General features: G+C 32.0%; 8 protein-coding genes, 3 long non-coding RNA genes and 1 other non-coding gene across 24 annotated transcripts; 6 read left to right on the plus strand and 6 right to left on the minus strand.

Annotated features, from left to right (window-relative positions):
- Window positions 1–9,133: 9,133 nt before the first annotated feature.
- On the minus strand, window positions 9,134–13,021 carry LOC112287458 (uncharacterized). Of its 3 annotated transcripts, XR_002971285.3 has the most exons (5): window positions 12,895–13,021; window positions 12,183–12,692; window positions 11,769–11,916; window positions 10,833–11,598; window positions 9,134–10,658 (listed from the first exon to the last, which is right to left on the minus strand). It is a non-coding gene; the product is annotated as an uncharacterized LOC112287458 (long non-coding RNA). The 3 variants fall into 3 exon arrangements; XR_002971283.3 differs by lacking the exon at window positions 12,895–13,021 and having other exon boundaries at window positions 9,134–10,692; window positions 12,183–12,577; XR_016505171.1 differs by lacking the exon at window positions 12,895–13,021 and having other exon boundaries at window positions 9,134–10,692; window positions 11,718–11,916; window positions 12,183–12,577.
- Window positions 13,022–13,113: 92 nt separating this feature from the next.
- On the plus strand, window positions 13,114–14,270 carry LOC149988280 (uncharacterized). 2 transcript variants are annotated; one of them, XR_016505168.1, is made up of 2 exons: window positions 13,114–13,408; window positions 13,542–14,270. It is a non-coding gene; the product is annotated as an uncharacterized LOC149988280 (long non-coding RNA). The 2 variants fall into 2 exon arrangements; XR_016505170.1 differs by having other exon boundaries at window positions 13,114–13,403.
- Window positions 14,271–17,066: 2,796 nt separating this feature from the next.
- Window positions 17,067–18,502, minus strand: LOC112287443 (CASP-like protein 1U1). Its single transcript, XM_024530409.2, has 4 exons — window positions 18,360–18,502; window positions 17,919–18,178; window positions 17,670–17,805; window positions 17,067–17,546 (listed from the first exon to the last, which is right to left on the minus strand). The coding sequence occupies exons 2-4, from the start codon at window positions 18,134–18,136 to the stop codon at window positions 17,304–17,306; spliced, it is 597 nt and encodes a 198-aa protein (XP_024386177.1). The 5' UTR covers window positions 18,137–18,178; window positions 18,360–18,502; the 3' UTR covers window positions 17,067–17,303.
- A 5,437-nt stretch (window positions 18,503–23,939) lies between these two features.
- LOC149988281 (uncharacterized) lies at window positions 23,940–25,313 on the minus strand. The gene is made up of 2 exons (XR_016505173.1): window positions 24,903–25,313; window positions 23,940–24,604 (listed from the first exon to the last, which is right to left on the minus strand). It is a non-coding gene; the product is annotated as an uncharacterized LOC149988281 (long non-coding RNA).
- Window positions 24,891–24,993, minus strand: LOC112288107 (U6 spliceosomal RNA). The gene has a single exon (XR_002971473.1). It is a non-coding gene; the product is annotated as a U6 spliceosomal RNA (small nuclear RNA).
- A 5,289-nt stretch (window positions 25,314–30,602) lies between the features above and the next one.
- Window positions 30,603–31,737, plus strand: LOC112287327 (NADH dehydrogenase [ubiquinone] 1 alpha subcomplex subunit 8-A). Its single transcript, XM_024530227.3, has 2 exons — window positions 30,603–30,927; window positions 31,149–31,737. Exons 1-2 carry the CDS (start codon window positions 30,737–30,739, stop codon window positions 31,276–31,278), a joined length of 321 nt encoding a protein of 106 aa, XP_024385995.1. The 5' UTR covers window positions 30,603–30,736; the 3' UTR covers window positions 31,279–31,737.
- A 7,904-nt stretch (window positions 31,738–39,641) lies between these two features.
- LOC112287654 (anthranilate synthase beta subunit 1, chloroplastic) lies at window positions 39,642–42,091 on the plus strand. The gene is made up of 2 exons (XM_024530885.3): window positions 39,642–40,641; window positions 41,306–42,091. Exons 1-2 carry the CDS (start codon window positions 39,986–39,988, stop codon window positions 41,565–41,567), a joined length of 918 nt encoding a protein of 305 aa, XP_024386653.1. The 5' UTR covers window positions 39,642–39,985; the 3' UTR covers window positions 41,568–42,091.
- A 1,106-nt stretch (window positions 42,092–43,197) lies between these two features.
- LOC112287653 (actin) lies at window positions 43,198–45,844 on the plus strand. The gene is made up of 3 exons (XM_024530883.3): window positions 43,198–43,324; window positions 43,997–44,073; window positions 44,286–45,844. Exons 2-3 carry the CDS (start codon window positions 44,011–44,013, stop codon window positions 45,357–45,359), a joined length of 1,137 nt encoding a protein of 378 aa, XP_024386651.1. The 5' UTR covers window positions 43,198–43,324; window positions 43,997–44,010; the 3' UTR covers window positions 45,360–45,844.
- A 4,981-nt stretch (window positions 45,845–50,825) lies between these two features.
- Window positions 50,826–53,658, plus strand: LOC112287693 (actin). 2 transcript variants are annotated; one of them, XM_024530977.3, is made up of 3 exons: window positions 50,826–50,951; window positions 51,903–51,979; window positions 52,277–53,658. In XM_024530977.3, the coding sequence occupies exons 2-3, from the start codon at window positions 51,917–51,919 to the stop codon at window positions 53,348–53,350; spliced, it is 1,137 nt and encodes a 378-aa protein (XP_024386745.1). In that variant the 5' UTR covers window positions 50,826–50,951; window positions 51,903–51,916; the 3' UTR covers window positions 53,351–53,658. The 2 variants fall into 2 exon arrangements, with proteins under 2 accessions (XP_024386745.1, XP_090109885.1); XM_090253759.1 differs by having other exon boundaries at window positions 50,826–50,896.
- Window positions 53,659–55,140: 1,482 nt separating this feature from the next.
- LOC112287624 (inner membrane protein PPF-1, chloroplastic) lies at window positions 55,141–59,508 on the plus strand. The gene is made up of 10 exons (XM_024530806.3): window positions 55,141–55,852; window positions 56,195–56,305; window positions 56,582–56,717; window positions 56,875–56,948; window positions 57,249–57,353; window positions 57,633–57,740; window positions 57,941–58,044; window positions 58,246–58,446; window positions 58,548–58,770; window positions 59,025–59,508. Exons 1-10 carry the CDS (start codon window positions 55,415–55,417, stop codon window positions 59,106–59,108), a joined length of 1,584 nt encoding a protein of 527 aa, XP_024386574.1. The 5' UTR covers window positions 55,141–55,414; the 3' UTR covers window positions 59,109–59,508.
- A 642-nt stretch (window positions 59,509–60,150) lies between these two features.
- Window positions 60,151–62,347, minus strand: LOC112287625 (protein STRICTOSIDINE SYNTHASE-LIKE 3). 3 transcript variants are annotated; one of them, XM_024530808.3, is made up of 3 exons: window positions 62,151–62,347; window positions 61,426–61,790; window positions 60,151–61,282 (listed from the first exon to the last, which is right to left on the minus strand). In XM_024530808.3, the coding sequence occupies exons 1-3, from the start codon at window positions 62,220–62,222 to the stop codon at window positions 60,382–60,384; spliced, it is 1,338 nt and encodes a 445-aa protein (XP_024386576.1). In that variant the 5' UTR covers window positions 62,223–62,347; the 3' UTR covers window positions 60,151–60,381. The 3 variants fall into 3 exon arrangements, with proteins under 3 accessions (XP_024386576.1, XP_024386577.1, XP_024386578.1); XM_024530809.3 differs by having other exon boundaries at window positions 62,028–62,341; XM_024530810.3 differs by having other exon boundaries at window positions 62,067–62,329.
- Window positions 62,348–64,038: 1,691 nt separating this feature from the next.
- Window positions 64,039–71,611, minus strand: LOC112287623 (leucine aminopeptidase 1). 7 transcript variants are annotated; one of them, XR_002971364.3, is made up of 17 exons: window positions 71,470–71,611; window positions 69,217–69,310; window positions 68,812–68,973; window positions 68,584–68,657; window positions 68,332–68,443; window positions 68,028–68,156; window positions 67,767–67,853; window positions 67,174–67,324; window positions 66,753–66,838; window positions 66,438–66,561; window positions 66,206–66,348; window positions 65,949–66,044; window positions 65,747–65,824; window positions 65,366–65,460; window positions 65,085–65,178; window positions 64,841–64,934; window positions 64,039–64,574 (listed from the first exon to the last, which is right to left on the minus strand). XR_002971364.3 is itself a non-coding variant. In XM_024530802.2 (17 exons), exons 2-17 carry the CDS (start codon window positions 69,286–69,288, stop codon window positions 64,425–64,427), a joined length of 1,713 nt encoding a protein of 570 aa, XP_024386570.1. In that variant the 5' UTR covers window positions 69,289–69,310; window positions 71,470–71,611; the 3' UTR covers window positions 64,039–64,424. The 7 variants fall into 7 exon arrangements, 6 of the variants coding, with proteins under 6 accessions (XP_024386570.1, XP_024386571.1, XP_024386573.1 ...); XM_024530802.2 differs by having other exon boundaries at window positions 65,400–65,460; XM_024530803.3 differs by lacking the exon at window positions 71,470–71,611 and adding an exon at window positions 69,524–69,648 and having other exon boundaries at window positions 65,400–65,460.
- Between the last annotated feature and the right edge of the window lie 72,568 nt (window positions 71,612–144,179).

The raw sequence follows: 144,179 nt of genomic DNA on the forward strand, positions 1-144,179 counted from the left end.
TAGTTGCTTTGTTCCCATTTAGATATGCAAAAATTGAGTTTTTCTTTTCTTTTCTTTTTTTCTTTTCTTTATTGGTCTACTTACATCAACTACCTCCAAGAAATATCCTCCAATGATGTAAATATCTTCTTTTATATGATTTATTGAGATGCCAATATTCAGAAATTGTAGTACTCAATTAAAGTTTAGTGAAAATGCTAGATCTTGAAGTTCAATATCTTCTAGTTCATGTTACCAATTTTTATTTGTTTAAAATAAAATAAAAATAAAACCAAACTTTAAAAGTAACAGAAGGAATTTAAGACAACTGTAGAACATATATATATATATATATATATATATATTGATAAACTTATAAGATAAGATAAGGATTGTCTTACTAGACACATCATCTTTAATTTTATTTTAAAATTAGAAAAAATCTTACATGTTATGGATAAAAATAACAGAACGTCATCTTTAAGACCTAGTTCCAATTTTATTTAATTTTATTAAAGTATTTTAATATATCAGTAGAACTTGTCCATTATCAAGACTCTTAGTATTTTTTGTTTTTTTATTTTATTTTTTCTTCTCTTCAGCCATGATACTTTGCTTGACTAGATCTCAAATTCTTGACATTTTTTCATAATTTAATGATTCTTCTGTAGTCTATTTATAATGACTTGAAAAATGTTATAATCAATACAAAAACAAAAAGAATTCTGAATGGATTTTTATCTCTAAAACTGTAATAGTAGTTGCTAAGGAAACCCTTTAGATTATCTTCTTCTATGCTTGTTTTTATTTAGTACTTACCTTTTTGTATTGGTAGATTTCTTTTTTGATGATCGTTTTTTGATTTTTACTTTTTAAGCTTCTTAAAAGTGTAATCGGGAAATCCACGTGTTATTCGATTCTATTGCCATTTATTTATTTTAAGATTACTTTATTTTATTTCAGGGTTTAAAAAGTTCTATACTTAATATTAAAATATAAATCATGATTATTTTTTAAAAAGTCTAAAGAAGAGAATACAAGATGAAAAACAAAATTTTAATTTACAGAATTAATACACACTCATATATATATATATATATATATATATAAGTAGAAAATATTTTGACCAAATCAATAACAATTAAACTTTAAGGAAAAGAAAAAGAAAAACATATAATTCTAGCAGATAAAATCTTGCCAAAAAAAATCTTACAGGTGTAAAAACAACCACCAGACTTAACATTCATTACACCATAAATATTCATTAAAATTATTTAAGAAATCACTAAGAATTGGCTATCACAAAATAATATCCATTAGCCAATTAAATAAATTTAAACAAGAATTCATTGTTGTAATAGGACTTTTAATATTTTATATTGCCACATTGATTGAAAAAGAATCTTATCTATGTTATTATAATATCTAATGTTTTTAGAATAGGAATTAATGTCTTTAAATAATTTAATTGATTAACTAAAGATATTTATAAAATAAAAAATGTATAATAAAAATGGCTTTGAGGCCATAGATAAATTAGAAATAACTAAACTCAATCGTTATCTTGATATGTTTTTGTATTCTTATATTGTGTCTAAATGTTTTTGATCCAACATCCAAAGATCGTCTTAGTAATTACCTCTTATAATAAATCATTATTTTTTTATATTTTTCCATTTGCACATAGATGATACGTATTAATCTTATAGTATTTAGTTGTTGATAGTACCTAGTAGTTATTTGGTTAACTAGTTTATTAAGAAAATAGATACTCCAAACTATAATCAGTTAATAAATCATTATTTTATAAAGAAATGTGGCTACTACAAATGTACTATTAAACTTGGTTGCTATAGTACATTTGTAATATTAAACTTTATACAAATTTTATACAAATTTATACAAATTTTATACAAATTTATACAAATTTTATACAAATTTATACAAATTTTATACAAAGTTTATTGTACAAATTTTATACAAAGTTTATTATACAAATTTTATACAAAGTTTATTATACAAATTTATATACAAATTTATATACAAATTTATATACAAATTTATATACAAATTTATATACAAATTTGTACAAAGTTTATACAAAGTTTATACAAATTTTATACAAATTTTATACAAACTTTATACAAATTTATATAAATTTTAAACAAATTTTATACAAATTTATACAAATTTTATACAAAGTTATATAACTTTATATAAATTTTATACAAAGTTATATAAAATTTGTATAAAGTTTATATAAAGTTATATAAATTTGTATAAAGTTTATACAAATTTTATACAAATTTTATACAAATTTTATACAAATTTTATACAAATTTTATACAAATTTTATACAAAGTTTGGATAAAGTTTATATAAAGTTTATATAAAGTTTTTTGTTTTTTTATTTTATAAAAATTTTATACAAATTTTATACAAAGTTTATACAAAGTTTATACAAATTTTATACAAACTTTATACAAATTTTATAAATAACTAAAACAAATTTTCTTGCCATAATATCCTGAAAGAAATATTTCCCACAAGCATCTATATAATATTCTACCAAAAAAAGTTTGTATCTTTGATTGGAAAATACAATACTTAAAAAATCCATCTATATCTAAAGGGTGCATAGTATCATCTAAAAATGCATAATGTATATATTTTATAACCAATATTGCATTAAGGTATGTTTGTATATTCTTTACTAACAATACCTACTTCAAATAACTTAATATTTGGTAAATTATCCAAAATATAATATTTAAAAAGAATTAATATTAGTATCAATTATAACAAATAATCCACATTATTATAATATTTACATAATCATATCATAATTGTAAGGTCAGGTCTTTTTTGACAATACTATCTATTTGACAAATTCATTGATAAATTTTGTCTTATTATTTAGATATTTAAATATGATCAATTAACATAAAATAATGTACATATATTTATGTTTTTTACTAAAATAGACTATTTTAAGTACTTTCTAAATTTTAGTGGTATAACTATATTTAGTATCAATAATTTGGAAATTATTTGGTCATTTATATAAATTATGTTGTATTAGATAATGTAATAAAAACGTATGGTGAAAGCATATTGATTTTTAAATTTTAATATATCACCAATTGATTGATAATAATACTAAAAACTTTTCTGCCAAGTGGTTGTGCTTTTTGCAATTGTTATATTGTACATTATTTTATCCATTATTTTACACACATATATATATATATATATATATATATATATATATATAAAATATTTTGATTTTTAAAATTGTGATTCTATATTAATATTTTCTGATCACTTTTGATTTCTATTAATTGGTTGGAATATAATTGGATTAAAAGTGTTTGATTGAATTATAGAATAAAAGATTAATGTTTTTAGAATACTACTAAAAATAGTATTTAAGATATTTGAATATCATTAATCGATTCTTATAAGATGTTTCTCAAAATTCTAAAGATGTAAGTTTTTATTATATGATTTTGTATAATTAATTAATTTTTTATTTTATTTTTATAGATTTCTATGTATAAATTATTTAAAATATTGGCTAGAATAGGTGAAAAATCTAACTCCTAAGCAAAAGACCTTTTGTATATCATTTCAGCATTTACTTAATCAATATACTTTGAACTTCATAAATCAGGGATATCCCAAATGAGATGTTCTAAGTGGCCTCAAAAAGCTTAAAATACTTTATAAATTTAAAATATAAAGTATTTAATTTAGAATTATTCTAATCCAATAGAAGAGCTCTAGTAATTATTTACAAATTTTCACATCAACAATATCAAGCCTACTTCAAAAATTCACATCATATTCTTTATAGATCCAAACACAATATTTTCCTATTGCTAGAAGGCCAAATAAAAAAATATTATTTAAAATTTATTGAGCTCATATATTAGAATCACCTCAGTTTGGCAAGAAAGCTCTAGCAGCCATTGATAATCTAAAATCAATAAGACTATTTATTTTTACAAAATCGTATATATTTCAAAATTTAAGTTAGTTAAAGAAACTAAATCTCATAACGAAAAATAAAAGCTATATAAAATTAGAAAGTATTTATTTTTATAAATAGAATTTATAAAAATTGTAAATTTTAAAGACATAATAGCATTGTAAGTAATAGAAATAATAAATTATAAAGAAAATTGTAAGAAAAAGTCATTCTAATTTACAAATATTACAAATGTATAGATATAAAAGTGGTTTATATTCTTACCACCTAACAAATTTTTTAGTTTATTAAATTCTAATTCATAACATATATGTTATATATTTTTATATCAAATACTGATTTGTAATATGTAAATATTTTAGAATTAATTCTACATTATTTTTAAAAAAATGGTTTTTATTTGAACTAATAGTTTTTTTCCCAAATTTAGTTACATATATATATATATATATATATATATATATATATATATATATATATATAATTATCTCCAATCATAATATTTTATTAAAAAAATTTTAATGAATTATAATAAGTGTATAAAAAAATAAAAATATATCTACTTGGTTATGATATCATTAAAACAAATCGAAAGAATTATTCTTTTTAATAAAGATCATTATATATAATATTTTTTAAAAACATATTTAAATACATTCCAAAAAAAGTTAAAAATAGTTATAAATTTAAATTTAAAACTTGGTTAATAGCTAAAAATATAAATTATGTAATTTTAAAAAAATGATAAAAATGCATGTATCAAAAAACAAAATTGACCATTTGAATAAACTTGTTTGGCAAAAAAAACTGATTTAATTTAATTTAGGCAAAAAAAAAAAAATCTATAGAAGGAAATATAATAGAATCAGTTTTTTACTTCAATTTCGACAATGTGTGAGAAATTAACTCTTCATGCATCAATCATATAATTTGATTCAATTACCTTGATTTTGTTAAAACTGTATTTATTATTAGAAATGGATTTTATTATAAATCTTCTAATCTTCAACATCAATTTTGTTATATCTAGATTGATTCACAAAAATCTAATTTCTATGATATAAATACTACTAAATTTAATATAACACCAAATTATATTGTATCAAAAAATATTGTATTATATTGAAACTTATATAAGAATACTTAGAATTTTAGATACAAACATTATTGTTTGTAATATTAATCATTTATAAAATTTTAGTTAAAAAATTTTATAAAAGAATATATTTAAAACTCTAATATAGATGTTAAATTTATTTTTGTATATTAATAAGATATATAATATTAATAAAAATATATTAGAGCTATTGTCCAGCTTGATAATTTGTGCTAAAGAAGATTCCTAAGTTTATTATAAATATCTTTGTAAATCATATTGCCTAAACAAACTCAATAGAGTAATTTTTAAAAAATATCTTCTACTAAGATATACATAATTAGAATTGAAAAGATAGTTATAAGAAGATTACTAAATTTTAAGTGTTTTTACATATCAATGTTTTTTGGACTTACATCTACAAATCTTAAAATGTCACAAATTGAAAGCTTTTTATAGAGTCTCAAAATTCTAAACTTGAATTATTATTGTAGCTACATAACAAAGTGAAATTGCATTTATATCCTTTATCATCATATAAATATTCTCAAAATAATGTACATCTCTTTAGGTATTAAGTATAGTTTTGTAGTGGGAAAATTTTAAGAAGATTATTAAACTTTAATCATGTTATTACAAAATGGTAGTATTTAGTTAAGCACTCAGACATTTGTATTCAAAATATGTTTTAAATCCAAAATTTAGATAAATTTTTTTATTAGAAAAAAATTATAAGTATTAAAGTACTTCAAGTACTCAAGTACTTCTTAATTTCTTTAAAATATTTTAATAATAATTTAAAAAATTCTTGAAATGGTTATTACTTTTTATAACCTTTAAAACCATTAAATGTTTTCCATAATCTTTTATAGTGATCCAAAATCTTAACTAGTTCTTTAGAAGTTTAAAATAATATTTATTTAAAATTTTAAAAATACATAGCTTATAAAAAAATCCTCTTTTAGAAGCTTTCCAAGACGTAATGATGATATTATAAATTTAAAAGTTACAAATAAAATATATTTTAATCTTATCAATAAAAGTTTTAAAAAAATTTAAGTTTTTTTTTGTATTTTTTGTATATATTTTTTTTCTAATAAAGTGTCTTTCTTTTAATCTAAAATATTGTTCTTCTTTTTTTAGTAATTTCTTTACTTTAATTTTTTTAATCTTTTATAGAAATAGTGCTTAAAATCTAAATCTTCATTTGAATCTAGAACTCCATCTAATAATGTAATATTATTTTATTTTTAAAGTTTCTAATCTATAAAATAAAATTAAAATTTTTAACATCAAAGGCTTATACTCAGTGCAATAATAATTTATTTGAGGTCACAAAAATAAATGCATAAATCAAATCGGTACCAAAATCCTTATAAATAATGCATATAAGTGAACAGTGTGATTTTTAAATTTTAATTTCAATCGCAGTAATAAATTCACAATTTAAACACATGTTATTTATCTTGTATCACCTTTGAAATAAATAATAAAAAATATTTTATAATAATTTTAAAATATGATAAATATATTTAAAATTTTAAAAATGTTATCATATAAAAACATATAAACATTATTATTTTCACAATATTAAAAATAAAATATATATTAATTATTCAGTGTACATATTAATTTTAAAAGAATTTACAATTTTTTAATATAATTTTAAGTAAAAAAATATTCATTAGAAAATGGATTTTTTACATTGGATATATCGAAGATGAGTTCAAGATTACACTTTTCAATTTCAAAATTAGAATAAAACAATAATATAATGTTCAATTGGATTTTTTTCTATATCAACAACTGTTTATTGATACCAAATTGTTGTATAGTAATTTGGTAGTATGCAGAAGTTGCCGCTTTTGGTAATTATTCTTTTAAAAGTTACATGAATGTTGTGTCCAATTGTATGTATAAATTTTTATTATTTTATAACTTTATATTCTTGTACCTTATTATTAGACGTTAAATGATACATAGCATGCTTAATGATTTTAATTTTAATTTTATGAAGTTTAAAAATGGCACTACTTCAGCGTGGATTTTATTTATTGGCTTGGATTGCCACCTTGTAATGTACTGTTTCGATTTTTTTTAGTGGTTGCATGTGAAGTAAAAAATCAATTTTAGATGTTTTTTATTAATGATATATTTATTAATGACATACTTTTTATAGAGTTTAGTAAATCTTTGTTTGACTTTGCCAAAAATATTATTTTTGCATAATATATTATTTCTAAGTATATCAGTATTCTGTGGACCATTCAAAAAGTGGCATTGATTAATTTTCACAGTAAATGCTAATTATTTTTGATTTAATAGAAAATTTTCAAAATAGCTCTTTGTAATTCATCTTGAGTATTATTTAAATTAAATGAATAAAAAATAATAATTAAATACTTTAAAATCATTTCAATGGACATAATAAAAGAGGATTAATTTTTATGTATAGGAAGTTTTTAGGTTGCATCTTAACAGGGAAAGAATAATCAAATTATTGTTTTCATTACCTACTACTTACTTATCCTTCTTCTTTTAGTTGAACAATGTGCATGTAATGTCACTAAATAAAATAAATTTTGCACAAGATATATATACCATAATGTTTTGTCTCATTATAAAAAAAAAAATTAAAACAATATTTTATATTTTATATTTTAAAAATTTTATTGTATAATAAAATGTACAAAGTCAATGATTTTATTTTTTATTTTTCTCAAATTTAAAATATTTTCTTGTGATAGTTTGATTTTGATATAATTCATTTGATTGTTATCAAATTGTCTTTAGATTTCTAAAATTTTAAAATAAATTTTATTACTTTTTTATAAATATAAATATAATCGATAAAAGACCTCATTTTTACAACTGTGTACAAATAGAACACATTCCTCAGAGTTGCCCCTGTGCATTTTCGAAAATCCTTATAACAGTTGTTAGCTGGTTAGACACATTTTGTTCTGAAATAGCTGTTTATGCAAAATACTTTTATTTTACTTTGAAAAACCACACATCAGATTTTTTGAAAAGAATAAAAAAACATGCTAATAATGGCTTGATGTTGCATCAACTTGAATTAAAATATAGAAGTAAAATTCTAAATTTTGTTATACATATATGGATTTAATAAAAGAACTCAACATAATCCATCAAATGCACATATTCACCCATATATTTTCGTGATTTTTTCCATTAACATTCTAAAACTGTAAATATAATAAACTACTTAAAGACACACATACACACAAAAATAAATAAAAAAGAAAAAAGAAAAAAGAAAAGAAGTTTTATTTGTTAATTTGAATGTCAAACTTTATAATATGTGTCATCAACATCACCATTATTATAATTTATACACCAAGATTAGTTTGTACATAGAATCCACCACCATAATTACATGTTCTTCAAATCAAGTGCCCATGACAGCAATTCAAGACGTACCAAAAAAATGTTTACATGTACTTGAAAATTAGAATTGCCCTTCCTTTAGATATCCATGTCCTTAACCACTACCATTAACAACAACAACATCAACAACAAGAGCACCTTTTGGCACACACAAGTAGAGGAGCAACAAAAATGAAGTAGAATGGGCGAGTGGGTACCATAGTTGTGGCCATCGCGGTCGTGAGGAAGAAGGACCCACTTTTTTTTTCTTGTTCTATTCGCTCAAGCACGGCTACTTTTCTATTCAAGGCACAACATGATTTGAAAGGGAGATGAAGAGGAGGAAGGGCTTGTGATATAGAAAGGAGTCCTTTGGCCAAATCCCCTAGATTTGATCCCCCCCACCTTGTCCCATATAATAAACCCCATTCTCTCTCATTGTCCCTTAGCCCTCATCTCTTTATTATCACCCCTTATATGAAGTCTTGTTTACTCCCCCAAAGCCCAGTACAAATGCTTGTTGGTATTATTACAATGGTTTGTTCTTATAGGACACAAGAATGTCATATACACTTGTTGGTTATGTCCTTATGGATGGTGGGTAATTTCCATCATCGGAAAGAATTTGAATGTAGTGTAAAAGTTGGTTTAGGTGTGATAAAAAAAAAAGTTAATGAACATGTAACCAAAGATATATTGATAAATGGTGATTTACAATAAACACTCAAAGTTTGAGTTACACATCATGACTCATGTAACTCTTATAACAACACCTCATCAAATGTAGAATGATGTTCATCTGACATATTCATACATATCATTAAAACCTTATGTAGTTTGAAGCTTGAATGGAATCTGTTTTCTATGTGTGTATGTGTATGTATATGAATGAACATTTTTGATTTTCATAAAAATTTCAAACCTAAAACCCAGTTTTGAGAGAAAATAGAAAAAAGAAAACAAAGTAAAATAACATAAAAAGAAGGTATGAATGCAATACTTGTCCTGCATTAAAGCAATTAAGAATTGCAGAGTATGCACCACAAATAATAACATCATCTTTGACCTTTGAAAAGTTCATTAACTAGCGATTGTTTATTAAGAAACAGTCATTTTACAAAATGAAGAAGAAATTAGACATTACAACTCTGAACAAAGAAAAAAGTGTATCATGGCCCAGTATGACACTCCCAAATCATATCCCCTTGTGTGTGTGAGAGAGTGTGCGCGCCTGTGATCCATCCATGATTTTGTTTGTTTGTTTGTTTTTATTGTTGTTTAGTGTGAAGAGGCGAGTACCCTCCTTTTTCTGATCATTACAGCTTTGAACTGCATGTGAGTACCTTAAAAAGTTGTAGCAGCAGTTGTAAACAGAGAGTGAGAGAGAGAGCAACATAGGGTTTCGTAGTTTAGGGTTCCCGTTGCAGGAACTTAACTTCGTAGCAAAGAGAAACGTCAAGAGATAGGGTGTCCTTGTGCGGTTACATCTAAAACGAAGTGAATGTTGTTCTTTGAATAAGCTGGATAATCATATAAGTTGCACAAATTGGCAGACAACCTAGACGAAGCAACAGAAACTTGAGAAACCAGGCTGCGTTTTGTTGAGTTTCAGGATTTGAACCCAGTTTCATTCTCTCATGCCATATAAACTACCTTTTTTTTGAGTTCAAGTGGCGTCGAGGGTCTGAAGAATGATATCCTCACCGGGAGGGGGTTGTGGAAGCGTCTGTCTGGACGGGTGGCTTGTGGGATAGTATGGGCTTGTTTCCCAGCTGTTATTGCCACGTAGTCGCCACATAGTATGTTCTTTGTAATTTTTGATTTTTTGCAGTTTATGTGATGAACTTCGTTGCAGGCATGGTTTGATTTGTGACACAGGGTTTCACTTGTGTGCACGTACAAGTTGTTGCAATTTGTGCTGTCTTTGCTTCTGAAAAGCGTGTGAAGGACTCGTTTTTTGCACCGAACACGCCAAGGGCAAATTACACAGCAATCCCTAGCAGAGAACTAGACACTCCACTATGAATGGGGTCTTTCATAAGCTTAAAGGATGACTTTGGAGACTGTCGGAAGCGTTGCGGTACAAACCCGTGGGCTCGGTCGCTCTCAAGTAAGCAGGATTTCACGTTAAGCCACAAAATCATGACCTGCCGACAGTATACTTTCGTCTGATCGTGGCCTTCAATGCATTAACCTCTCCCTCTGACACCAGAGTATTTCCACAAATTATTGGCTTCTACAATGACAAATTATCATGAAGAAGGATCATTAGGCAGCTGTAGGTTATGTTGACAATCAGCAGTTGAAGGCAGAGAATACCGCGTAATGAGGGCAAATAAAACTCAGATCCGAAAAAAGACAGGTCATGAAGGTTACCTGTGTCCATACGAGAAGTGTTTTAAGCAAACATTGCATGTCGCAGAATACACTAGGGAGGTTCGAATCGAGATTATTTGCCACAACTCTGATCACTGATGTGAAGCAGAAGGACGTTGCTGTTGAAACTCGTGATCTTCTATTCTCAGTAAACACTACAAAAGTGAATACAAGCGGCCGGAGCTCACAAGCGAGCAAGTATTGTACGCATCACATCTGTCATTAATTCGCGTCGAGTTGCCCTAGAAAGTCGTCATGAGCGTCACCAACTGATGACGCGCATACTGCAGCGCATTGGCAAGCGCGTCAACCACATCTCATGCATTGTAAATCTCGGACCATGGTCCTTGAAGTTCGGACGACTGCACTACAATCCTCTGCAGATCAAGCTTCACAGTACTGAATCCTTGAGGGCTATTGAATAGGAATGAAATGTATGGGACAACAGACACCCCGACTGGAAAAGAGAAGGCTTCAGGGCTGTAGAGGGAATTCTGAGAACCTAAGAAGAAGCGCTGTGCAGCTCCACTCACATCAATAATATGCTCGGCAGAAAATTCACGTTAAAGCTGGATGCATGCGTTCCTTTTGTGGGGATGTTGCGAATTCCTAAAATTGATTGCTTCATAAATTGAATCAAGCCTTCGCGATTCAACTGATAACTTGAGTAGGAGTTATGTAGGAGAGCTGGTTTGAGCCAGATAGAACTGAATTGTGATGTCGTCTTGTTCGCGCGCGCAGGTTTTGCAATTTGTAAACCCTTATGCTGGATGTCAATTCACAAAACACACATAATCAAGAAGCTGTTCAGATCAGTGGTCCAATCCTAGGAAGTAGATGTCGATGCAGTACTTGAAAGACCTACACACCTGGGAACTCACTTACCTAAAGTGCGAACTCCTTCGAGAAGTGCATGAGAGAGGTTGTAGGATTTACCACAGCACATTTACAAGTTACTCCTCGAGTACACAGGCTACGGTGGTCAATTTCGGCGTTGTTTGCCAACCCTATTGTTGTCTCACGTAGCAGCTGAGCTCTAACATGCTTTTTAAGAAATAATACCGAACCCACCACGGCACCTTAGCTACAAATCAGTTCAAGAGATGCAAATTAGGGAGCGGTCAAACAAACGCAGACGAAGTGTACGGAAAGTTTCGTCAATTCGGAAAGTGAGCAAGCATTGAATGTCAATCTGTAGCAGTTATTACAATTGAATGGTTTTAAAAACTGAAAACCGATAATAAGAGGCAGATTCAAATGACTGCATCTAAAGGTTTCTACGGACTCCACGAACACAGTGAGCTATTCGGCTTATAAAAATAACGACCACATCGCAATCTGACAACTTACCAACAACTGATTCACAACGAACCTTCCCTGTCCCGCAAAATTCTTTCCTGCTCCAACACCCTTGTCTCGTACAACGGTTGTTAGAAATGCAGGAACTACATGCCCTACTTTATAACTGTTCCAGACCTTTCTCCAGAGCATTCATGAAAATTTCAGCTTCTTCTGCTGACGCGCCCTGACGTGAAATTGAGAAGCATTGTGTGATCGGATGGTGAGACCTGTTGTCCAAGTTAATGTATACATTGGCTGCCTTTCCAGTGCAAGGACTGAGCTCAAGGGAGCTGTAACAGAAGAGATCCACACGGCTCCGCGGTGTTTGTGTGCGTTTAAAGATGTACAACTTTGCAGCATGAAACTGCACCTACAACATCTACCACTAGCGCCTCACCTTGGACACGCCTGAGGCATGTTTGCCAGGAATAGCTGAAGGGTTTTCATCTTTACCTTCAACAGTCGCCAGAATTCTTGAGTTTTGAAGTGCAGCTCCATGTGGAAACTCCCATCAAGCATCTCAAACAAGCGTGTAAACAGTTGCAAACAAGAATCAGACACTCGGACCTCACAAAAATCTGAACTGCACCCACGAATTGAACTTCTGAAACTAGACGCAAATTTTTTTCGGGTTGGTGCAATGGCAGGGTGAAGTTGTCATTCACGCAACGATGACAGAAACGTAGCGTTACCAACTTTCGAGAGCCCATATCTTACTCACCTTCCTGACTGTGTACGATCCCTCCTCCTCACGCAGTACAAAATCCGGTCTCTCCCGACCAGAACAACCGCAGGGTTCCAATCATCTCTAAGTTCCTAACCCCACCTCAGTGCTGCACAACCCATTGATTTGCTAGCACAACACGTGTGAGAGCTCACATCCTGCAAAACCATGGCTACATAGGGGAAGAAGTTGCTGTTGGTCGGACTTCTGGAGGCTATGCTTACAGTGGTGATCACAGACGCTTCCGTGGCTGTCTACAACCCAGCGAAGATGAAGGTGGGCGTCCTCGTCGACGACAAAGACGTCAAAGTCGAAACAGACATAGTGACCGTCGACATTACTCAGGCGGAGGATAAGGTCCAGTTCAAGACTCTGGAGGGACAGACTGTGGACGTTAGTGTGAAGGATGGCGATGTGCTTGTTCTGATTCCCGACCCTTCTGGCAACTTTTCCCAGCTGAAGGTTGAAGTCCTCAGCAAAGTTGCTCCTTTCTTATCTTAAGATCGGTAAGGTAATGACCGTCCTCAATGCCTTCATTTGCTCATATTTCGAATGAATTTGTTTCAGTTCTTAAGGGTCTCCGTAAAGCCTCCCTTAGAGTTCCTCACTTCACCCTCGGCGATGTTTGCCACAACTTTCTGCAGATGAAGTTGGTGAAGTTGCAGGCTCATTCAAATTTGATCACAATTGAGGGCGAGCAGGAAACAATGCGCAAGTTCTGTTTGTGTTTATTCAAGAGCTGTCTAGCACTGTTCTTGTGTGATTGCTTCTGGCAGTGTCTATATACCGAATTCTGCTTTATGTTGTTTATTCCAGTTAGAAAAGGGTTGTGCTACTGTCAACAATATTAACAATAAGAAGTGATACTCATATCCACACTAATGTCTGTCATACATTGTCATCAACTTCGAACAAATCTGGAACAATGTGCAGCCTTTTGTTTCCGTTCTTTCGCAACCTCTGCTGCAACCGTCCTAGGCAATTGGTATTTAGAACTGGAATTGTGAGGTCTTTTCATCGCCATGAATTCCAGATTCAAAGGTGGCACAATTTCTGTTGGAATTGTTATTGCTAACATCTCAATTTAATCAGGACTAGAGAGGGACTTGGAAGTGTCCAACTGTGCAACAGTTTTGGACCTGAGTTGGGAACATATGAACTGCAGACCCACAAATGAACGATTCCATCAAAGATTAACAAGAAACCTAATACACAACATTACGATTGTCATGTGAATTTCATATTCCATTACAGGCAATGTTTAGTATGAACCCAGCTCATAAATTCTGAGTTTGTATATGTTGCTGCAATAGTGAACAAGTAGCAATTTCAGCACCTATAGTTGGTGCCTTGATAGTTGCAATTTCAATCCATGTCGAATCCTACAATGGAAAATCCAAGACATTTGCTTGTCGTGTGCATTAGCATTTATGTAGTTGGGCCCAATACTAAAACCTTAATCACTCGGTGCATGTGTTTTAGTACAAAATGCATCACCTCATGTTTCTATTCCATTGTGTAGTTCACAAATAAATTGGCATCAGATTTTGACACAGGTTTTGAACCCTTTAATCACTCCAACCAGTCATACAAACTCATTTCATTGCAAACTGTTGAGATGTGTAAACCTAGGTTAGAATCTGTTCTTATGGTGTTTGATTATTTATTTTATTGTTTCAGATATGATGTTGGATTTAAGGTAAATTTCATAAATATAAATTTTGATAAGTATTTTATTAAATTGTATCCGTGTTCAAAAACTACTATAGTATCAGAGATGTTGATTTTAAATAATCTGCTCATAATTCATATAATTTTTTTAATTAGAAAAATTTAATTATTTTAGATAGTTTAAAATTTACTAATCATGTAACAGTACAGTGAATTATCAATAAAAGTTGAAATGTTTCAAAAAAATTATACTTGATATTAACAGATTCAACTATCAGTTTCCTAAATTTAAAAACTATCAGGTTGCTAAATTTGTCATACAAAATTTCATGTTTATTGGACTAGGTAGATGAATTTAGTTAATTAATTTCTTTTATGTAACACCTATCAAAATAACCACAAGCCATAGATTGAACCACCCAAAAATAATTTGATGTTATTTCTTACAGCTGTTTCAGTTTTTGAACTGCATCTTCTAATTGGCTTAACTTTGTTTGAAGGAGTATACATAGTTTACTGTTTATTTTAGTTAGAAAATCCAAGCTAGCTGCAACTTAGGAAAATCTGGTTGCATAAACATACATAAAAAATAAGTAAAATTTGCAAGATCTTGCACAAATATATCAAATATTCAAATATCAACTTGAGAGGTGTAATTGAGTGTAGTTGCTATTTTTTCTTGCATATATGTATATATATATCTTTCATATCTAAATATTTCATTATAATATAGCAGTAGCATGAAAAGATCAGATTTTTAAAATGTTTATTTATTTATTTTTAATATCACAGAACTGTTGTATGTATGTATTTAAGTATGTATATATGTAAGTATGTATGTATGTATGTATAGATTTTCTTTTTGTTTTCAATCTTTGCATGTCTTTGTAATTTCTAAAGCTTCTTGGATTTTTTTCATTTATTGTACTTTATAATAAAAAAGCAGATTCTAAATAAATGTGTTCAACCTCCTACTAAATTGCATATAATAAAGATGCAATGACAATTAAACTATCTATAAAGTTCTACAATAATCTTTAGTATTGATGCATTCAAATGAAATAATCACATTTTCAATTCTATTTTACTTGAACTATTTTTATTCCTATCAACTTGAAATATGATTTTACAATATCTACATTATTTTTTATTATAAAAAAACTGAAAGAAAATTTAGAATTAAAAAACATAAAATTTCAAAACCTATTTTGTAGATACTTCTTGAATCTAATTATAAAAAGTGTGTTTTTCTTACCTTTATCTAAAATCCCAAAATATAACTTCCAAGATATTGTGAAAAACCCATACCAAGTATATGATTTGCTTTAGCAAAGTGACATATCGTTGTGTTCAAATAAACCAAACAAATAAATAAATAAGTAAAAAGATAGAAAAAATGCCTACCCACAAAGTTCCTTGAGACTATCTTTTTGAGTCGTAGACTGTTATTTCTGGCATGCCGTCTCATCTGCGACTGGCTAACGCAGACTCATGAGTAAAGCTGTGCATGTCTGTTTGTGGTTGTTATTTCTCGATGGATGCGAAGAAGAATACTTGTTCTATTGTCAGTTACTCGCCAATTAGCGTCATTTGGGCATATTCATTGGGTACGTGGAAGCAGATGCAGTCGTAACAAGAATAGTATCCTGTTGTATGGGAGGGGTGAGGGTTCAAACATATCCTTACGCACAATACTCACCACAATTTAAGTGCCACTGTCACTTCATGTTGTGTAGGGGAGATCCGTGTCCCTACATTAAAATACTACTACTACTAATAATAAAAACAAACAATCTTGAAGCGCATTATTCAGCATCTTCGGATCGTGTGTCAGCTTTTGACGGATTTTTCATCATTGTGTCGCTTCGGAGACACTGGTGAGGAGAGATGATTTGGTAAGACATCTTTTGATTTGTTCTCTTTGCATCTGGCTCAGTGTGACCTGTTTCCCTGAGCCGCAATACTCTTGTCATGAGTGATTAGAACAATACGGTACCTCGATCACCTGTGTCCAGTCCTGAGTCTACGATGCTGCTAATCAGACCTCCAACACTGAGTTACTTGAGAATGAGGATAGGAATCGCATCAAGCGCCACATCTGCCGCTGAACTACATTTACGATGGGTCACCCGGAACATGGTACTTGCAGCAAAGTGGAGAAAATACTCTAACACCTGAACGTAGAGATCGTAAGAATCAGAACACGTTTTCTGTGCTGCAGCATCTACTCAATTTTAGACAATTAGTGCAGCCAATACGAAGTGTCTGCGCTGCTAGGAGACTGTAAAATGGAACAGCATGGTGGTGCCCCAGAATTTTGCATCCACACTCGCACTCTATTCCAGTTATCGACGCGATAATGCGCGTACGTTTGTCAGTCGCTTGTCATGAGGTTGAGGTCTGAAAAGATTCCTCTAAAGCTATTATACATAGTTCGCTCTACTTGAACTGGAGAAAAAAACTCAGCAGAGCTTGGTCGGAATCAAGGAGAGGAAGAATGGAGGAAAACTTAGCCGTCGTCAAGCTTCGACGGCTAATAGTAACCAAACAATTATGAATTCTTCATGAAATTACACGGATGTGGACAGAGGAAGAAGCATGTTCCTTTTGGGAAGTATTCATAATTACAGCTACGCACAGAACTTGATCTAGACATATATTACATAGATACAATCCGCACATATTTTGTCTAGTGTAAATTGGAGAAACACGCCGCTTATTCACAGATATTCACTTCAGTGAAGTCTATGCCACGCCAGATGGTGAAGAGCTGAAGCGGCCAAGAGTGTGGACAGCGCTAGGAGCCCGAAGCCACAGAAGCTAGCGATGATGGCCCCTTGTGCATAGTCGCAGAATCTAGTCACGTAGTTGCAAAATGTGGGCCAGTAATGCTGTCCTTGCAAGTTTTGGCCGTTTCTCGCGATCAAGGCAACAGCCAAAGCTGCTGATGCTGCTGACATCAAAGCACTCGCCGCTACCTGCGAATAAGAACGTCCAAAGGTGAGAATTCTAATTTCCCACATATATTTCAGAATTAATAGCTACCATTACAACTCCATTTGCAGGTTCACGACAGGAGAATATCGAGCAACTTCTCTTACAAAGTCCAAAAGGAATGTTAACCATGCGCTTGGAGAGTAGCTTAGAGGACCCCTCCTGGCAATCAATGCACAGCACGCCACCAAAGTTGCAAGCAAAGCGTACACAAACACCACAGCGTTCGCGATAATGAACCATCTGCACCATCGCCAAAACATCAAACAACAGCTTCTCCCAAACAATTCTGGTAATTTAGTAAGGGGAAATTTAAAATTTCAAGAAATAGGCTACCATCAAACCATCAAGCTTACTTGTAAGCTGGGTAATCCCTCCACCGACCCCTCACTTCGCCATATCTAGTGAACTCGGTCTGCGTGGCCAAGAGCATAACTATCACCGCCGCAGCAGTGGCAAAGGCTTGCAACAACCGAAGGAGAAGGTTGAGGCCACTGTGGTAGGAATGGTGATATCCATGATGACCATCGACGTAACCTTTCCGTGGAATCACAACCACTGGAGTGTCAGACATTGTCGGTACTCCTCACAACCTGTTCCGAATTCGTCGCTGGAGCTTCAAAACACCAGAGCAAACTCAAAACCCACCTAATGCTGAAGTGCGGACAAAAACTCGTGCTGAGAAAGACATCAATCAACTACTCTCCAATACAAGAAACTCAATTCTAAACACCGAACTATTCCTCAAAGGTTTCCTAAGAGAATAGAATGCAAGTCCTTCAAAACCTTTCCCTCACCAGAAGCTGATCGATTGTTGCTGAAACCGCATCATCAAGGAAAGTCCCATGATAATCTACAGTTGACCTGTTGCCGTTGTGGCAGCAGCAGATGCTTTATATATCAGGGCCCACAATAATGTTCCTCTTGATTCGGTACTAGCCTCCAGCTTGAAGAACACCTATGAACTGATTGAGGGAATTGTCAGGAAATCTGTGATTCTGGAGACGCAAAGCTAAACTAGTAGCGAGCGTCTCGCTTGAACTCTCCACCCCTGCATTTTTAATTGCCTTGGATTCGTCATATCGCGTCTCGAGGTAAAGCTGTAAGCAAGTCGGACAATGCAGGGAAGAGACACGTATCCATTTCCAGCTCCACGATATTGGTAAATCTCACGCCGTGGTCTGTCATAAACACCAAAACACAGTCAGTGGCTAAAATATTGGCCGTTCCAGCTCGATCCGTTGACACAGTCCTCAAATCTAGGTCAAGCATCGACCGTCGTTGCATGGGCTTGGTCGTTCTCGATGCAACGTGTTGCCTGACAGGTTGAGGTATGTCAGCTGCGTTCTAATTTCGATGTCAACTCAGGTGTAGGTGACAGATTCATCCGACGACGACGACGAACCTGAAGCAGAGGCTCGTTTTTAAAACCTAAGAGGGCCACTAAAGGTGTTTCTAGAGTACTGGCCTGCAGTGCCGCTGTCCTGCAGGACAGTAGCTCATAAGTTTCCCATGCCTGATCATTCCTGTGATTGAGCTCAGGCTCCTACGATACGGAAGCAATGTTGTAGCATGAATGCATGAATGCCGACCAAACCTGCGAGGTGATTATTTTAACAAGCCCTCAGGCTTTGTTTTTTTTATATGCAGATGTGGTGAACATGGAGGGTTCACGGTGCAACAGTTCCTCCGCTACCCCCAAAAGCGGTGTTGTCATGAAATTTATTTAATTCTTTGTCATCGATGTCGTTCAGAAAATATGCTCCCAATTCCTTTGCATGTAACTATAGGGTGTCCCCGGCTCCACACCGTTGGACTGTGGAATTTCTAAACAGTTGCCACAGCCGTTGATCAGGGGTGTCAGAGGTGGTGTAGAAAGAGTTTGCGAATGAAGCATCGAGGATATAAGGAAGGTGAGCAACCCTGCATATTCTCTGTAGAAAATGCACCAGCGTCAGGCTGTAGCGGAATAGGTACCCAGCTGCTTTTTAGTATTGGATGAACAGAAAATTTAATGAGCCTCATTTATCAGAATATTAAATAACTCGTAAATTTTTAATTTTGTCTAAATGCCAATAAATGGTTTTGTGTATGTTTTTAAAATTTATTAGTTTCATTTTATATCCCTAAATTTTTAACTTTGCACACATCCTTTCAATATTTTAGGGACTCTCAACAAGTGGTTGCCTGCCAATGAGTTGTTCACAAAAATTGAGGCATCTATCCAACATGTGTGTCTGTGGGCACCCATGGATGATGGACTGATGAAATTAAAAAAGGTTAGAGTGCAAGTTGGGTACTAGTTTTGCAAATTTACAAAGTATCAAGGAGTACTAAGATGCAAAAAATAAAACAATTAACGATGTAGGAATTTAATGTAACTAGATATTGAACAATGACTAGTGCTAAACAACCACTAGAATAAGATCAAATAAAGATAAATATTTGAAATCGGATTTAATCCAAATGTTACTTTGGGTAAATTCAAAAGTTTATATCCATATATATAAATATATACATATTTGAACATCAAAGGAGTGAACCCAATGTATTACTAATCATATATTGAAGTCCTTTTAAAATTCTAATATCCACAATGTGTGGATTTGGAAGAAAAATAAAATTACTATCTTCATAATTTATCATAATAACATACTACCTGGTCATTTAAGATTTATTCTATTTTTTGATAAAGATATTCTTACTCAAGATTTATTCTTCATTTCTTTATTTTTTAAAATAATCTTTTTGTAATATATTATTCTTACAGATCATAAAAAGATATATGTCAAAAAGATAAATTTATATTTGCTTCTTTGAAAAACAGGAACAATTTAGTCTTTTAAATCTTAGAATTATTGGATTGGAAAAATAGTTTGTTGATGCCAAAAACAATCTCTTCTATAGTTGTCAAAATCTAAAAATAATAACTATTTTATAAAAAAGTAAATTGGCTAAATTCCATAAAGTCAAAATATTTTAGTGCTTTTAATCTAAAGAAATGTAAGAATAGAAAGATGACTAGATATAAAAGCAAGGAAGAAGAAAAGAACCAAACAAACCTTTATTTACAAAATAAATTTAAAACTCTTCAACCAACTATCAAGTACAAGCTATCAAGTTAAAAGTCAAGAATCAAATTCAAGACACCATACCCTGTATATCCTTTTCTATGATCTTATTTAGACTTTGTTGTATTTAAAACGTATTAATTTTTAAATAAATCAATACAAAATTTCATAATATCACTTACTTGTTGCTCCTAAGCATAAATAAAAAAACGATGAGAGAAAAAAAAAATTAATTGATTTTAAAAAAATTCTTAGGATTGTAATAGTTCTTTGGTTATAGTCTAAAACATAAATTTCTAAATTTTTTCGACACTTAAATTGGTTAAAAATTACATTATTATAATAAAAAAATGTAAAATATTTTATTTTATAACTAAAAATATGTGCATTTTAAAAAAATAAAATAAAATTCTAATAAGAAAGAATAAAAAAAAACTTAATATCACATAAAAAAACTACATCAAAGATATAGAGAAAAAAATGTTTTTTTTAAAAAGAAAAAAAAAATCTAAACCAACTAAAAAGACTTTTAAAAAATATACATAGTAGATTTGGAGGATCTTGTTTCAAATTTATACAAAAACAAATTCCAAGTAAAAAAAATTATATAAAACTAAGATAATAAATTAAATAAATTAATAAAATTATATATAAAAAATCAGCCCTTGTAATAATAGAATAATATATACATATATATATATATATATATATATATATGTATTCATTATAATTATTTAAATTATATTATAAAGTACTTTTAACCAAAAAAATTTGAGGACTAAAGGTACTACATTAATTGATGACATAATTCTATAAAAAAATAAAATTTAACCATATTAATATCCAAGTAACTAGATACTATTAACTTGTTACAAAAAAAAAAGTCTTTTTCTACTTCCTAATTTTGTATCTTATTTTATAATTCTTGTGAACATCAAAACATAATATGAAGACATCTATGCTTTAAATACTTTTAGATATTATAACATTAAAGTTTTTTATTAAACAATATTTTAACAAAAAAATTAAAATTAAAATTAAAAATATATGTACATTTTATAAAAATATATTTTATAGAATAAATAAATGATTTTAAAAATATATATTTTAAATAATATTTTTCACATAAAAAATTGTAAATTCTAGGAGGCATTGGAGTGAATCAAAAAATGAAAAATCTCTTAATGTTATCTAATTTTCTTCAAAATCCTATAAATCTTATTTTTCCATAGTTTGAATTATCTAACGTGGTGATATTATTGGTAATTTCAAAAAATGAAATATAAATATATATATATATATATATATATATAAGAAGTAATAAGTTTCAAAGCCAAAGTATCTTTAAAAAACCTAAAAGAATTACAATACTAGTGGTTTATGAGATGCCATTAAAAACTCTAAATATAAAATGTATCAAAGAATTTTTCGAAAAATGTGATAGCTTTAAGGATGCATTTAAAAAGAAAGAATACAAATGTGTTACCAAAACTTCGATCATATGATCTTGCAATAGAGCTATAAGAAGAAAAAAAAGTCTTCTGGCTAATGTTAATCTTCATTCTTGAAATTAAAGAAAACATTTATATTTACAATAATAGTTTTCAATATTTTAATTGTCTTAGAACTAATATAATATATTGACATTGAAAAATCTTGCTTTTATTTAAAAGTCTGAATGCTTATTTATATATTAAAAATCAACAAAAAAAACTGGCAATAAAGAACCTAAGATAAGTTATAATATTTTTAAAGTATAGAATTTACCTAATAAAAAAGACTAACACTTAGTTGAGCCAATTGATTTTGCATTGGACCATAACCAGTAGGACTGAAGTAAAAAAAATCTAAGATGGGTTAGACATATCCAATCCAATTAAAAACTAGACACTCAAATTACAACAGAATAATTTAGAACATAGAATTAAAAACAAAAACAAAAAACAAAAACTATTTAAGCAAAAAACTAGCTATTATAATCAATTAAAAGTAAAATAAGTATACAGCAAACCAAAGTAGAAGGATCTTTCTTCTCTTCAGTACTTTTGTCAATCTGATAGAAATCTTATGTCTTATCTAAATTGGTTATTTTAAAACCTAATTGAATACTGTTTTTTTCTTTCTCTTATCATCTTTATATTAATCAAAGCATGGTTTTTTTTATTTTAACTTATAATTCTCTCCGTTCAAGATTTTGTTCAATTCACATATTTAGTAAAAGTTAATTGTATTGAGATTTTTAGTTAATGGTTTAGGTTTAAGTTTAACTTCTTTAGAAACTTTGGTAATTATAAAATCTATTTGGTATAAGAGCCTTTGAAGCCATCTAGATTTAATAAGTATTTAAACCAAATCAGACAAACATTCAATTAAAATTTGGAAAAGAAAAGGTTCATTTAAAAGACTTCTATTGAAGAAACCAATAGAAGATATAAGTATTGGTAGTAAAGATGATACAAATTCAATTAGTATTGTTAGTAAAGAAGAAAAAGAAGTTCTTCAATTATAGAAGAATTTACAAAAGTGTTGAATCTAATATATTCAACTACAGAACTAAGAGAATTTTAAATGCAATCTTTTAATTTATCTACACCAATACAAAAAAAAATAACAATCAATATGACATTAACTATTAGAGATACAAAAATTGTATTATCCAAATTCAAGGGCAAAGAGAATTTAGACATTTATATAAATTGTCGAAAATGCAATAATGAAGAGTATTTTCTTTCTAAGTGCTATTTGAAATTTTATACATAGTATAATACATATACAATAATAATGACCTAATAGAGGTTTTTTGTGAAATTCTTTCTATATGATTAGATTGATCAACATAAGTCTTGTAATTTTAGTTCTGAAGGATATTTTGTTGAGGCACATCTGATGAGAGCTAAATATAATGGAGCTGAGATATCTTTATTGATGAATGCAAGGCTATCTGAGGAGAGTGTAGGTCAAAACTTAGGTCCAAAAGGGAATCATATTTCCTTGACCACTTTGGATAATTTTGTCCAAAATGAGAATCTGGTAAGTATAGTGATATCTTTTTTGTTGGAATATCTTTCATATTTAAACTTATATTATTCTATTATTAATAATTATTCATAAAACTATATTAAAAAAATAAAACAAATATTATTTAAAAAAATAAATGAATTAATGTTTTAGGATTTTGAAATGCTTTATAGATTTGTTTAAAATTTGACGTTGCTTGATTCTTTCAATACATCCAAATTATTTGATGCATATTTGTTAAAGACATGAATCTTGAAAAAAGAAAGTCCTGAATATACTCTTGTGTCATTGAAGAGAACTAGAAAGTCACTCAAAAGGTGATGTAATATTAAACTAGAATGGCTACTGCCAAAAACAAGAAGACTAGAAAGTGTTGAAACAAAACTAAGGACAAAAAAAACATTGATAAGAGTCAACAAGGCTTCACTCTTGCCTCCATATATACTCTTAACTAGGAGTTACGTGGTGATGTCCTATAGGACCTCCAAAACGTGTTGACTTTGCTAGCCACATGTCTTAACTTGCAAGGCAAGTTATCTATGTATGAGCCACATAGTTAGCTTGTTCTACAAACTACTATATGGAGTTAACTTATTCCATAAGCTACCAACACGTGGTTAACTTGTTAGCCAAGTTCCTAACCTATAAATACATCTGAAGTCAAAACCGAGTCTATGAAGCTTTAGAGAGCTTTTCTAGAAGATGTTATGAAATTAATCTATACTTATTTACTCCTACATAATCATATAAGTAACTATTGAGATAAATGTATATGTATGTAACAACATATCATTGATTCAAGTGTCATCCATATGATAGTGAATAGCAAAAACATTTGTAGAAGGACCTACAAGAGATCCTATTGCTACACCAAAGCTCCTAGCCATGTCCCATTTTTACAAAGCCCTATCTTCTCCTTCATGACTCATCTCCATCATTTCTTAATCTTGAACCTATGGTTCCACAAAACAATACAAATGGAAATATACACAACAACATGGTTAATAAAATTCCAACATAAAATCTTATAATCTTTTATCAAGATAGACAAATGAGTTTAGTGATTCTTTTTAAATGTAGGATGCACCTACAAGCATCATTTGAAGATGCTTAAAAGAAACATGGAATATGGAAATTCACATGTATGTTAGCCAAAAGCAGCGATGACCAAAAGAAGACGATGACAGGAAGAGTGAGTGAGCGAGCGAGGCAGGAAGACACAAATTAAAAATAAAAATAAAAAATTCAGACCATTTCTCGATTAGTGCGTGTCATCCTTGCGCAGGGGCCATGCTAATCTTCTCTGTATCGTTCCAATTTTATCAGATGTCTCCGAAGAGACGAACTTCCTCGCCGCACCGCCACTGCGTATACCCGCCCCACCATCTCCCTCCATTCCATGTGGGTCTCTCTGCCTCTCTTTGGCTTTCTCTGCCCTTCCTTCTCCCACCCCCTTCTCTTCCCCTTCCGTTCCACACACTCACACTCACAATCACATCGTCCATGCACTAAACCATGCAGCATGCCACCCCACCCTCTCTTCTCTCCTCTTCTCCGCCTCACCGCAGAATCACATCGTCCTCGGCTATGTTGGCCTCCCTCCCTCACACAATACCAGACCACATCCTCACGCACTTGCCTGCCTGCCTGCCTGCATGAAACCAACACCCTTTGCAACCCCCCCCCCCCCCCCCCTCCCACATCACTGCCACTGCACCCTGCTTTCACTTCAACAACGCTCGCACCCACGCACTTCCAGTTTCCTCCCGAGAGTCTCGCAACCGCACAATACATGCATTATGCTTCGGCGACACTGGAGTTGAGTGCTGGGTAGTCTAGTTCCAGCCCTCTCTTGCCTACAAGCAGCAACTGCATTCCGCTCCTCTGTCGATGGCTTCCACCCCTGGGCTTACTGCGCTCCGCGAATAGATTTCCGATAGTGCTTGTGAATCTCGTCGGCTGGAAGATCTAGGGTCACGTTTGTGCATTCATTGCATCACAGGATTTTGGTTCCATCAAGATGTACACCTACTTGTATACATGGTTCACGTAAAGAGCAGGTATAGCAATATTGTTTGGAAATCATTTTGTTCATGTTTGGATCTTAAATGCTTCACATTTAAAGGTATGAGCCGATCTGGCTTGGACTACCAGCATTCACTACATCTCACTTGTGTACATGTGTAGAAGACGAGGCAACAACATGAAATAATTCTTATCTGTAGTCATTCATGTTTTTGATCAGATCTTGAATTGTTTGATTTATTTATAAAAATTAAGGATTTCATCAAGTTTGTAGTCAATTTTGTTGTTAAGTGTAGTTAGAATTTGTTGCAGAGGATTTCTCTAGACTGTACATGATTTAGTATAGGATTTTAATATGTAGCACAAAAAGAAGTAGATAGATTGTTGTAGGGGGTAGAAACTTAATGCTGAAAATAATCTAAATTAATTAGAATTTAATTGTGAATGACTCAAGTTTTAAAAATTCAAATGATTTTTCAATCAATTGTTTTGTATATATTTTTAATGGTATTATGTTTTATTTTTCTTATTAATTGAGAATATTTATAGAAATTGGCATGATATTCATATCAATTCTAAGTATGTAAAACTTAATGACAATAAGTTATTTAATCAAATCATTTGTAATAAGACTTTTTCTATCTTTATTTGAATACTAATAATAAAAATATTACAAAGAATAATTTTAAATTAATAGAATTTTTTATATTTATTAATACATGTTATAATTATGGCTCAAGCTATATTCACATTTCAAATTATTATACACACCTATTATATGTGTAAGTACATGCAAGGCTACTAATTGGCTGCTTTGCTTATCTCCTACAAATGGATTTGGATATGACTTCCTTCCCCTCTTCCTTGTCCCAATGCAAGTCCCAAATATCCTCTCCTTCTTCTCTGTTCATTGCTATTCAAATTAGCAAATCAACCAATTAGAAGTCTTTGTTGTTTTGGGTGTCTAAATAGCAATTTGGGATGTATGTGTAGCAGCTTAGGGTGTGCATGTAGCCCCAAGAAATAATTACTTGTCAATTTTACTAATAACTAAAAAATATATATATTGAAACATATTTTGAATAGTTTATAGTACTATAAGAATAGCAAACAATTTTTTAATTAATATTTATAGTTGAATCATATTTTTGTAGATGATTTTTTTAAAATATGAAATAGCTATAATAATATATTTTAAATTTTCAAAAATATCAATTTTGTAACTATTATAAATTTATAAAGATTTTTTGACAAACAAAATATTTTTTAATATTCTACATGTTTTTTTGTTTAATTTTTAAAATATTATTAAAATTTCATAATCAATTTTCCTTAAGCAAGCTTTCAAAAAATAAAAATAAATTTAAATTTAAAATTACATATTATATTTTTTTCTTAAGTATTAAATAAGACTTATTAAAAACTATTTAGAGTTTCTTTTTAAAAAATTAATTTTTTATGCAACTAAAAAGTTTTTTTTATTTTATTTTATAATCTGTTGTTTTTTTCTTAATTTAAATGTTTTCACTTCTAAATTTTTTTAAGTTCATGTAGTTAAGACATCTTTGTATGAAAGAGAAAAGTTGAGAATCTGCATCTTTCAAATCATTTGATTTGCTAAAATTTAAAAGCCTTTGGATTTTAATTAATCAAAGAATTCAAAAATTATTATGCTTTATCTTTTCTACATACATAGACCTATTTAGTATAAAAAATTACTAAGTGTTGGTCTTTTTTAATAGATAAATTCTATGCTTTAAAAATGTCAATTCTTGCCTTAGATTCTTTATTGCTAGTTTTTTAGTTGATTTTTAAAATAGAATAAATAAAGAATAATTTCAAAATAAAAAATATTTATATTTTTACTATATTATATGAATATCAAGATAAATAAAAATTCAAATATACGAGTATAAAAATGAATATCCTCTTCATTTTGAAAATTAAGATTAACATTAGCCAAAAGATTTTTTTTTATATTTTAAATGTACTAATCTAAATTTCAGTAATTTAGACTTGTCAAAATCCTTTAGAGAGTTTGATCAAGATTGGAAGTCAACTCTAGAAAGTTTCTAAAGAAGTTAAACTTAAACCTAAACCATTAACTAAAAATCTCAATACAATTAACTTTTACTAAATATGTGAATTGAACAAAATCTTGAACGGAGAGAATTATAAGTTAAAATAAAAAAAACCATGCTTTGATTAATATAAAGATGATAAGAGAAAGAAAAAAACAGTATTCAATTAGGTTTTAAAATAACCAATTTAGATAAGACATAAGATTTCTATCAGATTGACAAAAGTACTGAAGAGAAGAAAGATCCTTCTACTTTGGTTTGCTGTATACTTATTTTACTTTTAATTGATTATAATAGCTAGTTTTTTGCTTAAATAGTTTTTGTTTTTTGTTTTTGTTTTTAATTCTATGTTCTAAATTATTCTGTTGTAATTTGAGTGTCTAGTTTTTAATTGGATTGGATATGTCTAACCCATCTTAGATTTTTTTTACTTCAGTCCTACTGGTTATGGTCCAATGCAAAATCAATTGGCTCAACTAAGTGTTAGTCTTTTTTATTAGGTAAATTCTATACTTTAAAAATATTATAACTTATCTTAGGTTCTTTATTGCCAGTTTTTTTTGTTGATTTTTAATATATAAATAAGCATTCAGACTTTTAAATAAAAGCAAGATTTTTCAATGTCAATATATTATATTAGTTCTAAGACAATTAAAATATTGAAAACTATTATTGTAAATATAAATGTTTTCTTTAATTTCAAGAATGAAGATTAACATTAGCCAGAAGACTTTTTTTTCTTCTTATAGCTCTATTGCAAGATCATATGATCGAAGTTTTGGTAACACATTTGTATTCTTTCTTTTTAAATGCATCCTTAAAGCTATCACATTTTTCGAAAAATTCTTTGATACATTTTATATTTAGAGTTTTTAATGGCATCTCATAAACCACTAGTATTGTAATTCTTTTAGGTTTTTTAAAGATACTTTGGCTTTGAAACTTATTACTTCTTATATATATATATATATATATATATATATTTCATTTTTTGAAATTACCAATAATATCACCACGTTAGATAATTCAAACTATGGAAAAATAAGATTTATAGGATTTTGAAGAAAATTAGATAACATTAAGAGATTTTTCATTTTTTGATTCACTCCAATGCCTCCTAGAATTTACAATTTTTTATGTGAAAAATATTATTTAAAATATATATTTTTAAAATCATTTATTTATTCTATAAAATATATTTTTATAAAATGTACATATATTTTTAATTTTAATTTTAATTTTTTTGTTAAAATATTGTTTAATAAAAAACTTTAATGTTATAATATCTAAAAGTATTTAAAGCATAGATGTCTTCATATTATGTTTTGATGTTCACAAGAATTATAAAATAAGATACAAAATTAGGAAGTAGAAAAAGACTTTTTTTTTTGTAACAAGTTAATAGTATCTAGTTACTTGGATATTAATATGGTTAAATTTTATTTTTTTATAGAATTATGTCATCAATTAATGTAGTACCTTTAGTCCTCAAATTTTTTTGGTTAAAAGTACTTTATAATATAATTTAAATAATTATAATGAATATATATATATATATATATATATATATGTATATATTATTCTATTATTACAAGGGCTGATTTTTTATATATAATTTTATTAATCTATAATGTTAGAATATCTTAAAATGTTAACTCAAGATTTTTCAACTTTCTCAAGGAAATTCTTTTTTAGAAAAAAATTTATTTTAGATGGGAAAGTAAATTTTTAATGTGTTCTAGAAGAAAAAAATTGAATGGCTATAGAAATTTAGTTGATGAATAATTTCAAAGTAGTTTTTGTATTTTATCTCTCAATTAAGTTGTAGACTTAAGCAAAATCATATACTTCCATCACATTGAATCACACCCTTCATTCTTATAAAGTTTGCTAATTATTGGTGGATTCGGAATGTATTTGAAATCTTTCTGTAAGATAAATGGGCGATTTTAGATTTATGCAAGGACAATTTAAATAAAGTAATGAATGGATTCAAGAGCATGACACAATTTAAGGTATTTCAACATTAGTGCATTGGCAGATGGCAGCAGTATATTGTGAAGCTAGAGACAAAGGCAAGCATATGTAGTGCCCAACCAACTAAGCTTGTAAATTACAGGTGCAAGATTCTCGGAAGAAAACTAAAAGTGTGTGGGAATATGTGTTGTTGAAGTGAAAGCAAGGTGCAGTGGCAATGATGTGGTGAAGTTGTGAGAGGGAGTTGGTTGGTGGAGGGGGGGAGGGGGGGGGGGGTGTGAGGGAGAGGGGAGAGTTCTAGATATGTAAGAAGGCAAGTATAGAAGGATATGGTTTGGTATTGTACGAGGGAGAGAAGGAGACTGGCACAGACAAGGAGGAGAAAGTGATTTTCCAGTGATATAGAAAAGAAAAGAGAAGAAGGGATGGAGTGGCATGTTTCATGGTTTAGTACATGGATGATGTGATTGTGAAAGTGTAGAAGGTAAGAGAATGGAAAGAAAGGAGGTAGAAGAAAGAAGGGCAAAGAGAGAGAAAGAGACATAGATCCACATGGAATGGAAAGAGATGGTAGAGTGGGAATATGGAGTGGAGGTGTGGCAAGGAAGTTTTATAACATACAAAAGAGTCCCATCTCTTTAATTTGCTGAAGAGGAAAACCATGGCAATTATCTGTGGGTTACCTCACCCCCCTCGTCTTCTGGGCACAGAACTGAGGTGTACTCCTCCTATTGATACCTTTATTATATCAATAGGAGGGTGGCCGGGTACACAGGAGTAGTATCAGGCGGGTACTCTATTGTTGTTGGTCGTCGTCGTCGTCGTCTTCGAGTCCGTTCTGCTGTGGACGAGGGACGCTTTGATCTTCAGAACATCTAGAGCGGCATTAGTCATCGCCGCTGGCACAGTCATTCACGTGAGCTTTGTGGGTTTGGATTTTACGCAGCGGCGTGGGAAGGAGCACAGAGCAACTTAGGGTGAGTCGATAGAAGGGAAGGAACGATGGCTTCCGCTGCCGGATCAGCGGAAGGGGCGCCGATCACCACTTCCGCGGTGTTGATGTCCGCGTCTAAACATATCGCATCTAGGTGCTCCGTGGAAAACAGAGCGTTTCTGGATTGCAAGAAGAACGATCCCAATCCCGAGAAGTGTTTGCAACAGGGCCAGAACGTTACTCGGTGTGTCATCTCTCTGTAAGTGCAATGTCTCTTAAACCCTAATGTTTTGCTCTTAACGAGCGCGTATATTGTTATGCATTAGTCAATGTTGGCGAATCAGTATCAATAGCCAGTGCGCTCGGTAGGGAGTTTGTACTGTAGATATAAATTTCAGTTCCAGTCTGATAGAATTTAAAATTGGCATTTTACATTGTCATTAGAGGGCAATTGTTCTTAGTTTCACATGCGTACTACAGGTTGGTGGAACTTAATAGCAAGTGCCCAAAGGCTATGGAGTCGTACACGAAGTGCATGGACTACTACAGCAATGAGTTTGAGCTTTGCCGGAAGGAGCAGCGGGAATTTGAAGCAAGCTGCCCTCTGTAGGCCATCTGGTGCATTCGTAGGTGTCGTCGGATCTTTCTCTTCGACTGACTCCTTCGGGGATATCATTTATATTGATTCAAAAAACTGGGAGTACTAGGAATCAATCTTGCTTTTCAAACTAAGATGCAGGTGGCCCTTAGTGTTTGGACATTCGTCCTTATCAAATTTGGAAGGTTTATCTCTGCTTCCACCATAGGTGACATCCAATCATTTTATTGGTGGTCATTAGTTTCAATAAGAGTGGACTATTCGTAAGTGCATAATAATGCTGGAATATTGTTACCTGAACAAACATTCTTTGGATTATGCTAGCAATCCTCTCTGCTCCTACTTTCTGTTGCTTTTAGATGTTTGTGCAATTCGCGTATGCAGATGGACAAAGAAAATTTGTTCGCGTAGATCTACAATAGGACAATATCAACAAAGCTCTTTTTCGATTTCATCTTGCAAACTTTAAAATCTCGCTTCATGGAAAATTGTCTTGCTAGACCTCTCCTTTATCTATTTAAGTTTTTCGCTTAAGTGATGTAGAATGAGCTAGTTCTTTTTCCGCAAACTTGCTGGGTTCTCAACTGACCTTTCTGTTTTTCCAAAATTAGATTCGTAGAGCTGATGAACTTGATTACGTCTCCTTCAATCTCTTGATTCCGATTGTACAGCTCTTCGCTCCTCGACTCGGCTCAAAACTCATCTTTTTGCTATTTCTTTGTTATCCCTTAGAGTGCTTGACATCATTGTTTCTGAAAGGAGATCAGGTTTTTGGAGGATATCTAGTGGTGTCTTGCTTCATTCTTTTAGATTCTTTGTGGAGCTATTGAGAGAAATCTTTCGAAGGATGCAATGCATGAGTGTATCAACCTAACTGAAGAATACTGCCTCGCCAAGAGTGAAGTACAGTTCAGCATTTCAAGCTTAAGTACTACGATTTGTAAGCGTGTTCTGAAGTCTTCCCTGAAGCCTACACATTCTTTTCACCTTCCAGCTCCAATTACATCACTCCCTTTTCCTAACTTATGCAGGAATCCAGCATGCTTGTAGTTCACATTAAATTTGGGGTGGGTATAGAATCGTGGAGGCTAATTATATATTTGGAATAGTAGTGAAACATGGAGCATGTTGCAAGGAGTTGCTGGGTGATTTTCTTAGGTCCCAAGTGCCAGATGATTTCGAAGGAGCTGTTGGAGTAGGCTGGAGTGAATCCAGTTCCAGTAGGATTACCAGTTCGTATTACTGGTTAGTACTACTGGCTGAACTGCCAAAGTTGTTTAGCATCATAATGAAATTACTAGTTTATTTGGCAGGTCATCAATAGAATCTAGAAGTCTTGGATCCTGCCATTCATTGGCAATCACAAAAAACTATATCTGTTTCTGATTGCTGAATATGGAATCAATTAATGTATTTTGGAATTAAATTTTTTGTTAAGGGTTTCAAGATTTGAAACATGTATATTACTGAAAGGTATCATAAGGAACATTTTCATTCTAAGTTAACATATATTCATCTATTAAATTCAATTTGGAAAACATGTCTAATTTGGAGGCGTTTTTAGTTTTATTTTATATAAACCAATGTATTGGTTCAAAATAATGTTATTGTTATAAATGTAAATATCATGCATAGTCAAATTAATAATACATTCAAAAGTTTAGATATCATATTTGATTGAATGCTAAAAATAAAAATTATAAGATTTTTTTATTAAGTTTGTATATTATTTTATATATAATTTTTAATATTTTTTTTTGTAAGTTTTATTATTTGTACATAAATTATTTTATTATTTTTATATGGGACACATTTTAAATGTTCTAATGAAATAATGAAAAGAGAAATAATACACATACAAATAATCACTAAGAAATATATTATCAAGGATATGAAATTCAAATAAAGAAAATCTCAATACACTCTTATGTCTCTCAAAAAGACTAAAAAAGTCACTCAAAGATGATAATATATTGAATTAGAATGGCTATTGCTAAAGACAAAAAAACTAAAAAAAATTGAAACAAAACTAAGGACTAAAATGGTATTGACAAGAATAGTGGAGGCTTCAATTTTGCCTCTATATATACTATCTAACTAGGAGCAACATAGTGACATCCTATAGGAGTTGTAATAAGTGTTTAATTTGCAAAACACATCTTTTAACTTGTAAGACAAGTTTCTTATATGTGTGCCATATCATTAACTTGTAATACAAGTTATCCACAAGTGCTATACATAGCTAACTTGTTGGCTAAATTTTTGACCTATCAATCAACTATAAACATGTATATAGTCAAATACATGTTTATACAGCTTCTAAAAAGCTTTATCACAAGATAATATCAAATCTACATATATTTACTTTCTATTTAGCACTTCTTATCTAAGTAAATTTATATGTTTGTGACATTATTTATCTTCCTACCTCCCGGCCCTCTTCTCTTCTTCTTTCTTTCCTTCTTTTCTACAAATAAGTTCCACAATGAGCGGTCATCATATATCGGGGAAGTCCAAAATGTGACAAATTGTGTTTGCCACATATTCTAATCTTTGTTCCGTTTGAAGGTGGTTGATAGGTCTTTTTAGCCATTAATAGTATCTCATATCAAGGCAAAAAGACCACCCTATTATTTCATCATTGTTGAGACCTTTGTATCTCCCCTCAAATAAAATATTTAAAACATTGGCAAGAGTTGTTCATACTTTTAATAAAATCACCAAACATCAAAAGTCTCTTCTAAGGTCATGATGCCAAATGCATTATATCTTTCCATCTATTCAAAGAAGAACATGCTATTCTTGAAGATCTTCATCTCTATTATGTCATCTTAAAAGTTATAACAATCACAATGTTTTGTCCAATAACTAAGCAAACGATAGTTCTTAAGTTGAATCTGCTACTTATTGATTATTCATCTCTTTAGCATTATAAATACATTACAAATAAGAATAAAAAAATAAAATATAATATTTTCTAGATTTTATTTCTTTTATAATAAATTTTTTCTATTTTTCATCATGATTTTAATTGATGTCATCAATGAAAAGCATCAATTTTTTTTGCTATATTTACAAGTTTCTTAGCTAACTATCATGTGTCTAGACTAATATCATATTTGTGCTAATAAATAAGATATTTTAACTTATTTTGGTACCACTTTAAATCTAAAAGTCCTTCCACTTTGAACTCTTGATTATTATCTACTTATATAGGAAGAAGTGGCATTTTTCTTCTTCTTGAAATATTTATTGTCTTATATGGCTCAAAAAGACACATATACAATATAAGATGAATCTTCATAGACTCCAATACATGTAATCTATAAGCAAATGGATTGATTTATTTATAAACAAGAAATGGTCTAAGCTTATAGTAATTCAACTTTTTATAAGGGTAGTTAGTCTTAATATTATAACAAAATAATCATACTTTATTGCCAATGTGGGATTGAGATTGTTCCTTAAGATTGACATCCACAGTGGTCTTTTGTCATTTTTAATTTTTTTTAATTGTGCCTTCATTATTCTATGTAACTCAAATAAACAATTTGCCAAATCTTTTGCCATAGGATTATCAACTTTTCAAAAATTAAAAGTATCAAATTATAGAAGATAACCATAATTAGTAAAAAAAGATATTTTTATATAGAAGATTGTATTATAATATTATATATAAATTTTATCAATAGTAAAAAAGTTGTCCAATCTTCTTATTGATAGTTGATAGTATATCTCAAATATTACTCCAAAACTTGATTTATGCACTTTGTATGTCCATCAAGTTGAGGTTGAAAAGCAAAAAATAGTTTTGTATCCACCTTTAAAATCTTGAAAAAGATTTTTCAAAAACTTTATATAAATTGAGTCTCTTTATCCAATATAATATTCTTAAATAATCTATAATAGCAATAGATGTTTTCAAAAAAAAACCTTAGTTATTTCTTTACTAATGATAGATTTTGTATATGATACAAAATGTGCTATTTTCACAAAATGATCTATTATTACAAATATAAAATCACAAAAATATGAGACTAAAAGATATATGATAAAATCCATAGAAATAAAAGACCATGGTTCTTCAAAAATGTGTAATAGCTAAAAATATCCATAAGATTGATGATGAGGAGTTTTTGATCTTAAACAACTGTTACATGATCATACAAAGTCTTTAACTACCTACGATATTTGAAGCTACTAAAAATATCTTAATATTAGCTTCAAAGTCTTGTTATATTTAAAATATCTAATTATTAAAAATTTATGATGACCTTAAAAAATACATAATCATGCTTTGTTTTCCAAAATATATAATCATTTCTCAAAATAAAATAGATTATTCTTGAATTTGAACCTAAAAATTTCATGAGACTTAAAAGAATTATTTTTAATATCATGAACAAGAAGATCACATGACATATTAGATTGACCTAGCTTGAGAAAGGTTGAATCAAAAATTAATGTTGATTTTATTGCTCAAAGATAAAAATGTTGTGGTTTTAAGAGAATTGTTCTTTATTGATAAAAAATTTCATCTCCTTTCTTTGGATATAAGATAAAAACATCTAGAAATGATGTCTAACAAACCTTGTTATTTTTTGGATCAATAAGTCATCTAAAAATCAAATCTTGATAAAGACATGTTCTAATAGACTTGGCAATGATTCAAAACATATATTGATATAAAATACTTAAGGTTCTTCTGATCGATAAAATAGGGTTTGGATTAGAAGCATCTTTTAAATAATGATACTATTCTTGAAATGAATCTACAATTATAAAAAGCTCTTTGTTTTGAATCTTGTAGTTAATCCTAGGTATTAAAATTTTTTAGAATAGAAAGCTATTGGATGGAGCTTATTATCTACTTCCATTTGTGATAATATCACACCTATAACAAAGTCTGATATATCTATTTCTATAAAGAATACCTTAAAAAAGTCAATATGATACAAGATTGGTATAAAAATAAATAATATCTTTAAGGCTTTAAAAGATGGTTTAGCTTCTTTTTTCTATTCAAATTTTTCTTTATATATCAAATGTATAAGAAGAGCCATAACTTAACAAAAGTTCTTAATGAAAATCTAGTAGTATTTATAAATCAAAATATATATATATATATATATATATATATATATTATACATTTTTAATTATTTTAAAATCTTCTAATCTATGATAGTTTAGACCTTCTTAAGATCTATTATAAGGCCATCTTATAAAATGATGTATTCTAAAAAGTCAACTTGAATTATGTCAAATATAAACTTTTTTATCTTAGCATATAATCCTACATCTCTAAGTTTTTATAACATACAATGAACATAAAGTTCATATTTATCTATATTCATAGAATAGATTAAAATATTATTTAGATAATAGATAATAAAATCAATAAGAAACTCATGAAAGAAATCATTCATTAGATGTTGAAATATAATTAGTGCATTTATGAATCCAAAAGGCATTACATTACATTTGAAATGCCTATATCTAATTCAAAGACAATCTTTCATTTATTTTTTAAATACATATTGGATTGTATGTTCCTTGTAGATATATTTTTATATAAATTTTTATTTGATTTAATAGATAAAAAAATCTTAAAATCAAAGATAAAAGATACTTATTCTTAATAGTCATCTTATTGAGTCCTCAAATGTCTATATATATTCACAAAGATTTATTTTTTTTCTTCATAAATAAGATAGGAGCTCATATTAGAGATTTAAAATAGTATATGAAGTTTTTAGCCAAATTTTCATCAATATATTTCTTGAGTGCAACTATTTCATTTTGTAACAAATTATAACATTGTTTGAACTTTATCTTAAAGATTTATGGAACATTTATAGAAATAATACTCTAGAAAAATATCTACATATTTTTTTTCTTTCAAAAATATATTGTTAATACTAGTATTGGCATAGAATGCTACTTGAAGTCTTTTTTCTACCAAAAATAAGTACAGCATATACTACAAAAATTTATCCTTCTTTGGCTACATGCATGAAAGTTCTTAAATTTACCAACAAGGATTTTATTATATTAGACTTATGGATTTCTACTCAACTAGTAGGATCCTAGACTAAAATATGGAAAAAACAAGGTTACAAGAAGTACAATTTATTTAAAAGTTATACATCTCTGGCCATATTTATCCTAAAATTGTATCAATCTATATAAGTTTTGATCTTGATAAATAAGCTTTTATAAACTTAGAGGCTATTGCCATGGCTTGATTTGTACCTCTTCTACCAAATCTTTGTTTTTGGCACCTTTCAAAGATTTGATTGTCATATACAATGGCTTGAACAACAAATTGATTTAATAAGCTTACTTTTGGCATTGTCAATAATAAATCTTTGATGTTATCTTTTAATCCATATCAAAATTGATTAATAAAGACTTTGTCATTTCAATCTACATTTTAAGTGAGATTTTAGAATTCTATAGTATATATGATAGCTGAATATGATCTTTATTGTAAAAACACAAGTTTGGTCTCTTCTATCTTTTTTTAATCACTTTCTCTAAAAGTAGCAATAAATACTTCTAAGAATAAATTTAGATCATAGAGAAGATATCAATATTTTTTCATCAAAAGTACAAACCAAGAAAGAAAATTCTCTCAAAGAAGTGTATCTATAAATCCAACTTGAGTAAATCTATCAAAATATTGAGAAAGATGCAATTTTAGATAAAGCTTGATTCATTGTAGAAATCCTTGAAATTTTGATCTTATTCCATTGAGCTTCTCAAGCATATTTATCCTTGCCTCTCTCATACTTGGAATAATAAGACTTTTTGGATTTAGTTGTGAGCTTGATTTACTTATTTTTCTCAATTGCACAACTTTTTGGCATAGACTTTAAACTTTATTATTAATTTCTTCTATAAGCATAAAAATACTACCTTCATGGTTGATGTTAGAAATTCATGAGATTTTTATTCTAAGAATGTTGACAAACTTGTAAAGATCTTCAATAGTTACAAATCTATTGTTTTTTCTCCCAAGAATAGCATCTATAATTTTTTCGTTCATAGAAAATTCAAAAAAATCTAAAAGTCCAATTAAAAGAGGGTAATCTGCAACCTCTAATATCAAATGAAAGTTTTCACTAAGAAAAATAGTCTACTCTTTTTTTAAAAAAACAATGAATGTTTAAAATTTTTAAGTGAAATTAAAGGTAGGTATTCCACAACCTTCAAAATACAACAATAGGAGTGGCATAATCCACTTACTTCTAATACAAAACAAGGACAATAAGTTACCATTCTTGTCAAATTATTAAGAACATAAATTTCAAAAATTTAAAATTTCAATATATTCTTATATCACTCAAAAAGATTAAAAAATCACTTAAAGATGGTAATATATATTGAACTAGAATGGCTTTTGCCAAAGACAAGAAGACTACAAAGTCTTGAAACAAAACTAAGGACTAAAAATGCATTGACAAGAGTGAAAAAAGCTTCATTCTTACATCCATATATACTATCCAATTAGGAGCAACGTGGTAATATTCTATAGGACCTCTAACAAATGTCCAATTTGCAAGACATATATCTTAACTTACAAGACAAGTTTCTTATATATGTACATTATTGTTAACTTATACTACAAATCATCCACACATGCTGCACATGGCTAATTTGTTGGCAAAGTTTTTAACCTATCAATCAACTATAAACATGCATATAAAGTCAAATATATGTCTATAGAACTTTTAAGAAGCTTTGCTACAAGATAATATCAAATCTACCTATATTTACCTTCTATCTAACACTTCTTATTTAGATAAATATATATGTCCATTATACATATTATGTTAATTTTCTATAGAAGAAATTATAAATACTATTAACTCATTAAAGATTATTTGAACAAACACATCAATATGATAATTAAGTAAATTTTTATTAATATAAAATTTGGATGTATGTATATAAATTTAAAAAATTATACAAATAATTGGTATATTTTAATAATAGCTAATATTTATGTTAATTAAATATATTTAATGTAATATAAAATTCCATTTAATGTAAGATTCTTTTTAACATATATGAAAATTTTATTAAATATAAAAATATTCTAAAAATAAGTATCCATATTCAAACAATGCATGAATTTACATAATGTCAAAGAATTTGTGTTGTGGTAGTTGTCTCTTTTATAATGCAAATTAAATATTTCTGGTTGTTTTTTTAATTATTAATAAATACTCGATTTTATATCAATAAACAAACTTTCAAAACAAATTGTAGGGATAAATCTTATTAATATATTTTGACAACTTTAAAAAATCATAGAACTTTCTATTGTTAGTCATTCCAGCAGTCAAAATAGTAAATTTACATAACCTAAAATAAAAAATTCATTTATTGATTTTTATCTAAACTCCTATGATTCAAAGTTTAAAAAACCACGTGACAATCAAACTACTGTGAAATTTCCATGTTCCCATGCACCCTGAGAATTTCATCACCCGTCAAATTTCATTCATAACCCTCAAAGTCATCCTGATAACGAATGAAAACCGTTTACAGCGGCGGGTTCGAGAAAACTGCAATGGCAATTGCGAAGGGAAAAGGAAAAACCGCGCGGCGACGGCGACATCGTTTTGGGTTTGCTTTGCTCGTGTCGCTGCGAGCTGCTAATCTGCAGCCAGTTTCGCATGGTCGTGTCGTCGCTGCGTTTCTGAGATTGTAATGACTAGCGTTCACCTCGCAAGTAGCCTAGTCGCCGGGAAGGTGTCGAGAATTGGGAGCCATGGCGTGGAGGAGGGTCGGAATGTGTCGCACGAAGGGCCGCGGTGCGCGTCGATTGCACCTACAGGCATTGCAAGAGCTCCTGATTTATCTTCTTTTCGAGGGCTGGGGTTGCGTCAATGTGGGTTAATGACGAGGAGGAGTCACGGGCAGTTTGCATTGCGCGTTCAGGCGGCGGTTGGTGTGAAAGAGCGGGTATTGGAAAGGAATGATAAGGAGAAGGGGAGCGTTGTTGTGATTGATAACTATGATAGCTTTACGTACAATCTGTGTCAGTACTTGGGAGACTTGGGATGCAAAATCGAGGTTTACAGGAATGACGAAATTACTGTCGAGGAGATAAGAAAGAAGAAGCCGCGTGGGATTCTGATTTCCCCGGGGCCTGGGACGCCGCAGGACTCAGGAATTTCTCTGGAGATAGTTCGGAAGCTGGGTCCTACTATTCCTTTGTTTGGTGTTTGTATGGGACTTCAATGTATGGGGGAGGCGTTTGGGGGGAAGATCGTTCGTGCACCAAATGGAGTGATGCATGGCAAAACGTCCCCTGTTTTCTATGACGAGGGAGGCGAGCCTGGTGTGCTCGATGGTCTTCCCAGGTGCCTCCTCTTACTCTGCGTGTTGTTTTATGCTTCACTGTCTTTAAAAGGATTCACGTTCTGCGAGAGAATCAGAGATCATGCACCTCCCTTTTACCTTCGAGGTTCGGTTTAATTATCACTGGTTTTTATGTTTCATTTGAGTCAAAGCTATGCTCCTGCTCATATATCCTCGAATCATGTCAAATATTAATGTATTCTCTGTTTCTTCCTTGCTTTCCCTCTTATTCAACAAGAACAATGACACCCACAACTTGCACACACTAAAGACATAAATTTGTAGGGTTTAGACACGGTTCGTATTTTAATTATCTGTTATCGAAACATGCTATAGAATGAGCTATCTTCTGATCTTTACTTAGATGGATGGATGGATTGATGGACAATGTTTAGTGACTATTTCTCATTGGTCGTGCGTTTTTACGGCGTGGCTGTGCTCGGAATTTGAACGTCTTCATAGATTTTCGCATATTATTCCGACACATGTCTCGTGGTTCTGACGGGGACTCTTCTTTCACCTGTCAGTCTAGTAACTATGTTTCTAGTAAGCAACGTAGGCCCTTGCCTCTTGCCCTACGTATGCCGTGTACTTCTTCTAAGAGTTGCCGATTTGGGTGTGTTTATTCAAATAGCCTGTTCATTGTCATTTTCTCGTTTCTCGCAGTCCTTTCACTGCGTGCCGCTATCACAGCCTAGTCATAGAGGAAGCGACGTTTCCAGCAGACCAACTTCAGGCTACAGCATGGACTGAGGACGGGCTTGTGATGGCTGTCCGTCACCGTGTATACAAGCACATTCAAGGAGTACAATTTCATCCTGAGAGCATCCGTACGCAAAATGGAATGCAGATTGTGAGCAATTTTCTGAAGATTCTGGATTGGAAAGAAGCACTAGAGGCAGAAGCAAAAGTTTTGGAGACTGATTGAGTAGGGAGCATCACTGTAATTGTTTTTGTAATGGAAGATTGCCAGGGACAGTAAGGTTTCCTTCTTTAGATTCTTCGGTGTACAATGTATTTCTTTCTGAGTATACACTCAGCCAGGCCTAGAGGTAGCGGCCATGTACTTCTTGGAAAGGCAATGTAGGTGATGAAGGGAATGTGCTTCCAGATGGACCTGCCACTGCAAATGGCTGTTCCAAACTTATCTTAGATGCTGGTGGGTTCAGGTAATCGCCTCAAAAGTATATAGAAGAGTAGGAGGACACTCAGTGATTTTGTTCAAAGTGATCAACCCAAGTGCTACCCAAAGGGTGCAACGCAAAGGTTGTTGTATTGTGTAATTGGTCTTTATTAGAGGAGTTCCAAAAACAATGGCTACGTATTACGGGTAATTTGGCAGAGAAACTTCTTAGGAAAGGTGTACCATTACATTATTGTAGTAGCTAATGATGACAATATTCTTTTCTATTTCTTCCTTCAAACTAAGAATCTGTTGTTCTCCTCTCTGTATACTTCTACCGACAGAGATGTCGTCGTCCTTTTCTGTATATTGTACCTGGTGTAAGACATTTGAAATACTCCCTGTACAATTAAGACGTTTCAAGTTCCTTACGTGTATGGTCAATTGTGAATTTAACACTGTCCTGCTAATCTGACAACCCGTTTAGGTCTTTTAGTCTTCATTTTCCATTTTTTGAAATCAGCATAGGAAATTTTCTGCTCTTTTCTCATAGGTGCTTCTAAAAAGGATACCTTCTCTACTTCGTAGGCAGAAATGTCGGGTCCTACATTCTTGTGAACCACATGCGTGACTTGGTGGAGCTGCGAGGAGCCTTCTGAGCTAAGACCTCTAAAATCGGGCCTATTTGTTACTCTTGGGTTCAACGCAACGCAAAATGAGAGAACTAACGCTGTGCAGGACCAAACGCTAATCACGGTGGGTTTCAAGACTTCGATACCCACGAGACGTCACGCCTCTGTCAGGTCCTCGTTATTTTTAAGCATGTGCACGCATGTGGGGTGTAATGACATTGTATTTCTATTTTGTTTCAAGCTCGTCATAGCTCTTATCACGTTCTTCACTTCCACGCTCACGGAAACTCCACGCCAGCTAATCCCCCGAAAGTCTATCCCAACGCGGAGGAGGAAACCGATGTAAGTAATACTCACTCAATTGCTGATTCAATCTCTGCATTTGTGTGAATTGATTTGAAGAGAATATGGAAACGAACATTTTATTTACGCACCCAAGTAACCAGCCGAGAAAAAGGTGCGAATTGAGAAAAGCCCTGTTTTACTCCTAACATTGCCAGGAATACTTTAAAAACGAATATCGAATGTCCAGCCGATCAGCAACGCCGCACCGTTCGTGATAGTGAGAGAAGAAGTTCAAAATTTCCGGAGAGTAAAAAGGAAATGCCGCTCGGGACGAGAAGTTAACGGGACTCGGAGGAGAGATGGAACACACAAGGGTAAATATTAGGAGGGTTTCCCAAGGATCTACAGAGTAACATGCAAAGGGAGCCACTGGTACAAGTGCCAGCTCGCAACGCAGAGCCAGCGCGAGAGACCAAACAAATCCAGGCCTCACACCCCCTTTTCTATCTCTCAACCAAACTCTGCAGCGCATTTCCCACTTCTCTCCTCTTCGCCGTCTCTCCTGCTTGTCAACAGCGGATTCCCAGCTCGCTGTAGCTCCAACACCGCGGTCGCGGAGCCCACTTCTTTGCTGCTTATCTCAAGGTTAGATCCCTCCCCACATTTGCTTGCTTTTTGTTGTTTTTATCATTTGAAATGCGCGTGTCTTGGTGACTTGGTCGGGATGAAGTTGGCGGACCATCTGAGCTTAGGTTTGGCGGTTATCCTGTGATTACAGTAGAGCTTGCAACCGACTGTGGTTAAATGTGAGGGTTTCAGGTTTCGCGGTCTCATGCGGAGGTAGATCTCCTCCATGTGACACTGAAATCTACTTGGAATGTAGAGTTGTAGCTTTTCTGATTGAAATCGTGATTTTGGCGTTCATTTGGGGTGTAAAGGTTTAAGGCAATGAGATCTGTTGTGAGATAGTTGTTCCTTTACAATGGTCTGCATTCGCCTTGGTTCTTGCCTTTGCGCGGCAATCATCATCATGGGATCGGAACATTGAGATAGGAGTAGGATGCAATTGCATAACACCTATGTAGCTGGGTAGGTTATCTGATTAAACAGGAAAGCCGCTTTCAATAGGGCTGTCTTGCAATGTACTGTGTTGTAAACCGTATACGATAAATCTACATCAGTGATCACACACCTTTACTCGATCTGCCCCTCCATACGCCCACGGGTCAAGAAGAGTGGTCTTTCATGGTTCGCCTCCTCCACTGTATGCTTGAAATACTTACGAAGGGTTGTACTAACATGTTCTTGTTTGAGCAGGGTAATTTTGCAATATGGCCGGAGAGGGTGAGGATGTGCAGCCTTTGGTGTGCGACAATGGATCCGGAATGGTCAAGGTCAGTATTTAAGCGTACATTTGAAATTTCAGGTTTAGTGTTCGGTTTTCCTCACATTGTGATTTATTGACAATGGTATTTAACATGCACAAGTCACTGAAGCGAATCTACACTGCATTCTTAGATTTGTAGTTTGCTACCTTAATGCAGTCCTTCGCGTTAGGCGTCAGTTGTTGTGGAAGATTGATCCAAAAATGGTGCATGTAATGCAGGCCGGTTTCGCGGGAGACGATGCTCCCCGCGCTGTGTTTCCCAGCATCGTCGGACGGCCAAGGCACACTGGTGTGATGGTGGGCATGGGACAGAAGGACGCGTATGTGGGCGACGAGGCCCAGTCGAAGCGGGGCATCCTGACCCTGAAGTACCCCATCGAGCACGGGGTGGTGACGAACTGGGACGACATGGAGAAGATCTGGCACCACACGTTCTACAACGAGCTGCGCGTGGCGCCGGAGGAGCACCCGGTGCTGCTGACGGAGGCGCCGCTGAACCCGAAGGCGAACAGGGAGAAGATGACCCAGATCATGTTCGAGACGTTCAACGTGCCGGCGATGTATGTGGCGATCCAGGCAGTGCTGTCGCTGTACGCGAGTGGGCGAACGACGGGTATCGTGCTGGACAGCGGAGACGGCGTGACGCACACAGTGCCGATCTACGAGGGGTACGCGCTGCCGCATGCGATCCTGCGGTTGGACTTGGCGGGGCGGGACTTGACGGACGCACTGATGAAGATACTGACGGAGCGCGGGTACTCGTTCACGACGACGGCGGAGAGGGAGATCGTTCGGGACATGAAGGAGAAGCTGGCGTACGTGGCGATCGACTTCGAGCAGGAGCTGGACACGGCTCGGAGCAGCTCGTCGCTGGAGAAGAGCTACGAGCTGCCGGATGGGCAGGTGATAACGATCGGGGCGGAGCGATTCAGGTGCGCGGAGGTGCTGTTCAACCCGTCGCTGATCGGGATGGAAGCGGCAGGGATCCACGAGACGACGTACAACTCGATCATGAAGTGCGACGTGGATATCAGGAAGGATCTGTATGGGAACATAGTGCTGTCGGGAGGGTCGACGATGTTCCCGGGCATCGCGGATCGGATGAGCAAGGAGATCACGGCACTGGCACCGTCGAGCATGAAGATCAAAGTGGTGGCACCCCCGGAGAGGAAGTACAGTGTGTGGATCGGAGGGTCCATTCTCGCATCCCTCAGCACGTTCCAACAGATGTGGATTGCGAAAAGCGAGTACGATGAATCTGGTCCATCAATCGTTCACAGGAAGTGTTTCTAGATTGTCCATGTGCACAGTCTACCTTCTTCAGCATACAATTATACCTCTCGCAGTCTGCTACTCTCAGACTGGTTACTTTAAAAAAAAAAATCTTTTTATCGTAGCTAATTAGTTGGAAGAGACTGATGGTATGTTAACTGCAGCATTTTTCTAGAGATTGCTGGACTGGATGATACTACTGTAGGCATTTCCTTGAAGTTGATCCCGCCTTCTCAAAGTTCGCAGCAGCAGTGAGATTCATGCTCTGTAGCTTGTCCACATTAGATTCTCGCACAGCCAATGTTTTTGTGGATGTAGCATCCGCCATGGCGCAAGTATGGCGTTAATATTCATCTGTGAAGGGCCGGGTAGAATGTTGGACTCGGTTATGCTTGTAGACCATATTGCACTGCTGGTTGTGTCCCAACACTTCAGCCTGACCTGTAATATTTGTATATTTGTGACAAGAAAAGGCAATCACATTTTCTTTTAGTGGTTTTGTTGCATTGGCTAGTAGTTATCCTCGGATGCATTCTGTCTTCTTCACCATGTAGTTATCGTAGAAAAACTGTGTCTTTTGTTCGTCATGTGTCGCTTGAAACCAATTTTTTTTCAATCTGCTGGTTGGTGGATGGTGAGTGTTAGTTGATGTTCAAATTACACTATCAACCCATCTTCCTACCTGGTCTTACAATCATTGAATCATGTCAGATGGTTGTTTCTGTTGACTCTGCCCATGACAACGACAGAGATGATCTATGCCGTTGTAGTCGTGAACATTGCTCCAAGCTTTGTCAGCTTAGTTCATCACCAAACGCCTGATAATGAATTCCCATACCAACGAAGTGTTGAATAGACGAATTTAAGAATGATTCTGAGACTAGCTTCTCTACAACTTCAGCCTCCAGTTTGGGAACCATGGAATACAAGTAAACAGCCTTGATATCCTCGCTAGTGAGCAAAGCTTCATCAGAGGAACCGAAATCAACCCCAACTTCTTTGGACCAACTACTTCCACGCTTCCGTTCTCTCAAGCAGAACGAAATCAAACTACTACTTAGCTGAGCACGGAGACATGGTGTTTGTTTTGGTCCATGGCCTCTTCATGGCCAAACAATCTAAGGATAGCCTGTTAAAACATTTGGCTCTCACCAAGTCTGTGTTTAATGGATTGATCATGTTGATGAAGGAATTAAATGATGGGGAACTTCAGGTGGCCACAAACTTACTACACTTGTAAATACCATACAAAATTTCTTTCGGATTTTTTCGGAATTAGACTCCAAACAAACATTCATAAAATAATCAGTTCAAACAGAATCACCTATTTATCCCTTTTTCCAAATTCTTGTAAGGTATAATTTGCACAAAAAATGTAAATATAAATATAACTCTTTAAAGTGTAATGAATAAAATAAAGTCTAATATTCTAAAAACAAACTTTGTCCAAGTTTTTGATGTACTCTAATGGTGTTTCTTTTCAACACCATCTTAGGCATAGGCAATTGATATAACAAAAGTTTTAAAGAAAAACATTATTTACATATATAGAATCTTGTTAGTATTACTATAATTTTTGTTACTACCAACACAAGCTACTCTAAATTGCATACAACAATGTATTGTATGGAACATTGCTAATGCACACGACAATAGATAAAGTATACATTCTTCATGGATGCATATTTAAGTGTTCTATAAAGTGCATTATGGTGTGCAACCTAAGTATAGAGCAGCTTGTGGTGGCATTAATAAAAATATATTGGTATGCCATGGATGGCAAGTTGTGGCGGTAGTAATAAAAACTATAGTAGTATTATCTGCACCATATATATATATATATATATATAGATAGATAGATAGATATAGTGTATAGATTATTGAATAATTTTTTTATTATTACTATTACATCTTATTTTAATACCTTTAAAAGTATGCATTAGAAGCTTAAAATATTATTTTAAGTCATAAAATTATATGATAATAATACTAACATCTTCTTTAATAGAAATAAGAAACTTCATATCTAACATTATAAGCATTCTAAATAAACTTTAAATCACATTTTTAGGTGCAAGGCCACCACAATTAATCTAAATTTATTAATCTATAAGAAACTAGATGAAATATAAATATCTAACAAATAAGTTACAAGATCATTCATATTTTAGATAAAAGAACACAATTAAAAATAAATAAAAATAAATGTGATTCTTTATATATGAAAGAAATTGCTAACAAACTATAAATTTATAATATTCTATTTTACTTTCTTTTACTATATTTTCAATTATAGATTTCAAATCTAATAAAATATCATAATATTATAAAACAATTCTTTGTCATTGTTCAATGCTTTCCATTTATCTTAGTTATAATTTTTATTACTTAAATCTTGTTCAATGGAAAATTATATAAAATAATTTTGTAAAAGGAGTTTCTATAGCTACATGGCACCTCCAAGACCACCTCTTAATTTAATAAAAAATCTCCCTCTCTCTCTCTCTCTCTCTCTCTCTCTCTCTCTGTCTATATATATATATATATATATATATATATATAATTTTAATTTTTTAAATCTATCCAACTTATTTCTATATATTTTTACTTATTTATTTTTAATTTTATTTACTTAAATAAATTTATTATCTATAGTACAATTTTCTGATAGAGAATTATTATATTTATATATTTAATGTAAAGTTATATCTTTGCATTGTAATCAAATGTCATGGAAAATAAAATTCTTCTTTTATACATTGAAATTGAATTATTTTTTCTGAACTTATATTTTTATAAAATCAGTTGTATATTCTAAAAATTAAATTCATAAATTCTTATATTTAAAAAAATAATAATAAATGTATACACATATTTTACATGCATATACATTTCTAATTTGGATGTCAGTAAAAAATACACTTTATTACTTCAATAAATATTATCATAGCCATAGAATCTTATTATTATTATTATTATTATTTGTTTCACATCATCTATAAGTAATGTAATCTCATTAACAAAAATCGTAATTCTTACTTAGTTTTGTATCAAAAATATCAATTACATCAGATTTTAATATAAATTTTTAACACAATTATTTTAGGTCTTTAATAATATTAATATTACAATATAAAATTGCATTATAATATTAAAATTAGATGAAACAAATTCTATTTGTATAAAATTATATACCTTGAACATAATTAATAAGCACATATATTTATTCTCTTAATCACATAAATATATGTAAACAATTAATATAAATTAATTAATCAACTACTATGTACGAAATATTGTTGTTATTTATTAAACAAACATTTATAACTTTCAAAATTAATGCTAAAATGAAATATATATCTATATATATATATATATATATATACATACATACATTTAAACAAAAAAATATATATGTTAGTATTGGTGTTGATAGTTATTTCCAATGAACATAATCTATTTTTTATTAACAAATGAGTTGATGCATGCTGGGGATTTGTAATGAATGTTGTTTTGAAAGACTCTACTAATTGACAAGTATGTGACTACAAAAGGCCACAAGACTCTCTCTGCACTATAACTATAAGGCTCATATTTTTTGTCCATGTAGCTTGTATATATATATATATATATATATATGTATATTTAAATCAAAATATTTTTATTCAAAAACAAAATACAATAAAAAACCAAAAAATATTTTAAAAATAAATAAAAAATTATTAATACTTTTATGAAGCTATTATTCAAATTTATTTTTAATTTCTAATTTAAGATTTATTATTTTTTCTTAAATTTATTAAACTTTGGAATTTATTTTTAAAATAAATAACAATAAAATAATTTATAGTGTTTTTATTGATAAGTAAAATTAAGAGCTAAATTTGGATCATTATTACAAAGTTATAATACTTAAATATTTATTGAGATATATTTAAATTTAATTAATATTTTTTATTAAGTTATATATATATATATATACACATATTATGAAATTATTTAAAAGAAGTTAGTAGACTTTTAAATATTTTTTACCATGTTTTAATTCTAGTACAATGTATTTAAATTATCTTATTAAGTTATGGAAAAGAAGTTAGTAGGTTATTAAATGTTTTGTTAGATTGGTTGTAAAGGTTTTATGATAATCTTGTATGATAAGGTTGTTTAGCATAGTTTATTTTGCTTAATTAAAAAAAATTACATCTTGTTACATTTAAATTTAAAAAATACATACTATACACATATCTGTATTTAGATTGCTTTTACAATTTTTATCTTTTTGTTTTTTGCATATTTCAAAGAAAGCCCAGCATGTGTATAATAATTTGTATAAACCTTAGAAATTAATAATATTTAAGTAAATAATACTTATTTATAAATAAATTACTGTTTGGTTTTTAATACAAGAATTTAAAAGAACCAATTGTTTATTCCAAAGTAATAGTAGCACATTAATAAAAATCCTTCAAAAATGAAACTAAACAAACCAATGCATCTCAAATGAAAAGGAGAAGAATGATCTTACATAGACAACCACAAGGAGGGACATGACAACTTAATTAGACTATGGGTTTAGGAACATCAACCATTCCCTACTACCAAAAAAGCTTACATGATTTTAAATAACACAATATTCCTTGTGACTTTTGTGCATTATTGAGGATATCCATCTATCTAGATTTTGGACAATGTTTTACTGCCCAAATTTCAATAAGAACCATTCACATATTTTGAAACACATTTGATACACTCTACATTCATGTCTAGAGTATAGGGACTTGGGTTTAAGATTAGGGTTTCAGATTAGGGCTTGCAGGGTTACAGTTAAAAGTTAGGATTAAAGATTTAGATGGAGTCTTGGTTCAGAGAGAAAAAAGGATTTGGGGTAAAGTTTTTATGAAAGAGAATCATCGCCCAAACAAGTAGCGGGACTGCTGAATGCCTTTTGCAATGAATGAAAATTTATCAACGTCCGTCAATATGTACAAGACCATCACATAATGGCCCCCCTGACCACAATTTGAAAAACACACACTTCCTGCCTGGAACCAGTAATACAAGTCATTGTAGGGGAGAGAGAGAGAGGGAGAGAGAGCTGTAGCTGCGTATAATAAGGGTCTCGCAGATTCAGTGCTACGTCGTATGGATACACCGTATCACTTCTGGTGTACAGGTTACTAAATACTACTCGACACGGGGCGGGCCGATCTGCGGAACGCGCCGGGGCCATGTCCCAGGGCCCTAGGCCCGCCATATTTCTCTCGTCCACCCGGGCCTACGCAAACTTTCCCTTCTCACTTTCCCAGCTCACGCTCTCTGTTCAACGCACAACAACGCGTAACCGAGACGGGTTCGGAGCACAAAGTCACCCAGCCCGGCCCGACCCGTGCCCGTCTGGCGCCTATCTCTCTCCGCCTCTGGGCCCGTTTCGCTCCTGTCCTTGTGTGCTCTGTCTGGCCCTTCACCGCGCTTCATTGCTTCTTCGACCGAGAGCCTCTTAGCTCCGTCTTGTTCACCACTGCCGCGGCACTCCGACCCCTTGCATACTCTCTTCTGCGGTGCCTGCTTCTCCCCATCTCCTGCATCGGTGCCCTGTTGTGTTTTTTTTTAAAGGTCAGTCCCTCTATCACGTCAGTGTTTCGCATTTCCGTGAAGTGCTCAGGGTTTTTTTTGCTGCGAACTGTCGGTGGAGATGTGCTTTTTGTCGTGTTTGATGTGTGTGCGGTGCAGCGATGGTGGGTTTCTTGGAGGAGGAGGGAGAGTCTTATTTTAGTCTTGTTGCCCGGTGTGCTCGGGGCGCGAATGTGGGTTTATGGTAGCGCACAGGTCTGCGTTTGCGATATGTGTGTAGAACCCTGTGCCGAGCGATCATCATAATAGTAGTTTCTCGTTTCGGAGGGGCTGGGCTTGTCAAGTGGAACGCAGAGTCGTAGTTTTGAGAGTTCCAGACGCGCATCGCGCAGCTGTAGTGAGATGTAGCTTCTCGGTGTGTTTAGTCAAGGTTTCGCTTTTCCGATCTCGGATCATGTTTACGTCCGTCCTTTAAGCTGGATCTCTTGTTCTTTACAGAACTTGTTCATCGCCCTGACTAAGTTGCTCCAGTGTTGGTCTGAAGACGACAAGCCTCTTTCTTTCTTGAATAGTAAGAAGAGGAATTTAATCTGAAGGCTTGTTTTGTACAGTAGTTGGTCGTTTATTCTTTGATGTTTAACTTAGCGTTTCGTTGTACTTCTACTAATGTACTCTTTAGCTTGGTCCGAGGCTATTATTTAATGAGTCATGCCCTGAAGTCGGGAACAGCGGGTTGCACCTACAATCATATGGATATGAGGATTCGGGTCGAGTATTAACTTGTAGTCCTTTGTTCATTGTTTTTGATTGCGGGGTTTAGCTGGTGCAACTGCCTGAATAGCACGCACTGCTTTCCCTGCGTTCGAATCGTCATCAACATTACTATTGTGTAATCCACATGGCTACAGCTGCTGTAAGGTTCTGCGTCAAGGGCGTTCTTCAAGAAATAACCTATGTCTTCCTTGAAATTAAATATTGGTGGTTGTTGTGCAGGTCCGTATTAAATAATGGCAGGAGAAGGTGAGGATGTTCAGCCTTTGGTGTGCGACAATGGATCTGGAATGGTCAAGGTATGCTCTGTCCGACGCATTGTACTCAATCACTCATCCTTCCTGGTCTGTCTTAAGAGAGGCCCTATTTCACTGCTCTTAAATAAGTTGAAGTCGCTATGAAAATTGATGTCTAAGCAGTTTGTCCCTTGAAAGCTACTAATTTTTGTAACGATTCACTCCAATCTCAAAAATCGTAAGACCATAGCAGAGCTGTTGTAGTATCAAATCTCCACAACCGTCTTCTGTGTCTAGGTCATGTTGGACCTGTGTTTAGGCCAATCAACATGTAGGAGTAATATGGTGCATGTAATGCAGGCCGGTTTCGCGGGAGATGATGCTCCCCGCGCTGTGTTTCCCAGCATCGTCGGACGGCCAAGGCACACTGGTGTGATGGTGGGCATGGGACAGAAGGACGCGTATGTGGGCGACGAGGCCCAGTCGAAGCGGGGCATCCTGACCCTGAAGTACCCCATCGAGCACGGGGTGGTGACGAACTGGGACGACATGGAGAAGATCTGGCACCACACGTTCTACAACGAGCTGCGCGTGGCGCCGGAGGAGCACCCGGTGCTGCTGACGGAGGCGCCGCTGAACCCGAAGGCGAACAGGGAGAAGATGACCCAGATCATGTTCGAGACGTTCAACGTGCCGGCGATGTATGTGGCGATCCAGGCAGTGCTGTCGCTGTACGCGAGTGGGCGAACGACGGGTATCGTGCTGGACAGCGGAGACGGCGTGACGCACACAGTGCCGATCTACGAGGGGTACGCGCTGCCGCATGCGATCCTGCGGTTGGACTTGGCGGGGCGGGACTTGACGGACGCACTGATGAAGATACTGACGGAGCGCGGGTACTCGTTCACGACGACGGCGGAGAGGGAGATCGTTCGGGACATGAAGGAGAAGCTGGCGTACGTGGCGATCGACTTCGAGCAGGAGCTGGACACGGCTCGGAGCAGCTCGTCGCTGGAGAAGAGCTACGAGCTGCCGGATGGGCAGGTGATAACGATCGGGGCGGAGCGATTCAGGTGCGCGGAGGTGCTGTTCAACCCGTCGCTGATCGGGATGGAAGCGGCAGGGATCCACGAGACGACGTACAACTCGATCATGAAGTGCGACGTGGATATCAGGAAGGATCTGTATGGGAACATAGTGCTGTCGGGAGGGTCGACGATGTTCCCGGGCATCGCGGATCGGATGAGCAAGGAGATCACGGCACTGGCACCGTCGAGCATGAAGATCAAAGTGGTGGCACCCCCGGAGAGGAAGTACAGTGTGTGGATCGGAGGGTCCATTCTCGCATCCCTCAGCACGTTCCAACAGATGTGGATTGCGAAAAGCGAGTACGATGAATCTGGTCCATCAATCGTTCACAGGAAGTGTTTCTAGATTGTCCATGTGCACTACTAAACATTTTTCAGCACACTCCCTTCCCCGGGATTGAGCTCTTGCTGTGTAGAACTCTCGTTGCAAGTATCAGTGATTGCAGACTTTGACTGGTGAGCACAGATTCAACAGAGGTTTATTTCGCAGATGACTATGGTTTGTAAAAATAGCAGATATCTGGGCTCAATTCTAACGGCTGGTATATGTCAGTACCTATAAACTTAACTGTTTGTAGCTCTAGATCGGTGTGGTAAAGTCCGGTACCAATTCTTGTCCCTTTTCGTATTAAATAAAGGGTATTTTATTTCATATATCGTCTTTTCCTTTTGTCATCACATCTCTATCCTGTGCATATCATGGTTGTATTCTCAGTCGTAATGGTCTTTCAAGTGGAATGATGGCTTTGATGATGTGCACCTGGTTGTGTCTCTGGGCGTCATGGGCTTCACATGAGCTGCGGTTACAGATCACGTCCAGCCTCACACAATTAACTAGGCATGCTTTCCATTTCCTTCTGACGTAAATGACAGGCTCTGACAACAATGCCTGGCACTTCCTGACGTGGGACCCGTCGATTGGTGCCGAAGTCGAGCAAAATTCTAACCTCCACAACTGGTATCGTGAATATTCTAGCCTCTTCCTGAGAACAGTGCCGGTCGATCTCGAATTACCTCGTAATAGTCGTCAGGCATGTATGTATGTTTAAAAATACTCCATGCGGCTAAATTATTTTTTAAAATTTATCTTTGGATTTGAAATGAATTTCTACCTTTTTTTACTTTAAGTTACGAGCTGCGATTCCAACTAATGAAGTTTTACATACTAATCAGAAGAATGTCGTTTTTTGAAATTAACAGGTTAAGTGTTTTGAAGAATTAAAGTATGATGATTCGTCTTTTTTATATCAAATGAGTTTTGAATGATTCGTCGTTGCATTTTTTAAATCTTGGAATGAATTGCGTGTATGTGACGTGTATGGAAAGATACAAATCTCATGTAGTCGAGTACAAGACAATTACACCTCTTATGTTTATGGTTCATTTGTACATAGTCTACGTTAGCTTAAGGTCATCGTGTGTGAGTATAGTATATCTCATTACCTAATTTGAAGTCCAGTAAATGTTAGTTATGTTACCATCGACCAGTTATCACCGATGTTGCTGAGAAGCAATGTGAATCTTAGGAAACGAGTGATATTTGAACTGGATATTAATTCATTCGTAATCTATAAACAGACATGCTCTACTAGCGTTAAAACATAAGCTACAGCACAAAATGATCTAAAAAAATGTCATCAATCATAAGCTGTGTATAATACATCCCATGAATATCAACAGTATGAGTTTGGGTGTTTGTGCACACGTAAAAACGAACCCTCGAATCGAAATGTGTATTACTGAATTCACATGCAAATGAATTGTTTGGATCATTTACTGATTAGGTCTGTACTCTATTAATGAAACATATAATAGATTTAAGACTGTCCAGTCAGTTTTGAATTAAGCCTTGGGATTTGTGGTCTCTTCCTCTTCGGCCACTAAAAGTTTAATTCACATTGATGTGAAAGAAAAAGTCACAACTCAGCCTTCGCTGTGTTAGAAAAGCTGCACGTGTGAGGACTTCTCAGGCAGCCTTTCCTTTTTCAGTTGAGTGTCGAAGTAGGAGCACACGTCGTCGGTAACCGGCTACAGGAGGTGTACACTGTCCCTTTACCGGATGTGGGAAGTCACCCTATCCTGAGTATGGCTCACACCCAACGTTGCTACTCCATCGCACAGACAGTTCCACATGATAGACTGCTCCGCGAGAAGCGTCACTCTCGTGCGGTCTCACGGCTTCTGTTGCGGCCGATTCAGTGCAGGGAGTCGTTTTCGAGCTTGCGAAGTGGCTCTCTTGTCATTCCCCTGCTTCTTCCGGCGGCCATTTTGATGCAGAATTGCGAATTCTGCAGAATATGTTGAGAACTCGTCTTGGGGGTTTTCGGATGAGGAGCTAAAACCCTAGAGGGACGGACAATTCTGTGGAGCTTGCTTGTAATCCTGCAGTACAATAGAATAATAGAGCGACATGTCGACGCTTTCGACTCATGCTCGCGTGTCGTCACTGTCGTCAGTGTCGACAGCGTCGAATGTGGTGGCAAATGTGGCTGTGAGGCCGTGTATGATAGTATCTCTTCTGCCGGTTGCGAGAGGGTTGTGCTCTAGGAAGGGGTTGATGTCGCGTGGACCTCTCCGAAGACATTCTTGTATGAAGAGTGTTTCAGTAATGCCGAGAGCTTCTCTCGGTCAACTGCCTGACCCTGAACAGGTGGACTTGTACATTAATGCGTTGTCCCAGACGCCGGACGCCCTGCAGGGATTGCTTTCGCGGACCGAGGGGCTCTTTTTCACATTGGCGGATGTTGCTGTGGCGACTGATCCCAGCCAGGTCACCGACGCTGTAGTGCAGAAGCAGGACGGAGGCTGGCTTGGAGGTGTCTCGAATTCTCTTGAGATAGCTCTTACCGTAAGCTCTTTTTATTTTTATTTTTATATATTTTTGTTTCTTTTTTGAACTGTGAATTGTGTATATTGTTTTCCTCTGAAATTTTCTTTCAGAATCTAGGTGGTAAAACATTCTGATACTTATGCTTATTGCACGGTTTATCTAATTTACTAAGATTTAGTGTGAATGTGATGATATAATTTTACTAAAATTTAAGATTTTTCTAAAATTTAATTGCAGCTAGTGTTATCTTTCGAGTCGATGCTAAAACATTCCTGTTGACACGATGATCATGAAAGTTAGATGTGGCTTAATAACAAATGCAGGAATTAATGAATTTTATTTATTTATTTATTTTTGCAGTTTTTGAAGGATACCATTGCTAAGCTAGGCATACCTTATTCGTATGGTTTCGCAATTATTCTTTTAACTATTTTAGTGAAGGCAGCTACTTATCCTCTTACAAAAAAGCAGGTTTGTTGTTCTACTGATTTTCTTATTTTGTGCTTTCTTTCTTTCACTTTTTGCGTACAAATCATTTTTGTGATATACTAATTTATTGTGTAAAACTAAAAGAATTACTATATTTTTCAGCTAAATATCTGTCGATGTCCTGTATTTACTCATAAGTTTTATGGGTTTAAGATAGTACCCAGACAGGACTGAGTTCCATTGGTAGGTCAGTACTCCTGTTAGATTAGGGAGGCTTCTATTGTTGTATATCTAATTGAAAGTGGTTATGTTTAACAGGTAGAATCAACTTTAGCTATGCAAAACTTACAACCTAAGATAAAAGCTATTCAGACTCGCTATCAGGGGGATCAAGAGCGCATTCAATTAGAGACTGCAAGATTGTATAAGCAGGCTGGAGTCAACCCTCTCGCAGGTGCAATTTTGTCGAAGTCCTCGAAGCATTAATGTTAAGAATGCTTGCAGATCACTTTCCGGTTTTTGACGGACACAAAATACAGTCGAAGGGACTAATACTCAATAACTTGGTTCTGTATGGTAGCTCATAAGGGTTGTGGTTTATGATTTTACAGGGTGTCTGCCTACTCTCGCAACCCTACCAGTATGGATTGGATTGTATCGTGCTCTATCAAATGTTGCTAATGAGGTATTGCATCATGAACTGGAGTGCTTGAAACAGTTGTCCTTGTGCGGCATTTTGTTCCACCTTAGTTTATTGTGAAACATAGGCGTCATTAGACAATCCACATTTAGAGTAATACAGGAAGGTCTTACCATATATTCATTTCAAAGAGGTTCAACAGACATCGTAATGCAAAGTTCTGTACATTTTCTCTTGACTTCAACGGGAGAATATCTATTCTTAAATGAGATATTTTCTGTGGTACTGGTATTCAAGTATGAATGTATGTAACTATGATTTACTTATGCAGTTCTGGCTTTGCAGGGGCTCTTGACTGAGGGGTTCTTCTGGATTCCATCCTTGGCAGGCCCTACAACGATTGCTGCTCGTTCCAGTGGGAGTGGCATTTCGTGGCTATTTCCCTTTGTGGTTAGTTAGTCCCTTCAGATGCTTGTCTTCGTTATTTTTTTTCCATATCAAATGTAATGATGCTGGTCATACAGTAACATATAGTGAATTTGTTGATCAAAATGGTTGTCCATGGAAGCTTAAGGCCTCTTACTTTTAAATCAGTCCTTGCTAAAATCTTCACTCATCCTGGTTCTTGACTTTGATTAGCTGTGAGATACGTCTGTCAGCAGGTATAATTAACTTTGAGGCTTCTCTTTGTATTGATGTGCTTATGTATTGATCTTGATTGGTGGGAAGGACGGTGCTCCTTCTTTGGGGTGGGCCGACACAATCGCTTATTTAGTGCTGCCTGTACTCCTCATCGGGTCGCAATATGTCTCCATGCAGATAATGCAACCACCAACGGTATGCTCGTAAATATCCTCTGACAGTTTACTGAGTATTTGACTATTTCCGCAACATCTTGTATTTTCAGCAAGCGCACCCGATAAAGGAAATTGCTACAATTCTCAAATAGCTATAATATGGAAAGTGTAGCCTGTGCACTTGTTTTGGTGAGATCGTGCTAGTGGAGTAATATCGAATAATTGTCGTTTGGATTGCAGACTAATGATCCAGCTCAAAATCAATCTCAGTTGATTTTAAAGTTTTTACCTCTTATGATTGGTTACTTTTCTTTGTCCGTACCCTCAGGGCTGAGCCTTTACTGGTGAGATTCCTCAAATGATTTTTATTCTCTTTCAATCCTGTTAGTTTCTTTTTGAAGGGTTGAACAAACTAAACTTCTATTCGCAAATGAATGTCGAATTTGTGCTCAGTGTTACAATTAAGAAAAAGTGGTGCCACCATTGCACGGCTTTTTGAGTACATTTTCACTTCATTATTAATGCTTATTTTTGTCTATGACAAGGTTGACCAACAATGTGTTAAGCACGGCTCAACAAGTGTACTTGCGGCAATTGGGTGGTGCTCAACCAATAGTAGACAAGGAAGGTTCAGGTATCATTAGTGCTGGTCAGGCTAAGCGGACCCCCCTTCCACCTTCAGCTTCTACTTCTGCTACTGTCACTGCTGCCCCCACGAGTTCAGCAAAGGACAACCGCGGTTCAAGGTAAATCATACACACTTCTCTCTGTGCCCTCAGCTTTTGGCTTCATATTTGGTGAGTGTACTCATCTTTATGGTTTATCCATTTTACCCCTTTGGTATTAGGTTCAAGCAGTTGAAGGAAGAAGATGCCAAAAAGAAAGGGAGTCGTAGGAAATCAGCTGAGGAAGCATCAAAAGCTGCTGCTGCCAAGGGCGCTGAAGAGCGAGATAACCTGTTGAGGGCACAATTAGCTCAGGACGCGCAGAAGTCAACTGATGCATCCGAGGAAACTAGTGACGAAGAGCAATATCAGAATGAAGAGAAGGAGGACTCTGATACTTCAAAGGTATAGTTGCTAAATCTACGATTTAAATGACGATTCCAACTTGAATCAGTCGAATAGTGGATTTTAGCAACCTGCGAGTAAGATTAATCTTTGCTGGGATGCTTATTCCAATGTGATGCTCATCCATCTTTTGAGATTATTTGTTTACCTCACCTATGAACTCAGTAAGTTCAACTTCGCTCTGGTGATGATACGCGAGGGATGTTCTTCTGCGTGACCTATTCTTTTGACTGCAGTTAGCATGTTGATTGCAGGAAGAAGCTTTAGCTACAAATGGAGCAGTAGGAAATTCATCGGCGAAAATAAAGGGGAGATCGAAAAGAAGACGATCACCTTAAGTGCTCTCTTCATTGATAGTGGAATATTTGATTTTGAAGTTGAGTTTAGTGTGATCCAGCCTTTCTCTTGGGGAACGCAATTGTGTGCCGGTAACTTAAGTAATCGCTTCATTTGCACATCTCTGGTGCAGAATTTTGCAGTTCAACCCGAGTCTCTAGATGAAGTTGGAGTTATTGACGTTATCCAACTTTTCTTTAGAGGGGTTGGATATTGCGGCCAGTCTAGAAGTTGTAGCTCTTCAGCTAGAGATAGAGAGCAACTTCAGCTTTAATATTCTACTTCATGTTGGTAACGGTTCTTGTGTTTCTATAAGTGAATCGATACGCTGAGTCGAATGATAGCTTTTTCTTCCTTGTAGTTATTCACATATTCTTCGAAATTACATTGACCTGCTGAATCTATGCTGATTTGCTGTTGCTTGCAACTTTTTGTGGATCATTACAGAGTTAACATTGTTCATGTCATTCTTTCATGTCATCTGTTGCATGTGATCTCTTCCATGAATATTTCAAGAATGAATATTACAAGAATTGCCAAACGTGAAACTCTCACTTTGAAGATTTTATTTGTTAACTTCGCGTCAAATTTAGATTTTTTAAGATTTGTTTTTATAAAATAATTTAAACAGACAATGCAGGTTAGCCATCTCATTAGCGTGGAATCTGGCTTGGGTACACCACTTTTATCAAAAACACGTAGATATTCATACATGCACATACGTACAAAAAAAAACAAACAGTGATTCACTTGCAAAAAAAATTACTTAGTTCGTTGCAAGTTTTGATGTGATATAAAGAGAACGTGTTTGAAGAGTGGAGCTTTCAAATATGACAATCGCTTCAAAAACTCCGTCACAGGAGAAAACAACCAGACACACACACAAACAAACAAAAGCTTGAGCTCGATGTAGAAGCTCTGCCCCATTCATTCCATCAAAGTGGTGGATAATCATGTGCACGATGCAAAACACTCCACATACACACACTACATAGAGCACACACAAGCCCAAGCAGATTCGAGTCACAATACATCCTGGACCACTAACCATGAAAGATCATCGGAGACGGGGAAAATTTCCATTCACGGGTTGAAACTACGAAGTCAAAAGGCCTTCTTAACACTCCTACGAAGCTAATAAAATTATGTCTAGGCTGCCCCAGTTTTTCACTAGCATGTATATCGAATGTGCGAGTATTGAACGACTTGACGGCGTGACAGTGTCGGTGGCACCATGAGCAATGATGAATTCTCACGACGAGGAATGTGTGGGTGTCATTCAGAGCTCAGAGGTGTGGATTCCTCAGCCGGTGTTGTTGCTGGCGTTGCAGGCGGTGGGAGAGTGTAGATGACGATGTAGGGCAAGAGCACGGATCCTATGTAGAGTTTGCCGTCGTGCTCTTCCACTTCGCTCACCATTTTGACTACCTTGCCCTCTTGGTCCTCGAGAACCTCCTTCACGGCGCCATCAGGGCCGTAGCGTAGAATCATGCCGGATGGTTTCCCGGTCAGCAGCTTGTAGACGTATTGCACGGGGACTGGGAGGCGGATGATCAAGTATCGAATCCAAGGGTGCTTGGTCAGGAACTCCTCCGACCAGCATCGACGCGCATGCAGAGCCACCCAGAAGTCGCCCGCTTCGTTGCAGCGGACGTTGTCCGGCCATCCTGGCAAATCCGCGAAGAGCTCGTGTGTGCCTGCCTTGCTTCCCTTCAACCAGTACCGCCACAGAATTCCCGTCCGGCACTCGGCGACGACCACGAACGTGCCGTCCTTGCTGACAGCCACGCCGTTGGAGAATCGGAGGTGGTCGATGAGGACAGTGGCTTCCTTCGTAGCGAGGTTGTATTTGATAAACCGGGCGGTGTCGTCGGCTTCCATGACTGAGTGAAGGAATTGCCTCCGCTGCCAACGGGTGCTGCTGTCGGTGAAGTATAAGTTGCCTTCGTCATCGAAATCGAGGTCGTTCAAAAATTTCATTGGCACGCCCTCTATCTCGTTCAACACCACCTCGGCATGGCCGCCCTCTGGTCCTACCTTAAGGATGCCCAGGTACGCGTCTGCAATCCAAAGGTCTCCCGTCTCTTTGTGGAACCGCAATCCCAGAGGGCGTCCACACACATGCTCAAAGGCAAAGTTCGGGGCTAATGAGGTCTTGGGCGCGCACACTTCCGACCTGCGAACCCCAGAACTTCTCGTAAAAATCATTCCCGACTTCACAATTCTTGTCCGGTACCAACTTAAGCTTTTCTACGGCACCATCCTAAAGTTTAGAACGCGAGATCCTAGTGAGGAATTTTGAGGCGAACAAGCGCAAACCTGTTTTTTGACGTGTATGCGAAGGTGGTCCACCCTCGCTCCGGACCGTCATATCGCAGAATGCGACCGTCACTGACACCTGTGTAAGGTCCCCGGCCTTGTGCGTCGAACGTCAAGCTCTCTGGCCCCAGAAATTGACCTCGTCCCACGATTTCTCCATTCTGCAACTTGTTCTGATTGTCGCGTGGGAAGTCCTTAAACACATGGGCAGGAGTAGGTTCGACGTACTGCGGATTGAAATGAGAGATGCCTCGCCCCATCGAGAGCTTCATCGGGTCAGCGCTAAGAAACCATGCCACTCCCGTTGCCACAAAAAGACTCACCATCGTAAGAGGCGTCATTTCTGCCGAATCGCGAGACAGGAGCTTCACAGCCAAATGCAAAATTCCACTATTCAGCTTCAAATTCTACACAAAACTCAGCTGATAGAGCTCAGAAACACACCCAACAACGATACACAAAATCGACACCAACCAAACGGAGGTTCGAAATTTCCTATCCCTCATGGAAACACTCGCATCCGATCCGATCCGACCCGACCCGACCCAATACAACTCCACCAGAAACCCGACACAAAACATCTAACATTAAGAGGTTTTAACCTTCGGCAAGCGATGTCGTGAGGCCGACCTCTCCCTCACCCTTCTCAAAAACCAAAATCAGGTCACCACTGGATGCTGAGCAAAAGACGCAGCCATAAAATCCCGAAACGTATAGCACCGCACCAAAATCCTACAGCTCCTGCGCATGGGCCCAATCACCCAGCTGAACAATATCAAGCTCCCCCGACGCTGCATTCTGTTACCAAATGTGCTCGAAATCGATTAACTACAAAGTGGAAGAGAGAGAGCGAGAGCGAGGAATCCATAACGGCGTCACGCCTCTGCGTGGTCTTCGCACAATTGCGACCAAAGTCGCGGTTGGCTGCAGAGTCAAACCTTTTAGTCTTGTCGAGGACGACTCATCCAGCGGCCATGGATGCAAACTGGGTGTCTAGGTGAGGTCATCACAATCAACGCTGTGCAATCACTGAAACAGAACTTCGCTTTCGTCTTTCCTGACAACGAAGCCAATCAATTTCTCATGCAAAGCTCGCCCATCGCGCGTTTGCGTCACGAGGCGAAGCCATTTCCTGCCGAAACTGAAGAATATCGCAGAAACACTGGGATTCCTTTGGATTAGAATTTATATTATAAAGTGAACGTTCGCATCATATAATTTAGGTATATAACTAATGCATCATCTTAGCAATAAAAAGTTTCCAGTGTTGTACTGAACCACGGCATTTGAAAGTAGGTTACTTTTACTTGTTTTGAGAGAAGATGGTTGAAAAATCAATTGGGTACTGAGGAATTTTCTTCAAAAAGCTTTTGTTCTCAGAATCGATATTAATATTCACATGTTAGGGACAATTCTTACCTTCTTATATTGACAAAGGGGAGGGGGGTTTATTTTTTACTTCTAATTTTGTAAGAATATATGTATAAATATATGTATGAATGTATGTATGGATATATATATATATATATATATATATATATAAATATAATGTTCAACATTTCAGAAATTATTATTATTATTATTATTAAGATCATCGTTATCATTCATCCTGATACTAAAAGTCAACTTGTTGAAATTTCCAACTCATTCACAACCTTAGATATTTTAAGTCAATTAAGTCAAAATTTTGAAAAGTCAACTCATTTACAACCTTTGAGTTTAAAGTTAATTCCTGCACAATTTTTCAAATAAAAAAATAAAATTTAAAATGTCCAATCGTAAATTTTTGCCACGGCTTTGATCTTTTGCCTTGTCAAATAATTATTAGATTCGTTTATTAATTTGTTTACTGTTTCTTTCAAACTTTCTCTTCTTCTTCTTTTTATTTTTTGAACATTGACAAGGTGTTGAAAAAAAATACTGAACAGAGGACTTTGGTATTCTCCTTTATCATAGTATTGATCCATGCAAGCGCAGAAGTAACTAAAAGAGCACTTAATAAAGTCCATGCTTTTCTAGTGACTTGAAAAAGACTTTGCCCACCAAGCCACCATTTTAGAAGTCAATGGACGTGGCTTAAGATCTCATATCACTCCACTCCATTTGTGATCTAGCAAACAATAAGGACTCTACACTTGGTTTTTTTTTTTTTTTTTTTTTTTTTTGTTAATTTCGTTTTATGGTTCAAACTATTAAAATACACTGTAGACTTGTAGTGTTGAAAATTTGAAATGTGATTGTGTTTGAGATTATTACATTCACTCTCTTTACCTGTGTGTCCTTTTGGAATATATTGTGTTGCTAAAATTGATGCAATTTGTTTTAGGAAAAAACCCAAAAATGTCAAATGAACAATGCAGTGGTAATTGGTAATACTAGTGACAGGAAATGTGGCCTGGAGGTGCATAATTTGTGCATGATTAACTTTCCCTACACAATGGCTGTCAATTCTCCATCGTGATAAGATTGTATACTTAGATTGATTGTTGAGATGCTTGTATGCTTGATTGTACAAACATACACAAACAATGTATATGCACAGCTTCAGGGTCCCAAACTAAAAACTTGAGACTACATACAGCAGCAACATCCATTTGAATACTAGATTCCATGTAACAAATAATCTGAAAAGAGCCAATTGATACCATCTGATAACTGAACTAGGCATTTGGTTGGACAAAAGCTTAAGAATAGATTTACTTTCTCCTAAAATATTGATCTATACTAATCCTTGATGTGACAGTAGTTTTCAAGGTAATGGCATACGAGAGTTACCCACGTCTTTAACTTCGATATTTGCCCAAGGGCAACTATGAACGGACATTATTAGTCATAGTAAGAATGTTGTAGAGAATGTGTAGCCTGTCTGATGGTCCTCGTTCAATATTAACAACAATATTCATGTAGTAATGAGGACTGGCAATACTACCCTATACACCCAAGATTCGGGGTGGAACAAAGTATTTCACATTGCACTGTCAGAAAGGACGTAATGAATATCAGGAGTCAGCAACTCCAGCAACGATCTGCTGTTGATCAATCCATTTTACCAGTGTCCGGACTGGGTACCCTGTTGCGGTGCCAGTTTTGCGGTTCCATACTGGTCCAGCTATGTCCAAGTGCGCCCATTCCATACCTGGATCCACAAACTACAATGCAGCCACAAAAAAACACCACCACGTGTTCAGTAGTCTTCACGATCCAGAAAGGATTATACAATTTCTAACTTGATGACCTTGAAACTTGAAAATTGACGCTGGCGATATCTTACGGATGTGACCTTTCCTCCAAAGCATATGGCTAGAATAATCAATTCTTCATTATTCAGAAAAGTAATAAACTGTTGGAAACCTTCCCCAAGAGCAACTATGATGATGCCACGTAAACAAAGAACAGGGTTCCATGGGAATCATACCTCTTTTAAGAAAAGTGCTGCCTTAATGCTACCTCCATCACGACCGCTTGTATTCACGAGGTCAGCGATGGGACTCTCGAGTGTCTGCTTATACCTACATACCCACCACGCAAGACACTCAGGTGACGACTAAGTGCAGTTCAAAAAGACTACACTGAGATCTTGATATGTTCCTAAAACGAGATGTTTACTACCAGGTGCACCAAATCGAAATCGAAAGGTCTGAAAAAGTTTTAGACAATACTGTTCAACAAGTGGCATCCGCCAGATTTTCTCTCCAGCAATCTGTGCAGCTGTTTCCAACTGCTGGGCCATAGTAGCACTAGGTGTAAAAAATCCTGTGACCGACCGCGAACCTGATGTTAGCATCACTATTGGCAGTGTCGTACAGCTGGTACAATTTACTATTTGTTTATGAAGAAGTAATTAGGAATATCCCTGGCAAGTGGAACAACAAAATCTCTTGAAAATTTTCAGAATGGATTAGAAAGCTTGGGGTAGGTTATTAAATTTCCAAAGACCCACTAAACGAGAACTTGAACTTGGAAAAATTCCGCACCGCCCACTTCATGTCCGAGAGCTACTACACATGCTCCGGTCAAGGTTGCCAGGTCCACAATCTGCATGTAGAAGTAGGTTGCTCAGAGAATACGATTAGCAAGTATGATCCAAATTGCAGAAAGTGTGAGGCTAATACGCCTACCTATTCAACAAACGATTACTTCATAGTACAGCATTTCATTGTATCAAAAAGTATTGGCTGAGTTGTCCACCAGTCGCGATGCCACGATACAGTTGTTCCCTTGATGTTATTTTCACAATAATGATTTTGCAGACAGAAGATCTCCATGAGGTGTTACTGAACATAATTAATGACGATCAACTTTCATTAGACACTGAACATACCGCATCTACACGAAGCCGACAGGCATAAACCAAGGAATCAGCAAGAGTCAACCTGCCCTCTGCATCTGTATTGTTAACCTGCGTAGACATCCCCAAAAAACTTAGAAGGATTGGACCTGCCTCACACATTCAACATTGAGGGTTAGCAAGCAGAATTCATACTTTTAAGTTTTAAAAAAGAACGTTAGATGCGTAAGCATACCTCAATTGTTATGCCGTTCATAGCTGTCACAATGTCTCCAGGCCGCATGCCCTTGCCACTGATCATGTTTTCGCATGCTGCACTGATAAAGTGAACCTGCAAGTCACACCATTTAATTCACATACACGCACCTGTCAAATCAATCCAAATGGAAGGATTACAATTCAATACTAAAGAAGTGGCAAGTTCCGGCAAATGTGCAATAAAAACTGGGTAAAGACAACAGGTCATGTTTTATCTCCAATTACAGTCAATACCTCAACTCCCTTCGGTTTAAGGGCACCTATAGCCGAGGCTGCTCCGAGAGCTGCACCTGCTCCGCCCATATCGAACTTCATAAGTTCCACAGCGCAATTAGCACCCGTCTTTATATTGTAACCTCCTGAATCAAAGCAGATACCTGCCGCACAATACAAAGGCTCATTGTTCAAACCTCAATCACGATGAAACTGACACAGCCACCAACAACTGGTTGTATGGGAATACTACCTTTACCAACAATGGCCACCCTCTTGTACACAACACCATCTGGGGGGCAGTACTTTAAGTGAATGAACTTCGGTGGTTGATCAGAACCATTCGCTACACCTAGAAATGCACCCATTCCAAGAGCCTGTAAAACCGAGATCCAGCAGTTCAATATAAAAGCAAGAGAAAAAACGCTCCCCTATTCGAATTTAAGGATTAAACTGGTATAAAAGGCCGTGTAGAAAAGAGAGCAGTCTACTAAGTTCCCAAAGTACGACTCGTATTACATGATGTATTGATAGAAAATGGACATAATTGCAGTAGAAGAATAATAACCTCGCAATCTACTTTCTCCAGAATAGTGCAGGTCAACACTTCACTGTGTGCCATAGCAATGCTCACTGCTGCATCAGCAAGGGCACCTGTAGAACTCATTTCAAATTGAAAGATTTAAAAATAGGTATGGAACATTTGACTGTCGATAAAAACTTTTCCTAAGAAAAAGACTTAACAAAGAATCTCACGAGCTATTGCAAAGAAGAATCGAAAGTGCGGCCTCATATACTCACAGTATGTTTTGTGTCAACTAGAACATTGCAACGACAAGGAATAAACTAGATATTATCATTTTCAAATTCAGACCCACTTAAGTACGTCGAGTAGCAGCGAAAATAACAGGGTTGCCCCAAATGAACTTAAGATGTGAACCTTAACAAAAGCTTTTAAGGGGAACATACTAGAGGAAATGCACAAGCACCTGGAGTCAACACATTGGCAGGAGCAGCTACCAGTTGCTTTGCAACAATAACTCCAGCGGTGATACATACTGCCCGCCGCAGTGCTTCATCTCGATCGCTTCCAGTGCCTAGTGACATCACTGCCACCTGCGTCAACTTGGATGGTTTGGCCTGCAATCATCCCCAAACACCCATAACCATCTTCAGTTCAACAATTCCGACGACAAAAACCAACTCAAACCTTACTTCAAATTTCAACCAGGGTTTTTATTTCTCGTGAAATACTCTACATGCATTTTTGCCTGAGATTCTCACGAGTCTGACAGATATAATCACATTATTACAAAAATTAGCAATAATAATGTTTCGTACTCAAGAAAAAAGCTTTTCATGAAAAATCAAAAAGGAGTCAGTGAGACACTACAGGATATCCAGGTTTTCGCTGCATTCCTCAGCGATCTTTTAGAATCGGTTCTTAATTTACACTCGTATGTCGTTGGCTTTCAGAAATTTGTGCTGTAAGAGCCCTACTTCTCCTAAATACAGATTGTTGTTATTGAGTGAAGAAACTGTTTATGATAACTCTTTATTTTAGTATCAGCAATTAATATACCTTACGTGAAGCGGCGATTGAGAGCATCTCCAGGTTAATTCTTTCTTTCTCGAATTTAGCCAACATCGAATCCATAAGACTGTACACCTGTTTGGATGAGTTGCAATACTAATTACAAGAGCGCATAAACTAACCCCTCAAAAGATGAGTTAAAAAAATCGTAACTTCATTTGTTTTACCTCAGAAATTTCTAGTGCACAATGTGTTGCAAGAGCGGATGGGAGAATACGAGCAAGTGCTGCGTTTAAAGCGAACTCTTACCTCAGACTTGAAGCGTGTATCTTCGTATGTGCCGAGAATAGCACCCGACGCAATAGATTCCACTGCCACGAGTTTCGAGGACTCATCCATGAGGTTTGTATCCATGGCTGCCAGTCCCATGCTGCACATCTGCAGTCCACTCTCACTTTGTAGATAATTCAAGTAATTCACCAGAGCATAAACAGATAACCGCGTTAATATGCAAGAAGTACTTAGAACTAGTGCCGTCTTTACTCAAACTGCCTCGACGAGGAAGAGCAAGAAAAAGAAGGGGCACTACATAAAATGTAGATTAAAGAATCACCTTGAGCTGTTTAGCAATTCGAGCTGCAGTAAAACCTAAAATACGCCATGAATCAGAAGCATACACAGCATCCATGACATTATTTGCTCGTCCCAATCCCACAAGAGCAAGCCTATCACACAAAAAGTTAACGTCTTCATGCAAAAACATTGATATCCTTTAATTTGCAAGTGTATAGAGGTAGCAAGATACAAAAGTCCACACGAAACAAAAAAATTGAGTGCTTAAGGGTAAAGTAGATTAAAAAACTACCTTTTAATCTTGCTTGAAGCTAGACGCACCACTGAAAGTTGTCCCAACTTCCCTGTGAAGTCATCTTCATCTGCCTGCATACCCATTCACATGTCTCCATTATCATTCGCAAAATCCTTCAGCTCTATTACAGAAATCTAACACAAAGATGAAACGGAGAGTGGTAAACCATTCCTGTAAAACACAAAAGCATATGAAGATTTGCAGATGGGGTCTTTGCACACAGACCAATTCTCCTAACACTCCGCCCATCACATAGTCAAGCTCGGCAAGGCCCGGATGAAGGAATTTGTTTTCTTCAGAACGAGTGAGATTTTCTTCAAAAACACCAAGTGCCAACACATCTCCCTCCCATTCATACAGAGCCCCATCATGTGCCCTTATGTCCATCTGAAGTCCTCATACAAAAGAAATTCATGATCAGCTTCATGCTTGAGACTGTAATCACACTTACCAATATAGTTTCAGATTAGACAGTAGGAGGTCTGTAAACAAGAAGAAAATATCAAAAACGGAATCATGGGCCTTTTGTGACACGTAAATAGATGGGAACATGATAGAATTCAAGGCCTTATGCGATTTCAAAGTAGATATGGATGCATGTGTTTAGCATTATCAAGTGTGAATGAAAACCTCTGCGACATCTGGGGGTGTGTGCTTGGTGAGGCCCAAAGTGTTTCCATCTGAGTGAGTCGACATCATCATATGCGCCCTGCTGTACTAAGATCTTATATTGACAGAACACACCAAAGATATATCAATTGAATAATTAGAAGGAGAACTTCGTAAATGATGAAGTATTAAGCGGAGAAATAAAGCTCATTCTAGGTTCACATGCAATTTCAAATGTACACTTTCTTTTACATGTGCTCCAGCCTAGCAACATCAAAGGACAGAAACTGCATCTTATTCTGAAGGTAATCAGAGCCTTGACACGTACAGTTTCTCCAATTGAAAGATGTGGAGTGACAAAAATCTCATAATAAAATAAAGGGATACTCCAAAAATTCTGGAAATCACTGAAAAGATAACTGAAAAGAGACATGGTGAGGTATCTCTGAGAAAATGAGAAACTTCTCACGACTAACTCGTTCATACTAATTTGATTGGTACATGTCTAATTTTATATGTTCTATTGTCTTCAGGGAAAGCACAAAGGTTCGATTGGCCACCCAGTGACAAGAACCAGGACACACAAATTCTAATGGCTTCTTTGACGTCAGCACATTACCTAAATAGATTGAAACATTGTCCACATCCACATATTGCTTGCAAATTTAAACTTGCAAACACCCCGAGTTCTAAATCACTAGCATTTCTGTGTGGACCTTCGTTTTCAAACTTAACAAGCTTGGCTAAGTGCACCTCGGTCCCAGAAAGTGTCAGGTACAATTGTCAAACTTCAAAAGTTAAGAACTACGAGAAAAGAAAACAGTTACACAGTAGTAATGACGGTCAGAACACCTCCCTCATTTTCCAGGTAAGTGCAATAAGACGTCATCTGCTAATAGAGGTACGTGGAAAATCACTCCACAATCAAAGACTCCAGTACAAAATTACAACCTAAACCATAAAATGAAAGTATGAACCATCCTTAAAATTTGTCGCAACTCTGCAGATAATGTTATTGCAATTAAAATTGGTTTGGTAACAGATACAATCAGAAAAAAAATAAACTGAGGGGTCCGAAATGCACACACCTGACTGATACCAGCGCCCTCTAATATTATTCTCCCAACAAAAGAAAATTTAAAGGTATGTAAAACAAATTAAAAAGAAGTAGCTAGCTCATAGCGTTGTTTTCATACCCAAAAATACTGAAAACATTGGGCAACTCAAAACCATGTAGAACTGATGGACCAGAACGAACATACGAACATTGCACAACACCGCGAGATATTTCGATCGGGTAACCGTCAAATCTACAGCCTCACATAGTATAAATCACTCCAACCTTGTTATCAGGTTTGTACAGGATCATCCAGCTATTGATCGAGCTATGCCCGCGAGCATGCTTGGGCCCATCTGAATAAAGATCTCAGGCCCGGAAAACATCTCGAGGATATCATGTGCCTATCTCAGTTGGAGGAGGATATTTACCATGGCGACTACATCAATCCGGGTAAGCAACTCTACACTTCCCTAACCATCCTCACAAGATGGCAATTCTCGCCGAACAACGCAAGAAAGACAAAATCACACTAGATCATTTACGCGAAGTAGCAGGTTCTTTCAGCAGAGTATCTTCTGCTACTGCTGATTTCTTCGTGACAAAATGATTGTTGAGTGACTCCAGATCAGACAGTATCCAAGCAAGTCACAATCTCATCATAATTGCACGGCTTGGATGACAAGATTAACTTATGGAAATGTCTGAGGCAGTCTGTCCTTCCACCAGGACACAGAAAGAAAATATGAGGAATTATGTCAGGTCCGCAACACTCGAGTGTGATCTCCAATACGACAAATATCACGTTTAAGATTAATACATAAACGAGCGCAGCCCACTAGCGACACAGCCTAATCTGGAAATTGCGCACAACCGTTCCAGAAAAACCAAAACCTCCCTCCCTCACTCTCTCTATCTCTCACACCTTCAAACACTCTCCACCTCCCTACCTACGACAAAAACCAGCCTCGACCTCGCATCTCCCCCCGGAATTCGTAACAAAATAAGAACTACACCAACATCCCGCCACAAGAATGAAAACTCAACTCTACTCATAAACACAAGCAATAAATTGTCACAACAAAAGAATTCGGAAAAAAAAAAGAAAAAAGAAAAAATCTCAAAACTTTAAAAAACCCATTTACAATCGGTTCTTGAAGAAAAATCAGTGGAACACGTGTGGCTGACGACAATCACCACCGAGGACATATCCATACCCGGAGAGAGCAGCAGACACCCGACGCTATCAGCCAACCCCTGCACACGCACCCTTCCCCTGCCAATTCACACAAAGAAATACACCAACACTCTCGCAATGTCTGCCACCACCACCGCGACGGAATGTTCAACTAGGGCGCGCGCCAACACTTTACAGCGAGCGAGAGATAGAGAAAGAGAAGGGGGGATTGAGATCAGTCCACCACGCCCACCACCCTCCTGCGCTTCCTCATCCCAATCGGCATCCCCCACAAGACCCCCCGCGTTGGTAAAGATCCAAAGTTACTGTTCCGACGCTCCGCCAAAGCGTTGTCAATCGCGGCACGACTCCATCACGCCCTTAATCCAGCTATCAATACAAACAAATCAGCAGCAACAGGGTATCATCGATCTATCCCATCCCATCCCTCGTGCGGCGTCGTGACCAGATCCGTCAAGATGAATGGCCCAGCCCCGCCCCGCCAAAGATTCCGCCCCCTCTCTGAAACAACCGCCGCCCCTCCCTGTAACAACCTCCGCCTCTCCGCCCTGAAGCAAGCAGGGCCCAACCCCGCTCTCCTTGACGTTCCCCGTTCCCCTACCCCCCCTTGCGAGTTCCCATTCTTTCTGTCGTTCTCCCCGTGACCAGCTGTTCCCATGCTTGTTCCCCACGCCGTCATGTGGTCGTTCCCTGCGCGTGCCCCACTTCTCCCCCGTTCTTTTCGTGTTCTCGACGGTTCCATTTGTGTGGGGGTGTGGCTTGGTGTGTGGGAACGAGGGTTTGGGAATAGTAATGAGAGACATGGAGGCTCTATTCCCGCATCAATACAAGGAGAGTGTTCTTCTCAAGCGTGATCTTGTCACCTTCATTCCTAACAATAGACCTTCACTTCCATGGCTAAACCTTATGCCTCCCCCTTATTTTACAATTTTCGACCATTTTTTGCTCTTCTTGTTGGTTCGATTCTTAACTAAAATGTTTTTGCACTTGAAAAGAGCATTCCTAGATCCATTCATTGTACATAGATTTGATTGATAAGATTTATAATGTTGGAAGACGATTAAAAAGACCTAGTCATTTTACTTAAAGATTTCTAATGTCAAATTACTATATATTTTTAAATTTAAAATAACCTTATCTATTATATAAAATAATTGAGATATAAGACAAAGAGACAAAGCAAAATTATATATATATATATATATAAATTAAATATAGTATCAAATGTATTTATAATTCTTCATTTTCTTAAAATGCAGAGAAGAAGATTTTTAATATTTTTTGTCTAAAATATTTTAGATTAAAATAAATATTGTTATTATATTTTATATAATTACAAATTTAAAAATCACCATGTGTATAAAAGTTTTTCAAGACATCTTTAAATATATTAAAGATTGTATTTCAAATATTATAAAAATATTTTTAAAATCATTTATCTGTAATATTTTTTATTATATTTTAACTAAAATATTATAAGAATATATATATTAAAAATATAAAATAATTTTTATAATTTAATAATTAATGTTCAAGACATATATTTTACTAATAAGAAACCTAATGTATACAAATTATACTACTACTCTTTTAGCTTCTCAAATTCAAGTTATTTTTTGAAAACCATCATTACATGTCAAAACCACCAATATGACACAACATGACATTATTAACTATTAGAAACCAATTATATCAATACTTCATAGAAAAATCATTAAAAGAAGCTTTAAATAATAACCAAAAAATTGTCCAAATCAACTTGGGTTCCTCCAACAGATCTCTCCAAACACATGTCAACCTATCCATGTAGCAAAACGACATGAAACAAGCCTCAAAGTGGATTTAACCCTTGCATTCCATAGAGTCAATGTTGGTCACCAATCCTTATGGGATCCGAATACGACCTGGAAGTGTGACGATATGGCCACCGAGTAGGAGACCCTCGCAACGCAACGCAATGCATTTAGGGGTTGCCTAAGCCACAGTGGGGTGGGGTGCGGGGGAGGGATTTTGCAGGACAGGGACACAGATGGTGGGGCGTCGCCGCTAGTGGCAGAAGAAGCCAAGCGGGTCGTCAGAAGGAGGAGAAGAAGAAGCACCCCCCAAAGCGGAATCGAAGTGTGCCGGCGCGTGCTCACGGCGAAGACGGCATCTTCCCAGCAGTTGACTTATATTGCAGAGAGCCGCCGACCTCAAGCTGGGTCAACACAATGTGGGCTGGTGGTATCCAGCGGTGCCAAATCTGCAAGAATGATACGCTCGCAGATATCCCTCTCTCTCACACTTTCCCTTTGCTGCGCAGCCTGATTGCTCCTGATTGCAGATGCGTCAGTGACAACCCAGCATTTCGCCACTGCAGAGCCTGACATTTGTGCACCCGTTTGTCTTCCATCATCATCCGCTGCTGCCCTGCCCATCGTCTCCTTTGTTGCTTTGGATTCTCACGTCCCGACAGAACCTTTGCTTCTTTCGTGATTTTTGGAGTTTCGTTTTAGGGTTTCGATTTAGGGTTACAGATTCACTTCGACCGCTATACACTGAACATTGTGCTCATCCTGGTCTCCTTGTTTGTTGAATTGTATACTATCAAAGGTGAATTGTTTTACTTTGTTTGTTTTGTGTCCCGTATTTAATTTTGGGACTTATTAGATGGATATCACCTTTTACTATGTAGATATCATGTTCCTTGCCACTCCCATAGACAAAATAATACTATTCTCTTTTGGAACAACATTTTTTAGAGCAATACATCAAAAAGCTTTCACAAAATGAACAAAATAAAGTGAATTTGTAAATTGCACGTACAAGAAGAAGACATGTTGGTAATGTGGTATCTATTTCTTCTTTAAGAGCATCACCACTCATTGTTGCCAATAAGGATGGCCGATGGATGGATACCGTGGAAACATGGCAACATGGCGCAATGGCCAAAACAATCATTAGCTATAAGGTGAGGTGGCTGATAGAAGCCATGTCTGCTATTTAGTGACTTCCTTGAGATCATATTCTAAACCCCTTCCTTCCAAGAAACCACCATGAGGCAAAGTGATTGACATTAACCAAGCTTGGTTTCACTTGCTTGTTGCACATTAGTTCTCCAAAGATGCCACTCCAAGTCTCAATCACAACTAGATAGAACAGTTTTTATGGCACACTACCAAAAAAACACTCTAATCCATTAGAACTGGCCTCACCGAGGTTAATGAATGGCATGCGGTGGAGCTTGTTCTAAGGCTAAGATAGCTGACATGTTTATTGGCACTACTGTTGGCAACAATGAAGGCAATGCCCTCAACATTTAATAGGATCTTCTATGTTGAAGTTAGTGGAGAATGAGAAAGTAAAGCATTGTAGAGAGAGTAGAAAAATTAGACATAATAAGCATAGATATTCATAATTAGTTGGATGAATGAGGAGAGAATATAATATTAGTTTGATATCATTGTATATATGCAACAATGCGCAGCACTTATCTTAAATTATCTTAAATTAATTTTGACATGCTTTATAAATGTTTATTTTTGGTATTTTTCTAGAAAAATGCAGTTATTTTAGAAAAACCTTGTATAAGTTTTGTCATAATGCATGGAAGATTGATTTGTGTGATGTAATTTCATGAAACTATTTTTGAAGTTTGAGCAGAAACTGTCAAGTACCATAATGTAATAAGATTGGTAGGAATCCAAGATCATTCACAAATAAATTTAGGAAATCATTCTTACCAATTCATGCTTTTTACAAAAAAATAATAAGTTCATAAAGAAATATTATGAATAAAATAATTTAGCAACTTAATTATGTATTGTGATGGATTTTGCTGAAACATGTATAAAATGTAGTGCAATCAATCAAAGAATCATTGATTACATGATGTATTGTGCTAACATTTTACATATACACACATACACATAAAAACATCATATTTTATACAGTCTTAAAAATTCTCAACCCTGAAAAAAACATCAATTTGATTTTTGGTTTTTATTGTTTATGTATTCAAAAAACATATTTGAAAGGTACTCTTAAATAAACCAAAAACTGTAAAAATAATTTCACCCTCTAATCCATGTCTTGTTTCAAACACACACTTTTATTGCCACATTGTATATTTATTTATTATTTTATGATCTCTATACACATCTTGTGTTCATTGCATAAATCAATCAATAACAGATATTTAAAATATAAACATTCAAAAAACTTTTCATATCCCACATACCCATGTGTACTTTTTTTCTTTCAGAGATTTGTTTATTCTATTTTTTTGGTTTCTTCTTCTAGTTACATTATTTCATTGCTTAAAAATTTGTAGGTAGTTTTTTTATTTCACACACACATATATATATATATATATATATATACACTCAACTATTTCTTAATCTTCTTCTTGTAATATCAATTTCCAAAATTTACAAAAAGTCAAATAATATAATCAATAATTGATAATTATTTGTCATTACAATGTGAAGAAAAGAAGAATAACTATAGGTATTCTTTGAGAAACCTTGGATTTGATGCAAGTGCCATGACTTTGGGGACATTTTGCTGAAATCCAAGATTCCTTCGTCACAAACAACAAAAGTGCTTACCAATTGGTGGTTTCTACATTGGAAATACGTCCAAATCCAAAAATGTGGGCCATTATTCAGGACCCCATCAGTGCTAGAGTATCTTCCATACTTTTACAAGGCTTTCTATCTCATCCATTTATTTTTATTTATTTTTTTGTGTTTTGTGTGTGTGTGTGTGTGTGTATATATATATATATATATATAGATATATATTCATATATAGTCACACAAATAGCATCAATGCCAAGTACCTTCTATTCATGCCACATTTGTTGCATGGTTATCCATTTGAAGTGGGAGAAGAATAACACTTAGCTTGGAATTCATGCTATAGGGTAATAATTAAGAAAAGAAGTATGATTATTTAAGCTGGATAAATTATTTATTAATCATTTAAAAAACCTACATATGTTTGTAAGGATAAAAAATTAGAAATTTTTTAATAGTAAGGTGTTAGTTTTACAAAATTGGACACGTTTTTGTACATTATTTTTGATGTGTTATTCAAGGTGAAAATTATTTAAAAAGTTCCAAAATATTTAATATTATTTTTAAAAGTAGCATTAATCATATGGATTAAAAAAATTGACTTTTTGATGATTTAAAACTCACTTTGAATGTCTCTACAAACATACATCTCTAAAGTTACTTAATAAAATGTAATGATTTCATTTCATCCTTTTCAGTCTATATTTTAATAACATAAAAAAATCAAAACGGATAATCTTTCAAAATTATTCCAAATGAGTGTTAATATTTAACGAAATTCACATGATCCAAATAAGAATTTATAAATGATTTGTTTAGACTTTTTAAACTTTATTTTATACTTGTAAAATATTTATAAAAATAGTAAAAATAAATTATATTGCATATGAAGAGTAGAGTTGAAATATTGTCAAGAATATATACTTGATTTCAGTTTTCAAAGAACAATTAAAAATGAACTATCTACATCTGATATAATACTGCAATAACAAATTAAGTAATAAGTTCAAAGCAATGATCAATAAAATTAATACTAGTCATATGTGAAAGAATGATAATTTAAGTATAATAGTGACAAGTTATGATTTTTCATTTAACATAATAAATTAAATTATGAAAAAATCATAAAAAATCATGATTAAAATGGATTATTATAGTATTTATTGTAATAGCTTATAACTATTATTAATAGTATTTTTTTACTAAATTAATTTTATTAATTTAGTTTAATTAATATATACATATATTTTATAAATTTGTATAAAATTATGAATGGTAATATATATGTATATATATATATATATATATATGCATACACATACACAATTAGTGGTAGATTTTAAAGCTAGAGAAATAAAAAGGTTGTAAAAATTATAAAAAAAATAATTCATAATATTTATCTTAAAATTTAAATGAAACAATTATTTTAAATGAATGAATTAAGTTTCAATTATGAAGTTGATAATATAATTCTATCTTATGTTAATCCACGTATTTAATATATCTAATCCATTAAACATAGTCAATTTAGATTTATTATTTTATATTAGTGAATTATTCACAAAATAAGACTGAATCAAGAATATTTTCTATATGCAATATATTAATAAACTTTTGAGCTTAAGATATTTAAGCCTTCAAGTATTTTCAAGTATTTGTGGTGCCATCTTAGTAGGATATTTTAAGATTTAGATGATTTAATTTGATATTTTTTATATAAATATACATACATATACACACATATTGTCAAAGACAAGAATATCAATGAACTAAAAGATCAATACACTCTTGTATCATTTAAAAAGACTAGAGAATCATTTAAATTTAATATAATATTAAACTAAAATAGCTATTTTTAAAGGCAAGAAGATTAAAAAATCTTGAAATAAGATGAAAGATTAAAAAGACATTGATAAGAATAAAAAAATGCTTCTTTCTTGCTTCTATATATACTATCTAATTAGGAGCTATATGGTGATGTTCTTTAGGACCTCCAATACATGTTTAATTTGCAAGACATGTATTTTAACCTAAAAAGTAGGTTTTTTATATATGCGCTACATTGTTAGCTTATACATCAATTAATTATAAATAAGTATAAAGTCAAATATGTATTTATAAAGCTTCTAAAAAACTTTGCTATAAGATAATATCAAATTTACTTATATTTATTTTCTACTTAATATTTCTTATTTAGATATATATATATATATATATATATATATATATATATATATATATTAGTGATATTATTTCCTCTTCTAGAAATGAGTTCTATAAGGAGTAGTCATCATATGTTGATGAAGTGCAAGATGTGACAAATTGTATTTACCACATATTCTAATCTTTGTTTCCTTTAAAGGAGGTTGATAGGTCTTTTTAGCCATTGATAGTATCTCATATTAGAGCAAGAAGACCACCTTATTATTTGATTATTTTTGAAGCCTTTATAACTTCTTTTAAATAAAATATTTGAAACATTGTTGAGAATTATTCCTACGTTTAATAAAATCACCAAACATCAAGAGTCTCTTTTAAGGACATGTTACTAAATACATTATATCTTGCCATCTATTTAAGAAAAATTATGTTGTTCTTGAATATCTTCAACTCTATTACGTTGTCTTGAAGGCCTTAATAATTATAATGTCTTATTTGATAACTTTGCAAATGATAGCTTATGAGTTGAATTTGGTATTTATTAATTTATTATGTCTTTAGAGCTATAAATATATTATAAATAAATATAGAAAGTAAAATACAAGCTTTCCTAGATCTTATTTCTTATATAGTAAAGATTTGTTATTCTTCATCTTGATTTTACTAGATGTTTCTTGATAAAAAGCATCAATATTTTTTATTGCATTTACAAGATTATTTGCTTGCTTCTATGTGCATTCATTAATATCATATCTGTACCAACAAATAAAATATTTTAATCTATTTTGGCATTGCCTTGAGTCTAAGACTTCTTTGACTTTATATTCTTGAGTATTGTTTACTTCTATAGAAAGAGGTGGTATTTGTCTTCTTTTCAAGATATCCACTATCTTATATGATTTAAGAAGAGATATATAAAATATAAGATGGATTTTCATTAGCTTGGATAGATGTAATTTATAAGCAATATGATTGATTTGTTTACATATAGAAAATGGTCAAAGTCTTTGATAATTCATTTTGTTATAAAGGTAGTTAGTCTTAATATTGTGACAAAATAATTATATCTTGTCATTAATATTGAGTTGAAGTTACTCTTTATAATGGACATCTACATTGGATTTTTATTGTTCTTATGCTTCTTTTAATTGTACCTTCATCATTGTATATAACTTAGATAAACGATTTGTGAAATCTACCGTTGTAGAATTATCAACTTTTGAGAAATCAAAAGAATCAAGTTGTAGATGATAATAACAATTATGAAAGAAAGGTGTTTATTGTATAGAAGAATGTATCATGTTATTATAAGTAAATTTTATGAATGATAAAAGAATTGTTTAATCATCTTTTTGATATCATAGACATATATATATATATATATATATATATATATATATATTTATTTCAATAATTATCTATATAATTAAATAGAAGTAAATAAAAACAAATTAATTTTATAATATCTTCTAAAAAAGCTTCTTAAAAGCTTTATAGATTCTATTTTTACTTTAGATATATTAATAGTTAATTGGTAGACTAAAAAATTTGTCAATAAATTAGCCATATGATATACATTATCGTATTATGTGAAGTCTTGCTTGAGAATGCATTGGGCATCTGACTATGGAAGGTAGAATGGAAATTGCAACAACAAAAACTTAACTCTAATAAAATATTATATAACTCTAATTAAACCTTAATAATTCTAAGTAATATTTATTCAAATTCAAAAGAAACTTAAAGAAATTACAAAAGAAACAATAAAAAATCTTAAAAGAATTAAAAAAAAATCTACAATAAACTTTAAAATAATTTTTAAGAAATCCTAAAGAAATATCAAAATAATTAAAAGTATATCTTAAATAAATCTCAACTAAGTCCTAATTTAATCTTAGTTGAAATCTTAATGGACTTCAATCAATCTCTAGGCCCAAATCCTAAATCTTAAGTAAATCTTAAATCTTAAATCTCAAATAAATTCTAAATCCTAAATCCTAAAAAAAACTTGAATTTTAAATCCTAAGCAAATCTTAAATCCTAAATCTTAAATTGTGAATCCTAAATCAAATTCTAAATCCTAGTTCAACCCTAAATCCTAATTAAATCCTAATCAAATCCTAGTACAATTTAGAACCTCAATATATATTAATTAAACCATATATCTTACTTAAAATTTTACACAATTTTCAATAAATAAGTTGGCAAGAAGCTCACAAAATTTAAAGACAATCAAATCTACGAATTAGAAGAAAAATATCAAAATCTGCTCAACTGTCAACCAACCTTCTTCTTCAATCTTAATGCTAGTTTTCTAGCACCAATATTTCCTTCTTACATCGTTCAATTTTTTTCAAAATTCACATATATATAAAAAATCAAGTCTATTATCTTTACACAAAAATTTTATACCAATCCAATAATTATATTGTTGAAGATCTTAAAAACCCTAATTGTCCCTCAAAGTCTAATTTTTGAGACCTCAACCTACTTGAAATTCAATAACCTTCAATTCAATCATTTGATCAAGCTCAAACTTATGGCATACACTTTAGACAACTATTTTCATAAGTCTTCAAAATTTTAATTATAAATCTACTACCAAATTCACAATTTTTTTCAAAATATAATATCCTTTTTATTTCACAAATTTTAGAGTCATCTAAAACAACTATGACTTTAAAAAGCTCTTACAAAGTCATTATACACTCAAATCACTCAAAATCAATGCTTAAAGAAATTCTATTAATTTTTCTCTCAAAACATACTCTTAAATTTGCAAAAAAATCTTAAAATTGTCATAGGTGCTAAGTTTTGTGCCTTAGAATTTGATTTCGACCTAGGTTGATAATTGGTCTTCTTGTCACAGACATATTCATGTAAGCCAATAATTACTTGTATAAATAGATTGAAGTAAGTAAAAGTAGGTAAAAGTAAGTTAAATCTATAATATCTTTTATATAAGCTTCTTAGAAGCTTCATAGATGCTGCTTTGACTTTACAGGTATCTTTAATTGACTTTTTGGATTAAAAACGTGGTCAACAAGTTGGCCATGTGCCACACATGTTGTTAGCTTGAAGACTAAGCTAACTATGTGGCCCACAAGTAGAAAAACTTACCTTATAAGTTAAGGGATGTGTCTTACAAAGTCAACTCATATTGAAGGTCCTATAGAACATTGCCACGTAGCCCCTAGTTAGATAGTATATATAGAGACAATAGTGAAGTTCTCTTCACTTTTGTCAATTCCTTTCTTGCTTCTAGTCTAGTTTCAAGAGTCTCAAATTTTCTTGTCTTTTGATTATAAGCCTTTTTAGTTTCTTTTGATGTACATACTTTCTTATTTCTATTTTGTCACTCTTTCTTTGACATGGATTTCATTGGTTTATATACCATCTTTAAGTTCATGTCCTTGATACTTCTTTGGACATCAAATTTTATCTTTTTGAGTTGATTTTTGTTAAAATGAATTCTTGACTTCTTTTTATATATGATCAAATCTTTTATTTTTTAAAATTATCTTATTATACCTTATTTATGGCCTTATAAAATAAATAGAAGCATATTTTATAAAAAGGTATCATTTACACCTTTAGTTTTACTTTCTTTTGGACTATTATTTATTTTTTAAGATAATTTGCTACAATCTTTGAAATAAGACCTTCTATAATATAATAATTTCTTCACTTTTTTCACATATTAATCATATTATATCACAATAATATATTAATAGCTTATGAAATAAGCTAAATATATAGCTTACATAAAGATATCTTACCTTATTACTTAAGTCATGAATCTAACAAAGTCAATAGGTGGTGGACATTCTATAGAATATTACTACATAGCTCCTAGTTAGAAAGTATATATGGAGGCAAGAGTGAAGCCTTCTTCATTCTTATTAATATCTTTATAGTCTTTATTTTTGTTTCAAAACTTTCTACTCTTCTTGTCTTTGGCAATAGCCATTCTAGTTTGAAATATTATCATCTTTGAGTGATTTCTTAGTTTTTTTAAATGATACAAGAATGTATTGAGATTTTTTTTTCTTTAAAATTCATATCCTTAATAATTTGATAAGAGTGTTATTTCATTGTTCTTGTCTTATTTTAAAAATGAATGGATTATTCCACTTCTATTGTTGTATTTTAAATCTTATAAATTATCCACCTTTAAACAAATTATTTAGTTTTCTAATACTAATATTTTTTTTAAAAAGAGCAAATTATCCTTCATTATAAAGATTTTTATTTTATATTAGAGGTTGCAGATTACGTTCTTTTAATTTGATTTGTTGATTTTTTCAGTCATTTGAATTGAAAGAAAAAATTATAGATGCTATACTTGGTGAAAGTAAGAATAAATTTGTAATTATTGCATAACTTGACAAACTTGTCAATACTCTTAGGGTGGAAATTTTATGCATAACAAATGTTGTAGTATTATGTGTTGTCTTGCTTGGGAATGCACCGTGCATCTAGTTGTAGAAAGTGAGATTATGTTTCACAAACATCCAAAAAATCCTAATAGGTTTCACCCATATGAGAAGGATATAATCCAAATTCCGATTCAAAAGTACTAAAAAACCACTCTTCTTAGTAGCCTCAATCACACATAAACCTCAATTACCTTGTTACTTTCATATTTAAGCAATTTAGATTTTTCTTGTAAGCCTCAACCCTAATCAGTGAGCTTTGACATGCTGTAACTTTTAATCTAACTGTCCACTTAATGTGAAATTTTTCATGCAATTGTCAATGTAAGTCTTCTATATGCTTAAGAATTTTCAGCCCAATCTAACTTACAAATTGTGAAAAAACCTCCAAAAATTACACTAATGTCACTCGGCCACCAACTTGAAAGATGAAGCAAAAATTCCAGCAGTGATTTCTTCTTCTCCAATTATTAACTTCAACTCAAAATCAGTGTACATCTTGATCTTTAAGTTTTTCAATACTATGCCAAATTTCACCTTAATCTGATTGATAGATCTTTAGATATCACAAAAATCCTACCCAACTTCAAACTACCAACTTTCGATATGTTCTTATACTAAAACCTAGATATCTTTCAATTGCACCATTGAATTACCACAAAAAAATTTCCAAACATTTAAAACACCTAATTACTCAAGCATTGTTAAAATTTGAACTATAAATGTGTCACCAATTTTATGAACTAGTAGAGAGTGCTAGCCTTAATTTTATTATATAAATCCTAAGTTGCCGATACAAACCTTGATTTCCAACAACAATTGCTAATTCTTTCCAAATTCTAGCAAAATCAACCTTATGTGTCTCAAAAAAGTTCTAACCTAGCTCTCAAATTCTAATCTTTGATCTTCAAATGAATCCCTATTTTGCCTTAAGCAGTCGTTTTAGTGGCTAGAGGTTTGATTTCGACCCTGTCTCACAAATGGTCTATCCCCGAGTAACAATCTAACCTATCCTAAGGATGTTTTAGCCCAATCCTACCCTCAACTTAATCCTAGTATCAACTAAATTAATTATTTATCTCTTTGAATCTAATTTTATCAATTTATGATCTTTCTAAGGTAGTAAAAGAGTCTCTACAACTAGAAGGTTAAATTACTAATTAACCTTCAACTTACTAACTATTAAGATAAGAAAATAATCTAAAAGGCTTTTATAAAAGTTATATTTAGATACCTTGAATTATTATTGAATCAAAGTAATTAGATATTAATTAAAAATTAAATTTTGATTATAATTTTATTTTATAGTTGTATTACATCATGACAACATCTACTATTAAAAAAATTAATCTTGTCCTTATAAAAAAAATTTCAAAGTCTATGTAAAGAAGTTGTGGATTTAAAAGAAGTAAGTAAATTAACCTCACAACTAAATTTAAGGAGTTTTACTTTCACAAGTATGATATGGATAAGGATTAGTATGCCCAAGAAGTTTGATGGAATAAGATTAAATTTTCAAGGATTTTTGCAATAAGTCAATTTTTATTTAATTTTATATTCTTTTCAGTACCTTAATAGATTTATTCAAATTAGATTCTGTTGTTCTCGTTGTGTTTAAGCTTCAATATACCAAAGCAATTAAACTAATAGAAGTAGGTTCAAACACGGGGAAAGACTGATTATATGAATTAGGTCTATTAGTATCACAATTGACTATACTTTGGCTATCTATAATCAATTATCAAACTACAAAATACTAAGGCTTACTACTTCCATCTTAATTCAACACATAATCCATTCTACGACTATCAATTCAACAATACTTTTATATTCTTATTAGTTCATCTCCCACTTACTCTCTTTGTGGTTTAGATATATTCAATTACTGATCTCCAGCTTACCTATTATATTCAGTTTCTCAATTCATCCTATAGAATTCAATATCTCGGCTTATGACTCTCACAGTCTCGTTCTGATATCTCTTTCCTCAATCTCATTACCCTACCAAAAAGATGATCAGTCGGCCAATGGATTCCAAAAGTTATGACCCTTTGAATTTTTAACCATTTATTCCACTAACAACCTACTGTTACTAACTAAATTGCCTAACCATCAGTTTAATTCTCAAGGTTATCAATAACCAACGAGTAACTTACCACAAAGTTTATTTACCTATTCTACAAATTCATAAGTACATTTCTATCTAGAAGTGCTCTCTCTTGATTTATATCTTTGATGAAAAAAAATTTAATACTCTTTTATGATTTGAATTTATTCTTAGAAGTGTTTATGGCTACATTGAAAGAAAGTAATTAAGCAAGAATAATAGAGACCAAGTTCTTATCTTTTTGACAAGGATCAGGATCAACAACCATATATATTGTTGATTTTTAAAACCTTACTTACAACATGGATTGGAATAATAAAGCCCTTACTAATCAATTTTATTACGAATTGAAAGATAACATCAAAGATTTGTTATTTATAATGTAAAAAGAAAAATCTTCAAAATAATTTATTGCTCAAGCCATTGCAAGTGACTATCAATTATTTGAAAGGCATCAAGAACAAAGACTTGGTTCGAGAAGAATAAGTCAATTAATGATGGTAGGTCCCAAGTTTCCAAAAACTTATTCATTTAGGCTAAAATCAAATTAATATGATATGTTTTAAATCTCTCATATAATAGGAAAAGACTTGATGTTGTTGAGAAGATTTATGCTTATATTATGGAGAAGCTAAATCCACTACTCATCATTGTTCAAAGTAACAATACAATTACAAAATAGGGAGTACAATTACCAAAGAAGATATTGTATCAAAAAAGATGTTTCTTCAATTTCAATAAGAATCATATAATTGGAATCATATACAATATCTAACAAAGGTCATATTTTTTTTAGATAACTTATCTTATTTTATAATAAATATATGTTTAGGACCTAAAAATCACAAAATCTTTATATTATTAGATTCAAGAGTCTTAGTTTATTTTATAAACAAAGACTTTATCAAAAAATAAGAAATATTTTTTTATCAAAAAAACTAAATCTGTACATATAGAAATCATAGATAGTCATTTTTTTATCTTTTGGAGATGTTACTCATGAGACTATTCTTTTAGATGTAGCATCAAAGATCCTAATAGCATAGTAATATTTAATATAATAAGATCTTTTTTTCATTCAATTATTTTAGAATTATTATAGTTGGGAAAATATTATCTTCAAATAGATTGAATTTTTTGGAATCTCAATTTTTTTTTTAGTTTAATCTAAAATCCTATTGATCAAGTAGAAATATATAAGTCTAGTACATCCAAAATTTTATTAATGAGTGTAAGAACTTTCATGCATACTACAAAAGAAGAGTCATCTTTTGTTATATATGCCCACACTCATTTTTTATGATAGAAAGACATCAAATGAAATTCCTAGCTAATATCAAGATTTCTAGGATGTTTTTTTTTTTTAAAAATACAAATATTCTTCTAAAACATTGATTTTATGATTGTTGAATTGATCTACAAGAAGGATTTCAACCACATTTGGATCGTCCTACAGCTTCTTGTAGAATGAATTGGATGCAATAAATTACCTTTTAGACTCACAAATATACCAACTACTTTCCAACATTTTATGAATGATTTTTTTTATGATTTTTTTTGATGATTTATTTATCTATTATTTATATAATATTTTAATCTATTTTAAGAATATAAAAAAATATGAAATTCATATTTGTTGTGTATTACAAAAATTGAAAGATGCAAGATTATATGCAAATATAGAACAATGTGTATTTTACACTATTCAAGTTGACTTCTTAGAATACATTATTTCTAATAAAGGTCTAATGATGGATCCAAAGAAGGTCTAGATTATCATAAATTGGAAGATTTAAAGTATAATAAGAGATGTACAATAGTTTTGGAGATTTGATAATTATTATGGGATCTTCATTAAGAAATTTTTTCAAGTTGGGGCTCTTTTTACATATCTGACATATAAAGATAAACTTGAGTGGAGTAAAACAACTAAAGCATCTTTTTATGCCTTGAAGATAATATTTATTTTTGTATCAATTTTATATTGGATTAATTTTTCTAAGGCATTGTTTTATAGAAATAGATGCATCAAATTTTGCTGTAGGTATTATTTTTTCATAAATAGGAATAAATGACAAGCTCTACTTAATAGATTTTCATTCTAAAAATTCTTTAATAGCTAAGATTAATTATGAAATCCATGATAAAAAGCTTCTTACAATCATAGATTTATTTCAAGAATAGAATCATTATCTAAAAGTTGCCTTGAGACACTCATCATATATATAAATCATAAGAATCTCAAGTACTTCATGTTGACACATCTTTTGATTTATTGCTAAGTCCATTAAAACATGTATTTATCAAAATTTGATTTCAAAATCACTTATCAATCCAAAAATCAAGAAGTTTATTAGATGTCTTTTTAAAATATTCTTATCTTACATCAAAAAAAAGAGATGCATCTTTTGATCAACAAAAAATGATTATCTTTAAAAAAGATAATTTTTATCTTTTATCAGTAAAATCAAAATTTATTTTAGATTCAATCTTTATCAAGAAAATTAAATTAAATATGTCCTCTAATTTTTTTTATTCATGATATTAAGAATAATTTTTCCAAGTTTTATGATACTTCTAAGTTCAAGTTTAAAAACAACCTATTTTATTTTAAAGGTCATTTATATGTTTCAAAAGCAAAAACATATTTACATATTATTTATGCACATCACAACTTTTGAGCAACAAGACATTTTTGATACAATAAGAATTTGGAATCTATATCAAGAGATTATTAATGGTAGTAAATATAAAAAGCTATGAAAGACTACATATAGTCATATGACATATGTTCAAAATAAAAAATTCCTCGTCATTGATCCTATAGACTTTTCAAGCCATTACTTATTCCAAAACAACCATGGTTTTTGTGTCTATGGATTTTATCTTGGATCTTCTAGTCTAAGCTTTATATGATTCTATATTTACGATAGTAGATAGTTTTACTAAGATGGCACATTTGATATCATATACAAAATCTATCATAGGTAAAGAAATGGCTAAGCTTTTCTTTGATAATATCTATCACTATCAAAGTTTATTCAAAGATATTATATCAAATAAGGAGACTAAATTTGTATTAAGATTTTAGAGAATTATTCTTAAAATTCCAAAGATAAATATAAAACTATTTATGGCTTTACATCCTAAAATTAATAGGCATAAAAAATAAGTAAATTAAATTTTGGAGCAATATTTGAAGTGTTGTCAAGGACATGAATTTCAAAGAAAGAAAATCTCAATACTCTTGTGTCACTTGAAAAGGCTTAAAAATCACTTAAAAATGATATAATATTAAATTAGAATGGCTATTGCTAAAGATAAGAAGATTAGAAAGTCCTGAAATAAGACTAAAGACTAAAAAAATATTGAAAAGAATGAAGAAGGCTTCACTCTTTTTTCTATATATACTCTTAATTCAGAGGTACATGGCCATGTCTTATAAGACCTCCAAAACGTATTGACTTTGTAAGATACGTATCTTATTTTATAAAGCAAGTTTTTTTATATTTATGTAATATAATTAGCTTATTTTATAAGCTATTAATACATATTTAACTTATTGATGAAGTTTCTAATCTATTAATCAATTATAAACACATGTAAAGTCAAAGTAGTATCAATGAAGCTTCTAAGAAGCTTTTCTAAAAAATATTATAAAATAAATTTACTTTTAATTACTTCTACTTTATCATATAGAAAAATATTAGAATAAGTATGTATGTCCATGACATTACGTCCCTTTTAAAGATAAGTTTTATAAGAAGCAATCATCATCTTTCATAGATCTTGTAATTTTTTATTTTGGTTTTGATAGATATCATCAATAAAAAAACCTCAACTCTCTTTATTGCATTTGCAAGATTTTTTATTGGCTCTTATGTACATTCACTAATATCATATCTATACTAATGAAAAAAAAAATTTTAACCTATTTTTACGTTGTTTTGAAACTAAAATTTCTTCTACATCAAATTCTTGATTATTATTCACTTCTATAAGAAGAGATGGCATTTTTCTTTATCTTGAGATATTTATTATTTTATATAGCTTATAAAAAGATACTTGGAACATAAGAGGACCTTTATAGACTTCAATAGATATAATTATTAATAATAGAATTGACTTGTTTTCAAATATAAAAAAGTCTAAGTCTATAATAGTCCAATTTGTCACAAAGATGAGTATTCTTGATATTACAATAAAGTAATTATATCTTATTATCTATATTGAATTATATTTGTTCCTTGTAATAGGAATTTATATTGAACTTTTGTCATTTTTGAGCTCTTTTTAACTATACATTTATTATTGTATATAGCTTTGATAAATGATTTGCCAAATCTTTTGCAACAAGATTATGAATTTTAAAAAATTCAAAAGCATCAAGTTATGGATGATAACCATAATTGGGAGAAAAAGATATTTGTTAAATAGAAAAATGTACCAAATTATTATACACAAACTCTACCAATGGTAAAAAATTTGTCCAACCACTTTCATGATGATTAATGGTATACCTCAAATACTACTTCAGAACATCATTTATATATTGTGTTTGTCTATCAATTTGAGGATAAAAAGCCAAAGAGAGCTTTATACCTAATTTTAAAATCTTGAAAAGGATTCTCCAAAATCTTGATATAAATTGAATCTCTTTATATAATATAATATCCTTGTAAAATTTATTATAGTAACAAGTATTGTCAAAAAAAATGCTTAGATGTTTCTTTACTTGTGATAAGTTTGTATATAGTATAAAATATGAAATCTTAATAAAAAAATCTACTATCACAAATATAAAATCATACAAATTTGAAATTAAAAGATTTGTAATAAAATCCATAGAAATAAAAGACTATGATTGTTTTCAAATAGGTAATGGTTGAAGAAGTCTATAAGATCAATGACAAAGAGTTTTGGATCTTGAATAAATATCATATGATTATACAAAGTCTTTGACTACCTTTTACATTGGAGGCCACCAAAAATCTCTAAATATTAACTTCAAAGTCTTGTTCTATCCAAAATATCCAATTGCTAAAAAGGCATGATAAGCTTGAAGAATATATAATCATGCTTTGTTTTTTGGAATGTATCATTATTCTTTGAAATAGAATAGATTATTCTTTAATTCAAATTTGGAAGTATCATGAGACTTAAAAGAATTATTTTTGATATCATAAATAAGAAGATCAAAAGATATACTCAATTTAATTTGCTTAACAAAGGTTGAATCAATAGTCAATGTTGATTTTATTATTTGAAGATGAAAATACTTTAATTTTAAGAAAATTATTCTTTATTGATCAAAAGCTGTATTTTCATCTTTTGATATAAGATAAAAAAAATCTAAAAAAGACATTTGATAAACCTTATTGTTTCTTAAGCTTATAGGTGATCTTGGGATCAAATCTTGATAAAGATATCTTCCAATAAGCTTGGCAATTATTTAAAATATGTGCCAACATGAAGTACTTGAGATTCTTTTGGTCCATACATGTTGTAATTGGACTAAAATCATCTTCTAAATAATGATGCCATTCTTGAAATGAATCCACAATTCCTAGAAACTCTTTTTTGTGGATCTTATAATTAATCTTGGCTGCTGAAAATTTCCTAGAATGAAAAGCTATTAGATGGAATTTATCATTTATTTCTATTTGTGATAAAATAATATCCATATTAAAGTTTGATGCATTTGTTTCCATTAAAAATGTCTTAGAAAAATCAACACAATACAAAATTGGTGCAAAAATAAATGATGTCTTCAAAACTTTAAAAGATAATTCAGCTTCTTTATTCTATTTAAGATTGTCTTTATATATTAAACATATAAGAGGAGCCACAGCTTGAAAAAATTCTTGATGAAGATTTGATAATAATTGGTAAATTTCAAAAAATATTGCATATTTTTGATTAATTTTGAGACCTTCTAATCCTTGATAGTTTGGACTTTCTTGAGATCCATCATTAATCTTTTGTTGAAAATGATGCATCTTAAAAAATCAACTTGAATAGTATAGAATATATATATATTTTTTATCTTGGCATATAATCTTGAATCTTTAAGTTTTTGTAATACATGACAAATATAAAGTTCATATTCTTTTATATTCTTAGAGTAAATTAAAATTTTGTCTAAATAAAAAATAATAGAATCATCAAGAAACTCATGAAAGATATCGTTCATGAGATGTTGAAAAGGAATTGGCATATTTATGAGTCCAAAAGGCATAACATTATATTCAAAATATTCATATCTAGTTTGAAAAGCAGTCTTCTATTCATCTTTTTTTTTTGATGTAGATGAGATTGTATGTTCCTCATAGATCTATTTTTTTATATATCTTTGTTTGATTTAATTGATTTAGAAGTCTTGAAATCAGAAATAGAGAATACTTATTCTTGATTGTGATCTTATTAAGTCCTTGACAGTCTATGGACATTGTAAGCCATAAATTATGCACCAAAATTTTATTTAATTAATTTTTATTATTTTTATAAGATATAATATTATTTATTATTTAATTATGAGAAAATAAAGGTTATTAGGAAAAATAAAGTTAGTTGTAGTGAGAGTATAGTAGAAGAAAATAGAGAGTTACTTTGCTCTTGAAGCCACAAGTGATGGTGAAGGAAGAAGATGGAAAGCTATTCTACTCTTCAAACATTACTTCTATGACAACAAATCAAGTTTTTTCCTAAAGTATCTCTTTCAAAGGTTAACATTTCTAAGTTAGTAAATTTTTTTGCATAATTTTTAGCTAATTAAGTCATTAAGAATTAAAAATCTATGCATTGATTGATATCCATGGTGATTTTTCATCACCTTGTGACAAATAGATGCCAACTATTGGTCCTTTTTATAAAAGACATAGATTGGAAAACATGGAAGATGTAAGTTGACTTCTTAATGACAAGTTGTACTACTTATATGTATTAGCTTGTAACAAGGCTCTTAAATTAGTTTTTACTTGCAAATTATCGACAATAATAATTATCGATAAATAGCTTGAAGGCTTAGGCATGTAAGGCCGTTTCAAAGCGTTGTTCTTCCTCTCTCATCTTTGGTTTGAATCCTAGATAAAGGTGGCTCATTGAGGCACGAAACAATTGTAGTATACAAGTTTGTTATAAACTTATGTTATAAGTATGTTTGTTTCATATTCTTACTAGTCATCTTAGAGCTCACTATTAGTAGAATTATTTTCTTGTTTAGACATGTCTATTGTATAAAGGAGAGAGAGTTAGTAAGGTTAGAACACAAAATCATCAAATTTCGAGTTGAAATAAAAAAGTTATGAGGGTTTGAAGTTGGGAGGTTTTTGTTGAAGTTGCTGTTGCTGTTCTCTGGTCGTGGATGCTGCTGTTGCTCTATCCATGTGCTATTTTCATCCAACTATGTGGTTTCCATCTAGCAACGCTATCTTCATCTAATTGTGATGTTTCTATCTAATAGAGCTTATTTTCATCTAACTTTGCTATTTTTATCTAGCAATATTGTTTCCATCCAACAGTGCCTATTTTCATCCAATTACTCGTTCTATCCATTTTTTCCTCATCCGGCTACTTCTATTTGCTAGTTCTTTCTAATTTTTTTTTTTTTTTTTATTATTTTGTTATTTATCACTTGTTCTATGTTAAATCAATTGATAACCATTTCTTGGAAGGTATTATCTAGGTAGTTACAAATCAATTGATTAAATAATCAATCATGAAAGTAATCACACAATTTATCCCTACTACCTTCCAAACTTATTGTGTAGTTATTTTTTCTCTTAAAATAAAGTAAGGAGGATTTTTAGCTCATAGATATCTACAAAGATCTATCTTTTTTTTTTACAAATAAGATAGGAGATTTTATGTGGCATATAAAGTTCTTAGCTAAATTCTCATCAATGTATTTTTTTAGTGTAGCCAACTCATTTTGCAATAAGTTGTTGCATCATGATGGTTGAGCTTCTTCTTGTAGATCAATTTAACAATCACAAGGTCAACGATCTTAGAAAATATATGTTATTTTTTTTTCAAAAACATCTTAAAAATCTTGATACAAGTTAAGAATACTACTTGACATCTTTTCACTATAAAAAATGGATGTGGCATATATAACAAAAGATGATCTTTCTTATGTTGTATGTATGAAAGCTCTTGCATCTATCAGTAAGGGTTTAGATGCACTAAGCTTATCTATTTTTACTTTACTATCAAAATTTTGGATTAAACTACAAGAAAAGTTAAAGTTACAAGAAATTCAATCTATTTAAGAGTTATATTTTTTTTAACCATAATAATTTTAAAATAATTAAATTAGAAGAAGATTTTAATATATTAAATAATACTATACTAATATGATCTTTAATTGCTACATCTAAAGAAAAAAAACTTATGAGTAACATCTCCAAAATATAACAAATGACCATTTATGACTTTTTTATGTATGAATTTAGATTTCTTGACTAAAAATATTTCTTATTTCTTAATAAAGTTTATGTCTATAAAATAGATTGAGGCTCTTGAATCTAATAATATAAAGACTTTGAGATTTTTAGGTCCTTAATATACATCTATTATAAAACAAGATAAAAGATCTGAAGAAAGAATATGACCTTTACTAGGTATTGCATATGATTCGAGCCGCATGGTGTCTATTGTGGCTGGAAAAACTCATTTTTTGACATATTATCTTCTTTGATAATTATACTCCTTATTTTGTAATTGCATTGTTTTTTTGGATAATATAAAGTAGTAAGCTTTGCTTTTCTAAAATATAAGAGTAAATTCTCTTAATGACATTGTTGTACTATAATTATTTAGAGTATATAAAATTTAACTAAAATATATGATATTTTTATAAGTATTGTACTTTTGAGGATAGAAGGAATTTTATAATAGCTTTTGGAGATTAAAAGATGAAACTGGAAAGGTGATTTCAAGATCTATGTCTTTTACAAATAAATTTTTGTATTTGGAGTTTGTATAAAGGAGTTATAAAGCATTGAAAACAATACATGTAATTCAAAGGTAGTAGATGAGTCATTTTGTTGATAGTAATGGTTTGAGCCATATTTTAAGTTTTCAAATGAATTTTTAGCTAAATTTTTTTTTAAAAATAAGTGTTATTAGGTTGAAAATTTATATACTAAAATTTTATAGTATTTGAGTACTTAATTTGTGAAATATGAATAAAATTACACATAGGTATATGTAAGCAAGGATTTGAAGCTGTTCTTAGGATTTTGGCAATATTTCAAAATTTATAATAAATGTGTAATTGAAATTTGTTGTGATAGTTCTTGAAAGTATATTAATATTTTATTAAAAATTTTGGTTTTTTTTGAATAGTTTGATTATGAGATATGAGCAATTGAAGTTTGAAAAAAAATTATCTTAAAGATATATAAGATTTTATAATATTTTCATTAAATTTTGGATGATCTTTGGTACTTAGGGATTATATATTGATGTAATTGCTCTTATAGGAAAAATTTTATATATAAAATTTGGTATTTGTTTTTTTATCTTTATGCTTGGTTGAGTATTTATTCACAACCGAAAGCTCAGTGCTTTCTTAAAGCAAATTCTCTCTACCTTAATAATTTTTAGTCTTTTCTTGCTTATTAAGGGATTTAAAATATATTGTATTAATTTATATTAGGTTTGACTTCAATAAATAAGTTTCTAAAAATTTGGAGGCTGTGATCATTACTTAGCTTGTCCTTCTCCAATCAAGTCTTTATTCTTCATGCTATTGTAATGTAAAACGACCATAAAGTGAAATTATAATCAAAATTGAATTTCTAATTAATATCTTATTATCTTGGTTTAATAATAATTTAAGGTAACTAAACATGGATTTTATAAAAGCCTCTTAATTTATTTTCTCATTTCAATAATTAGTAGATTAAAGGTGGATTAGTACTTTTATCTTCTAGATTGTAGAGACTCTTTTATTACCTTAGAAAGACCATAAATTGATAAAATTAGGTAAGAAGAGGTAAATAATTAATATGATTGATACTAAGGTTAAGTTGAGGATAGAGTTGGACTAAAAATCCCTTAGGATAGATTAGATTGATACTTAGGGATTAATTATTTGTAAAATAGGATCAAAATCACACCTCTAGCTACTAAAATAATTTCCTAAGGCAAAATAGGGTTTCATTTGAAGATCGAAGATTAGAGTTTGAGAGCTAGATTAGAGCTTCTTCAAAATATATAAGGTTGGTTTTGAAAGGATTTATTTCAACTTTGAAATTGTTATTCAAAGTCAGGATTTGTATTGGCAACTTGAGAGTTTTGCAATACAAATAGGGCTAGTACTCTCTACTATTTCGTAAAATTGGTGTTACATCTACAATTCAAATTTTGATAATACTTAGTTAATTAGATGTGCTAAGTGTATGTAAAATTTTGTAATAATTCAATGGTGCAATGGAAAGATATCTGGTCTTGGATACAAGAATATATTAGAAGTTGACAGTTTGGAGTTGGATAGGATTTCTAAGATATCTGAAGATCTACTAGTTGGATCAAAGTGATATTTGGCATGGTGTTAGAGGACTTAAAGATCAAGCCACATAATAATTTTGTATTAAAGTTAATTGTTGGAGAAGGAGAAATCATTGCTAGAATATTTACATCAACTATCAAGTTGACAGCTAAGTAACATCAGTGTGGTTTTTGGGCATTTTTTAAAAATTTTCAAGTTAGATTCGAATAAATTCTTATTAAGCACATGGAAGGATTATAGTGGCATTTATATGAAAAATTTTGTTCTAAATGAATGGTTAGATCACAAGCTATAATTTGCTAAAGCTTATTGATTAGGATTAATGTTTATAAAAAAAGTTCGAAATTGCCTAATTATTGAAGTAATAGGGCAATTGGAATTTATGTATAGTTGAAATTACTAAAAAAAGTATTTTTGAATACTTTGTATTGGATTTAAATACTTTTGAATTAAAATTAAAATTACATTCTACTTATAAGGATGAAATATATTAGGATTTTTTTTGGATATTTGTAAAATATAATCTCACCTTCTACAGCTAGATGCCTAATGTATTCTCAAATAGGACGATATGTAATATGACACAAGTAGTGAAAGCAACGCAAAATTTTGGAGTGGAAGGTAGTAGATTGTATTTGTGGTTATTTAAAATTGATGGCACAAGAAGGCAAGAAGATTAAATTTGATGACTTTGATGGAGCTTTAGATAGAGCTGGAAGTAGACCTTCAAGTCAAGCTTCAAGTAGATTTTCTATTCATGAACAAGGTATATACTTTAATCAAAATACTACAAAAATATTTCAAGCATTTATATTATTTATGCAATAGCAACAGAGCAATGATCGCAAAAAGGCTTTGGCAGCCAAAGTATTGTAAGCAATGGTTAACAAGATTGACTACCTTGATGGGAGAGATATTTCTACATATATGAGGGTAAAGAAGATATATTTGATAATTGTTACAAATAATCAACAAGTGAAGGGAGGAGTCATAATCAAAAAGTACGTTTTGATGATCAAAGTAATAAAGATAGAGGTTTTAAGTCATTATACTTAGAAGTATTAGACCAAAAGAACTATAGAGGCATTAGTAAAGGTTGGAGATATAGATGAGCCAGTTGTTGCTTTGATTTATCATGGTTCAATAATAAACCTTATGTCTAAGGATCTTTATATGAAGCAAAGATGACCAATTGATATGGAGCATGGATGGACAATATGGGCAGCCAATAATACACAAGGTGAGTTAAATCGTGCTTGCCTAAATGTAAAAATTTGAATTGGTGATGTCGTAATGGAGCAAAATTTCTTTATTGAAGATGCAACGTCTTATCTTCTTATTTTGAGGCAACCATATATTATTGCAACCCAGATAAAAATAAAAGTATTTGATGATGGTTCAAATTATCCATAAATTTGTAGTGAGGATGGAAGAAAGATAATACAATTTTTGACTGTATTTCCAAATCATGAGCAAAATTGTGAAAAATTGAGAAAAAATCCATTGCCAAGGGTTGTTGAAGAATTCAAGGTTTTTTTTGAGGATACTGCTATAAAGCAAGATTATAGAGGTACAAAAAGAAAGGTACTCTTTGAAGATATGGATGCCTTTGATAGAGGATTTATTATCATTTTTGAGAATGGAAGTATTATATATAATAAGCTTGAAGATTTAAAAAGAAAAGAAAGAAAAGAATTGTGTGCTATTAAAAAAAAGTTGTATAGATTAGGAATATTAGAAGATAATAAAAAGAAAACTAATATTTATGAAAAAAATTGAGTGAAAGATCTTTTGGAATTAATTACATCTATTGGATTAGGTAACAATGATAAAGTTATATTAATTCATTCAAGAGAAGTTTATAATATGATTAAATCTTTTTAAGTACTAGAGATTATAGTTGAGACAAAATATGAGACAGTAGATAAGAAGATTAAACCTATTGCTAGACCTTTGCCAAAAGACTCTAAAGAACAAATAGAAGAAGCATCAAGGGAAAGGAGTTTGAGAGATCCAAAGAATATTAGATATAAGTTCATTAAAGAGACTATTGAGGAATTGTCACGGCCATAATCATGTAAGCTAATAATTACATATACAAATAGGTAGAAATAAGTAAAAGTAGGTAAAAGTAAGTTAATTCTATAATATTTAATATGAAAGCTTCTTAGAAACTTCTTAGATGCTGCTTTGACTTCATAGGTGTCTTTAATTGACTTTTTGGATTAGAAACGTGGTCAACAAGTTGGCCATGTGCCACACATGTTGTTAGCTTGAAGATCAAGCTAACTATGTGGCCCACACGTAGAAAAACTTACCTTGTAAGTCAAGGCATGTACCTTACAAAGTCAACACATATTGAAGGTCCTATAGAATGTTGCCACGTAGCTCTTAGTTAGATACTATATAAAGAGACAAGAGTGAAGGCTTCTTCACTCTTGTCAACTCCTTTCTTGCTTCTAGTCTAGTTTCAAGGGTCTCTAGCTTTCTTGTCTTTTGGCAATAGCCATTCCAGTTTCTCTTTCAATATACATACTTGTTTATTTATATTTTGTTATCTTTCTTTGAGTGAAGGCTCACTTGTCTGAATTATTTTTTCATCGAGTTCTTGTCCTTGACAGATTGACAAGAGTACACCTACAATATCAGAGCTTTGTCTAATCTTCATTAAGAGTAGATTACCCCTTTTTTTTGATAAGATATAAGCGTATTAGAAGTTGCGCATTACCCTCTTCTAAACTAATATTGTCCTTAGCATTTTTTTTGTCCGCAAGTCCTCTCTTCTATTTGTCATGAGCGATATTAAACATCTTCTCTCTTTTAAGTGTTATTATGGCAGAACTTTTTGAAATGAAGAGTGCAATGGCACAAATGCAAGAGCAATTGAGGGAGTTAATGCTTGCAATGCATCAACTCAATTTACCACCACAAGGAGCAACAAGATTGGCAGGAAGTGAAGATATAGAAATGGTTGGAGCTGCTTCAATATCTGCACCAAACCATGTCCTTTCCTCTATGGTGGAACACCCTTCAAATGTTAGAGAACGAAGAATTGCCCTATCCGAGAAGTTTGATGGCACCAGATCCAAGTTTCAAGGATTTATCAATCAAGTACAACTTGTGATTGAACTTCAACCCCAAAGCTATCCAACTCCAGGATCACAAGTTAGATTCATTGATACACTTCTTTCAGGTTCGGCACTATCGTGGTTTTCATCTTTTTTTGAATGACGAGATCCAATATTGAATAATCTAGAGGCTTTTTTGGTGGAGTTTCGATCCATGTATGGAGAACATGATGCAATTCATGTTGCAACCAATAAGATCCATATTTTACGACAAGGCAATCGATCAGTAACGTTATATGCTTCATAATTTTGACAACTTGTAACTGATATCAAGTGGGATGATGCTGCACTTATTAGCCAATTTCTCTATGGATTATAATATGAGGTAAAAAAATTAATACTCAACTTATTTGATCCTCAAACATTGAGTCAAGCAATTGACTTTGTTGTGAAGTGCGACAATCACCTTTTTGAATTCCAATCTGAGAACCGTACAAGTGGACCTCAACATTATTATAATTCAATGGCAACACCAACATCTCTTCAACACATACATTTGGAAGTAGAGGATATGCAAATTGATGCAGTACCTCTTATTGAGCAAGAAAAGACTCATCGTCATCAAGAAGGATTATGTTTATATTGTGGAGAACGAAAGCACACTGCTCAACATTGTTCAAAGAAACGACACAATCACAAAATGAGGAGTATGGCTGTGAAAGAAGATAATATGTTGGAAAACGAGTTTGTCCAGCTACAATAGGAACCGTGCAGCTGGAACCTTGCACAACTTCTAGTCAAGGTCATTTTTTCTCCTCAGAGCCCTCTCCTTGTTTTACATTAAATATTATTTTAGGACCTAAACATTATAAAGTCTCTGCCTTGTTAGATTTAGGAGCCTCAGCGTGTTTTTTAGATGAAAAATTTACTAAAAGACATAGCATATCTTTAGTAAAGAAAACTAAACCTGTTCATGTAGAAGTCATAGATGGTCGTCCATTGTCTTTTGGAGATATTACTCACAAAACCCTTCCTATAGAAATAATAATCAATGGTCATAATAGTTTTGTAGTATTTAATATCATTAGATCTCCCTCTAATCCAGTCATTTTAGGTTTATCGTGGTTAGAAAAATACAACCCTCAAATAGACTGGATTTCTCGAACTCTTACTTTCTCTAAAAGTATAACTAACAGTGTAGTTAAGCAAGTAGAGAGTCATAAGTCTTGTTCAATTAAACTCGTATTTATGGGTGCAAAAGCTTTCTTGCATGCTGCTATGAAAGAATCACCATACATTATTTATGCTTCACCCGTTTCTACTGGTGAAAAGACTTCAAGTGGCATTCCAAGCCAATATCAAGAATTTTAAGATGTATTTGAAAAAAAGAATGCGGATACACTTCCGAAACATCGTCCCTATAATTGCTCAATTGACCTTCAAGAATGAGCACAACCGCCATTCGGACCAATCTATAGTTTATCACAAAATGAGTTGGCTGAACTCAAGGAGTATATTGAAGAAAATCTAGCCAAGAATTTCATACGCCATTCTAAATCTCTGACAGGGACTCCAATTCTATTTGTGAAGAAAAAAGATGGATCATTGAAAATGTGTGTTGATTATCGATGACTCAACAAGATTACCATCAAAAACAGGTATCCACTACCTTTAATATCCGGACTTCTTGATCAGCTGAATCAAGCTAAGATCTATACAAAAATAGATCTTCGGGGAGCATACAATCTAGTACGTATCAAAGAAGGAGATGAATAGAAGACTGCGTTTCGAACTAGGTATGGACATTTTGAATACAACGTCATGCCTTTTGGACTTACAAATGCACCAACAGCTTTTCAACATCTAATGAATGATATTTTTCGAGAGTTTTTGGACGATTTTGTGGTATGTTATTTAGATGACATCTTGATCTATTCTAAGAATCCAAAAGAACATGAACTTCATGTTCGTCGTGTGTTACAAAAATTAAGAGATGCAGGACTCTATGCCAAGATAGAAAAGTGTGTATTCCACACTACTCAAGTCGATTTTTTAGGTTATATCATTTCAAATGATGGACTTATGATGGATCCTAAGAAAGTTCAAACTATTATAGATTGGAAGATTCCAAAAATGGTAAGAGATGTTCAATGTTTTTTGGGATTTGCCAACTACTATCGGATCTTCATCAAAGACTTCTCTCGAGTTGCAGCTCTACTGACACGTTTGACTTGTATAGACAAACTCCAATGGAATCAAGAAACGGAAGTTGCTTTTGAAACTTTGAAGACAGCGTTTATTTCTGCACCAATCTTGTATCGTGTTGATTTTTCCAAAGCATTCTTTATAGAAATAGATGCATCGGACTTTGCTCTGGGTGCGATTTTATCACAAATGGGAACAGATGACAAACTTCATCCTGTAGTCTTTCATTCAAGAAAATTCTCAACAGCAGAAATCAATTATGAGATCCACGACAAAGAACTTCTTATAATTGTGGATTCTTTTCAAGAATGGCATCATTATCTAGAAGGCGCTTCCAGTCCAGTCACCATATATACGGATCACAAGAACCTTGAATATTTTATGTCAGCACGTGTATTAAATCGTCGCCAAGCTCGTTGGAGCATGTCTTTATCAAGATTCGAGTTCATCATCACTTATCTGTCAGGAAAACAACAAGGTTTATCCGGTGCCTTGTCTAGACGTTCTTATCTTGCACCAAAAGAAGGAGATGCAGCTTTTGAGCAACAAAGAACGATTCTCTTGAAGCCGGAACAATTTCATCTTCGAGCAATAAAATCAACATTGACTGTTGATTTAACTTTCCTTAAGCAAGTCCAGTTAGGTATGTCTTCCGACCCTCTTGTTCATGATATCAAGAACAATTCTTCTAAATCTCATGATCCATCTAAATTTGAATTCAAGAACAACTTACTCTATTTCGAAGGACGCGTATATGTTCTAGAAGGAGAAGCACGTTTACGTGTTCTTCAAGCTCGTCACGACTTCCCAGCAGCAGGACATTTCGAATATAATAAGACTTTGGAGCTGATATCTAGGGATTTTTGGTGGCCTCAAATGTGGAAGGCAGTTAAAGATTTTGTACATTCATGTGATGTTTGCTCAAGATTGAAAATTCCTCGTCATCGACCTTTTAGACTTCTTCAATCATTATCCATTCCAGAACAACCATGGTCTTCTGTTTCTATGGACTTCATCATGGATCTTCCAATCTCAGGTTCTTATGACTCTATATTCGTGATAGTAGATCATTTTATCAAGATGGATTATTTTGTACCATGTACAAAATCTTTTTTAGGTGAAGAAACAGCTAAGCTCTTTCTTGACAATATCTATCGCTATCATGGATTACCCAAGGATATTATATTAGATAGGGGAACTCAATTTGTATCAAGATTTTGGCAGACTCTTTTCAAGATTCTTAAAGTGGATATAAAACTATCTTCGGCATTCCATCCTCAAACTGATGGACAAACGGAGCATATTAATCAAGTTTTGGAGTAATATTTAAAATGTACCATTAATTACCAACAAGATGATTGGACAACTCTTTTGCCATTGGCAGAGTTTGCTTACAATAACACGGTACACTCTTCTACAAAAAAAATACCTTTCTTTGCTAATTATGGTTATCATCCATGATTTGATACTTTTGACTTTTTAAAAGTTGATAATCCTGCTGCAAAAGATTTGGCAATTCATTTATCAGAGCTACATGCAATGATGAAGGCGGAGTTAAAAAAGGCTCAAGAACAACAAAAGGCCAATGCGGATGTCTATCGAAAGGAACAACCATCATTCGTCTTGGGTGATAAGGTATGGTTACTTCGTCGTAATATCAAGACCACTCGTCCTTGTGACAAGTTGGACTATCGAAGGTTGGGACCATTTTCTATTTCTGCACAAATTAATCCAGTTGCATATCGTTTACATCTACTGGAGTCAATGAAAATCCATCTAGTATTCCACGTGTCTCTTCTTGAACCATACAAGACAGTGGACATACCAAAAAGACGACAAGTTCTACCTCCTCCTATAGAAGTGGACAATAATGAAGAGTTTGAAGTAGAAGAAGTCTTAGATTCAAGGCGACCTCGAAATAAATTAGAATATCTTGTCCATTGGCACGGATATGGTATTAATGAACGCACATGGAAGCCAATAAAGAATCTTAGAAATGCAGCAAAGGCGGTGGAGGATTTTCATCGACAACATCCATCAAAAGCAAGATGAAAACCTTCTTTATAAAAGAAACAACATCTAGGCAAGATAACATTCTACTTTCAATTCTTGTTCGTAGCTTCATTGTAGTAGTGGCGCTCAGGAGATGGAGAACCAACAACCAGCGGATTCAACTCAAGAGCCTTCATTTTCTGACCTGTCGGACGAGACATTACGATTGTCACAACCTTCAAGACGACGCAATCGAGATGAAGATCTTCAAGAATGACATGTTCTTCCTTGAATAGATGGTGAGATACAATGCGTTTGGTATCACGATTTGGGAAGGGACTCCTGATGTTTGGTGATTTTGCTAGAGGAAGGAACAACTCCTGATGGTGTTCTAAATGTTTTATTCAAAAGAAGTTATGAAGGCCTCAATAATGATCAAATAACTGGGTGGTCTTCCCGCCCTGGTTTGGGACACTACCAATGGTCGAGAGGCCCTATCAATCATCTTCGAAGAGAACAAAGATCAGAGTATGTGGCGAATACAATTTGTCGCATCATAGATTTTTTCAACATATGATGACCGCTCCTCGTGGAACTCGTCCCTAGAAGGGGGGGGTAATGTCACGGCCATAATCATGTAAGCTAATAATTACATATACAAATAGGTAGAAGTATGTAAAAGTAAGTAAAAGTAAGTTAATTCTTTAATATGTAATATGAAAGCTTCCTAGAAACTTCCTAGAATCTGCTTTGACTTCATAGGTGTCTTTAATTGACTTTTTGGATTAGAAACGTGGTCAAAAAATTGGCCATGTGCCACACATGTTGTTAGCTTGAAGATCAAGCTAACTATGTGGCCCTCATGTAGAAAAACTTGCCTTGTAAGTCAAGGCATGTGCCCTACAAAGTCAACACATATTGAAGGTCCTATAGAATGTCGCCATGTAGCTCTTAGTTAGATACTATATATAGAGACAAGAGTGAAGGCTTCTTCACTCTTGTCAATTCTTTTCTTGCTTCTAGTCTAGTTTCAAGGGTCTCTAGCTTTCTTGTCTTTTGGCAATAGCCATTCCAGTTTCTCTTTCAATATACATACTTGTTTATTTATATTTTGTTACCTTTCTTTGAGTGAAGGCTCACTTGTCTAAATTGTTTTTTCATCGAGTTCTTGTCCTTGACAGGAATTGAAGTTTGATTTTGATGGATTTTTGTTGCGGGGAGAAATTGTTTGCTTGAAAGAGATTTTGGCAAAATAAGATAGATTATTTGCCTTTGAAACTTATGAAATTGGGTATATAGATTTAAATATTATAATATCTATGGTTATTTTTACTGTACCACATGTACCTTGGTATTGAAATTGAATTTATTATGTGCTAAATTATCAGTGGAGGATTGAAAAGTTGATAATTGAAGATGTTTGTGAAGTATAGATATAATTGAGAGAATTATAATATATTCAATATTGAGATTCAAAAAGAAGTCTTTGGAGTCTAGAATTGTGTGAAGCAAATTACTGAGAATAATAGTTTGTTTTAGAGAATTCCAATGATTGGATTATAGAATGTTTTACATAGTCTTTGAAGATAGTTTAGTATTACCTATTGTTGTCATAAGTTTAAAAAGGAGAAGAGACAATGAATAGATAAGATAGAATTATTGATTGTAATATTTTCTTTAATAGAATGTAGAAGACATATAACATTTTTAGGTATTTTAATTGATCAAGAGACACTTAATTATGTGACTTTAATATGAAAACACGTATAGATAGTTTTTTTCCATGTTCAAAACTCCCTATACATGTTTATTCTGATTAGATTAGTCTAGAGTAATTAAAATGACAATCACAAATACCAAGTGCACATTTACCAAGCTTAGTGGAATTATTAAAAGTAAAAATAAAGATGAAGATTTTGGAACCTTTTTTTGCACCATATTCTTGTCGATGGTTTACAATTGGCATTACAAATAGGAAAAGTAGATCATTATGATTTATTCAAGATATGCAATCAGTAAATGTGTTATTGTACTGTAATTACTTATAATATATAAAAATTAATTAGATCATATAATATCTTTATAAATCTTGGTGTGTTTTAGAATGTTTAATAGATTAATTTAAAGAGAGTGGATATAAGAAACTTTATTTTGAGTTTTATCTATTTTGATTATAGCATTTAAAAAATTATAGGACCTAATCATTTAGTATGAATCCTTGAGAGGAGATTAGAGCCTAAAGATAAAAATATAAACTAGTAGGAAACTTATTGAGAAAGATAAAAGTAAGGTGTGGTTGGATGAAGATAAGGAGTGAAGTTCTTCATCCCTATTAGTCGAAGGCCATGCCGAATAGACTTCAAAGAGGTTGCTCGAGGCCTTATTAGGAATTAGGATTTTACTTTCGAGGTCATTTGAGCTTTAGAGGCTAAAGTCAGTAAGTTTAGATTTTTTTAATATGAATTAGATACAAATTTTGTATAATTTAGAGTTTTTATGAAGGAGTTATTGGTGCTCAAAGTTAAGGTATCAATTTCATACCTACTATCATTCTTTGGGGCATAACATATGCATAGAGAGATCAAAGAAGCATTGGCAATTAGGATTGAAGATAACACTTTTTTTGCTATACTTTTTATATATTATTTGATAAATTTAGAGTATGGATAAAGAATTTATAGATAGTTGAAGTTAACACATAGAAATTAAAGGCAATAAGTGAGTGATTTTATTCATAGTAATGATTGGAGCCATATCTTGCATTTTTAGATAAATTTTTGGCTCAAAAATTTTGGAGAAGGTAGACTCTTGTATTAAAAAGCTATAACTACAAATTTTGTAGCATTTAAATACTTGGTTTGTGAGTTATGAAGAAAATTATATGCGAATATATAAAAACTAGAGTTTGAAGCTACTATTAGGATTTTGACAATATCTTAAGATTCGCAAGGAAATTACAATTGAAATTTGTTGTGATAGTTGTTAGAAGTACATTAGTACTTCATATAAAATTTGAGTGTATTTGAATAGCTTGATTGAAAGATATGAGTTGTTGAATTTTGGGAATAATTCTTCATAAGAATATATAAGGTTTTAGAAGTTTTTATTATATTTTGGGTATTTTTGGGAACTTAAGACTTATATACTTGGTACAATTGCTTCTAAAATTGATATATATATATATATATATATATATAAACTTGATCTTTCTTATCTAAAGATTTGATTGAGCAATTAGTGACAAGTAGGAGCGCAATGCTTTCTTGAGGCAAACTTTCTCTACCCTGATAGCGGTAATTATCAAAAATACAAGAATTAGACTTATAGTAGATGAATTTGTTGAGACATTTGTAGGAAGGACAATCTATTCAATGAGTGATTTTTATTTATACTATGACCAATTTCAACTTGCAGAAGGGAGTAGGGATATAACAATAATGAGAATACCACTTAGATTAATTAGAATGTGTATTCTTCCTTAATATGCAACTAACTCAATTACGCATATGATGAATGGGATGAACAAGGTGTTGAGAGATTTTATTCTTAAGAAGACTATGCCTTTTGTAGATGATGTTCTTATAAAGGGGTGCAAAGAAGTAGACAAGGATGAAACTTTAGATAAGAAGGGGTGTCATAAGTATGTTGTTGATCATATACAAGATTGTAAAAAAATATTCACTCGGCTTGAGAAAATTCAACTTACATTATCGGATATAAAATCTTAATTTGGATTATAAGAGGTTGTGATTGTTAGATATTTATGGAAGAAAATTAGATTCAATCAAAGTTGATGTAATTGAGAGAATGAAAGAGGATTGCAGTTCTGTAATAGAGATTTATAGGTTTTTAGATGCATGTGTATTTTATTGTATTTGAATTCTTCATTATACTCACATAGTGGATTCATTGTATGAGCTGTTATACAAAAGCTATTAGTTTAAATGGAAAGAAAAATATATTAAAGTAGTGTAAAGATTGAAGAAATTATTGACATCACCTCTAGTGTTGAAAAAATTAATTATAAGTACAATAGACCAATGATTCTTATAGTGGATACTAATCTAATTGCCATTTGATGGATTGTAGGTTAAGATGATTCAAATAGACAGAGATTTGTAGTGAAATTTGGAACTAAGGTTTTAAGTACTTGCCAACGTGCATATTCATAAGTGAATAGGGAACTATGAGAAGTTGTTTTAGCTATGAAAGCTGAAAAAGTTTATTTGATTGTAACAATGTTGGTAATTGAAATAGATTATTTGCCTTTATTTGTAATGATTACCAATTGTACAACACTAGATATTGTGATCTTGAAATAGATTGTTTATATCAAATTACTAAATCCAAAATTTAGGCATGTTGTAGAAAAAGAAAATCCAGTAGCAAATATGTTATCTCGAGTAATATATAATAGAGAAGATGAAATGATTGAAGATATTGATGATGTGGGTACAAAATTTTATTTGGTTACACAATTGAGCAAGGAAGATAAGCCATTTCATGAAGAAAATTATAAAAAAGAAATTTTGGATATTGAACATTATTTGAATACATTAACCAAGCATACTAATTGATCACTTGAAAAATTTAAATAAATTAGGAAAAAAAATATATAGGTTTATATTACAAAGAGGATTTCTATAGAAGAGGCTAAAATCAAATATTGGGATGCCACAACGAGTAGTAGGTACTAAAGAAGATCAACAAAGACTATTCAAGAAGTTTCATGATAGTCTATGGATGAGACATAGAAGAATTTGGGCTACTTTTGTTAAATTGAAAAAACAAGATTGATAGAAGAAAATGTATTGAGCTGTAGTTTTATTTGTAGAATCTTATCTAACTTATTAGACGTATTCAAATATATGATATTAAGATGGATTACATCTAATATATCTTTAGGTTATTCATTTTAAATAGATTGTAGATTTGATGATTATGCATATAGATTTATGGCAAATGAGATATTTAATTTTGGCTTGTGAAGATTTATCAAACCAAGTAAAATTTAGGGCACTAAAAACAAAGTCCATAGAGGAAATTTGAAAGTTTTTACTTAAGGATATTATTTGTCACTGAGGATATGTGAGAAAGATCATTATAAATTGTAGAGAATTGGATGTACATGAAGCTCGTGAATTTTTTAAGAGATGTGGGATTAAATTATTATTGACTACTACTTATAGTCAAAAAGAGAATGCAAAGATTGAACATGGACATCCACCAATTGTAAAAGTCTTAGCTAAAGCTTGCAATGGAAGAGTGAAAGAATGGCCTTGACTTCTACCTTATGCATTACGGGCTGATCGAACAACACACAGTTCACTGACAGGATATATGCCACTGGAACTTATGATGGGTCAAAAATCAATGATGCTAATTGAAGAACATGTGCCAACTTAGAGTATGCTACCATGGAAAGATGGATTGATAAATAAGAAATTATTAGCTATTAGAATTTGACAACTTGAACAAAGATTGAAAGATGATTAATTAACATTAGAAAAGTTACAAAAGGTAAGATTAGGGAATAAGACTCAATTTGATAAGCAACATTGATTGAGGCCTAAAGCAATTAAAGAAGGTAATTCGATACTTGTTTATGACAATAGTTTAGATAATTAATATAGTGCTTTGCGAAAGTTTTCAAAATATTGATTTAGACCATATGTAGTAGTGATGGTTCATAATAATGCCACATATTCATTAAAAGAGTTAGATGGTATGAGGTTGAAGATACCTATTGCTAGAAAGTAAGTAAAGATTTTCAAAAGACATGATTGAGAAATCAATATAGAGGATCATGTTGAAGATATCAATATTTGTGAAGAAGATAGTTGTTTTGAAGTGGATGGTGAAAATAAAAATTAAGGATTTGATGAAAAAAATGAAAAGATGGTGAGATGCCAATTACAACATATGGTTCATATGGTGCATGTTGGAAGATGCACATGTTAAGAGAGGTTGGATGTCATGAGGTAATACAACTATATAATGAAATTATAATCATAATTGAATTTCTAATTAATATTTGATTATCTTGATTCAATAATAATTCAAGGTATTAAAACATGGATTTTATAAAAGCCTCTTAATTTATTTTTTTATCTTAATAATTAGTAGATTGAAGGTTCGTTAGTATTTTTACCTTTTAGACTATAGAGACACTTTTATTACTTTACATAGACCATAAATTGATAAAATCAGGTTGGAAGAGATAAATAATTAGTATAGTTGATACTAAGATTAAGTTGAGGATAGAATTGGACTAAAAAATCCTTAGAATAGGTTAGATTGATAACGGAGATTGTTGTTCTTGTTGCATTCAAGCTTTAGTAGACCAAAGCAATTGAACTAATAGAGGTGGATTTGAACACATGGAAAGATTGGTTATATGAATTGGGTCTGTAAGTGTCACAATTGACTGTACATTGGCTATCTAAAATCAATTATCAAACTACAAAACACCAAGGCTTACTACTTCCGTTTTGATTCAACTTATAATCCATTCTATGACTATCAATTCAATAATACTTCTCTCAATCACAATTCTTCATAAATAAATAATAAAAGTAAAAAAAATAAAGAGATAGCACCAAGCTTAACCCGGCTTATGACTCACATAGTCTAGCTTCAATCTCTCTTTCCTCAACCTATTTATTCTACCAAAAAGATGATCTGTCTGCCAATGGATTCCAAAGATTATGATCCTTTGAATTCTTAACCATTTGTTCCACTAACAACCTACTATTAGCAACTAAATTGCCTAACCATAAGTCTAATTCTCAAGGTTGTCAATAACCAACTAGTAACTTACCACAAAGTTTATTTATCTATTCTATAGAGATCAACTATTTGTGAGATAGGGTCAAAATCAAACCTCTAGCTACTAAAATAATCGCCTAGGGCAAAATAGGGTTTCATTTGAAGATCCAAGATTAGAATTTGAGAGCTAGGTTAGAGCTTATTCAAAGAACATAAAGTTGGTTTTGGTAGGATTTGTTTGAACTTTTCAATTATTGTTCAAATTAATGGTTTGTATTGGCAACTTGTGATTTATGCAATGCAATTAAGGTTAGCATTCGCTACTAATTTGTAAAATTGGTGTCACATCTATGATTCAAATTTTGATAATTCTTAGTTAATTAGGTATTTTAAGTGTATGTAAATTTTTGTAATAATTCCATGGTGCAATGGAGAGATATCTAGGCTTTGATACAAGAACATATTAGAAGTTGGCAGTTTGGAGTTGGATAGGATTTCTATGATATTTGAAGATCTACTAGTTGGATCAAGGTGATATTTGGCATGGTTTTGGAGGACTTAAAGATTAAGCTACATATTAATTTTGTATTAAAGTTAAAAATTGGAGAAAGAAAAATCATTGCTGGAATATTTACATCAACTATCAAGTTGACAGTTAAGTAACATCAGTGTGGTTTTTGGATATTTTTTTAAAATTTTCAAGTTAGATTCGAATAAATTCTTGTTAAGCACATGGAAAGGTTATAGTGGTATTTTTATGCAAAATTTTGTTCTAAATAAATGGTTAGATCACAAGCTAAAATTTGTTAAAGCTTATTAATTAAGATTAAGGTTTGTAAAGAAAGTTCAAAATTACCTAATAATTGAAGTAATAAGGCAATTAGAATTTATATATAGTTGTGATTACTAAAAAGAGTGTTTTTGAATACTTTGTATTAGATTTAAATACTTTTGAATTAAAATTAAAATTACATTCTTCTTATAAAAATAAAATATATTATGATTTTTTTTAGATATTTGTAAAATATAATCCCACCTTCTACAGCTAGATGCTTGATGCATTCTCAAATAAGATAACATGTAATACAACAATATCTTTTGAAATAATGGATTCTTACATGCAATAGCTTTAGTAATAAATTATTTCAAAGATTCTACTTTTGACATTATAAATAATAAATCTTTAACGTTATCCTTCAATCCATATCGAAATTGATTGATGAAAGCTTTGTTATTCTACTCTAAGTTACAAGCAAGGTTTTGGAATTCAACAACATATATAATAACTGACCTTGATCCTTGTTGTAAAGATAAGAGCTTGGTCTCTATTATTCTTTCTTAATCACTATCTCCAAATATAACTATAAACACTTCTAAGAATGAATTGAAATCATAAAAGATTTGTAAATCTTTTTCTAATTTCAATAAAAATCAAAAAAGAGAAATTTTAGATCAAAATTTGTACATGAACTCAACTTCAATAAATCTATTAAGGTATTGAAAAAAATACAATCTTAGATAGAACTTGACTTGTTATAAAAATCTTCAAAATTTTGATTTTAATCCATCAAACTTATTAGGCATATTAATCTTTATCTTTAATGTATTTGTAGAAGAATTTTTTTTTGAATTTAGTTGTGTGGTTGATCTATTTAATTATATAATTTTTTGACTTAGATTTTAAACTTTTTTCACAAACATATCTATATATCCATAGTTGGTACTAGTGATAGGTGAAATTTCTACTCTAAAAGTATTGACAAGTTCATGAAGATTTGTAATAATTATAAATCTATTCTCACTTCTATTAAGTATAGCATCTATTTTAAATTTTCACAAAGAGAGATAATCCGCTCTCTTCAAGGAAAAAATCAATGTTAGAAAATTAAATAGTTTGTTTAAAGATGGATAATTTGAAATATTTAAAATACAATAATAGAAGTGGGATAATCTACTCACTTTTAAAACTAGACAAGAACAATGAATTAGAATTCTTGTCAAATTATCAAGGATATGAATTTCAAAAAAAAAAAAGTCTCAGTATATTCTTATGACACTCGAAAAGACTAAAAAATCACTTAAAGATGGTAATATTTTGAACTAGAATGGCTTTTGCTAAAGATAAGAAGAATAAAAAGTCTTGAAATAAGAGTAAGAATTAGAAAGGTATTGATAAGAATAGAGAAGGCTTCACTCTTGCCTCCATATATGTTCTTAATTAGGAACTACATAATAATGTCTTATAGGACCTCTAAAATGTGTTGATTTTATAAGATACATATCTTAACTTGCAATGCAAGTTTTTTATATGTGCACCAAATAGTTAGCTTGTTCCACAAGCTACTAACCTATGGTTAACTTGTTGACCAAGTTTCTAACCTATCAATTAATTACATATACATGTGAAATCAAAGTGGCATCTAAAAAAAATTTAAAAAGTTTTTTAAAAACATATTGTGAAATAAATCTAATATATATCTACTTCTATTCAATCATATAAATAAATATTAAAATAAATATATATATATATCTATGATAAGTAAACCATCAATTATTATCAAAATGATTAGGTAATTCTTTTGCCATTAGTAAAATTTATGTATAATAATTTGGTTCATTTTTCTACTCAATAAACATATTTTTTTGCTAATTATTGTTATTATCTATAAATTAATATTTTAAAATTTTTAAAAATTAATAATCTTACTATGAAAGATTTAAAAAATTATTTTTCAAAGCTACATATAATAATAAAGGTAAAATTAAAAGAAGATAAAAAAATAAAAAATATCAATATAGATTCTTGTTACAAGAAATAACTATAATTCAATGTAGGTGACAAGATATAGTTATTTTGTCATAATATCAAGACTACTTATCCTTGTAACAAATTAGACTATCATAGGCTTGGACCTATTTTTATTTGTGAATAAATCAATCATATTGCTTATTGATTACATGTATTGGAACTAATGAAGATCTATCTCAAATTTCATTTGTATCTTTTTTAATCATATAAGATAGTGAATATCTCAAAAAAAAAGAAAAATGCTAGTTCTTCTTATAGAAGTTAATAATAATGAAGAATTCAAGGTAGAAGAAGTGTTAGATTTAAGGCAATGTTTAAATATATTAGAATAACTTGTTCATTGGCATAGATATGATATTAGTAAGTGCACATGGGAGCTAATAAATAATCTTACAAATGCAACAAAGACAGTTGAAGCTTTTCATTGACAACATCCATCAAAACTAAGATGAAGCATAGAAAATTTTTATTATAAAAGAAACAAGATATAAAAAAGATAGTATTTTATTTTTTATTTTTTTTATAGCTTTTGTGTATTTTTGGCATTAAGGAGATAGAGAACTAACAACAAGCAAATTGAACTCAAACTCTTTTATTTGATAAGTTATCATATGAGAAATTGTAATTGTTATAATCTTCAAGATAATATAATCAAGATAAGATCCTCAAAATGACATGTCCTTCTTCAAATAGATAGCAAGATACAATGTGTTTGATATCACAACCTTAGAAGAAATTCTCAATATTTGGAGATTTTATAAGAGGTAGGACCAACTCCTAACAATGTTTCAAACATTTTGTTTTAAAAGAGTTACAAAGGCTTCAAGAAAAATCAAATAAGATAGTAGACTTCTTTCCTTGACAAGAGGAACTATCAATTGCCTTCTTCACTCTTAATACCTTTCTAATCTTTAGTCTTATTTTAAGACATTCTAAACTTCTTTTCTTTTACAATAGCCATTCTAATTCAAAATATTACCATCTTTGAGTGATTTTTTAATCTTTTTGAGTGACACAAGAATATATTCAGATTTTTTTTTTAAGATTCATATCTTTGACAATTGGTAGTTGATAGTATATCTCAAATACTTTTCTAATGCTTGATTTATGTGCTTTATTTGTCCATTGATTTATGGATGAAAAGCCAAAGATAGTTTTACATCTATCTATAGAATCTTAAGAATAATTTTTCAAAATCTTGATTCAAATTTAATCTTTTTATTTAATATAACTCTATTTAATAATCTATAATAGTAATAGATATTATCAATAAAAATCTTAGTTTTTTTGTGATCTATGATATATTTTTTATATATTACAAAATATGCTATTTTGATAAAATAATCTACTATTATAAATATAGAATCATAAGAATTCAAGATTGAAAGATTTATAATAAATCCATAGAAAGAAAAGACTTTGGTTATTTTGGAATAGATAATGGATGAAGAAGTTTATAAGGTTGATAAGAAAGTGTTTTTGAGCTTGAATAAATATCACATGATTTTATAAAGTTTTTGACTATCTTTTATATTTAAAGCCATCAAAAATTTCTAGATATTAGCTTCAAAGTCTTGTTGTATCAAAAATGTTTAATTAATTGAAAGTCATGACAAGCTTAAAAAATACATAATTGTGCTTTACCTTTTGAAATATACAATTGTCACTTGAAACAAATTAGATTATTCTTAAATTCAAACTTAGAAGTATCATAAGATAAAAGATTTATTTTTAATATCACAAATAATAGGATCAAAAGACATACTTGTTTGAACTTACTTGAAATATATTGAATAATAGTCAATATTGATTTCATTATTCAAAGGTGAAAATGTTCTAGCTTCAAGAAAATTGTTATTTGTTGATCAAAGATTGCATTTTATTTTTTAAATGCAAGATAAGAACGTTGTTATATTATATGTATTCTTGCTTAATAATGCATCAAGCACCTAGCTATAGAAGGTAAGTAAAATATAATAATAATTCTACCAAGTCTAATAGAGCTTTAAATAAAATTCAAATAAGTTTTAATAAAATCAATAAAATTTTAATCTATTAAAATAAATTTTAAAAAAATTATAAAAGAAATATAAAGAAATTATGATTTAATTTCAAAAAAAATAATAAGAAATCTTTAAAAAATATAAAAATAAACCTTTAAAAAATACTAATAATCTTAAAGAAGTATCAAAATAAAAACTTTAAAAAAATAACAAAGAATTATAAATAAATATTAAAAATAGAAACCATAATATAATCCTAATTGAAATCTTAATTAAATCTTAATCAAATCCTAGATTAAATCCTAATTAAAATTCTAATTAAATTTTAATCAAATAATAGATGTAATTTTAATAAATTCCTAATTAAATATTAATTAAATCCTAAGTCAAATTTTAATAAATTCCTAGACAAACCCTAGTCAAGTTCTAAATCAAATCTTAATCCTAACCAAATCATAGACAAATCCTAAACCAAATCCTAATCAAATCCTAGATCTTAAATAAACTCTTAATAATTTTATGGTAAAATAGAACCTCAACAACTAATAATTGAAAAATTGATATCAACTCAAAATTTACATACTTCTTAATATTTTAGTTTGAAATAAGTATAAGAAAGATGAAATCAATTAAACTTACCAATTCAGAGAAATGCAAGATAATCCAATTGGATATTAAATATCTTCCTATTCCAATCTAAATATTAAACTTTTAGTGTCAATAATCTCTTTTTTGAACAATTGAATTGCTTTATAAATTTCTTTACATATTAGAAATTAAGTCTAATATCTATATAAAAAAATTTCACCTCAATAAAATTGACAAATTGTTGAAAATCTTAAAAACATTCATTGACCCTCAAATTCCAATTTTTGAGACCTTAATCTATAAAAATCCTTATATACTTCAATCTTATTATTTAATTGATTTCAAAATTTACATATACATTTACAACTAGCACACAAACACATTCCCTAAATTTTACTTGTATTCTCATTGCAAAATTCAAGAAACCCTCAAATTCATAAACATGTTTTTATTTCTCAAATCCTAATCTTATCAAAAATATTATTAATTTTAAAAATCTCTCAAAATTTCAATATTAATTCAAATGACATGAAACCAATGCCTAAAAATATTTTTTTAAGTTTTTCTTCAAATCTCACTCTTTGATATATAAATTAATTCCATAGTCACCAAAAGTATGTGGTTTAAATTTAACTATAAGATCTACTATAAATAATTTCTTACAATCGTGGATTATTAATTGTCACAATATAAGATCTACTATAAATAATTTCGTACAATCGTGACTATTAATTTTACTACTTTTTTGACTAAGATATTTTGTTATAATATTTTAAAATAAGATCTTTTATAATATATTTATAGTTGAATTAATAGTCATGATAAGTATAAAACTTATCATCTACTTTTATTTATGACAAAATTGCACCTATAGCAAAGTTTGATGCATCTATTTCCATAAAAAATACCTTGAAAAAGTTGATGCAATACAAGATTTGTATATAAATAAATGCTATCTTTAAGGCTTCATAAGATACTTTAGCTTCTTTGTTTGACTTAAGTTTGTATTTACATGTCATACATGTAAGAAGAGCTATAACTTGAAAAAAAACTGATAAAAATTCAAGAATAATTGACAAATCTTAAAAAATATTGCACATCTCTAATTATTTTTGAGATCTTCTAATCCATGATAATTCAGACCTTCTTAGGATCTATCATAAGATAATTTTTTGAAATAATGTTTCTTAAGAAGTTAATTTAAATAGTATAAAATATACACTTTTTCATCTTGGCATATAATTGTGCATCTCTTAGTTTTTATAATACACAATGAATATGATGTTCATTCTCTTTTGTATACTTAGAATAGTTGAAAATATTGTTTAGATAATAGATGATAAAATTATTAATAAACTCACAAAAGACATCATTCATTTAATGTTAAAATGAAGTTGGTACATTTGTGAGCCCAAAAGACATGACATTTTATTTGAAATACTTAGACCTAGTTTGAAAGATAATTTTTTTATTTATCTTCTTTTATGATACATATTAGGTTGAATTTTTCTTATAGATCTATTTTTGTATAGATATTTTCTTATTTGATCAAGAAGTCTTTAAATCAAAAATAAAGAATACTTATTTTTATAGTGATTTTATTAAGACCTCAATAATCTACATATATTTGTAAAAATCCATCTTCTTTCTTCACAAATAAGATGAGAGCTTTTATTGGAGATTTTGTGAGTACAATTAAAAGCTTTAATGGTTGGTTATAATTATTTTTGCATTTTTTTTACATATTTTTATTAATTTTAATACTAAGATGATTAATTAATAGATCCAAATTATTTAATTAGCTAATTATGAATTTTATCATATTTTAAGTTGTTAATTAGATAGATACTTTTAATTATTAGATTGATTGATTATTAAAATTCTAATAATAGTAAATTTAGAAGATCTATTACTTCTTTCTGGATTTGGTTTAAATTCTCTTTTAGTGCTAAAACTAAAATTTTAGTGGAATTTCTCTTTTAATTCTTAGAAATTATATCTTGAATTAATCCACAATCTTAATTTTCAACTCCATAGCAAATCTCTAATTTGAGTATAGTTAGAAAATTCCTCAAATCTAATTGCTCTATCTTCCTAATTAATACCAAGACTTTGAAGCTTAAATTCTATTTTGTAATTTGAATAGATTAAAATTTATAAAATCTAATTATTAAATTAATGATGATCTTTAGAAGATGGAGATAAGCTATTTTATATGGTGGTATTTCCTTTCATCGTGATTTTTATCACTATTTGGACTTGAAGAATGGAAAATAAATAAACAAATCAAAAATCAAAAGCGTATTAATTCAAGGCCAAATTAAAATTAGGGGTTGTGATTTGCCAAGAGTTTGTACTTAAGGGATTTCAAATTAAAGAATGGTGATTATGAAGGCTTTGATAGCAAGAATTCTTTCTGATCTTCTAATTAGGATACTTAGAATTAGAATTATAATTGAAATTTACAACTAGATTAGCAAATTAATTGGTTGTAATGATTTAGAACTCGGATTTGAGCTTGTGAATAATCAATCATAGGATAAATATGTGTTTTGGACACATTATTGGTGATAATTTTACCATAAAGGCATTAGTTTTTGAGTTATGGCATTTCCAGCCTTAAAATCGGATTTAGGCCTAGGATTACTATATGCCATAGATCTAGATTACGGATCCTAGAAATCAAGGGTGGAGATGTGGCCACCCTCCTACAAGTCTCTACTTAATTGTATAAGAGTGGCTTGGTTTTCCAAGCCCTCTCTCTCTCTTTTTTTATGACAAAGCTATGCCAATTTTTTCCTTTTTTAAAAAAACTCCCTCTATTTTGTAACCACTTAGGTTTCCACCTCTCAATTTTTTTAGTTGTATTTTTTTCTCAAAAAAGTTTTGACCACCTTCTTCTAGTTACTAGCTTTTCAAGGACACCAAGTATGCATAACTTGGAACTTTACTAAATTGTTGGAAAATTTTAAGTGAAGAAGGGTACACTATCATAATCTTGGAAAACTACCAACTTCAAAAAATCGTTTCTTGATGATTTCTATCTTTCTTCTTAAGTGGTTTCTGGTACTTATTGCACTCTAAAGTCTAGTTTTTAGAAAAAATTTGATTGGGATGTTTAAAGCTTTAATGAATTTTCAGTGAATTCTAGAGTAAGAAGGGATCTGCTGCCAGCTGGTACAAGGGCAATGCATTAGAGTTAGCTTTGGAATTTTGTAGCACGGTTCTTGTTGAAGATTGTTTTGTAAAAATTTAAGTTAGGAATTCGAAAGCTTTTATGATTCTCTAGTGAATTTTTAAATATAAGGAGGTCTGCTGCCCTCGCAGTTGGAGAGGCCAACTTTAAAAAATCACATCTCAACTATCACATACTAGAATATTGCAAAAATTGAGGGATAGGAGCTCATCTAAGTGAAGGTTCAGTACAAAAAAAACTCATATATTTAGGAGCTAAAGAGTAGTTTTGACGGATTTCCAATTGGTCAGGGTTTGCTACCTCAATTTGGTATGATGAAGATAACCTTTCTTTTCTAATCACCTCCTAATTATACTTGTTAGTACATAGATTGCTAGATTGACTCTTCACTCATCTTATTATCTCTAATTAATACTACTTTAGTGAACCTTTTATCTCATCTTGGCAATTAATTGTTAATTTTTAACTTCCAATTACCTTTCGATCTTCAATTTTTAATCTTATGTTATTTCAATCTTTACTTAACTTTTAACTTTAAATTTACTTTTTTATCTTCAACTTTTGAACTTTATGTTATTCTATTTTTATTTAAATTTTAAGTTTGAATTTATTTTTTACCTTCAATTTTTAACGTTTAGATTATTTCATTTTAACTTAACTTTTAACCTTAATTTATAACTTTTAATTTTTACCTCTAACTTTCAAATTTTTTATTTATTTTATTTTTTATCTTTTATATTAAAAAATTTAAATTTTAATATTTGAAGCTAATCATTAAAGAATTTCTAACTTTGGATGAAGTTTTGCTATCAAAACTTCATCCATAGATAACTTCTTGGATATAATTTTAATTTATATGGTTGATACTATTTTGGAAAGACCTAGAATAGCACTCCATCATAGTGAAAATTCTTTTTATTTTTATACTAATTCATAAGTTTTAGAATTTAAACTTAATCGAGTAAGTTTTGGAAGGTATTTACCTAAATGAACTACAAATGCTAAAAAATAAATCACAAAAATATGTAATTGACTTAGTCATGTTTTGTTAGATAAATTGTGATTATTATATCATTATTATTTATTTATTTATTTATTTATTTATCTTATCTATGGTTTATATTTCTATATTAGTTAATAGTATATTTTAATCTAAGTTATAATTTAATTAAATTAGACTTAAGTGAGGAGAAAAAAAACCACTCACAAATTTAAAATAGTATATGAAGTTATTAGTCAAATTTTTATTAGTATATGCCTTGAACACAACCAATTCCTTTTGTAATATCCTATAAATTGATCCAAATAGTAATTGAGCTCCTTCTTGAAGATCAATAAAATAATTATAGAGACAATGTTTTGAAAAAAATATTGGCATTTTTCTTCATAAAAATATCTTAATAATCTTGATATTAGCTTAAAATATTCCTTGAAGTCTTTTTTCCATCAAAAATAGAAAAAGACATATATAGCAAAAGTTGACCTTTTTTTGTAGCATGTTTGAAAGCTCTTATATCTATTAATAAGAATTTTATTATATTAGACTTTTGAATTTGTACTTGATTAGTAGAATCTTTGATTAAACTATAGAAAAAATCAAGATTATAAAAAATTCAATCAATTTAAGGATTATACTTCCCTAACTATAATAATCCTAAAATAATTAGATTAGAGTGACATCTAATCATATTTAATATTACTAGAATATTATAATCTTAAGTTGCTATATCTAAAGGAATTGTTTCATAGGTAATGTCTCTAAAAGACAAGAAATGATCATCTATGACTTCTACATATATGAATTTGATTTTTTTGAATAAAGAAATTTCTTATTTTTTGAAAAAATCTTTGTTTATAAAACAAGTTAAAGCTATTGAATCTAATAAGGTAAATATTTTATAATATTTTGATCCTAAATAAACTTCTATTATAAAATGAGATAAAGGATCTAAAAAAATAATAGAACCTTTATTAATTGTTGTATAAGATTTTAGCTACATGATCTTTATTGTACGTGGAAAAACTTTTTTTTTTATATATTATCTTTTTTAAAAACCATGCTCTTTATTTTGTAATTATATTGCTTCTTTAGACAATATTGAGCAATATTTTTGCATTTTCTACAGTATAGGCATAAACCTTCTTGACAACATCAAATCTTTTTTTACTTTGTAAGAAATTTAAAACGTACCTTGTTAATTTTCATAAGATTTGGCTTGAATGAATAAGATTTTAAAAATTTAGAATGTATTGCTATAACTTGATTTATATTTTTTTAATCAAATCTCTTTTTTTTGGCAACTTTCAAAGAATTGATTATTGCACATAATGGCTTGAACAATAAATTACTCCAATGAGTCTACTCTTTTTATTGTGAATAATAAATCATTGATATTATCTTTGAATCCATCTCAAAATTGATTAATAAGGGCTTTTTCATTCCAATCCACATCACAAGTAAGATTTTGGAATTCAATCTCATATGTAGTAGTTGAATGTAATCCTTATTGTAAAAATATGTATTTTTTTTTATTATATTTTTTCAATCTCTTTCTTCAAATATGCCTATAAATACTTTTAGGAATAAATTTAAATTATAGAATAATTCTAAATCATTTTCCATGAAAGGCACAAATCAAAAAAATATATTCTTAGATAGAAGCACATATATGAATCCAGCTTAAGTAAATCCATCAAGATGTTGGAAAAAATGCAATCTTAGATGGAACTTTACTTGTTGTAGAAATCATTGAAACTTTGATCTTGTTCTATCAAACTTCTTGAACATACTTATACTTACCTCCCTCATATTTGTAATAGCAAGGATTTTAAGATTTGATTGTAAATTTGATCTACTTACTTTTGTCAATTGCACAACTTTTTGGTGTAGTCTTTGAACCTTATTATTGGCTTCTTCTATGGATGTGAGCCAAATTTTATAATTCATAATGTAATTAGAATAAATATCAGAATAAATCAATGGATTTAAGAAGATAAAAGTTTGGATGTAGTTATGTAGGATAAATTATTGAAAAAAAGTCTCATTTAGGTATTAAGAGTTGAGTATAATCATAATGGTGGGTGAAATGATTGTGATTTAAAATTAGATCAAGTAGAGATAGTAGTATCATGTTAATAGAGTAGTGAAGAAAAGAATAAATAGTAGAAAATATATTATCTAGACCTTTAAAATTATAAAAATATATAAAAAATAGTAAAAAATTAGACATATTATTTCTAAGAAAAAATAAAGTAAAAAAGACTTCTAGAAGGGTTCCTAACAATCTCTCATAAAGGTATGTCAAGGACTTTAAAAAAATAAAAAAAATAAAAAAATCCACAAATTAGCAACCTATTTTATTGGAGCAATCTGAGTTACGTAGGTTTTGGTCTAGATGGTTTTGGAGTAGGTAAGTTATATCAAAAATATTAATAGATAAGGTATGGAGTGCCAAAATTTGAATGCTGCAGTGTCGTATTACGTGAGCCTTACTTAAGAATGCACCAAGTATCTAGTTATAGAAGATAGAAAGAGTATTGCAACAACAAGATTTTAATTCTAATAGAATCCTAAACAAATCTAATTAAATCTTAATAGTATTAATAAAGCTTTAATCAATCAAAAAAATCTTAAAAAAACTCAAAAGAAGTATTAAAACAAAATTCAAAATATATCTTTTATAAATTCCAACCAATTTTTACCTTAATTCTAAATAAAATTCTAATAGTCTTTACTTAAATCTTGAATCAAATCCTAACTAAACCCTAAACAAATCCTAAATCTTAAACCAAATCCTAATCAAATTAACCTAACCTTAGGACAGTTTAGAACCTCAATATCTATCAATTATAGTATTTTTCTTGCTTAAGATTTTACACACCTTTCAACAACTAAGTTTGCAATAGGTATACAAAATTTGAAGAAGATCAAACTTACCAAATAGAAGATCGATCATAAATTCCACTCAAGTATTGGCCAATTTCTTATTCCAATCTGAATGTTGAACTTCTAATACTAATATCTCCTTTTTAAACTATTGAATTTCCTTTAAAATAAACTTAACTTCTAAAAAATCAATTCTAGTCTCTATGAAAAAAAAATCACTTCAATCCAATTGATAAATTGCTAAAGATCTAAAAAATTCTCACTAATCATCAAATTCTAATTTCTGAGATCTTAATTCATAAAAACCTTCACATACTTTGATCTCACCATTTGATTGATTTCAAAATCTTCATACATACTAATAACTAAAATACCAACATAGTGCCTAAAATTCACTCATACATATACTACAAAACTTAAAAAACTCTCAATTTTGTAAATATGATTTTATTTTCTAAAATCTAATCCAATCAAGAATATTACCAACTTTAAAAATCTTCCAAAAATTGAATATTAACTTGATTGATATAAAAATAATGCTCAAAAATCTCTTTACTAGTTTTCTCTCAAATTCCACTCATTGATCTATCAAAGAATTTTGGAGTCTCCTAGGTATGTGGTTTTGTGCCTTGCGATCTGATTTGATCCAAGTTGACAACTAGTCCTCTCCTGATATTAATATTTGATAATTTGAGGTAAATTTTACTTGAACCTATTTGCAACTCCCTTCTAAACATGTTTATATCAATTACCTATCTTATTTATTTTGATTTGAAGCATTTATGCTCATACAAAGTAAATAGAAGTATCTTTTCCACAAAGCAACATCAAGACAAATCTTTAACTTATCCTCCTATCATTTATCCTTATTTTTCTATCATGTCTTCCTTTTAGGCTCTTCTATAAGAACATCCATGTTTCCATTTTTCATCATATAGTCATATTACTATACAACAATGGAATTAATGAGGGCAGCAAGGCAAGGCAATAGAAAGTGTGATATGTAGTAGACGAAGAAGTCAAGTGGTGGTAGATCTGGTTGAAGACATGTATGTTACTTAGAGAGTTATGTACTTAGGAAAGAAGTAGAGATTGTAGGATGGGATAGAAATTTTGTACCAAAGTTGCATTGAAGATTGAATTATGATTTAATTTTACAAGGTGAGTGGAAGAATCTAAGAAGAAGGTGAAAGATATGGCAAAAAGAAGTTATTGATTGTAGATATAGGGGTAGATTCAAATCAATAGAGAAGGTTGTTCAATAGGAGTAGCAATTTTAGAGGAGCTTGAGTTCATTGAAAGATAGCAACACTGGTGTTGCGCTAAATTAGTGTTGATAGATCTAAGCTGCTTGGCCATTTAGAAGAGACAGTAAAGTGAAGATGTTCCTTTCAAAAGAAATTAATGTAATAGTATTGCAAGGATGGAGAGACGATCAAGTAGCGACAAAGACAAGACATGGCTTGGGAGTTGATGACCATAGTAAATTGGTCATAATTTTCTTTATTGTTGCAAGATGATAATTGATTTCCAATAGTAGTTAGATAGTAAGTTTGGAAGGATTCTTGTATATATTTTTGGTGTCATAATAAGCAATGGTTGTATTGTGATCAATGTTTAATATGGTTGTTTCTTTGTTGAGGAAAATGATGCATGTAAAAACTCTCACAAGTTTTTTGTTAGGTAGCTTAAATAAATAATTAATTAATTAAAATAATATGTATATATAAAATAAAAAAATAATAAAAAAATAAAAAATAAAGAAATATATAAAATAATAAAATAATAAAATAATAATACTAATTATAATAATAAAATAATAAAATAATAAAATGTAAATATATAAAAAAATTAATAAAATAAAACCATAGGTCAATAATGGTTAAGAAATAGAGGACATCTAGCCTTATGTGAGTGAAGTTACTCTACCAAACTACCAAATGTAATTTAGGTGGGTTGATTTTGTTGAAAATGGGCATAGAAATAATATCTCTATAATTCTTATTGAAAATAAGTGAGATTTATATCCTAAGAGTATTAATAAGCTTATAAAGATCTACAATAGTTCTAAATTTATTTTTACTTTAGTCAAGAGTAGCATCTATAATATTTCTTCTTATAGAAAACTCAAACAAATCTAAAAGTCAAATTAAAGGAGGATAATTTGCAAATTCTAATGACATATAAAAATTTCTACAAAGAAGGATAATTTTCTCTCTTTAAGCTAAAAAAATAATATTATAAACTAAATTGACAACCTTTAAAGAATTGTAATAGAAGTGGAGTAATTCACTTATTTATAAAAACAAAACAAGAGTAATGACGTAATTTACTTGTAAAATTTTTAAAAACATAAATCTTAAAAAATCAAAAAATCAATATATTCTTATCTCATTTAAAAAGACTAAATAATAATTGAAAGATGGTATAATATTAAACTAAAATGGCTATTATTAAAGACAAAAAAATTAAAAAGTCTTGAAATAAGTCTAAAAACCAAAAAGGCATTGACAAGAATAAAGAAGGCTTTACTCCTACCTCCATATATGCTATCTATTTGATAGCTATGTGGCGACATTCTATACAACCTTCAATATGTGTCTAATTTACAAGATATGTGACTTAATTTGCAAAGCAGGTTTCTTATATGGATGCCATATCATTAATTTGTACCACAAACTATCTATATGGGTAATACATAACTAATTTTTTGACCAAGTTTTTAACCTATCAATCAATTAAAAACATGTATTAAGTCAAATACACATTTCTAAAGCTTCTAAGAAACTTTCCTATAAGATAATATCAAACCTATTTATATTTACCTTCTACCTAATACTTCATATCTAAATAAATTTGTATGTCTGTGACACATATACATATATATATATATATATATATATATATATATTATAGTAATAGAATGTGTATAAAAAATTAGCATAGAATTGTTATAAAATTCTTAGCATAATTGCCAATATAAAAGGAAGATTTTAGTCTATCTTAAAGTGTGGCAACAACCATTTTCTTGTCAAACCTTTAAAAAATAAAATATTTATTTATTATTATTTATGATATTATTTATATTTTCAATACTATATTTAATCTTATACTTCTAAAATTCAAATTTATTGTAAGATTTTATATATTTATTTAGATTTAATATATATTTATACATAAAATCACTTGATTTATAAGATCTACATACTAGATCAATGTAAAATTGCACGTACAATAAAATATCTAACACATAAGGTACGGTTTTGCTCTTTCAATACTTAAAATCTTAATAGTTATTATATAATAATATAAATATGTATATATTGGCCTTAAATTGACATCTTAAGTCTTCTTCTTAGTCTTCTAGCCCTGCCTCTAACTTCTAGTATCTTCTTCTTATTTTCTAATAATAATATATGAAAAAATGAGAGAAAAATAAATATAACATCTTTATTATCATCTAAACTCTAGCCACCATCTTAATCCCAACTTTTATTCTAATTAGATTTTTTATCTATATTGGTCAAAAATCATCTTATATTAGTAGTCATGCAATCAATCAAACACTAGTTATTACAAATAATATAGTAATTATCAAGGATTTATTCTACTTTAAGAATTTTAAGGTCTTAAATTAGAATTCTATTAAATACTTCTATAACATGCATTCATATTCTTTTGGTAATATGAAATATGTTTTTGGCATTGATATCAATAATATTGAATTGTTTTGGACTATAGAATTGAATCAATAGAATCAATTACAAATAATATTAGTAAAACATTGAGCTATTTTTCTTATCTTACTTTTTAAAGAATTAATATAACAAGCTTTGTAAATTGCTTCAAATTAATTAAAAAATGCTTGATTTTTTTAAAAGTTGGCTTCTAAAAATGTAATAGAATTTGATTGAATGTACTCTATGTGCACTTATAGAATAAAAAAAAATGATAATATTAATGTATTAAAATTAGGCTCAATAAAAATTATTATTAAAATAGTAGTGACTTAAATTGTGAGATGCAAAAATTATTATGCCTTATTCAATAAAATAGTTATAAAGTTAAGTCAAATGTTGTTTTTAAGTCAAAATTAGGAGACAAGAGTACTAAAATAAGAGCATCTTTGCTAGATCCTGGATATAAGATTAAGCTAGAAGCATCTTTGTAAGAACAAGAAAAATTTTAGCTTGATTGAGACTTACTGAAATAAGGCAAGGACATCGAAGCAAAAACTTGTAGTAGTACCAAAATTTCTAGACTAATAAGACATGGGCATTGAACAATGAACTTACATAATTAAAAAGATTATAATCTTTTAAATTCTTAACCATTTGTTCTACTAACAACCTATTGTTATTAATTAAACTACCTAACCATAAGTCTAATTATCAAGGTTGTCAATAACTAACCAGTAACTTATCACAAAGTTTATTTACCTATTCTACATAGCCCCACTCCTAATTGTGCATCATCTACGCAAACATTATTTAGCCTCAACTTATAAAGATGTAGCAGCGTTGGCTTCTTCAGTCAATGGCGTTGGCTTACCACCCTTTGAATTGTTGACCTTTTCCTCTTTACATCTTTGTCATCTGCCTCAGTGTTCAAGGGTTCTCCATCTAAATGCGCCATCAGATCTTCATTCAACAAACTCAATTCTTGTACCTGAGACTCATGTCGGGCAATTTGGTTGTCACGCTCTTCCAACATCTTCTGCTATTCTTCTGTTGGTTTCAAAGGTATCTCCAAAGGTGTTGTCGCTGAAATTGGCATATTGGTCTATACTAAATTATTGGCCTCCTTTGCTAATGTGGCTAGTTTAGTCTACAACATCGCAACCTTTGCCTGCAACTAATCTTGCCGTTCATTCCAATCGATCTCCATCCTTACTTTCTTAGACACTATGTTTGCCATCTTCTCCTTAACCACAAAAGAAAACACAATGTTTGTCAAGAATCCCCCTCCTACTTCTTACTATGGTCCAATCAATTGGATCGGCTCCTCCTTTCATAACAAAAAATCCATCATAGATTTATATATAGTAAAGTTAAAGCCGATTGCCATTGATCCATGTCCTAAATTTAATACCCATAAAATCTTCCAATTGCATTGAATCATTTGGAAATCCGTCAATAACTAGTTTATATGGCCCATGCCATCAAACTTGAAATTTTTCCGAAATTTTTTTAAATCGACTATCATAAAGAAGCACCAAATTATTTGGCATAAAAGCCTTTCGTCTAAGCTTACTATCATAATAACTCTTCCTTCATTTTTGGGTAGTTTCCATTATCATTAATGCATTGGCTCTAGTTTCATCCAATTTTTCCAATTCTTCTAAATAATAGTAATGAATCCTGATCTCCCAATCTATTATCTATAGCAATTCGTAAACTTTGAACTTCCAATTCAATAGGTAATATTGCTTCTTGGCCATAAACCAATTGAAAAGGGATAGCATTGATAGCAACTTTATACGTAGTACGGTATGCCTATAAAGTAACGAACAACTTAGTGTCCCAATCAGTTTCCGCTTTTGAAACTGTTTTTGTTAAGGTTTTACATAAAATTCAATTAGTCTTTTCCGTTTGTCCATTGACTCTTAGATGATACGGTGTAGTCTTTCGATGTTTTATCTCATATTTAGCCGTGAGTGCTTCAATTGTACTATTTATAAAATGAGTTCGTCGATTACTAACCAATTCTCGTGGACAACCGAATTGAGTAATAATATGTTCATACAAAAAAGTTACTACTGTACTTGCACTATTGATTTTTGTAGCTACTACTTCAGCCCATTTTGTTACGTAATCCATTGCTACTAGTATCTATCGTTTTTGTCCATTTCTCGAGGGTAGTGCAATTGGTCCCATAAAATCAATTCTCCATTTTTCAAAAGGTGCTTGAGTAAGAATTGGTACCAATGGCATTGCTGAAGTTCTAGTAGGTTGACCCGTTCTCTAACATGGGTCACAATGACGGACAAATTGGTGGGCATCTGCAAACATTGTTGGCCACCAATAACCAGCCTATAAAGCTTTACGAGCCGTACTGTCTCCCACAAAATATCGACCACAACTATCCAAGTGGCAACCTTCCAATATAATACTCACTTTAGTCTGATAAATACAGCGTCGCAAAACTCCATCCTTGCCTTGTTTATATTAAGCGTTATCAATCATCGTATAAGGTGTACATTTTAATATTAACCATCATTTAAGCTTTTCATTAAAATTAGGTGGGAAGGTTTGAAATGTCAAGTATTGAATTATTTCACTATACTCCAGAGCAATTACATCTACAGCAAACAGTTCCGCATTGGGTAGTGCATCGTTAATGGGTTCATTACCCAATATATTGGAAAATGGAGATAAATTGTCCGTATTGGAATGTGATTTTTTTAGTCTACCTGAATAGTAAAGTCAAATTCCTGCAAGAGTAGAACCCATCGTGCAATACGACCACTCAATTGAGGCTTATTAATCATATATTTTAAAGCATCATGGTCGACATAGAAAACAAATTTATAACCAAGAAGATAATGTCGAAACTTTTGTAGAGAATAAATCATCCCCAATGCTTCTCTTTCGGTTGTTGTATAATTTCTTTCAGCTGCTACCAATTGACGACTTGCATAATAAATAGAGTGATCAAAATCTTGGTCATCTTTTTGGGTTAGCAAAGAATCAATCGTGACATTGGATGCATCCACATAAACTTGGAATGGTTTTGTCCAACAAGGTGCCACCAATATTGGTGCTGAAATCAATTTCTGTTTCAATATTTTGAATGCAATTTTACATTCTTTTGTCCAAAATGGACTGGTTTTATCGGTTGGTGGTTTCTTCAAGAGATTTGTAAAAAAAAGGCATATAGCTGCGAATAGATAGATAAATTGCCGATAATAACTAACATGGCCGACAAATGCTCAAACACCCGTAACAATATTTGCTTGCTTTAATTCTATTATAATCTTTATTTTATCCGGATCTGTAGCAATGTCTGCCATCGAAACTATATGATTTAATAGTTTACTAGAAGGCACACCAAATTGGTATTTTTTTAAATTTAAAGAAATTCCATATTTGGTATATTGATTCAAACATTGACCAAGTGTTAGGGACATAGTCCTTAGACCTTTCTAGAGACAAGATTCTAGAACCTTCTAGAAAGAAGTCTCTAGAAACTTCTAGAAGATTCTTTGAATATTCTCTTAGAATATTCTTTAAAGATTCTCTAAAGATTCTTTAAAGATTCCCTAAAGATTCCCTTAGAAGACTCTAGAAGATTCTTAGAATATTCTAGTAGATTCTAGAAAGTTACTTGAGAAGCTTCCTAGCTCTTAGGTAGTTGCTCGAGAAGCTTCATAGTTCTTGGGAAGCTTCTAGATGCGCTTCCTTAGAACCATAGGCCAGTAGTATATATAGGAGTCGAGGCTGAAGAGTTCTTCAGTCTCGACAACACATCTCTTGGAGTTCTAGCTCACCTTTCTGGTGTTGTTCTTGTACTCATCTGTTTAATCTAGTTCTACCACTTCTTCTTGAACTTCTTATTAGATTTCAAGTCTGTATTTTGTGTCCGTGACAGTTTGTCGAGACTACACTAACTTGAGATATCAGAGCTAGTTCTTTCTTAGTAGAGTGTGGATTACCCATCTACTTGAAGGTATACTAGCATTTTTTAGAGGTTGCGGATTACCCTCCTCTAAACTGATATTTTCTCAATCACAATATCAGAGCTTAGTTCTTTGAGGCAGAGAGTGGACTACCCCTTTCCTTGGAGATACTTGAGTGTTTTAAGGGTTGCGGATTACCCTCTCTTGGACTGATATTAATTCCTTCTTTTTGTTTAGCATAGCTAGTAGAAAAGACTGTTAACATCGATTTCAGAGGTTTGCCTTCTTGATAGAGTGCGGATTATCCCTCTTCTCGAAAGCATTGAGGCATTTTTAGAGGTTGCGGATTACCCTCCTCTAAAACTGAAATCGTTTAGTGTTTTTTTTTTCTTTTCTCCGAGTAGGTTTTAGTGACAGGTAGTGCTACAATTTTCTCCAAGAGACTTAGCAATTTCTTCTTCTCTCAAAATTTTTCCATCTATTCTCTAAATATAGAAGTAGACCAGGTCATAGACAGTACATCTCCACAAGTAGACAATAGAGTGGCAACTCTTGTAGATCTTCAAGCTCTTATGAATAGTGTACGAAAGGAGATTGCATTTCTTCGCAATCCAAGTAAAGAACCTCAAATTGATCTAGTGACCGAAGAAGCTAGACGCAAAATTCATAGCCTACAACAAGAGATTATTCGACTGAGAGAAGCAAGACATGTGTCACATACGACCCCTATAGATACTTCAAGGATTAGTACGAAAGAACCAAAAGCGAGTATGCCAGACAAGTTTGACGGAACAAGAGCCAACTTTCGAGGTTTTGTGCAACAAGTACGGCTTTACCTACGCCTATATCCTTCTCGTTGTCCGAATGGATTTACCCAGGTTGCTTTCATAGGTACTCTTCTATCAGGAAATGCTCGCTCTTGGTTTGCTCCACTATTGGAGAAGGATTCTCTAATATTGTACGACCTAGAGGCTTTCATAGAGAGACTTACTGCTGCGTTTGGAGATAGCGATCGAGAAAGAGTGGCTGAAAGAAAGATACAAAATCTGCGACAAGGATCACGTTCTGCTGCAATCTATGCTGCAGAATTCCAACAGCTTACATGTGATCTTGATTGGAATGATAAGGCGTTCATGACACGATTTTGATATGGACTGAGAGATGATGTCAAGAACTTATTGATCACCATGCCTAAGGCGGATACTTTAGAAGAACTTATATCTCAGGCAATTATTTGTGACAACCGCCTCTTTGAATTACGACAAGAAAGACGATCAGGCTGGAAAAATGATGGAGCATTTGCTACATTTTCAAAAGGTCCAGAGAATCACTCCACAGATCCTGAACCCATGCAAATTGATGCAGTACGTTTCAAACCCCTCACAGCTGAGGAAAGGAAGCGACGGTTTGAACAAAACTTAAGTTTATATTGCGGAGAAGCGGGCCATAAAGCTGTAGATTGTCGGAAGAAACAGAAGCCTCAAACAACAAGACTCAGGAGTACAAGCATGCAAGAAAACAAGGACGCCTAGCCACAATAGGGACCGTGCGGCTGGACATCTCAACATCCAAAATTAATCAAGGTCCCTTTCTCTCAGCTCAACCTTTAGATTGTTTTATGGTACCTTTACATCTGGGTATTCAAGAACTACAAGTCGATGCTTTATTAGACTCGGGTGCATCCGCTTGCTTTATAGATGAAGAGTTTGCCAAGCTTCACAATATTTCTCTTGTAAAGAAACTTAAGCCTGTCCATGTAGAAGTCATAGACGGACGACCATTGTCTTTGGGCAATGTTATCCATGAAACTAAACCATTGAAGGTACGTCTTGAAAACCATGAGAGCAATATTGTGTTTAATGTTATCAAGACCCCTTCATGTCCTATCATTTTGGGACTATCTTGGCTTGATAGAAATAATCCATTGATAGATTGGAAGTTGCGGAAAGTGACATTTCCAACAAACTCCTTGAAGGTGGAATCTGCCAAGACAATGTCTAGAAACAAATCCTTGTTTATAGGTGCAAGGGCTTTCATGAAGGAAGTCAAGCAAAATACACCTCTTGTCATCTTCGCAACTCTGACTCGAGAAGATGCAACTCCGACTTTGGTTATTCCAAAGCAGTATGAAGAATTCAAAGATGTCTTTGAAAAAAAGAATGCTGATATGCTGCCAGAGCATCGACACTATGATTGTGCCATTGAATTGCAAGAAGGAGCACAACCACCTTTTGGACCAATCTACAATTTGTCGCAGACGGAGTTGACTGAGTTGCGGAAGTACATTGATGAGAATCTAGCCAAGAACTTCATCCGTCATTCGAAGTCGCCAACTGGGGCACCAATCTTATTTGTGAAGAAGAAGGATGGCTCACTACGGATGTGCATGGACTATCGAGGTCTCAACAAGGTGACAAAAAAGAATCGCTACCCACTGCCTTTGATCTCTAGTCTTCTAGAACAACTTGGGCGTGCAAGGATCTTTACAAAGATTGACCTAAGGGGAGCTTACAACCTTGTGCGAATTAAGGAAGGAGATGAATGGAAGACAGCGTTCCGAACAAGGTATGGCCATTTTGAATACAATGTCATGCCATTTGGTCTTACTAATGCTCCAGCGGTCTTTCAACACATGATGAATGACATCTTTCGAGAGCATCTAGACGATTTTGTTGTCATCTATCTAGATGATATTTTGATATTTTCTAAGAACGAGGAAGAACATGAGAAGCACGTTCGTCTGGTACTCAAAAAACTACGGGAGCGAGGACTCTATGCCAAATTGGACAAGTGCTTATTTCACCAAACTGAGATGGAGTTTTTGGGATTCATCGCGACTACGGAAGGCTTGAAGATGGATCCAAAGAAGGTGGAAGCAATCATGTCTTGGGAAGTTCCGAAGACGGTTAGAGACGTACAATGTTTTCTTGGATTTGCTAACTACTATCGGATCTTCATCAAGAATTATTCTCAAGTTGCTGCCCCTCTCACTCGGTTAACGTGTAAGGACAAGCTCGAATGGGGACCTATCGCAGAAAAACATTTCAAGATTTGAAGATGGTATTTACTACAGCTCCAATCTTGGTACATCCGGACTTTACAAAGGCCTTTTATTTGGAGACAGATGCGTCGGATTTTGCTTTGGGAGCTGTACTTTCACAGATGGGCATAGATGAAAAGTTCCATCCAGTTGCGTTTTATTCTCAAAAATTCTCTGCTGTTGAGATCAACTATGAGATCCACGATAAGGAACTCCTTGTTATAGTAGATTCTTTCCAAGAGTGGCGCCACTTTCTCAAAGGAACTGCACATCCAGTGACCGTATATACGGATCACAAGAATTTGGAGTATTTTAAGTCGGCTCGGGTTTTGAATCGGCGTCAAGCCCGGTGGAGTATGTCGCTATCCAGGTTCGACTTTGTTATTACTTATCGGCCTGGGAAGCAACAAGGGTTGTCCGATGCATTATCAAGGAGATCATATCTCGCGCCAAAGGCTGGAGATGCAGCATTTGATCAACAGTGCACGACATTGTTGAAGCCAGAGAAATTTTGGCTCAACGCAACTATTGTACCAATTGATGCTGACTTCCTCGACCAGGTACGAGCCGCAACCATTGAAGATTCTCTAGCCTTTGATATCAAGCAACATGCTAGTGATGATAAATTCAAGATGGAAGGAGATCTAGTATATTTCGAAGAGCGGTTGTATATCCCAAAAGGGCCAGCACGACTCCGAGTTCTTCAATCTCGTCATGACTTTCTAGCTGCGGGACATTTTGGATTCAATAAGACCTTGGAACTTATTTCCCGCGATTTCTAGTGGCCTCAAATGTGGAAGGATGTGAAAGATTTTGTTGTATCTTGTGACATTTGTTCAAGTTCCAAAAACCCTCGACATCGGCCTTATGGACTTCTACAGCCATTGCCTATTCCGCGCCGACCATGGTCTTCGGTTTCCATGGACTTTATTACGGATCTACCACCATCGAATTCATTTGACAGCATTTTTGTTGTCGTAGATCGGCTTACAAAGATGGCACATTTTGTCCCTTGCAAGAAGACATCGTCAAGCGAAGACACAACAAGACTCTTTCTTGATAATGTGTATCGATATCATGGTCTACCAGATGATATCGTATCAGATCGAGGAACCCAGTTTGTGTCAAAGTTTTGGAAATCTCTTTTTGAAATATTGAAGGTGGATATCAAGCTTTCTTCGGCATTTTATCCTCAAACGGACAGCCAAACAGAACGGGTGAATCAAGTTTTAGAGCAATATTTACGTTGCACCATCAACTATCAACAAGATGATTGGGTCGCATATCTATCGCTAGCCAAGTTCGCATATAACAACACCCTTCATGCGTCAACTCAACAAACGCCATTCTTTTCCAATTATGGATACCATCCGAAGCTTGACTTATGGAGTTCGTCAACGATTAACAATCCGGTAGCTGAAAGATTGGTGAAGGAGCTTTCGCAGCTTCAAACTACATTGAAGCTTCAATTGCAAACTGCCCAAGAATCTTACAAGGCGTCCGCGGACAAATTTCAGAATCAGGCACCTAAATTCACGATTGGAGACAAAGTTTGGCTGCTTCGACGAAATATTAAGACCAAGTGGCCATGTGACAAATTGGACTATCGAAGATTGGGACCATTTGTTATCCAGAAGCAGATCAATCTTGTAGCGTATCGTCTGGAGTTACCAGCTACTATGAAGGTACATCCTGTCTTTCATGTTTCTTTGTTGGAGCCTTATCGAGAATCGTCTTTTCTTGGAAGAGTACAATGTCCACCACCTAGCATAGAAATAGAGAACCACGAAGAATACGAGGTGGAAAAGGTCCTGGATTCACGGCAAAGACGGGATAAATTAGAATACTTTGTGCATTGGAGCGGTTACGATATTAATGAACGAACATGGGAGCCGGCCAAAAATCTCGCGAATGCGCCACAAAAGGTACAGGAGTTTCATCGACGATATCCTGAGTAATCCAAGCCGGTTCGACGATAGCTTCTTACTGAAGCTTGCTCATCCAGAAAACAGAAAAGATGAGAGAGCACCACCAAAATCCATAGTTGATGTAGTCATTCTCTCCAAGATAGCGTAGAGCTTTGTTAGTAGCCCAAGTTTGTTCTTATTGTTTTAGCCTTTGAATATGGATAGCCAAGATACTACACTTGTCATGTCATCTCAAGCAACTAGCTCACGAAGACGACCGCGAGATGAAGAACCGCTTGCACCACGACGACGTCGAAGGATTCCAAGCAACAGATCGCTGGTGATTGTATTTGAGGTCGAGCTTGCCTACAATGGTCAGCCAGAAGGAGTGTTTGCAGGACAATTTCACAATGAAGATACGGAGGTTCATGCTTGGTCAAAAGTTGAAGGCGTGGGCCACTACCGTTGGCTTCAAGGACCATTGAATCACTTGCCTCGTGAACAACAATTGGAGTTCATAGCAGAGGTTATGCGACAGATCTTCATTTTCTTGCGTTGATATTGACTGACGATAACATTGCTTCTCGGAGACCTCGAAGCTAAAAGAGGAGGTGATGTTAGGGACATAGTCCTTAGACCTTTCTAGAGACAAGATTCTAGAACCTTCTAGAAAGAAGTCTCTAGAAACTTCTAGAAGATTCTTTGAATATTCTCTTAGAATATTCTTTAAAGATTCTCTAAAGATTCTTTAAAGATTCCCTAAAGATTCCCTTAGAAGACTCTAGAAGATTCTTAGAATATTCTAGTAGATTCTAGAAAGTTACTTGAGAAGCTTCCTAGCTCTTAGGTAGTTGCTCGAGAAGCTTCATAGTTCTTGGGAAGCTTCTAGATGCGCTTCCTTAGAACCATAGGCCAGTAGTATATATAGGAGTCGAGGCTGAAGAGTTCTCTAGTCTCGACAACACATCTCTTGGAGTTCTAGCTCACCTTTCTGGTGTTGTTCTTGTACTCATCTGTTTAATCTAGTTCTGCCACTTCTTCTTGAACTTCTTATTAGATTTCAAGTCTGTATTTTGTGTCCGTGACACCAAGATATTCTAAATGCCTAGCTCTCGTACTAAATGTACAAAAATCATCTAGAAATATTTCCATTAAAATTCGTAGATAATCTTAGAATGCTTACGTCATTATCCTTTGAAATGTAGCTGGTGCATTATAAAGCCCAAACGGCATAACCTTATAGGCAAAGGTCCCCCAATCCGTAATAAAAGTAGTTTTTAACTGGTCTTCTTTTCCAATCTTAATTTGATTCTAATCAAAGAATCCATCAAGAAATGAATAACATTCATGTCCAGCGACGGTATTCAATATACTATCCATGAATGGTAAAGAAAAATAATCCTTCTTCGTAGCCGCATTTAATTTTTGGAAATCTTGACAGATGCAAACTTTTCCATTCTTTTTTGGTACCATAACAATTGGTAAAATCCATTCATTGAAAAGAATTGGATAGATAAATCCAACCTCCAAGAGTTTATCCAGTTCTTCTTTTACCATAAGTGAGTATTTTGGATTAAGTCAATGTTGTCTTTAGCATACTGATGTAGCGTTCTCCTCCAATATAATTTGATGCTCAAAAAATTCAGCAAGAATTCCTTTCAAATCTGCATATGATAATGCAAAAGTAATTTTATGCATTAAAAAGTAATCCACCTAAATTTCTTTCTCCTTACCTTTTATACCATCGTAAATCTAAATGATTTGGGGAGCCTCCCTTGTACTTAAATTAATTGGTTGACATTGTGGAATTTCAAGAGTCACTCAAATAATGTTCTGCTCAATTTTAGAATCTTTCATAAAATACAAGATATTAGAACTTTTTAACTTTAGTTCCATAGTACTAACAAGATTAACATCCTATCTATTCATCCTATCTGCAATCATATGATCATAATCGTCAATAACATCTAGACGAACTAAGTACTCTCCCGGTCCCCTCTATTGGTAGTTCATTCTAGTGTACTCGACAACTTGCCTTGTATCAGCATAAATTGGGTCAGGTGTACCAATTTCTTCTTCTATAGACTCATCTTCACAATCCGATGTGAATTCTAAACTAGCAACTTGAGTTTTTCTGTGATATTGGACACAGTATATTTGAAGTACAATTTTATCATTACCTTTTCCAATTATCAATGTACCATGGCCCCAGTCATTTTGAGCTTTAGCTTGATACAACCATGGTCGCCCCAATAAAATTGGATATAACAATATAGAGCTTTGCAATCAGAAAAAAATATAATCAATTTTGTAGGTAATCTCCGCAATTACTGTATCAATACTTCATAAAATATCCATAGGTTTAACTTGACTGAACTCAGCCATTTTCAAAACCACTGTAGTAGGCAATAAGTGATCCAAATCCAACTCCTCCATTGTAGCGACATTCATAAGATTTAGACTAGATCCTCCGTCTACTTGTACTCCCGATAATAATACTCTATCAATTGAAACATCAATCATTAGTGCACCCGGATCAGTATTTAAACTTACTTCTTGGATTTCTTTATTTCAAGATCTACGACGAATTAATGAAGAATTCAAGGTAGTTCGACACTCAGGTACTACTGCCAATAGTTACTTCATAAAGATCGTGGGCTATATGGTACCCAAATCTTTTAGAATATCATATGGTTTTATATTAGTGGTAATTCCCAATGTCCGTTTTTTCTTTCCAATCTTAGTCATCGACGCATGTAAATTAGTTTTTTCTATATTGGAAATTAGTAGAGCTACTGAAACTAAATTTGACGGAGCTTGTAAAATTGGTTCTTCCAAGTGGTAAGATTATTTTTTCAATTGGGCTGATATTGGTTCTTTAGAATTCACACCTCTTAGAAGATCTTTCAACGGAAAGGACGTTTCCTGAAACTGTGTAGAGAATGAAATAGCTTGACATGGAATTGAAGCCTCCGTAATTGGTACGATATTAAGGTGCACAATCAATTCAGGTCTTATACTGAGGAAGGAGCCCATGTCAAGACCTGGATTAGATAACCCTGTAATTGGGTCCAATTAGCCCTTCGCTTCAGAATCATCCAAATATTGAATTCGTCATTTTCTCTTTTGCTAACTTCTTGTATGGATAGCTTGGACTACTTCTACCCAATGAACTGATGAATCTTGAGGATCTTGATTTATCTCTTCTATTATTTCTTGACTTTGGATCTACTGATCTCGATTATTGAAATTGAACGGAGCATTACATTGCTAATAAGTATGTCCCGACTGCTTGTAATTCGCACATACTAGTGCATAATCGTCACTGGCTCTATGGTTGAGACATTCATTGACATAATGACCAATCTCTCTACAACAAAAATAATAAAGTGATCTTCTTATACCTTCATCTAGCATATTCGGTGTCTCCACCGATATATACCTATTAGGCTTGTTCCATGTAGGATTAGAAAATGATCCTAATTGTCCTATTGGTACAAAGGGTACTTGGTTCGATGATGCTGGTGGAGCATATTATTGATACCTCTGCTGCTCCTTTCCATAGTTCTGAGGGTTTGATAGAGACCCTTGATTAAAATTGGAACTTTGAAAATTATTGAATGTTCAATTTTGTCAATTAGATTGATTTCCATTCTATCCATACGTATTTCTCATTTGAATTTGATTGACTTTCCATTGAGTCGGTGGGACCATGGTCTGATTACTGAATTATTGTTGCCTTTGTAAATGCCAACAGTTTTGGGTAAGGTGCTTTCCTACGCAAAATATACACTGAACACCCATTTGTCTAAGTGATGGACATTCCATAACAAAATGACCTTGTCCCTTACAAATATTACACCATACATTAGGTCTCATATTAGAAGGTTTATGTCATTTCTCCTTATCTTTAGCCAAATTCATGGCCAATTCTTCCGTCTTCTTTGTTAGATTTAATAACAAGGCGTCATTTGGATCTTTAACAATGGCATTTGTGAACAACTCCAGTTGTTGATAGGTTAACGATGTAAAATAAGGTGTCATTGTTATTGGTGCTATTGCTTGGAGTGGTGTAGCATTAATTGGTTGTTGCAACATAATATTATTAACATTGGAAGCAGCCATTTGTGGATAATTATCCATCGACACATTTTTTGATTGTATTTGTTGGCTTTTTAAACTTGGAATCATCGTGGCCTCCAGTGTTAATAATTGGTCATAATGACATTCTTCCTATATCTTTGCTCGTGCCAACGATGCCTCTATCATAGTTGATCGAGCCTCTTTTACAAACATTTTTAATTCTGGTAGATGTAAACCATTAATTAATATTGATAATATAAACGCATCTAGCATTTGATTATTTGACCATTTACGAAGTATATCCATGATCCGACCATAATAGGATTCTATGGATTCTTCCACAAATATCTTATTATTTATAAAACTTTCTTGAAGCCGATCTTTAAATCCAATTGGTCTAAAATGGTTAGGAAGGCATTCGTCAAGGCCTCCCAATTGAAAAATCTACCTACTAGTTGCCAAATATACCATTCAAAAGGTGTATCTTTTAAAGTTGTTGGCAACCATCTCAATCAAATGTCTTCAGTTCTACCATTATTAGCCACGTAGGCTGTCAAGAATTGAGATATATGGTGATCGAAATCAAAGCCCGATCAACCACTAAAATTAGATAATGGTGCCGCACTTATAGTTTGGTCTCCTATTGCTCCCATTTGTACTGCAATTGGTACTTCTGGCACTCCCGCGGCCATTGGTGTTATCACTAGTCTGCTTGCTATTTGAATTTGAATTTTTCTTTCTTTGATTTTACTTGGACCTACAATTCCTTTTTGTCGTTCCTATAGGATATTTCTTATGCGTAATCACTCTTGTCTTTCTTTTGCTTATCAATTAATTCTTTGATAATTCTCCCCTTTATGATTATCACTCATAATCTTTCATTCTTCTCATATAATCAATTTCTAACATTTCATATTGTTATCATTTCCCCGGCACAGGTACCAAAATATTATTCTCATTGCATTCAAGCTTTGATATACGAAAGTAATTGAATTAATAGAGGTGGATTCGAACACGGAGAAAGACTGGTTATATGAATTGGGTCTATTAGTGTCACAATTGACTATACTCTAGCTAATTGAAATCAATTATGAAACTAAAAAATACCAAGGCTTACTACTTCCATCTTGATTCAATACATAATCCATTCTACGACTATCAATTCAACAATACTTCTCTCAATCACACTTCTTCATAAGTAAATAATAAAAGCAAAGAAAATAAAGAAGTAACACCAAGCTTACCCTGGCTTGTGACTCTCACAGTCTAGCTCTCGGCTTACGACTCTCACAGTCTAGCTCTCAACTTACGACTCTCACAGTCTAGCTCTCGGCTTACGACTTTCACTGTCTGCTTTGATCTCTCTTTTCTCAACCTATTTATTTTACCAAAAAGATAATCCATCAGCCAACAGATTCCAAAGGTTATGATCCTTTGAATTCTTAACCATTTGTTCCACTAACAACCTATTGTTACTAATTAAACTGTCTAACCATAAGTCTAATTCTCAAGGTTGTCAATAATCAACCAGTAACTTATCACAAAGTTTATTTACCTATTTTAGAGTAACTTATTAGTGTATAAACACAAATAGTATATATTCTTAATTAGTGTAATATATAATATTTATAGAATATAAGCTCTTTGGTTGTAATACATACTTTTTATAGAATATTAAAAATTATAAGTTATAATCTAAAAAAATATGAATTTTGATTCTTTTGTAGATAATTTATTATTTTCTTCTATTCAATGTATCATATTAATATAAAAATATAAGAACATATATATATATATATATATATATACATGATTTGAATAAAAAAAAGACTAATTATAAATAATTATAAGCATAGATCTTTAATACCAAACAACAAAGACAATGTAAATCTCAACAGTAGATAGAATTATTTAATAGACTATATAAGATGTATATAATATTTCTTAAAATCTTACATTTTGACAAATAATGACTCAAGTCTATATAATAAACAATAATTCAATGACATAACAATATATTAAAATTTAAGGCAAAGGTCAAAAAGTCTGAGGCTAATAAAGGTGTCAAAAAGTTCAACGAGTTCATTAGAGCTCACATCAAGCAAGACATCAAGCTCCTCTCTTCATGAAATTCTTTAATTTCTTATTCTTAAGCTGTATTATCTTAGTCTTAAGATCTGCCTACATAACATCTAAGAAACGTCATAATTAATGCTCACTGTGAAAAGAATGATTTGCAATAACATCTAAGAAACTTCACAGTTAATGCTCATTGTAATAAGAATGATTTGCAATAGTTAAGTAAATGTTCTTAAAGTAGACAAAAGAAGTATTAGGACAAAATCAGCAATGAATACTAAAACATTTCAAGGTGAAAAGCATCATGATGACAAAGAGGACAATAAACATTACAAAGAGATGACATTGACTTCTATAAAAATCAAGGCTACTAATAGAATTCTAAGGTCTTTGTAATCATATTCTATTCTACAATATTTGGCAATGAAATACACAAAGATTATTTGGTAATATAATTCAATAAGTAGAATTTGTACAAGCACCTTTCCAATGCTTACGTAAAGAACAAAGATCCAAATTTTATTCTTATAGTTCTTTAAAAAAAAAAGATACAGATTTTTAAATTAGACCATCAGTAACTTCAAAATTAAAATAAAAAATAACCATTGCATAAAACTTTGAAACTTTATTTTATTTAAATACATACTAATTTTTTATTATTATTATTAATATACCTCTTTAAAAATGGATCTAGATTTGAAAAGAATAAAATAAAGAATATCACTAAAAAATGAAAAAATATCACTTATTGATTTGCTATTCTATAAAATTTATTTTATAAAAAATAGAGATGCTAAGAATTAAATACTTGCCTAAATAATTGAATTTGGACCATTATGAGTAGATATGTAATGACATCAAGTAATATTTAGTGATCTAATGCATATAAAATATCTTCTTTTAGAAATAGAAAGTAAAATGTCAATTGTATATTGTAGAATATGTAAATAAATTTTGTGATAAGTTACTGGTTGGTTATTGATAACCTTGAGAATTAGACTTATGGTTAGATAATTTAGTTGATAACAGTAGGTTGTTAGTGGAACAAATGGTTAAGAACTCAAAGGTTCATAACCTTTGAAATCTATTGGCTGACGGTCCATCTTTTGGTAGGATAAAGAAGTTGAGAAAAGGGAGATCAAGGCCAGACTATGAGAGTCGTAAGCCGGGGTAAGCTTGGTGCTACTTCTTTGTTTTCTTTGTTTTTATTATTTACTTATGAAGAATTGTGATTGAGAGAAGTATTGTTAAAACTATGATTAGAATATTATAGAATATAACTTTGGATTGACCGTTTTAGAGAAAATCTGTGACCTTGAGAATTGAGATTATCGAATTGTATTGTGTTAAGTGAAGATATTGAATTCTATGTGATGAATTGAGAAATTGAATATAATAAGTAAGTTGGAGATCAATAATTGAATATATATAAACCACAAAGAGAATAAGTGGGAGATGAACTAATAAGAATATGGAAGTATTGTTGAATTGATAGTTGTAGAATGGATTATGTGTTGAATTAAGACGGAAGTAGTAAGCCTTGGTATTTTGTAGTTTGATAATTGATTTCAGATAACTAGAATACAGTCAATTGTGACACTAACAGATCCAATTCATATAACTAGTCTTTCCCCAAGTTCGAATCCACCTCTATTAGTTCAATTGCTTTGATATATTGAAGCTTGAATACAATAAGAACAACATATACTAAAAAATATGGATGTATAAAATTACATTTAAATAAAAAAATATATAAAATAAAACTTATTAGACTTTTGTTATAAATTATGTATAAATTTTTATCTTTATAGCATTAGGCTTATCACATAAGTGAGTAAGAATTAACTAACTTTGCAAGTCAAAATACAAACCATCACTACAAAAATTATAAAATATCTTACAACAGTTATATTCTGTCTTCTACTTTCACTTCTCTTCTCTTGTAACTTTTGATTGTAATTTTGTTGATATGTGACAATGAATCTCTTTTAAGAAAGCATATTACAAACATTATAGGCAAAAAAAAATATAATGTCCATTACGAGATAATGTAATTGAGATTTAAAGATAAAAGAAGTTGATACTTACTCCTTATACAAAAGCATAACTTCTAATTCTAAATTAATGTCCAACTTCTCAAAATATTGAAAAACTTGTCTTTATGATGATATTATATTTTCTATTATTATTAGAATCATCAAGATTTATTTTTGAATAGATGAGTTGAAGTCTATATATTATTTTTTCTACACCATCCACCTTCTATACTGACATTGATATTTTCATAATTATTATAGGTACATATTTGTAATATTCTTATACGATTATTGACTATGTGCTAATTAAGACTAATACATAGATTTTTAGAGTGTTAAATTTTAATACTCATAATTTAGATCTTTAAGGGATTTTAAAATAGAAATTTTTATTCTAATCTATTTTTTTGTTTTTGAGTTAAATGAGATAAGTTGTTGTAAATTTACAATCTATAATGTTTATTTGTAATTTGGATCTTGATCTTGTTTATCATTATACATTATATTTTAATACAAGGCATTATAAGTTGTTAAATAATATTAACCAAGTTTATATATATATCTTTTATAAAATTAAAATATTTATTTTTACCATTGATTAGATTACAAATAAAAAATTTAAATAAAATTATTAATTATAAATTATACTTTTTTAGCTTTGAATGTCTTAATGATAGGTTATTTTTGGCATCACTTTGAACCTATGGTTGGATCTTTGATATTTGAAGAATTTTGTATAATGAGCATTTGGACATATTTATATTTTTTAATTTAAAAATTATACCAAAATTAAGTTTAGCTATAGTTTCTAAAATTAGGCCAATAATTAATTTTTTTAATATTTGTGATGTATCAAATAGACAAAATTCATAATAAAATCTATCAAAAAATAACTCAAGAATATGAATCTCTAAGTCTAGCTAGTAACACTCATGGTATACAACTCACTTATTTATAATATTTTGGCATTGGAATTAAATTTCTTAGGATTAGAATGTTGTATAAGTTATAATTTTTCATATTGGATTCTAAAAGCATTAAGCTTAACATCCTTTTGATTAGTATCCTACAAAAATTATGAAATTCAGATTGAATAGAAATATAGAAATCATGTTTTTGAATATATTTAAGAGTTGGTATTTATATGTATAAAATTTTCAATTCAAAGTTTATTAAGGAAGCTAAAAAGTTTGAAGTACTTGCTTATGAAGTTGATGATAAAGATATTGTCTATAAGTGTCAATAAGGGGAATTCAATAAGCTCTTAAAGTTAAATGTAAAATTTTACACTTGTCTAATCCTAAATCCTTTCTTAGTGTTATATATCAATGGATTTATAATTACTATATTAATTACATGTAAAATATTATTACTTAAAGAATTAATATTATATAATTATTTTTTGATTTTAAATCTTATATTGATATTGAGTTGATACTTGTAGAATTTTTATATCACAATATTATTAATATTTTTTTGTTGCCTATTGTAGTTGCATTTGCATATGAAGAAGATAGTAGAAATGAAGGGAAGAAGGAGAAAAAGCAACATGTAGAGGATGATAGGTACAAATATAAGTTTTAGTTAGTAGTGACACAATAAGAATAAAAATGAGAAAATGGCCAACAAAAATGCAAGCAAAAGCTTCAAAAAGTGTCAATGCAATAAATAAA

This window comes from Physcomitrium patens, chromosome 10 (assembly GCF_059467195.1).
Source record: "Physcomitrium patens ecotype Gransden chromosome 10, ASM5946719v1, whole genome shotgun sequence".
In the NCBI taxonomy this organism is placed as follows: Eukaryota; Viridiplantae; Streptophyta; class Bryopsida; order Funariales; family Funariaceae; genus Physcomitrium; species Physcomitrium patens.

Coding starts and splice junctions, on each gene's coding strand:
- LOC112287443 (XM_024530409.2), bottom strand. CDS start 18,136: ATGTCTGACACTCCAGTGGTTGTGATTCCACGGAAAGGTTACGTCGAT. Junction 17,806..17,918: donor AGGGATTACCCAGCTTACAA/GTAAGCTTGATG, acceptor GCGATGGTGCAG/ATGGTTCATTATCGCGAACG. Junction 17,547..17,669: donor TAACATTCCTTTTGGACTTT/GTAAGAGAAGTT, acceptor TCTTATTCGCAG/GTAGCGGCGAGTGCTTTGAT.
- LOC112287327 (XM_024530227.3), top strand. CDS start 30,737: ATGGCTTCCGCTGCCGGATCAGCGGAAGGGGCGCCGATCACCACTTCC. Junction 30,928..31,148: donor ACTCGGTGTGTCATCTCTCT/GTAAGTGCAATG, acceptor TGCGTACTACAG/GTTGGTGGAACTTAATAGCA.
- LOC112287654 (XM_024530885.3), top strand. CDS start 39,986: ATGACTAGCGTTCACCTCGCAAGTAGCCTAGTCGCCGGGAAGGTGTCG. Junction 40,642..41,305: donor GTGCTCGATGGTCTTCCCAG/GTGCCTCCTCTT, acceptor CGTTTCTCGCAG/TCCTTTCACTGCGTGCCGCT.
- LOC112287653 (XM_024530883.3), top strand. CDS start 44,011: ATGGCCGGAGAGGGTGAGGATGTGCAGCCTTTGGTGTGCGACAATGGA. Junction 44,074..44,285: donor ATGGATCCGGAATGGTCAAG/GTCAGTATTTAA, acceptor CATGTAATGCAG/GCCGGTTTCGCGGGAGACGA.
- LOC112287693 (XM_024530977.3), top strand. CDS start 51,917: ATGGCAGGAGAAGGTGAGGATGTTCAGCCTTTGGTGTGCGACAATGGA. Junction 51,980..52,276: donor ATGGATCTGGAATGGTCAAG/GTATGCTCTGTC, acceptor CATGTAATGCAG/GCCGGTTTCGCGGGAGATGA.
- LOC112287624 (XM_024530806.3), top strand. CDS start 55,415: ATGTCGACGCTTTCGACTCATGCTCGCGTGTCGTCACTGTCGTCAGTG. Junction 56,949..57,248: donor TATCAAATGTTGCTAATGAG/GTATTGCATCAT, acceptor CTGGCTTTGCAG/GGGCTCTTGACTGAGGGGTT. Junction 58,447..58,547: donor AAGGACAACCGCGGTTCAAG/GTAAATCATACA, acceptor CTTTGGTATTAG/GTTCAAGCAGTTGAAGGAAG.
- LOC112287625 (XM_024530808.3), bottom strand. CDS start 62,222: ATGCAGCGTCGGGGGAGCTTGATATTGTTCAGCTGGGTGATTGGGCCC. Junction 61,791..62,150: donor GCAGGAGCTGTAGGATTTTG/GTGCGGTGCTAT, acceptor TTGGCTGTGAAG/CTCCTGTCTCGCGATTCGGC. Junction 61,283..61,425: donor GCATACACGTCAAAAAACAG/GTTTGCGCTTGT, acceptor TGGGGTTCGCAG/GTCGGAAGTGTGCGCGCCCA.
- LOC112287623 (XM_024530802.2), bottom strand. CDS start 69,288: ATGATGATGTCGACTCACTCAGATGGAAACACTTTGGGCCTCACCAAG. Junction 67,854..68,027: donor ATACACGCTTCAAGTCTGAG/GTAAGAGTTCGC, acceptor TCATCCAAACAG/GTGTACAGTCTTATGGATTC. Junction 66,562..66,752: donor TGGAGAAAGTAGATTGCGAG/GTTATTATTCTT, acceptor TCGGTTTTACAG/GCTCTTGGAATGGGTGCATT.